We start from the raw sequence: 138,437 nt of genomic DNA, 5'->3' as shown, positions 1-138,437 counted from the left end.
GTAGGGAAAAAGAAAGAAATTTTTCACTATGTTTCTTTTTGGACTTTTTTTTTCCTTTTTGGACTTTTAAAAATTGTGCACCATGTGATTAAGAAGCAATCAGTTAAAAAAAAGAAAAAAGAAGCAATCAGTTTTGTTTTGTTTTGTTTTTGCCATCAGTTTTTTACAGATTATCTAAATGACCTTAAAAATTTCCCTCTCCTGGGGCGCCTGGGTGGCACAGCGGTTAAGCGCCTGCCTTCGGCTCAGGGCGTGATCCCGGCGTTCTGGGAGCCCCACATCAGGCTCCTCCGCTATGAGCCTGCTTCTTCCTCTCCCACTCCCCCTGCTTGTGTTCCCTCTCTCGCTGGCTGTCTCTATCTCTGTCAAATAAATAAATAAAATCTTTAAAAAAAAAAATTTCCTTCTCCTTTCCCACAAATATGTGGAGATACAAAATACAAGAGACATTTGTATTTCCTTTTTTGGAAATTGTCCATATCATTTAGCCATTTAGGTATTGCAATTTGATCTTTAGCTTAACAATTTATAGAAGATCCTTGTATATTAGCTAGATTAATCTTTTGTGATTTGCACTATAAATATTTTTTTCAAGTTTGTCATTTGTCTTTTGACTTAATTCCAGTGTTTTTGGTGAGGCAGCTTGGTAGATTGATTGTGGAAATGACCACAGTAATTCCTCTTGTCTCTGGGCATTCATCCTTTATATTGTGAATTTGCCACTTCTCCCAACAAGAGACGAATCTCCACCTCTTCTTTCTGACTTGGCCTTATGATTTGTTTTGGCCAAGGAGACAATAGGAAACGTAACAAAAGCAGAGGATTAAAAGCCGTGCATCAGAGCTTGCCCTGTCTTATGGCTCTGGAATTCTGAAACCACTTTGTAAAGAAACTTGGACTGTTGAGGATGAGAAACTACATGGAGCAGAAACAAGTAATTCCAGCTGAGCCCTGCCCCCACCCAAGACCAAGCAGGCTGCCAACTGCCAGCTATGTGGACAAGGCCTTCTTAGACTACCCAGCCCTGGCCAAGCCATCTGCAGCTGCAGAGATCAACCAAGCCGGCCCAGGCCAGAAGCCCACACAGTCAACCCATAATATCATGAGAAATAATAAATGATTTTTTGAAGCTTATTTAAGTTTTGGACTGGTTGTTAGCTGCAGTAGCTAATTGATAAATGTAGCTTGTGAAATTAATGTTCAAAGTAAAAGGAGGGGCGCCTGGGTGGCACAGTGGTTGGGCGTCTGCCTTCGGCTCAGGGCGTGATCCCGGCGTTATGGGATCGAGCCCCACATCAGGCTCCTCTGCTATGAGCCTGCTTCTTCCTCTCCCACACCCCCTGCCTGTGTTCCCTCTCTCGCTGGCTGTCTCTATCTCTGTCAAATAAATAAATAAAATCTTTAAAAAAAAAAAAAAAAAACAAAGTAAAAGGAGAGCAACAAATATACATTGTAAGAATCAAAGAAACTTGGTACCAGCATAATTTTATAAAACAGTAATTATATTAAATGTAAGTGAGAAAATGTTTTAGTTAAAAGATAAAGATTGAAAGAATAGGTTTTTTAAAAAACCTCTATATGACATACATGAGAGAAATCTTAAATGTAAGGATAGATGGATCCACAAGTATGATATATTACATACTTCTTTTAGTAATTGATAGAATAGGCAGAAAAAAATTACCAAGGATACAGAATATTGAAACAACACAATTAACAAACTTGATCCAAGGGATGTATAAAGAATCCTATACCGACCTGCCGCTGGATACCTGTTCTTTTTAGGTGTATCCAGAACATTTACAAAAATTGTCTAGCGGTGCCTGGTTGACTCAGTAGAGCATGTGACTCCTGGTCATGAGTTCAAGCCCCACACTGGGCATGGAGCTTACCTAGGGAGAAAACAAATTGTCCGAATAGAGGGCAGTAAAGAATCTCAACCACTACATAGACAGCATATTCTCTTATCACAATGCAATTAGATAAAAATAAGTAACTAAAAAGTTTTATGTTTGGAATTTAAGAAATACATTCTAAATAGCCTATAAATCAAATAATAATATAAATTAGAAAATACTTAGAACTGAACAATAATGAGAACTATATATCAAAACTTGGATTTCTTCTTCCGGTCCTGATGGAGAAGAGTAATCAGATTGACTGTTGCTTTACACAGAAAAACAAACAAAAAGTAGAAAACTCTAGTCTTCTGACATTGAATAACAAAGAAGCACAGGACATTAATACGTAAGAGAAGAGAAAAAACAAGGTGAGCCCTATGACGGCTGTAGCTTACCGCATGGAGATAGATAAACCGGACTTAATGAAAATTAAAAACTTTGGTGTTTCAAAAGACACAATGTGTCTTTTGGTGGGGTGTGGGCACATCAAAAGGGAATAGGGGCACCCAGCTGGCTCAGTAGGTGGAGCATGCTACTCTTGATCTCCCAGTTGTAAGTTTGAGCCCCACCTTGGGTGTAGAGATTACTTAAAGATAAAATCTTAAAAAAAAAAAAAATGAATAGACAATCCACAGAATGAGGGGAAATACTCACAAATCACATATCTGATAAGGGACTTATATCCAGGATCTGTAAAAATTCTTACAACTTAATAATAAAAGACAACCCAATTAAAAAATGAGTATGGGATTCAAATAGACATTTCTCCAGTAAAGATGTACAAATACCCAAATAAGCACATTCATGAAAAGATGCTTTACATCATTAGTTATCAGGGAATAAAAATCAAAACCACAATGAGATGCTGCCTCATATTCTCTAAGATGGCTGGAATAAAAAAGACGTAATAACAAGTATTGGTGAAGCTGTGGACAAATTGGAACCCCCATACACTAAAGTGGTACAGTCATTTCAAAAAACAGTTTGGCAAGGTCTCAAATAATCAAATATTAAGTTACTATATGACCCAGTGGTTCAACTTCTAGGTATATACCCAAGAGAAATGAAAACACACATCCACACAAAAACTTAACATGTGTATGTTTACATTAGGATGATTCGTAAGAACCCAGATGCCCACCATCTGATGAGTGGACAAACGAAATGTGGGTATATCCCTACAATGGAGTATTATCCAGCCATAAAAAGGAGTGAAGTACTGATACATGCTACACCATGGATGAACCCTGAAATCATTATGCTAAGCGAAAGAAGCCAGTCATAAAGACCATATGTTACAGGATTCCATCGACATGCAATGTCTAGAAATGTACAGAGACAGAAAGCAAATTGATGCAGCTTAGGGCTGGAAGGATGAGAGATAGGGGGTGATGGCTAAAGGGTACAGAGTTCCTCTTGAGGTCATGGTTGCACATGTCTGAATATATCAAAAACCATTGAATTATATACTTTATTTTTTAAATTTTTTTAAAAGTGGATTCCACACCCAGAGTGGGAGTGTTCAGTGCGGGGCTTGAACCCACGACCCTGAGATCAAGACCTGAGCTGATACCAAGAGTAGGACACCTAACCAACGGAGCCACCCAGGCGCCCCTGAGTTATATACTTGAAATGGGTGAATCATATGGTAAATAAGCTGTTGAAGGAAAGGTATGCAGATTAAAAAAGAAGTAGAGCTGTTTCTATTTGCAGATGAAGTTAGTGACGTGAGCACCCATCCCTGGAAGTGGATGTGGGGTGTGGGCAAGCAAATATCCAAAGCAGCCCAGAATTAAACCTTTTGTTGTAATTCCATTTCTAGGTCTCTAACCTGCATATTTTCTGGAGACATCAAATATACCCATATGGATGGGGGTTGGGGGGGCAGTGTATGAGAAGGAGCCTCTGTTTTTTTTGTCTCTAATTCTGACACCTGGACTGCATGTCTATCTATAGAGAACCATGGCTTTACCCTGAAATACTTCTTTTTTTTTTTTTTTAAAGATTTTATTTATTTATTTGACAGAGAGAGACAGCCAGCGAGAGAGGGAACACAGCAGAGGAGTGGGAGAGGAAGAAGCAGGCTCCCAGCGGAAGAGCCCCATGTGGGGCTCGATCCCAGAACTCCGGGATCACGCCCTGAGCCGAAGGCAGACGCTTAACGACTGCACCACCCAGGCGCCCCTGCCCTGAAATACTTTTGCATTGATCTCTTAAGTACAGAGACATTCTTAGATAATCATAGTGAAATGGTCAAATTCAGGAAATTTAACATTGGTAAAATATTACTACCTAATATATAGTCCCTACTTAACTTTTTCCAGTTCTCTGAATAATGTGCTTCACGGGTGGGGAGATGGGTGAAATAGATAAAGGGGATTAGGAGATACAAACTTCCAGTTACAAAATAAAAAATTCACAGGGGTGAAAAGTGCAGCATAGGGAATATAGTCAGTAAGACTATGAAAATGTTTGGTGACAGATGATGACTGACCGCACTTACCATGGTGAGCACTGAGTAATGTATAGAATTGTTGAATCGATATGTTGTACACCTGAAATTAGTAGAACACTATATGTTAATTATGCTTCAATTTTTAAAAATGTGGGACGCTCAGGGGCACCTGGCTGGCTCAGTCGGTAGAGTGTATGACCCTTGATCTCCAGGTCGTGAGTTCAGGTGCTGTGTTGGGTGTAAACCTGACTTTAAAAAACTGGGGGGGGCGCCTGGCTGGCTCAGTTCGTGGAGTATGCGACTCTTGATCTTGGGGTTGTAAGTTCAAGCCCCACATTGGGTGTAGAGATTACTTAAAAATCTTCAAAAAAAATTGTGGGATGCTCAGGCGGATAAAAGGTTTTATATATATATATATATAAAAAAATTTCAGAGCAATTGTTTTTGCAATCCAGGACCATACATTGTGTGTAGATGTCTCTGTCTGAAGCCAGCTTTTGATGCCTGGTTTTGACCATTTTGCTTTTACTGTTTCATGAGGCTCCCATTCCTAGGTCTATGAAACTTTTCCCCTCCAAATCCAGGGGTCTGAGCTAGTCCAGCCAGCATGGCACAAACCTAGGGACAATGCATTTTGAGGTCCAAGCCCTGAAGCATCACTGTGCTTTGCCCCACGTTCTGCCCTGTGGGAAGGGCAGTACTCGCAAGAGATTTGCCTTTGCCTCTACTAAATTAAGAAGTTGTGACCTAGGCAGGGGCTCGAGTTTCCAGCAGAATGGGATTAGCTATTACAGCTTCTGCTGCTTGGGAGGCTTGTGAAGCTCGATACTGGGTAAGAAGTGTGGCATGAATGAAAAGATGTTCCTCATCAAAATGTGTCTGAAGCTATTTTAGGAGCAGACTGAGGATTGTGTGTGTGGATGTCCTTGGAGCCTGTTTGGTTGCCGCGGGATCTTTTTCTTGTGATTGATCACGGGCGCACATGACGGATGGCGCACCACAGCCTGGCTAGGACCCTGTGTCTCCATGTCCTGGCTTTGATGAGACACCACCCAAAGAGGCCACTGTGCCAGCTATATTTAGTACCGTGATGCACGCAGGTCCTTCTGACCTTAGCTTCCTCTTACGTTGTACAGATACATATTTTTAGGTTTATCTTACAGCACCCAGGTCTCACATTTACAGTTCTTTGAATTCTGCAGCAGCGGTCGTGGGCTGACAGCCTGCTTCCGCTGTGTTGGGAAAAAGAATTGCTCTCTCTGCCTTTTCAGGATCCACATTTTCTACAGCACGTTCAGACGCTGAGCTCGAAACCTTGTTCTTGTGCGTCCTAGCAATGTGACCTTAAAGATGCCATGTAAACTCTCAGGTGTCCAGAGGATATAATAGCTGCCCTCCGTCCCTTATCACTCATTCCATTCATTCACTTATTTAGCAACAAGCTTTATTAAATACTGTCTGTTAGGCTGTGGAGCCTCAAAGATAAATAAGAATTTCCCCTCAGTCTCAGAAGGCAGTTTATAAAATCACAGAATATCAGACTGGAAGGAACTGTCCAGTCCAAATTTTAGTCTTGTAGACCAGGAAACTGAGGCCCAAAGAAGTAAAATGATGGCCCAGATGTCATACCGAGTCACTGACCAAGTTGGGATTAGAACCCAGATCGCTTATTTCCCAGCCCAAGGATCTTTGCTCTGTATCACCTACTTTTAGCTAAACTGTAGTGAGCTTCAATTTTCCTTACGTTAACATTGCGAAATTAGTATCAATGATCGAGAAAATACACAGTAACTAAAACCTAATATGAAATCAGAAAATAATACCATTTTGGGGGCGCCTGTGTGGCACAGTCTGTTAAGCGTTTGACCCTTCATTTCAGCTCAGGTCATGATCTCAGGGGTGTGAGATCAAGCCCTGTGTTGGGCTCCACGCTCAGCACAGAGTTTGCTTGGATTCTCTCTCCCTCGCCCTCTGCCCCTCCCCCCTTCTCTCTCACTCTGTCTCTAAAATAAATGTTTAAGAAAAAAAAAGAAACTAATACCATTTTTATATCAATTGGAGTTTATTCATCAAAACAGCAACAACAGATACTTGAAAAATAGTTGTCATGTGTGTGTGAGACATGGTACATAGTCAGCCTACAGGTTTTCCTGTGTGTGTGTATAGATTCTGGAGCCTTCCTGATAACTTCGTTGTCCCTGTCTCATCCCGTTTCTTTGATGGGGACCCCTGTTGTAGTGCTGCCCGGGATCACTGGCACAAGTTCCCAATACCAAGTGCTCTCTATTGGCCAACAGGTTCCTCTCAGACATTGCATCTGTTTTAAATGGCATTTAACTGCGTATAACAGAAAACACAAAACCATGGCTCAAACAAAAAAGAGGTTTATCTTTCATATGTAGAATACCAGAAGCAGGTAGTTCAGGGTGGAGATGGGGGCCTCTCTGGTCATCAGGGACTTCGGTTTCTTCTGCGTGATTCACTATTTTTTTTTTTAAAGATTTTATTTATTTGACAGAGATAGAGACAGCCAGCGAGAGAGGGAACACAAGCAGGGGGAGTGGGAGAGGAAGAAGCAGGCTCATAGCAGAAGAGCCTGATGTGGGGCTCAATCCCAGATCGCCGGGATTACGCCCTGAGCCGAAGGCAGGCGCTTAACCGCTGTGCCACCCAGGCGCCCCGATTCACTATTTTTTAGCACTGGTTTTCATCTTCATGTCCTATAATGTTGCATTATGTCACTTCACTGTCATATCATGGTTGCTACAGCACCAGCTTTCAAGTCCACATCACTTCGGACAACCCCAGCTGCAAAGGTGGGCTAGAAAATGTAGTATTTTAATGGGCACATTGTTACACAGAATAAATTTGGGCTTTTGTTACTTAAGGGTGAGTGAGAAGAATTAACAGGGGGATGACTGGAAGTCCCTGGCACAGAAGAAACCCTTTTACCTCCCAGTCCTGGGTTGAATGTTCTCTTGTAGCTCCATTCTGTGGAAATCAGATTTGCAGAGATTAGATTTCCTTTCGTTTTATTCAGGTTTTCCACTTCTCTTTCTGCCACTTTTTGTTTTAACAAAGTTCAGTTTTATTTCTCTTCCAGTTTGAGATGTCAGACTCCCTCTGCTTGGATTTTAAAGTAACTCTTCTTAACATTTGCTTCATATTCTAGTTATGTCTTTCTTTGTCCCTAGGTTTACAAGTGTATATGCTTTTATTTAAAAAAAAAAGATTTATTTATTTGACAGAGAGAGAGAGAGTGTGCATGAGCGAGCATGATTTGGGGGAGGGGCCAAGGGAGAGAATTTTCAAGCAGACTCTGTGCTGAGTGCAGAGCCTACCGCAGGGCTCAGTCCCACGACCCACGAGATCAAGACCTGAGCCGAAACCAACAGTCAGATGCTCAATTGAGTCACCCAGGTGCCCACAAATGTATATTCTTTTTTTTTTTTTTTAAGATTTTATTTATTTATTTGACAGAGATAGAGACAGCCAGCGAGAGAGGGAACACAAGCAGAGGGAGTGGGAGAGGAAGAAGCAGGCTCACACCGGAGGAGCCTGACGTGGGGCTCGATCCCAGAACGCCGGGATCACGCCCTGAGCCGAAGGCAGACGCTCAACCGCTGTGCCACCCAGGCGCCCCACAAATGTATATTCTTAACTTTCTTTTTGAAAAAGAACGTATGTGGCAAAATCAGAAGTGTATAGTTTGATGAATTTTCACCAAGTGAATATACCCATGTGCACATCACCCAAATGAGGATACATACGTAGACTATCACCTAGAGACCACCTTCCATACGCACCTCCCAGTTATCACTCTCACAAAGGTAATAAAAACCCCAACTTCTATCACGTGGGTTAATTTACCCTGTTTTAGAACTTTATTTAAGTGAAATCATACAGCGTTACCTATTTTGTGTCTAGCTGTTTTCGTGCGTTATATATTTGACATTGGTTGGCAATGTTGCATACAGCACAAACTTGTTTATTTTGACTGCTTTAAAGCAGTGATTCTCAGTGGCTGGGGAGGGGGTTTAATGTCTCCTCCCAGGAGACGTTTGGCAGTATCCAGAGACGTCTTCGGTTGTCACAACCAACAAAGTGCTACTGTCATCTAGGGGAAGGCTGTTAAATATGCTACAATGCACAGGTCAGCCCCTCATTCTTGCTGACCATCTGGGTACCCTATTTTGTGAGGTGCTTGTTGAGTCTTTTGTCCATTTTTCTATTAGGCTGCTTGCCTTTTTCTTATTGATTTGTAGGAGTTCTTTATTTATTCTGGATATGAGATCTTTATCAGCTCGAAGTATTGCAAATACCTCCTCTCATTTTGTGGCTTGCCATAGTACTTTTTTATTCTTTTTGTTTAAAAAAATTTTTTTTCCATAACCAGAATCTTTATTCTGCTACTAATCATTGAAATCCTTAAGGTGAACTGATGCTCCAACAGCTGCCCGCTTGGGTTTAGGTGTCGTTCCTCCGTGGAATCGTGCCTATATCTGCCATGTGCAATTTTTAGGTGCCTCACTTGACCCCTCCCAGTGGTATTTCATCTTTTCGCCTCAGCACTCCAGTTACGCTTTCTCTTCGGTTTGGCAGGGCAGCCACATTTGCCACAGGTCAACTTCTGCAGGTGGTAGTCCTGACGACCACAGCGAGGGCACAACGTGTGCGTCTTACTGCGACGTCATCTCGTTCCTGCAGCTAAGACTGAAGAGGCTGGAGGAGAAGGCCGCCATTTTATTTGTTTAATGGCATCTTTTTGACGAACAGAATTAATGTCGATACCCACTTTATCAATCTTTTCCTCTTTCGTGTGTGCTTTTTGCCTTCATCTTTAAAGCTATTTTCGCTGAGTTTATAGCTGTAGGTTATCAGCTATTTTCTTTTAGCACTTTGAATATATAATTCAAATATTTTCTTCCTCCCATCATGTCTTAGTTTTCTGTCACTGTTTAACAATATTACCACAAACGTAGCATCTTAGAACAAAACACATTTATCATCTCACAATTTCTGTGGGTCAGATATCTGGACACAGCTTATGTGGGTCCTGGACAAGGCTGCAGTTAAGGTGTTAGTCTGGCCTGGGTTCTCATATGGGGTTTGACTGGAAAAGACTTTCATGTTCATTCAGTTTGTTGGCTGAATTCATTTCCTTGAAGTTGTAGGAGTAAGGGCTTTAGTCTCTTGTTAGCTGTCAGCTGAGGTGCCTTCAGCGCTGAGTAGCTAGCTACCCAAAGTCCCTTGCCAAGTGAGATCCTCCAATATGGCCACTTACTTCTGGAAGCCAACAAGGGAGGTGGGACTTCAGTAGATGGCAGTAGACAGACGCCATGATCTCTCTCTCTTTTTTTTTTTTTTACATTTATTTATTGGGACACCCGGTGGCTCAGTCGGTCAAGCATCTGTCTTCAGCTCAGGTCATGATCTCAGGGTCCTAGAATCAAGTCCTGCATCAGGCTCCTTGCTCAGCAGGGAGCCTGCATCTCCCTCTCCCTCTCTGCTGCTCCCCCTGCTTATGTGCTCTCTCTCTCTCTGACAAATAAGTAAATAAATAAAATCTTTAAAAAAATAAGATTTATTTATTTATATGAGAGAAAAAGAAAGAGAGAAAGGGAAAGTGCGTGCACACGCATGCATGTGGGAAGGGGCAGAGGGAGAGAGAGAGAGAATCTCAAGCAGACTCTCTACCAAGCAAGAAGCCCAACACAGGGCTCAGTCCCACCACCTGAGACAATGACCTGAGCCGAAATCAACAGTTGGATGCTCAACTGACTGAGCCACCCCCAGGCACCCCCCTGTGATCTAATATAACATAACCGTGTAATCTCATCATTCAGGTATTCACATAATCATGTACTTCTCATCACCTTTGACTTACTCCCTTGATTAGAAGGAAGCCACAGGCCCTGTCCATCCTCAAGAGTGGGTCATACAGGTCACGAACACCAGGAGGCAAGGATCACAGGGGCCACGGCAAGAGTCTATCTACACATCATTTCTGTTGAGAAGTCGCCTGTTCATCTTAACATTGTTCATTTGAAAGTAATGTGTATTTTTTTCTGTGGCTGCTTTTAGGATTTTCTCTTTAGCTTTCAGCAATCCCATGATACTCTAGGTGTGTTTTTCTTTGAACTTCTCTTAAGTTCCATGGAACTTCTTGTATCAGTGGCTTGATAGTTTTCATCTAGTTGAGAAAATTCAGCCATTATGTCTTCAAACATTGCTTCTGCTTTATTCTCTGTTTTCTTTCTAGTATTCCCAAGTACCCACATTAGACTTTCTCACTGTTATCGCAAATGTTTCTTGCACCCTTTTCTGTATTTTCCGTCCTTTTTTCTTTCAATGTTTTCTTTTTTCCCTCTTGAGTCTGGATATTTGTACCAATATCTTCCAGATTACTAATCTTCTTGTTAATCTGCTGCTGTTAGACACTCCTCCCCTCACCACCCAAAATCAAGACACAGCTTTTATCGTATCTTTAAAATATCACAAATAGGGGCGCCTGGGTAGCGCAGTTGTTAAAGCGTCTGCCTTCGGCTCAGGGCGTGATCCTGGCGTTCTGGGATCGAGTCCCGCATCGGGCCCCTCTGCTGGGAGCCTGCTTCTTCCTCTCCCACTCCCCCTGCTGTGTTCCCTCTCTCGCTGGCTGTCTGTCACATAAATAAATAAAATCTTAAAAAATAAAATAAAAATAAAAAATAAAAAATAAAATATCACAAATAAGTCTGAGGAATCATCTGGCATCTTGCTGTTTCTGTAGCTGGGCAACTTAGCTCTCATTCATCAGCCTGCTGAACTGCATTCCTTTTTCAGAAACATAGATACCATCCAAAAATTTTTTGATATCCTTGTTTTTAACTTACTGAATCAAAGCAGCTGAATTTGGTACAAGTTCAATGTCGTTTCCTTCAAGAATTAACTCACATTTCTGGGGTCAAGATACTGAACAAGTGATGCTAGGCCTCATCTGAACCCGATGGATGTATTTTTCACCCAAGAAATTTTGGGTTTCAATAAGAGAACCCTTCTTCTGAATAACAACATTGATAGTGAAGTGAGCGTACGCAGACCACATCTTGTAACAGAAGCCCAGTGTAACACCCTTGATCATGTTCTGTACATGACTACACATAGTGTGAATGGTAGCCAGTTCCTTTCTATTTCTCTGCCGTTTGTCAACTTGGAGCTGCTTCTTTTTCTTTCCAAGGAGACTGAGATCTACACTGATGCGTTTGAAAGTCCTCCACAGGGTTCCTCTGGGGCCCTTCACAATAACAGTGCATCCCTTCAGAGGGATGTCGACATTTTCTGGAACGTCAACAGTCTGATGAGAACAGTCCTCACTCTCACAGTAGATGTGGCAAAAAAGGAACCTTGTGAGACACTTCTGTTGTATTACTGCCCAGCTTTTCGGCATTCCTCTCCCACGCCATTTATGATTCAGCACATTTCTCAAAGGGGAAAGATATGGTCAGGTAGCAAGAATTTCCTGTCCCTTTTGGGAAAGGAAGAATCAGCCAGACTAAGAATCAAATTGATATGAGACAGATTAACAGGAGAAAGTAAAATTTTCCTGCATACGTGGAATCCACACAGACATGGAAATTCCAAAGACAGGCAAAATAGAGTATATATGTCAGTTTGAACCAAGGAAAAGGGGGTAGAGGTCTGGGACTTCAAAAGGAAAACATGCAATTTACAAGACGATGAAAAAAAGTAAATGTTTGGTAAATGAATGTTTGCTGGGCCACTATAAAACAATGGCACATAGAGAGGAGTTTGATCAAACAGGCTTTGCTATGTTCCTCCCTGTCCACCATAACTAGTTCATATCATAATGTAGTTATGGTAATATCTCTTTTCCTGGAGCAGGTCCTCTATGAATTCTTTTAGGCAGTTGGGGAGGTAAAGAGCTTTTCCTGAATTTGCTGGGTTTTGATTGCTTTTTAACTCAATAATTTTCATGCCAAAATGGCCCATCTTGGCCCCTAAAACACTCGGTTCTTAGAATTTCCCTTCTCTCTGGAATCTTGGCTCCTTGAGTGCTGGCTGCCTGGGCAGCTCTCCGATGCCTTCAAACAGAATTTTCCTTTTCCATTTTTCTAGCCTTTCCAGTTGTTCTCAGCGAAAGGATTAATCTGCCCACTTTTATACTTTAATGTAGATTTCTCTGTACCACCCCATCTGGTCTGAAATTTATACTTCAGTTCACATCCTTTTCTAGGAAGCAGATATCATCTCACAAACCTGATATCAATCGATCATATGTTTGTAACTGGCTTACAGACCTCTGCAACTCTGGACATATAAAGTGCAAACATCGTAGGGGCACCTGGCTAGAGCATCGTAGAGCAATGCAACTCTTGATCTTGGGGTTGTGAGTTCAAGCCCCACCTTGGTTGTAGAGCTTAGTTTAAAAAATAAATAAATATTTTTTTTAAGTGTAAACATTGTAATTCATCTCTCTTCTTTCATTTCGTTTATTCACATGGGACAGAAGTACCAACACACGCATTCAAGTCAACACCAGGTAGATGCAAATGTTGTGGGAAAAGCTCTAAGCCCTTGGTTCATCTAATAAAGTCATTGCCCAAGGAAAAATTTCAGAGGGAAGGTGTCTAGACTTGCTCTCTGAGCAACAGTATCTGTTTGGAATAAAGCGGATTTCTTAGAAAAATGTATGAAGCCGGGTATGACAGGGGGCTTTCTTTGCTGTTCATCTGAAATTCAAACTTAACTGGGTGTCTTGTATTTTTATTTGCTAAACTGGCCACCAGTGTGTATTCTCCCCTCATGGTGTCTCTAAAGAGAATTGATTCCAATGTTATGGATATGTTGACAATGGGAGTCACAACTTTCATTGGTCATTAATGCAAGTAAAAAATGGGAATAAATTTCATTTTGAACCCAGCCCCTTATTGAATTATTGTTCTAATACCTTTTCAGTTGGTTTTCTTGGCTTTTCCAGTTATGTAATTATTTCACAGCAAATAATGGTAAATTAACTTCCTCCTTATCACTTTTGGTTCTTCTCATTTTTTTTCTTAGGAGGTACTCTCATGTTATGGTAATACCAAAGTGGTGATGGTGGTAACAGTCAGTGTTTTAGTCATTATTGCTGTATAACAAACTACCCCTACACTGACATAAAACCACCATGGATTCTGTAGATGGGGCATCTGGACAGGGCAGAGTGGGCATGACTTATCCTTGCTCCTTGCTCTCTGGTGTCTCAGGTTGGGAAGATTTCAAGGCTGGGGATGATTCACTGGCTGCTGGTTGGAATCATTGATGTCCTCATTCAACATGGCCGATAGTTGTGCTGGTCTCAGGCTGTCAGGCTCTGGCCGGCACATTTACACATGACCTCTCCGAGTGATCGCTCCATGATGGCTAGTTTAGGCTCCTTCCCAACATGGTAGCTGGCTTTTAAGAGTGAACATCTCAACAGAGCAAGGCAGAAGTGTATTGCAGTGTTATGATCTAACCTTAAAAGTCACAAAGCATCACTTACACCATACTATATCTGTCCAAGCAGATTCGCAAAAGACCACCCACAGAGTCAAGGGCAGGGGAGAAACACAGACTCCTTACCCAGCAGTTGGATTGTCAGTATTACATTCTAAGAAAAGCACGTGGGATAGAAGATATCCTTGAGGCCCACTTTAGAACATACAGTCTACCAAAGGGAACGGCCTTACTGTGTTCCTGAGTTGAACAGAAATTCTCCCTCTAAGGGTATTTCACCTTTAAGCCTCAGTTCCAATTTATTTATTTATCATGTCAAAGAAGTTCCCCTATTCTGATTTTATTAAGTTTTAAAAAAAATAATAGGAAAATAATAAATAAATAAATAAATAAATAAATAAATAAATAAATAAAAGAGGTGCCTGGGTGGCTCTGTCGGAGCCTACTTGAGAAAAATTAAAATTAAAATTAAAAATAAATAAGTAAATAATAGATGGTGAATTTTCTCAAAGGCCTTTTCAGCATCTGTTGAAGAGGTATCAAAATAAGATAAAAATGAACGAGGCTATGTTTGCTCTCTTTGAGCCATGTCTGCAGCTGATCCCTTCATTCAGTGAGTATTTCTGAGTACTTATTGTGTGCCAGACCGTCTGCTAGGCACTCAGACAGAACACTGAGCCAAAGCAGAAGTCGTTCCAGCCCTCAAGAAGCTTATAGCCAAAATGATCCGGATCCAGTTCAGTGCCTGAAATCTGGCTTTGTGCCAAAAAATGCAGGAATGGGAGTTACTTCCCACTTTCCCACCCAAATCCCAAACTCAGTAGCTTGGGCCTGCAAACTCTCTCATCTCCATTTCCGTGCCCTCCAATCACAGGTCTGAATTGTGCTTGAAGGCACGGGGCATTTACATGTATAATTTTAGCCACCAGAGGGCAGTCACATTTAAAAAACACTTTCATAGGGGAAGAAAGGACAAACCCAATTCCTTGAAAAGCTATCCCCTGGGTTCCGGGGCTCTCCGATCCCCATGGTGGGATTCTCTCCAACGGAGACATAGCCCAGCACCCAAACCACTCTCCCTTTTCAGGCCTGGGGATCCCACCAGTTTATCACAAGACCCTTGAGTGGAGGATGATGTCATGGAAACTGACATGGACCATAATGAAGTAGATTAGAGGGTCTCCCAAACCAAACACTTTAGAAGAAGTTAATTGCATAGGCACCCCCACAGGGAGGGGCCTAGGGCACCCACACACCCACCTCCTTTCAAGTCCTTACTGAGGGGAGTCAGTCAGTGAGCATTTATGGAGCCGGATCTCCTCAACAACCAGCCCTGTATGGGCAGTAGTGAAACAGACTTGTTCTGGCTACAGAGAGGGGCGTTGCCTGCACAACATTATGAGAGAGCAGTAAGGACAGCCCCAAGGCAAAGAGCCTCCGGTTAGGGTGTGCCTTCCCTCGGTTCCAGGGGAAGCGTTCAGGAGGCCACCCAAGACAATAGCTTCTCCAGATGCACTATGAAGCACTGACCCTTGGGGTCCTGCCAGTGAAGGTGGTGCTTCCAGAAAGCCCAGTCCTTCTCTTTCCTAGCCTAGAATGAGAGATCTATTTCCAGTTTGTTTTGTTTTGTTTTGTTTTGCTTTTTGCTTGTCTAAGGTGTTTTGTCAGAGCCCCACGTCCCCTTCCCAGTCTGGGGCTTGAGCAGCTTTGGGAACACATAAGCAACAGAGACTTTCAGCCGTCTTCCTACCCGCCTGAACGAGAAGAGGGAAAGGGAGGAAAATGATTAGTATCTCAAAAATATTCTCCTTCCACAGGGTTGTGAGACTGCACAAGACCTAGCCCAAGACTGGCATAGAGCAAAAACCTGATGGGTGTTAGTTATTCTATGTCCACAGTTCCTTTCTGGAATTTCCCAAGCTCTAAAAACGCAAAGGTCTTTCATAATTCATTTGGCAAAACTAATCTGACCTGAACTCATTTGGCAGCAAAACCTCACCTGAACCATGATGCCGCTAATTTTGGTCTATGTGCACCCCTTGGTGTGAGTACTCATGTATTCCACTGCAGAAATCTATAGTGCTTGGTCACAGGGTGTGGTCCCAGACTCCACTGCGTGAGTCGTTGAGTCTATGGTGTAAGTACCTGCTTGTCTTTCTAAAATCGAAGATTCTGAATTCTGAAACATAACTGGCCCCTAGGACCTGTTTTTAAATGAAATCTAGGTTCTATATCTTATCTTTCCTATTATCTAGCTATGTGATATTAGATATGGTGGACAGACCCTAGGGTGGCCTGCATTATGCATGCCCTGTATAATCCACTCCCTTTGAGTATGGGAAGGACTTGTGACTTGCTTCTAAGTAATAGAATATGGCAAAGGTGAAGAGATTTTAAAGGTATAATTAAAATCTCAAATCAACTGATTTTTATTTGATCAAAGGGAAAATTATCCTGAGTGAGTCTGAGTTAATCAGGTAAAAGCCTTTAAAAAAGGGACTAGGTTAGGGCACCTGGGTGGCTCAGTCCATTAAGTAGCTGACTTGATTTTGGCTTAAGGTTGTGAGATCATGCCCCAGGTTGGGCTCTGAGCTCAGCAGGGAGTGTGCTTGAGATTCTCTCCCTCTGCCTCTCCCTGCCCCCTCTCTCTCAAATAAGTAAATAATGTGTGTGTGTGTGTGTGTGTGTGTGTGTGTGTGTGTGTGTGTGTGTGTGTGTTTTAAAGAGGGACTAGGCCCTCCCTGAGGTCAGAGACTCTCAGATGTTGGCTTTGAAGAAGCTGCCATGCTGTAAGTGGGTCTCTGGAGTGGCCATGTGGCAAGGAACTATGGGCCTTTAGTAACGGAGAGTATCCAGCTGACCACCAGCAAGAAACCAGGACCTCAGTCGGGCAATCATGAGAAGATGAATTCTGCCCACGAGGGAATTCTGCCAATAGCCTGAGGGGGCCTGGAAACAGATCTTTCCCCATTTGAGGCTCTGATGAGACAGCAGCCCCGACTGATACCTGGATTCCAGCATAGCAAAACTGGGAAACGGTGGATGCAGCTAAGCCAAACCCAGAATCCTGATCCATGAAAATTGAGCATTATAATAAGTGTGTGTTGTTTTAATCCACTAGATTGTGGTCATTGGTTATGCTGTATAGAGAATCAGCACATTGGACACATGCCTTAACCTCCTTGGGCTCCGGGTGTTCATCTGCAAAGTGGGGCAGTGGTTGGTCACACCTAGATGTCTTTCCAGCTCTGGCTCTGAAGACTGCATCTACGGGGCAGATCCTGGGTGTTTTGGTGTTGGGAGGAGGGAGAACGATTTTCTTCATGCGTGAGCAGATGCGGGGAAGGGGCTGTGGATGCCAAGGAGGTGAGCCACTGAGGCTTCTGCTGCACAAGCAGGAAAAATGCAGGCAACTGAGGACTCACCCTGAGTCCCCAGTGACCCGGCTGCCTGGCTGGACGCTGACCACAGTTGGCATCGCTCCTGGCTGCAGGAGCGATCATCTTTCAGAAGCAGGAAAAACAAGCATCCTCTTTTCCGTGCTATGTAAGGGAAGCTTCGCCGCACTGGGCACTCGCCCCCATCTCTGTCAGTTTAGCAAGAGGCAAAAGATCCCCTCTCACACTCTTCATCTCCAGACACCTAAAGTTCTTGGGCTGGCGACCTCAGGAACTGACCTGGGGAACTCACGGGTAGCTGAGTCAGGGAGGGCATCAGGTTTCCTGTGAGCTCTTGGCAAACTCGGAAGTAGGTGAGGTTGTGCCTGTGTGTTCTCCCACCAGGCCAATCCATCATGTCCCCTTACTTTCCACACTCCTGTCGCCTGTCACAGGGGCCCCAGACCACTAACATGTCCCAGAGGTGGCGCATCAATTCTCAGTCTTGCCTCCCCCAAATACTCCCTCAGACACAGCTGACAGGCTCGTTTGACTGGCTGAAGCGATTGTCCCTTATTAAATTCCTTAGGGGATGATCTCATTAAGCCTTGTTATGGGTCACTTCTATTTCAGGGAGAATACATTTGCTGGAATCTTTCTATGGGCAGCTAGTTAATTGAAACCTGAAGTAGGGGGTGGGGGAGGGGTAGGCGCCGGCAAGGTGGTGAGCAGGTGGGCAGCGAGACTGGCTGGGTGAGGAGCTAGGAGCTGGTGGAAGGAGGAGGCAGGGGGTCCGTGTGAGGGGGACTGATAAGACAGAAGACACAGGCCATGGAGGGGGAGGGGAGATAAAAACAAGGGCACCCTGCAGCCTGATCTGCAAGATAGCCTCTGAGCTGCCTCCCAGCCTCTGTGCTCAACCCTGCCCAACACATGAGTCCAGACCAGCATGAAGCGATAAGGGCCTAGGCCAGGATGTGGCAACAGAAATGGAAAAGAAGGAGATGTGAGAGGACTTGGAAACCAATTTAATACGAGGACAAAGGAGAGGAAAGTGCTCAAGATGACCTTGAAAGATCCCTGGAGGATGGGGAGACGTGCCAGCAGACAAGCCCAGCAGAGGCCTCAGATCGATGCCAAGCTCACGGCTCTATCGTTTGAAGAATCCCTCTTCACCCAGTCTGAAATAATGACCGTACCCAGTCTTCTGGCTCTTCAGCCATGATGTGCACAGACAGGAAGCATGAGCTGCGGACCACCGCGAACCGGCGTCTCTCCCTGCACTGGGGATGCAGTATAAACCAGCGCACTGCCCAGGCCAGGCAGCTCCAGCCCCTTCCGGGCAGCTAGCTCCTCTCAGAATGGTTTACTTCAATTCCCTTTTCGAATAGTCGTGCTGATCTTCACCATGGACACTGTGCCCGAGAGCCCGTAAGGATGGAGGAGCGTTTTGTGTTGGGGACCTTAACATCAAGTGAACTTGGTATGGTTGGAAGACAGGTGGCTGCTGATTAGTCGAGTGGCCGGGGTCTTGAACTTCTGGACCTGGCTTCTTCACCTGTAAAGGAGGGAGGGGGATTAGGTGATTCCTGGAAACTCTCCTACCTTTCTTTCTTTGCTTTGTTTCATGCATGGGCAAGTGCTGCGACACGTTTGATTTCCACAGAAGTGTAGGGTCGTCCTTTAATGCAAAAAAACAATAGTAGTGTGAGCACCCACAGAGTGGGCGTGAGGTGTGACATGGAACCTCTATTCCCTACTCCTCGTGTGTCCACGTGGAGGTGGCTCCATTGAGCCCCGTTCCTGGAGTCTCCCTGGCCTCTCTGTCTCTGGAAGAAAGACATCTGGTTGGAAACTTGGACGGAAGGAACTGAGCATGCTGCACTAAGACCAGCTTCCCAAGTTCACATGTTGAAGCCCTAACCCCCGTACCTCAGAATGTGGCTGTATTCGGAGACAGGGCCCTTAAAGAGGGGATTGGGTTAAAATGGAGTGGTTAGGGTGCGTCCCAGTCCACCACGGTCTGCGTCCTTAGGAGGTTAGGACACAGACCACATAGACTGAGGAGAGGCCACGTGCAGACACAGTAGGAAGGAGGCCATCTGCAAACCAAGGAGACCTTAGAAGAAACTAACCTTGCTGACACCTTGACCTTGGACTTCCAGCCTCCGGCACCGCGAGGAAATAACTTTCTGTTGGTTAAGCCCGTCTGTGGCACTTCACCATGCCCGCCCCCGTGAGCTAATACACTGTTCTCTTTAGGACCTGCCTGCCTCCAGAGGGTGTATATCCAGAGCCTCTTGTCATGCACCAAACCTGCTTTAGGGGGGAGGGCTGAGTCTGTCCAGGTCTGTCTGCTGCCACGTGAATGTCCGTCTGCAGTGGCCGGGATGGCGCATGTGTACCGTGTCCTCCAATCTAGTTTGTATCTGCCATAAAGTTGACATTTAACGTTCATCTATTTCTTGTGTCTTATTTCTCAATTGGTCCCAACCTAGAGGAGGAGAAGAGGCGGGGTTATTTACTGCACCTCCACCCCCACCCCAGAAAGAAAAGGAAAGAGCACCATAGCCCATGTTACATATTAAACCCCTCTCTCAGTGGTGCCCTCACTGCTCCCAAGTGAGCTCTCTACATCCAGGCCCACTCATTCCCAGGGTGGCCTGGCTCTTAGATTCCACTGGGAACCCCACCTATTACACCTTTCCTCTCCTCTATGCTGCAAAATTCTCTTCATTCTTCAGGTCTTGGCTCAGAGGTCTCCTCCTAGCTGAGTCCTCCTTGGGGCCCAGGTCATGCTTGCAGCTTCCTCATGTCAGCTCCTATGACTCTGGGTACATATTCCTATTATTCTGTCCTACCGTCCTGTCTGTGTTCTCCACTAGGACAGATATGTTGAGCGCTGCGCCTGGAAGGATTTCTTCTGGTCACATCTGTGTCCCTAGTTCTTGGTGCTTGGCTCCAAAGCAGGTGTCCATAAAGGGCTGGAGTATTAATGAGTGGCAGGATGACATTTTGATATATTAATCTGTGTGTTTCTCATAGTTTTCCACCCCACCCCTTCCATTTCAAGTGGACTGGCTGGTTGGTAATTCCTTCATTTGGGCTTGGTGTAAAGCAGAGGAGCCTGAGTTCAATGACTTCCTGTCCTTTGAAAAAAATCTAAACTCACTGGGTTTGGGGTGTGTGCGTGTGTGTGTGTGTGTGTGTGTGTGTGTTGTGTGGGAAGGGTAGGAGTAAAGAGGGGGGATGGCTTTTGAGAGAGAAGAAAACATGAAGGCCTAGAAGGGGAGAGAAGTGTGGGTGCCCTCACCCTTGCACAGCCATCCATGATGGACGTGGCCAGTCCTCCTTTATGGGGCGGGAGCAAAGATTTCTGCTCCCCAAAATGACATGGAAACAGAGCGAGCTGCCACCCATCACTGGGCTTTAGCAAATCATGTATCTGCATTGGTAGAAGACAAGACCCCCACCCCACCTTTCTGGGCACTTAAGATCTGGAGTCCTAAGTGAGGAAGGGAAATGAAAATTCAGCAATGACTTGGGGCGCCATTAAGCATCTGCCTTCGGCTTAGGTCATGATCCCAGGGTCCTGGGATGGAGCCACATTGGGCTCTCTGTTCACCAGGGAGTCTGCTTCTCCCTCTCCCTCTCTCTCAAAATCTTAAAAAATTCAGCAATGACTGACATGGACTTTCCTGCCAGGTGGGGGCCTTGGAGTAGAAATTAAATAGATTTCTAGGACATAAAGAAAGTGGTGTTTCTTGCATACTTAAGTTGGGAGGACTAGATTATCATCCACTAGAAATGAATTCTGGATCCTCGAAGTCCTGAAATGCTCCTCCCTTTCCCCCTCTTCTGACTCAGAAATTTTGCCAAGATCTGAAACTGGTCCAAAATTTATCCCCTCGTTTGTCCCCTCGACTGTTGTCTAGAGTGCGGCAATTTGGGAGAGGGTTTTATCATTCTCAAGACTTTATGGTGACTTGTCCTCTCAGCAGTCTGGGGCAGCCCCAGAAGGCGAGTCCTTCAGCCATTGGATGTTCCCTTCCAGAGATTAAAGGTCTCAGTAAAGGAAAATTATATCCTTCCTTCAATGAGGATGGAGAATAGAGTGCTGCTCAAAGTCAAGCCACGTGCACGGGAGGGTGAGGCACCCAGGGAGGCCAGAGAAGAAGCTCTGCAGGGAAATGAACCCAGGCGGGTAAGGGGTGGGGGTGAGGCTATGTCAGACAGGAAGGATCCCTCTAGCCAACACTGGGCCACGGGAGCAAGGTGCCCAAGAATGCCAGGAGATCAATAGAGCTCTCTCTCTCTCTCTCTCAGGCCCAGCTAGTCTACTGCAGTTAAGACCTCTTAGAAACCACAAACATCTCTCTCCCATCTTTAGCCCCTCTCTTGTCCCTGCTGCCCCCCTCTACCTTGGTGCAGAGTCAAAGCTCCCCAGGGATGGTGTGGTGAAAGAATGTCGACTTCCTCACCCTCAGTAAGCCCAGGGACACACCATCTGTCTCTGAGGTAGACTGGGGAGGAGAATATACGTTGAGAGGAGGAGAGCAGACCAGCAAAGACAAGAGGGGAGGCCAAGTGGGAACTGGGCAGGAGGGGACAGAAGAGAGGAAGGAGAGCTTGGGTTTGGGTGCCCCCCAAAAAACAGAGTCTGAGACAAGAGCTGGCACACAGGTAGTTAATTTGGGAAGCTCCTTGGGAACAGGAGGGAGGGACTGGGAAGAGTGGCCTGAGGAAGGAGGGAGAGCCATTCCGGGGGGAATGCTACAACTCTGGTCTCCGTGGAGGCTGAGTGGGACATGGTCCTGCTGGTTGCCTCTGAGGAGCACTACAGCAGGGGCCACAGAGTTGTCCACCTGAGGGAAAGAAGGAGGGTCATTGATCCACTAGCTCTGGCCTCTGCCGGCTGAGTGTCACCCTGTGAGCTGTTGATTACTTCTTCCAGGTTCCTCCAGAGTCGATGGTCTGCCGCAGAAGGGAGGCCCCAGGGCAGGTGACGTTGGCACACAGGCAGCCAGGGCACAGCGCAGGAGCAGAGGCTGAACAGAAGATGCAGCAAAAGAATGGAGAGAGAGGAAGGGAANNAGGGCAGGTGCCACGGGCTGGGGTGGACAAGATGAACACGAATAGTTCCTGTTTGGGGGAGAGCGACAAGCCCAGCAGAGGCAGCACAGTGGCTGCTGGGGACCCTCCGCAGAGCTCCTAGAACCGGCTGGGGTGAGCCCTCAGTGTCATCGCCTTGTCTGCTACCAGACTCTGGCAGGCACAGGGGAGCCTTGGCAGTGACGGTATGTCCCCACGCCCTGGTAGCCAGGAGCAACCTCTTTTGGGCCTTCCAGGAAGTTACACTGTCTCCTTAGTGTTTCTGGCTCTTCTAGTTCAACAACGTTGACTTAGGGGTTCTGGCTGAAAACACACCTCTCCCAAGAGGCAGACTGATGGCATATGATTATACTAAAGGGTCATGACCATGACCTGCCGAAATGGAAGCGAGCTTCCTTTAGTCCTTGTGGCGATGGGAAATCCAGTTTGGGGCATGGTTGCCACCCCTACTCCAAACCCTCAGTGTCGGGCAGATTTGATGAGATAAGCTCTTGAAGCTTCTGAAGTTTAGAAAGGCCTGGAACATTCCATATTTGTATTCTATCTGCACTGTAGACCCAGGCTCCTCCCATAGAGTAGGACTCTTCCCACACAGCACTGACCTTTCCTTCTCTGATGTATTATCATACTACTAATAATCAATAGCCCAGATTGATCTCTCAACTGTCCTCTTTTTTTTTTTTTTTAGATTTTATTTATTTATTTATCTGACAGAAAGAGAGAGAGCACAAGCAGGGGGAGCAGCAAGCAGAGAGAGAGGGAGAAGCAGGCTCCCTGCTGAGCAGGGAGCCCGAGGTGGGGCTCAATCCCAGGACCCTGGGATCAGGACCTGAGCCAAAGGCAGACACTTAACCGACTGAGCCACCCAGGTGCCCTTCTCAACTGTCTTCTTAATGTTCTTTTCCTTTGAGTTATTTTTGTCTTCTTTAATAGTAAATTCCAGAGTTTCTTGGTTCCCAGTACACCAGAACTGCGAAACGGTTGGGGTTGGGGCTCAGTAAGAATGTATAGTTACTGTATACATGTGTGTGTTAGACTGTGTGTTAGACTGGTCCTCCTAGGCTGTCAGATTGTTGTGATTCAAGAATTCTGAAAAACCTGGTTAACCAAAAATACCTCCCTCCTCCCAGCTGACCTGCCTTGCCATCTGTGATTCCTATCTTTTATGTCATTCCTGGATGGCTTCTGGAGAAGCCTTTATTTTAGTTTGACAAAATGCCATCGCCTGGGAGACATCATGTGTTAGTCAGCTATCACTCTAGTAAGAATTGGCTTCCTTAATTAATTGTTGTTAAGATGTGAAGACTAGAAGCTTAGAGATTGAGTCCTAGGCCAGGATGTTTTGGTTGTCAGAGGTGGGGAAGAGAGAGGCAAAGAAGGCTAAAGTCCTGGGGGCTTGAGTGGTGACAGTGGCAGCACTGACTGGGTCAAGGAGGGTCCTAGGTGTAGTGAGCACAGAAACACCAAAGAGAAAGTGATTTTACAGTTTTGCCTTAGGTAAGGCCAAAGTGACCTCCCATGAACAAGTTCTTAGTTCTCTGAGGGCAGAGACTGGGCATTATACATTTCATACATCCCCCAGACTGACCCACAGTGCATACGTGGGTCTTCTCTTGGGTGACAGAATGGAGCCAGCTTTGCACACACACATCAGTCTGTGAGTCCTCCCCATCAGTTAGCTGGTCTTTTGCCCTTCTGGTGATTTGAACGACTCACAGCAAAAACCACCGCAGGATTAAAAAGCTAGAGCAGCTCTACTGGGTGCTCTAAGGGACATATTTCTCCAAACAAGCAAAACTAGCCAAACAAAAACATTATTTCTGCAAAATAAAAGGGCTGCCTCTAAGGCCCCCTTCTCGGCCTGAGGGTTTCTCCTGGTTTTCAGTAAATGACAGGAACTCTAGAGGAGGGAGGCCTTTGGAAGCTGCCTGGTGTTCCCTGGCCTGGCTCGCGAGGGCCCCCCCAGCCTGCTGCCCCCACACGGGTTCTGTAAATCCCTGCTTTGTCTTTTTCCCAGGGGCCCCATCCTGTTTCCCAAAGCCTGGTGCCTCTGCACTCACTCCTCAAGAGAGGAGTCACATGAGAGATGACCCTCCTTCCTTTAATTTTAGGTTATTGTTGCTGCTGTCAGTCTATTGAAGTACTTTAATGAATGCTTGTATTGTTCTCAGGCTGGAGCCTTTTTCAAATGATCAGCACATTATAAAACACAATAATGAGTCTAATTCCCACCCCCCCAACACATACACACACACTCACACACACACAATGGCATTGCTAAGTCCCCCAGATATGCACGGTAGTGAAGAGTCTGGGATGTAGGGGCAGCAGAGCTGGGTTTGGCCCTGACTCTCCTGTTCAGTGCTGGTGACCTTGGGCAAGTCCATTCATTCATTCATTCATTCATCCATCCAGTAAGTATTTATTCAACATTTCCTTGTATCAGTCATATAATCTCGGCAAAATGGTTTTTTTTTTAAGATTTTATTTATTTATCTGAGAGCGAGAGAGTGAGAGCATGAGCAGAGGGAGGGGCAGAGGGAGAAGCAGACTCCCTACTGAGCAGGGAGCCCCATGCGGGGCCAGGACCCCGGGATCATGACCTAAGCCGAAGACAGGCGCTTAACCGACTGAGCCGCCCAGGCGCCACTCTCTGCTAAATGTTAACAATGTCTGCTCTTGCTACCTTTCCTGACTAGACGAGCTAACGAAATCGTTATGAAGTATTCTAGGTAAACTCCAAACACACTTGTGTTGTTGGCATTCATCAGCAAAGAGCTTAAAACAAAACTGGAGGGGTGGGGGAAGAGGGCCCAACCCACAGCACTCCATACATCACTTGTACAAGAAATATACCTCTTCCGGGCTGTCTGGCTGTGCTTGTACTTTGGGAGCCCAGCCTTTCCGCAAGCCGGACTTTGCCTGGCATACCCTTCTTTTCATTTCTGTTCTTGGAAACCCTGCTTTCTCCAACGCCCTAGTCGAAAACTTCCTCTTCTACGAAGTCTTTCTTGCTCTTGGGCATTCATTTCTTCCTCCCACAAGTCCTTCCCCTGCTTTGGGGATCGCCGAGTCCCACCTATGAACTACTGTGATTTGTTTCTAGATTGAGCCCTGTTACCAGACAGATAGCAGTGTTCTAGAAGGAGGCAAGAGGTGTTCTTTTCCAGGAAGCCTGGCTCTGCCCCTTCATCTCATGGGACCTTGCTCGAGCACACTGTCTTCTCTGAGCCTCAGTTTCCTCTTCTGTAAAACCTGCCTTGCCCTTGCTGACTGTGGGGAGGATGAATGAGATACCACATGCCAAGGGCCCAACACAGTGTGCCTTACTTTTACTGGGTAGGCTTTCAATAGCTGTCTTTTAAATGAAATCGAGGGGCATGCAGGCAAACTTTGGTGGGCTCTCCTAAGACACAAATAGAGGAGGTGGCCACTTAGTAGGTGCAAATGAGGAACTTTGGGACCATCTCTACACAGGATTTGGTACCTGAAATATCACCAGGAAAGGTGAATGCCTCCTCAAAGGCACTCCTTTCTGTTTCAGTACCACTGGGAGAGGCAAAGCTTCAAGGCACTCGACCTCCCCAGGGGTTGGGCGCCGACAGCATTGACCGCCAGTGAAAGGTGGAGACACCACAGGGCAGGGAGGTGAGGAGTCTAAGGAGAAATTTAGTAGGACTGGTCTTGCTTAACATAACATTTATTTAAAACCAAGTATGTTAATTTTCAGTCGAAGTTTTTACCATCACACCAATTCTCTGACTACAGTTGCGCGTTCCAACGATTCAGGTCCATTCTGACATGAATTTCCCTGAGTTAGTGCAGACCCCAGAAGAGTGCTCCCACTTAAGATGCCAGGAGCAGGAGGAGTCCCCAGGCTACCCACACTTATGCCTGGCAGACTATAGATTTGGGGTTTCCTACAACTCTCCCCTAAATTCGATAATTCACTAAATGTCTCACAGAACTCAGGAGAGTATGTTACCTAGGATTATCGGCTTACTTCAAAGGATACAACTCAGGAACAGCCAAATGGCAAAGAAACATGGTGGAAGGGGGTTGGAGGTTGGCGCAGAGCTTCCACACCCTCCCCGAGAGCGCCACCCACCCAGCCTCTCAATGTGCTCACCAGCATGTGGTCTCCGTGAACCCTATCGTTCAGGGGGTTTTATTGATGTTTCATACAGATTAGTCATGACTAATTAAATCAGTGGCCGTTGGTGACTGGACTCAAGCTCCAGCCCTTCTCCCCAGCCCAGAGTGGGGGTGGGGCTGACCGGTCCAGCATGCTCCTCCCAGGAGGACTTCTCCAGCAAACAGCCCCCATCCTGAAGCTACCTGTGGGCCCACCCAGAGAACCCTCATTAGCATAAGCTCAGGTGTGGTTGAAAGGGCTTTCCTAAGAATGACAAAAGGCACTCTTATCACTTGAAATTCCAAGCCTTTTAGGAGCCCTGTGCCAGGAACTGAGGACAAAGACCACAGTTTTAATTATGCCCCAGATTCCCTGATGTTGTTCTTACTTAAATATCACAGTTTTCAGAGCTGGAAAGGGGAAAGTGGGGGACTGGGGACCTTCTCCATAAGGCTGGTGTTTCTGTGGCTCTGAAGCCCTTGAATCTTTTCTTTCCAATTCCAGTGTGTCTTCGGAACTATCCTATCCACCCCCAACAAGGAAGGTTCCCTGGGGCTGCAAGCCCTTCCCTTCTTTCCTAAGGCTTTCCATCCTTCGCCTTCAACAGCAACCAGATTGAGCCTTCCCCCTCCCAGAGCTCTCCCTACCCCCTGGTGTGGTCCATGTGGGGTCAATTCCTTGCCGGGCTATTTGCGGGCTGGGAGGATCTACTGTCTGAGGTCTTGATCAGAACACTCAGCAGAGGGGGAGACGTCACACCCTGCTTCGCTATTAGCGCTGAAGGAACACAGCCCAGACTCCCTTCGCTCACCTGCAGCCCCCCACCTCCCTTCCGGCCATCCATCTCCTCATTCCTCTGCTGTCCAGCCACAGGCAGCTTGGCCCCAGGGTTGTCGTCCTCTGAACATCCCAGGGGCTTTTCCACCTATTGCCCCCTTTTCCCCAAGGTCAGCTTCTCTGCATATTTTTCCATCAGTCGCAAACATTTATCGGATCGCCCTGTCTGCCGTGCTCTGTGCTGGACACCAAGGGAGCTCAGAGGAAGGAGGCATGACCTCTGCCCTCAGGGCGTTGCCTGTCTCCCTCCTTTGTAACAACAGTCAGGCAGGCTCCAGGCCTTCCCCGAGGCATCCCTCACTGCCCTCAACTGCAGGCCTACCTCCTCCCAGCCTCTCACCCACTTGGCATCTGGCACCACTTCCTTGTCCTGACATCCCGTCGGGTTTCTGTGTCTCCCCAGCTAGATGCACAGACGGACTTCCTCCATTCACACCCGCGTTCTCGTGTCAGCCACGGAATAGTGCCCCGCTGCGCTCTCCAGTGAGTCAGGCGGGTGAGGAGGGTACGCAGGAGAGCAGATCTTACGAAGGGAACAAACAACCGGAGGTGGGCAGTGGGATGCTAGTCGGACGGCATGTCCGAGGAACCCCTCGCTCCTCCCACCCTGGAGGTCACACAAGGTCGAGTCCTCCGTCATACAGAGCTGTTTCTTACATTGAAAAATGAGAGGACAACACACCCTTGCTGAAAATTTGAAACTGTCCGTTGCATTTATTTCCATGTTTTAATACAAGTCATGACTTGCCATATAGCGGGGATGGCATGGGGGCCCCCTGATTTGACAGAGGGACAGGGAGCCGAAGACAGAGAAACCTCACTCAGCCACCCCAGAGCACAGGGATGCTAAGGGAGGTGTCCCCTCTGAGCCACCCTCAGCCACGACTGGCTCCACTTTCATGGCCTCTTCTGCCCTGTTCCATTCTGGTTCCAGATGAACTTGGGAGTTGAGCTGGCTGCATCACTGTACTTAACCAGCGTGAGTCTGGGTGCCTGAGGGAGGTGCTTGCCTGGAGGGTTGCCATCAGAACAAGGCCCTGTATATGGAATGTTCTCTCTGAGCCAAGGATTGTGCTGACAGCTTTACATATACGTCACTTCACTCTGAGCCTTTACAAGAGCCTGCCAGGTAGTGTCAGCAGTTACCTGTGTTGAACAGGTGAGGACCCTTATGTTTGGCAGGGTTACCGAACTGCCCAGGGGGTCACTGCTAGAGGGAGGCAGAACTGTTCCAAATTCAGATCCGTCAGATTCCAGAGCCCCTAGTGCTGATGACCATGTGACCCTCTGCTGCTAGGAATCCTTAGACTGTTCTGGATGACCTTCCACATGGAGGACATAATTTAATTCTGTGGACTAATGCTCTGAGGCAAAGCGGGTAGTGTTAACTCTGGAAGCGGTGACTTGTCTGGGGTTCTGTGGCCAGTGCAGTGCAGAGGCTCAACACGTCCCCTCATAGCACGTACTGGGAGATCGTAGTGAATGCTGGTCATGCTGGGGTGGGAGGGTAGAGGGGTGGGTGGTTACGCTGAGGTAGGGGTAGCCTGGTTCTTAGCAATCTGAGAAGAAAGAGAGGGACAGTCCTGAGCCCACAGATAAGAGTTCTGTCTCTCCGATCTCCCATTTTCCTCACCTAAAGAGTGGTCCTAATAGTAACATCCACCTTACAGGAGGAAATGGCAGAAGTAACCTGCTTGGTCAGGAGAGAAGGGGCTATAGTCAAAGCAAAGGCCAGCCACACTCTGATGCTACTTACTGCTCAGGCCACGGTTTCTATCAGGCACCTGCTGCAGGCCCAGCCCCAGCGCTGGTAGTACACCAGGTGTAAGCAAGGATGCCAGAGAGTGATTCAGACAGGTCTGGCTTTGGCCTCCAAGACTTAGGACCGAAGTTGAGAGGAGAACCACTGCTACGATTCAGTAGTAACACTGCAGGTAGGTTAAGGGATGGACGTGTTTGTAGGACGGTGTCTGTGAACAAAGGGATCGTGATCAATTTCTGGTAGAGACAATGGGATGGAGGGGGTTGCTAGTGATGTAGATGGGGGGAAGGGGGTTGGGCTGGTTTTATGGAGATGGGATTTCAGGAGCTTGGAGAGCTGAGCATGTGACCAACGTGAGATTCTGGGAGACAGTTCAGTATCTCTACAGCATTGATGAGATAAGATCGCCAAGGAGTTGTTTTAAAACCAAAGGTATTAGTCCACATTTATTCTTTCACTTCAAGACTGACAGGTGTGAGTTTTGTAGTGAAATTTTCTCTTTTTCTTCTGAAAGAGCTTGGGCTCTTATCACTGCCCCACAACTTCTCAAATTCCTTGAGGACTAAGGTAGCAGGGAAATAAATGAACAAAGGGATGAACAAGTGAGTTCAATACACACAGAATGTTCCTCCGGCACCCGGTATGTTCTCAGTGAGTCTCAGAGTGGTAGGTGGTGGTAGAGGTTGGGAGAGCAAGCCCTAGAGTTGGACTGTTTGTGTTGGAGTCCTGCCATTTACTGATGTGTGACCTTGGGTGGGTCACTTTAACCATTCTGGGCCTCAGTTTCCATTTTTCTCACCTGGGGCTGGTAATGGTACCGAGCTTATATGGTTGTTATGCGGATTAAATGAATGAATCCATTTAAACACATGCTACAATGCCTGGCACATAGTGGGCATTCAAAAAAAGTTAGCTATTAATATAAAATTATTTTATCAATTTATTCGTTTAATCATGGATGGAAAATTCCCATGCTTGTGGGCAGTCAGCATAAGTGAGTGAACTGGGGGAGCTGAAGCGTGTGATCTAAACGGGAGACTGATGTTAAGGGGAACTTGGGGCCAGCGGATTTCCATAATCTCCTCCTGGGTAGTGTCACTCCAGGTGCCAGCATGGCGCCTCTCCTGAAAAAGTAAAGACCTTTTACATTTTCTTCTCAAGCTTTTATTTATTCCTTTACTTCTCGAAACCCTGACTTTGGGAGGGCCGGCCCTTGGCTAGATCTAGAGCTGCGTTTTGTTCTCCGTATGTCCTGAGCCTTGTATCAGCCAGATGGCCGGCGCCCACTTCCCCTTTCCTCCAGGTCCCGCGTACAGCATGTTTCTTTCAATCACAGACCTGAAGGAAGGGCCTCGAAAACTCAGAACACCCGGGGCGTCACCCTTCCCACGGTGAAGTGCAAATGAGAGGAGTGACTCTGCAGAGGTGGAATTTGGGGCGTCTGCAACGCTAGCAGGGGCGGAGCGGGCTCTCCCCGGCTGACCCTGTGTCACCAGCAGGTGGCGGTCTATCTTCCAGGCCTGCAAGGTTCCCAACCAGAAACTTGAACGGGATGTTGATGCCACTGCGAAAGAGGATCACAGCCCAGTCTCCTCGAGCCGAGCTGTCGGCATCCGTGAAAAAGTGGGGAGAGAAGAGAACGGAGTCCCTGCTGGAGTCACTCAAGGATTCAGACACTACGAGCTTCATTCGGGAAGGCTTCAGAAGGGGTGAGTACTGAGAAGCGCACGGAAAAGGGAGTGTTGTCCTTCTCTTAGGGCATTATCCTTGGCTTGCATTGACTGATTTCCGACCCTCTGGGAAGGACATTTCTGGAAGGGAGCTGCCTGATCAGATGGATGGAGCGCGGGAAAGAAGCCCGGGAAGCTGGTGCCTGCGCCCCCGGCGCTCTGCAGCGGGAGGAGCGCCTATTCCCTTCCGCCAGATGGCGCTCTCTGGCTTTCCCTCGGCTTCCCGCTCCAGTCCCTGGAGGGTGCCGCCGCAGCGGCCGCTCTAGCCGACCCGTGCGGGCTCTGTGGTTCCGGGCGGAAGTGAGGCGCCGAGCGGAACGGCCTCTGGTGACATTTTCTCCGGGCGGCGCGGACGAGTGAAGGGACTTGGTGGTGGAGGCTGTGGAGGTGGCGAGATTCGCTTTAGCCGCGGCGGGGCTTTGACCGCGACCCTCTGCTCGCCGCCGGGGCTTGTGCTGAGGAGGAGAAGGCGGCGGTGGCCGTCGCGTCCCGAGTCACCGCGGCCGGGGGAGTCCCAGCCGGGGGGTCGGTGCGTGCCCCGACGGGGCGCGCGGAGCGAGCGAGGAGGTGCAGAGCTGCCGCGGAGCGCAGGTGAGCCGGGAAGGTGCGCAGGGCTGGGGCCCGGCTGTCGGTCAAGCGGTGGGACCAGGCTGCGTCCCGGGGAGGGGTCGGGTTTGGGTCGGAGGGGCGCGGGCCGCGGGTGTGGGCTCTGCGGCGCCCGGGCGCCGGGGTCGTGACGGGCCCGGCCGGCGGGCGCAGAGTGTTCTCGCCCGGACTTGGCGGGAGGCACGGCCCGGGTGGGGGCTCCCGACAGGAGCGGAATCCCTGGACGCCTTGTTCGTCCGCCCGCCGTTGACCCTCAGGTCCTCCCGGCGCGGCCGAGCTGGCGGGCGGAGCTCCCTCTCCCCTTCCCCGGGCCGCACGGGTCTCTCTCCTCGGGGGCTGAGGAGGCTGGAGGTGCCGCCGCCCGCGGGCCGTGCAGGGGAGCGGTTTTTCGGCCCCGGAGTTATCTTCACGCAACTTTCCGGCGCCCCGGCCCGTGGGAGAAGCGGCGGCGGTAGCCCTGCCAACTCTGCCAGCTCCGCGAGCTGGGATCTGGCGCCGACACCTGCCCCTGCTCCCGGGAGCACGGGCGGGCGCCCTAGCGCCGCGGTTGCTGTGGCCTAGGAAGAGGGAGAAAAGGCTTCCTTTGGCTGGCGCCGCCTGCCTCTTGGCGCTTCTACTACCTTCGGTCGGCAGACGCCGCCAGTTGATGGGGAGGGATGTGTCAGTCTCCAAAATTGCCTCTTCTGGAGAGTTTGTCAACTTTATGTCGAAAATCGGCGCAGATGTAAACTGACGGGCCCCAATTAAAGATCATTGTCTTCTTTGACTCTTCTTGGGGAGTTTTCACTTCTCCCCAAGTAGCACTTCGTGCTTCGTAATTTCTTTCTTTTGGCATCGACCTCAGTTTATTGTTGGGGCCGCAGCCCCCACGAGAAACCGCAGGTCATCCGTTCTTTTAAGTCCTCCTCTCCGCTGTCGCAGAATAGAGGCTCGCAGGTTGAAGGAATGAACCTCTCTCTACTTGTTCTTCCAGATCGAACCGCCTGAGCAGTTTATGCTTAGATCTGCTTTTCATTTCTTGACTGAGCTTTTGCTTTCTGAATCCATCCACCCAGTAGGATGAAAATCCCACTGATGATGCTTTGTCAAGGTTGGACCTCTTAATTACAATACATCTGGCAGTTTTGCTTAGGCTATTATTGTGTAGTGTCGTTGGGCACATGCTAACAGTTTGAATCACTCCCTTTCTTCTCTTGGGATATTTTAAGGATGGAGGCTATTAACTTTCTAATGTAGTTTTGCTGATCCAGACAATCTGGATTCCTCCAGTAAGAGCATTGCCTTTTGGTTTAACAAGCATTTTTAGAGGCCTACAATTGATAGTTATTACCTGATGTCCTGAGGAGTCACAATGCTAACCGTTTGTTAGTGGGAAGTGTAATATTTTGGCTGTCTAATCTGGCCGATACAATGCTTAGTTTAGTGCTTTGTGCACAGTAGGTGCTCAGTAAATATAAAATTGAGTTAAATTTTAATTCAGGAAACAAAGATGGAGTTTACTGCAATGACCTATGCTGCTTTAAAAAGAATCTTAGTGAAATTTCATGAGTTCCATTGAGAAATAAAAATATTTTTAGCCATTTTTAAATTAGAGTGCTTTTTAGTGTCACTGTACTCTTAAAACCTCAAACCATATTAAGTTTTCATAATGTTAACATTTTGTAGGTGTAAACTTCAATACAAGTGTATTACAACATGAAAGGCAGAGAGAAACTTCAAGGTAATTATACCTAAAGCATCAGCTAAATGATTTCTTAGTGACAACATTTTTTCTGACTCCTTTTTGTGAAAAAGGAGTGGAGTTGGAAGCTTTCCCCAGTGCTAGCTTCATATTACCTTCACAGTGTAGTTGTTACATTACTAATTTAGTTTATATTACTCTTAAATGCATTTATGAAAGTATCCTAATGCTCTTTGTCTTACACTCTTCATGATTAATCCAGGATCTGTATATTAAAGATAAATTCAGCTTAAATTTTAGTGCAGTTTTGTTGGAACTGAGTGCTGAGTGTATGTTATTTTATAAGTGACATTGGTACTTTAAGTCTCCTTACTATTTGACTAGTAACTTCTAGCTTGTGTAACTTGTAAACTCATTTTTCAAGGAGTTGTTTTGCTGGGATCTTCAATCCTATGGTTTTGTTCTGACATCTGCATGAGTAAACTTGATGTATGTGCAATTAGAATGGTTTTGTTCTTTCTTTTTAAAGTTTGGAATTGGTATATACTAGAGACCCAAACTGTATGTTTGTAATTTTGGCTAATCATCTTAGACTTTCCCAATTTTCCTGTATGTAACTAGGGATGTGAAAACAAATGTATATTCATGTTTATATGCTTACAATCGACAGTACTTGAGAAACCCTGTAAAAGATTAAATGTTCTACTTTTAAAATTTTTATTTTTTAAGTAAATGTTACACCCAACGTGGGGCTCAAACTCATGATCCCGAGATTGAGTCACATGCCCTTTGGATTGAGCCAGCCAGGTGCCCCTCAAAATGTGCTGTTAATGTGTTTTCTTTTGAACTATACTGATTATGGTATTCTCTATTAATTTAGGAAAGAACCTGGGGCTAAATAAATTTTCTTGGATAGCTGTAGTAAAAATGACATAGACATATTAATAATTGGGGAAGAGCTATTGAAAACTGAGAAAACAGAGGACAACACATTCAGGTGGAACCTCTTTATTCTCACAACACTAATTTAGTGATTGCTTACTGTGTGCCACCAGTGCTCTAGTTGCTAGAGATAATACTGGTGAATAGGACTGACAAGGTCCTGATGCTAAAAGAACTTAAACATTTAAACCTGAGTTTGAGATGAGTTTTTTAGGTAGGCATTCTAGGCTAGGCAACAGCTTTCCCCAAGTAATGAGTATTAATCCTGACTGGTTAAGTGTGGCCAGTGCCTTGAGTTTACAGAGGGATAGATGTGAAGGTACCTTAGTCTGCTAAAGTGTTATTTTCTTCTTTTAGGGGAAAAAAGCTCAGGTGGAATATGAAGATGTGATAGGCATTCCTTTTGAAAGATTTTCTTCATCCTTATGTTCAATGAGTAGAAATGTTACTGGTTTAATTTTATTATTATTATTATTATTAATATTACTATTTTAGAGGGAGCAAGCGAGTGAGCAAGCGAGCGAAGGGCAGAGGGAGAAGGGGAGAGAGAGAATCTTAAGCAGCCTCCATACTCAGTGTGGAGCCTAACGCTGGGCTTAATCCTAGGACCCTGAGATCATGACCTGAGCCTAAATCAAGAGTCAGACACTCAATCGAACGAGTCACCCATGCGCCCCACCGCTTTTCATTTTTTATTTTGGGTTGATTCTTATTTGTCAGACTAATTTGATAGTTATTTTTCTTTAGTTTTTTAATTCCAGTCTTAAATTTAAATTTGATTGTTGTGAAACTTTTCTAAATCCTTTTAGGGTTTATCTTTAATTGCACCTACATTCCTTAACTCTTTCAGGGCTCATAATAGATAAGGGAAATAAACAGTGTTTTCTGCTTCTGTGTGGGCAGCTTCTCAGCACAAGTGGGATTGATGTTCAGTTTTCACACTCAGCCTACAGGTCCTTGTGGTAAAAGGAAGGAGCAGGGTGAAACTAAGAAGTATTTTATATTCCTTTGATACATCTGGGCTAAGGGAGGAAATGTGTGTTAAATATATTATACATATTTTTCGTAACATATTAGTAGCAGATGATAATAGTGAATGTGATTTAAAAATAACATAAAGTAACCACTATGACTCAGATTTGATGATTGTCCTGTTTAGGATTTGTGGCTTTATAGTGTTCATTTTGAGTTTTGTTTCTGTTCTTTTTCATGTCTTTATTCAAAACAAGAACCTCCGATTCTGTCACTTAGTAGCTGAAAGAAAGATGTTATAAACCCCAAAGTTATTAATTTGACTTGATTCAATTTTAAAACTACTTGGATAGGTATTTCATCTTTAGATTAATTAAAAGTAGAAACCTACCCCGGAACTGACTTATTTGTATGTGGGAGTGTTTATACCTGGTTAAATCAGAAGCCCATTTACTGAGTACTTAGGTGCCAGGTGGGGACAGGTAGAAAGATGAAAGAAACAATTTCTTTGTAAGGTACCCAAATCTAGTGAACCAGATGACCTCTAAGTTTCTTTCCTGCCCTAAAATGTGAAGAAAAGTAGGGTCTAGCATAAAAAGCACTGTATAGCAAAGTATAGTATGGAGTTAGTCTTTATAAAATCATTTTAAATAAGGTATTGGAGAATGACAACCCCCCCCCCATATGACATTTTTCTTAAATAGGTCTCTAAGTGTGAAAGAAAATGATTGGAGACTTGAGTGTTCTTGTTTGTACTGAGTTCATTTATAAAATACTTTTTCCTCTGCCTGGAATTCAAGTCCATGTATTAGTAAATTAGTTTTGATTGTTCAAAGAGCAACAAAATTAAATCTTTTAAAACTCAGAGCACTCATTCCTAAGAATGTGGATAAACTAGGCTTGCGCTTAGGTAATCTAGAATTTTAAGTTTTCATTACCATGGTAAACATTAGGGAAACAAGGTACTGACCAGAGTGTCCAGAAGTTATTTTATACTGAGTTGCCTGGTTTAAAAAAAAAATAACTTTTATGGTGTTCTGAGTCAGCATTTTGCTAGGTGCCTTATAATTAGAGAAAGGTATTGTTGGGGATAGGGAAGTTGGGTGTGGACTAAAACTCTGGGAAAACAGGACTGTTTTCCTTTCTGTATTAAGAACAAAAACCTCATGTGGTTAAGATTTTAAGTGGTATCCTGTCTGCCCTAGTTTTAATCTAGCATGGAAGCATAGTTTATTCTTACATCAGTGCTTTACCATCAAGGGTTTCCCATTATTTAACTCTACTACAGTCCATCAAATAGTTGCTATGGTAGGTTTTGGCACCATTTATCTTGGGGACCTCAGGTCCTAGCATGTGGTGACCCATCTTTATCCCGTCTTTATGTGTACCGTATCCTGAGGGAGATAGAAATGGCCAGAGCAGCGATCTTGGAGGAAATCTAGAACCACTGTTTTAGAGTATTTTTGATTTACACTGATGGTGCTTTTGAGTACTTAGAGGGTCTCATATTAGCCATGGTGCATTCTTTGCATTTGGTAACTTCCTTGGCTCTTGATGCTGGTTTATTCACAGCCTGGGGCTGGGCCAGATACATGTCAGTAGTAGTAGTATCTGCAACATGAAGTGATTTGAGCAGCCATTATCACTCTTGGCCTATTTATAGAACTTGTATCAGTGGAGAAAAGGTTGGCTGGCAAGCAAGCAAAGCTGCTCTCTTCCCGTGGTTTCAGTCTCACAATTTGGGTGGGCCAAATCCATTCAGCTGCATTAATTTTTAGTGTTCCTTTTCTGTACTCCAGTCTTTTAGCACTGCAGTTTCTTAGTCAACTTCACTCATAAAGGAAAAAACCTAAATAACTATTATCACACTGAAAATAATTAGCAGTAATTCCTTACTATCCTGTGATATTTAGTGTTCAGATTGCTCCATTGTCTCATAAATGTATTTTTATACTTATTCAGACTGAGTCAAATAAGGTCTGTGTATTGTTTGGTAATCTAAAGGTTCCCCCTACATTTTTTCCCCTGGCAAATTATTTGTTGAAGAAACAGTTTTCCCCATTCGAATTTGTCTGTTAACATTCCTATGATGGTTTTAAACATGTTCCTCTGTCCGATTGGTCTCTTGTTATTTGGTATTAGGTTTAGAGGCTTGATCAGATTCAGTTTCTGTAATACATGTTGTTGTTGTTTTTTAAGATTTTATTTATTTGACAGAGCACACACACACAAGCAGGGGGAGCGGGAGAGGGAGAAGCAGGCTCCTCACTGAGCAGGGAGCCTGATGTGGGGCTTGGTCGCAGGACCCTGGGATCGTGACCCAAGCTGAAGGCAGACACTTAACTGACTGAGCCACTCAGGTGCCTCTGTAATGTATATTGTTTCTCCTTTTTCTTGTTTTTCTTGTTTCTTGTTTGTTTCTTCTTTTTCTTTGAAGGGGCAAAATATACCTTATAGATGATGTTGAGTAGGTGCATCAGGAGGCACATGATGTTTGGTTCTCTGTGGTGTTAGCAGCTGTTGATACTCATTGCTGAGCTGTATTAATTACTCCTAATTCCTCGCTCTAAATGCCTTTCATCATTCTCAGTTCTGAGGCTTTTATACTGTACCTTGTTTATAGCCTCTTCAGCCTCTTCCTTTTGAGAGCTAAGGGAAGGGATGAGTTGCTCTGGAGAAGAGGGCTATTTCTGCGACATTGTAATATTGTAGGGGTTTTTATTTCAGTCCTGATCTTTGGTTCCTGCAGTGTTCATATTATCCATGCTACCTACAACTTCTCAGTGGAAAACTAACCCCAAATCCAACAAATATTCAAAAGATGTCCTTTGGGAGCAAAATTTGTTTTGAGATGTTGGTGCTCACTAAGAGTGCTGTTGTTATTAAAGTACGTTAGTGGGCGCCTGAGTGGCTCAGTTGGTTAAGCTACTGCTGTTGCCTCAGGTCATGATTCCAGGGTCCTGGGATTGAGTCCTTCATCGGGCTCCCTGCACAGCGGGGGGTCTGCTTCTCCCTTTGCCCCTCTCCACTCATGCTCGCATACGCTCTCTCTCTCAAAAATAAAATCTTTTAAAAATTTAAAAAAATTAAGTGTGTGTATATAAAAATTAGAAAAGTTAATTTTTCTGGGGGCGCCTGGGTAGCGCAGTCACTAAGCGTCTGCCTTCGGCTCAGGGTGTGATCCCGGCGTTATGGGATCGAGCCCCACATCAGGCTCCTCCGCTATGAGCCTGCTTCTTCCTCTCCCACTCCCCTGCTGTGTTCCCTCTCTCGCTGGCTGTCTCTGTCAAACAAATAAAATCTTAAAAAAAAAATTTAAAAAGAAAAAAAAGAAAAGTTAATTTTTCTATTTTAAAAGATTTGGCAACATCACTGTTAGAGACATAATGGACTCTTCCTAGCACTGAACATCTGGGGAGAGGGGGCTTTGTTTTAATTTTTAGTAAGATAATGCTGCTTTTACCTTATTTGTGTTATGTTGCCTAAGAAATTTAGTTTCGTAGTGTCTGCTTTTTGCATCTTTATGCATAAATTCACAAACATTTATATACAGTATTCTAACTAAGGAAACAGATTTACCAGGCTATTAGTGGTGTCTGTTTTTGTCTTATGTTTTTATGTGGAAAGATAAAAGGAGAGTTACACTGTCAGAAATCATGTTGACTCTATGTAATGGAATACATTTTTATATGCAAGTTGATAGTGCTATTAAGCAAACAAGGGGTTTCATTAGTGGTCTTGGTGATTTTTAAAAATGATTCTGTTCATCAGTTTAACAAACATTTATTAAATATTATGTATTAGGGGAAAAACATTATTTATTAGGAACTGAATGAACCGAAGATGAGGAACATAATCCCTGTTTTCAAAGGAGATTGCAGTATAATGGGGCTATAGGGGGGTGAGTAAAAACATTTGCACAACTAACTGGTTTCTTTTTATTGCTTTCTTCATAATGTGCTGTTTCCCTCCTCCCCCATGTTCAAGATTAACTCTTAATTTCTTGGGCTTAAATTTTCTCAGTCTTTGCTATGTGTGTGTGTGTTTGCTTTAAAAACCACTCTCCTAGCAGTGTATGCGTTGTGTGCCACAGTCAGAAAAATCAGGTAATAATTAAGAGGTGCTAATTTTTTTGGATATTGTGATTCTCTCCCACCGTTAGATAGTCATATTATCTGTTCTGATATCCAACTTGTCTGACACTGTAGAGTCACTTTATAATCTTTTGACAGTTGCCCACACCAGCAGGAAGTAGGCATAGAAAACTGTTTGAAAGCCCTGCTTCATTCTAGTTTTATCTTCTTGGGTTGCAATTTGTCTCTTGGTCTCTGTCTTCTGTTATGTTTATATTTTAAAAAGTAAAACAATGGGAAGCTTCAAAACACCTTAACGTAGGCCTTTTTTTTTTTTTTTTTTTTTTTAAGCTTTTAGGTGTAGGGTGGGCAAAGTTTGGCAAAGAGCTTAGAAAGTGGTTTTAAAGACCCATAATTGATTGTCATGGATTTTGTTTTTTTAAAACCTTGGTCTCAATTATTAGGAAAGTTACTACTACTTAAACAAAGTGAGTCAGTAGAATATGCAAGCTGTAATCTATTTTGTATCTTAACTGTCTTGGAGGCAGAAGTTTCTACTCTCCTAGAATTAAGCTACATTGTTGCTGGTGGTCTCTCTCTTTTTTTTTTTTTTTTTAAGTTTCATTCATATAAGAAGTGTTATTACAACAGTGTAAAAGTAGTCCAGTTGCTTTGAGTTTTAGTGCTAGGAGAGTGCATCATTTTTGGATCATAGATTTTAGTGATAAATGCATAGTTGAGGGGTGCCTGGCTGGCTCAGTCAGTACAGCGTGTGACTTGATCTCAGGGTTATAAATTAGAACCCCACGTTGGGTATAGAGGTTACTTAAAAATTATTATTATTATTTTTTTAAATAGAAGAGCCTCTTTTTATTGATTTTTTTTTTTTTTAGGGGGGAAGGGGCAGAGGGAGAGAGAGAGAACCTTCTTACCCAGCATGGAGCCCCACATGGGTCTCAATCTCACAACCCTGAGATCATGACCTGAGCTGAAATCAGGAGTTGGATGCTTAACCAGCTGAGCTACCTGGTTGCCCCCAAAATAAAAAGTCCTTAAAAAAACCCCAAACAAACAAAAACCTGAACGAATACATATAACTGAATATTTAAACTGTAAGCCAGCTAACGATTTTTGGATTTCAAAGCTAAACCAGTGAAAAAAATAACTTTAAAAAATTTGCTAGACTGCTGTGAGGCTATTTGGACTGCACTTCCCTTGCTTAATAACTCCTTCCCTTCTTTATATGGCATAGTTTTTACTTTTTTTCTTTTTTAAAGATTTTATTTTATTAGAGAATGGGAGAGCAGACTCCCTGATGAGCAGAGACCCCTGCCCCCTTGCAGTATGGAAAAGTATACTGCTTTTTTCAAATATAAAGATACCAAAGAGATGGTGGTTGTGTGGTTTCTATAAAGTGGATAAAAACAATGGATATTTGTTTTTAGGGAAAGTTATCAAAGGAGTAACCTTGTTTACCTTCTTAAGTGTAAAATTTAGATATATCTTGATTTATACAAAAGATTTTTTGTTGTTATTATTGATTTATTTATTTTTTTAGTAAACTTTACAGTCAACATGGGACTTGAACCCATGACCCCAAGATCAAGAGTTGTACACTCGGGGTGTCTGGGTGGCTCAGTCAGTTAAGTATCTGCCTTTGGCTCAGGTCATGATCCCAGGGTTCTGGGGGGAGCCCCCCCACCTGCTTCTCCCTCTCTCTCTGCCAGGCCCTCCCCCTGATTGAGCGCATGCTCTCTGTCAAATAAATAAAATCTTAAAAAAAAAAATTGCACATTCTTCCAGTTGAACCAACCAGGTGCCCCACAAAAGACGTATTCTGGTGTAATTGTGAAAATTGTGGGTAGAACCAAACCGTGAAGTGGCTTAGTATTTATTTAAACATTAATAGCTTATATTAATTGAGCCATAGATTTAAGTAAGGAAAAAATGGCATGTCATTTGCATTTCCTATAGCTGCTATTAAAAAAAATTGTTAGTTAAGCCTTTATCATTATTGTATATATCTGAAAGGCATGTGTTAAGCTAATATGATGCATTTGTAGATAAAGTTAGTGCTGAAGTAAAGGGTAACCGCACTTGTTGCAGAGTTTGTCCTTAAAAAAAATTTTTTTTTTTTTTAAAGATTTTATTTATTTATTTGACAGAGATAGAGACAGCCAGCGAGAGAGGGAACACAAGCAGGGGGAGTGGGAGAGGAAGAAGCAGGCTCCCAGCAGAGGAGCCCGATGTGGGGCTCGATCCCATAACGCCGGGATCACGCCCTGAGCCGAAGGCAGACGCTTTAACAACTGAGCCACCCAGGCGCCCCTGTCCTTAAAATTTTTAAATGATTGGGAAATTATTTAAAAATAAGGGATCTTAAAATGTCAGTGTTTGAAAAAGCAAAATGTCCTCAGGATTCTATTTTAATGAAACTTATTTTTATTATTTATTTATTTTTAAAGAATTTATTTATTTATTTGACGGAGAGAGAGACAGCCAGTGAGAGAGGGAACAGAAGCAGGGGGAGTGGGAGAGGAAGAAGCAGGCTCCCGGCAGAGCAGGGAGCCCCTTGTGGGGCTTGATCCCAGGGACCTGGGATCACGCCCTGAGCCGAAGGCAGACGCTTAATGACTGAGCCACCCAGGCGCCCCTGAAACTTATTTTTAAAAAACGGTATCCACAGGCCGTAGCAAAATCTTTTGCTTAATAAATACTGAATATAAATATGTTGTTAAACAAATATTAGTGTCTGGAAGGTTTTGGGTATTTTTATAGATGCTGCAGATACAGTAATTAATGGGACAAATCCCCTGCCCTCTTGTATCATATTCTATGAAGCAGACAGACAATAAACTATAAACACAAATGAACAAGGTAATTTTAGACTCCTTTTTAAAAATAGAGAATAATGGGGTATGGGTGAGAGAGGAGGGGTTTTAATATATTTATATACTTAGTATATATATTAGTATATTTATAAAAGTCTTTTAAAGGTGAATTTGAATTGAGATCTGAAATACAAGAGCGAGCCAACTTTCAAAAGAGTGATGGGGAGTGCTTTCCTGGTAGTGGGAACAGCAAGTGCGAAATCCCCTGAATCAGAAAAGATCTTAGCATGTTGAAGAATTTGGAGCCTACTGAAGCAAAATGATGCTGAAGTGAGACTTGAGCAACACATGCCTTGTAGGCATTAAAAAAATGTAAGGAGGGGCGCCTGGGTGGCTCATTCGTTAAGCGTCTGCCTTCGGGCTCGGGGTGTTGAGCCCCGCATCAGGCTCCCTGCTCTGCTGGGAGCCTGCTTCTTCCTCTTCCACTCCCCCTGCTTCTGTTCCCTCTCTCGCTAGCTGTCTCTCTCTCTCTCTGTCAAATAAATAAATAAAATCTTAAAAAAAGTAAGGAGACGTATATAGAGAAACTGTAGGTCTAGGCAAGGAGAAGTCTTGTTTACCTTCTTCAGTGTACAGGTAGATGTACCTTGATTCACACAGAAGAGATATTCTTGTATATTTATGGGCAAAACCCCAATTTTAAATATCAAGCCTCAAATATATTAGGAAAGCTTATTTTAAAGGAGTCTGTATGAGAGCCTTATCTTTAAAATGTAAAACCTAAATGATCTTTTGTAAAGATCCAGATGTTCAGAACTTTCATTTGGTTAAAGGAGGCTACTTGTGTAGCACAGTCTAGTCTTAGGTTAAGAAGCAGGTTGGAATTCAGAAACCGTTCTAAATATATCTATCTAAATCTATCTAAATATATCTTGGCCATTGACCTACATATTCTTTTCTTAGAAATGAGGATTATATATTTCAGGTTAACTATGAGCAATAATTAATAAAAATAATTAAAATGTTCTGGAAACCTAAATGGAATTGTTTAGGTAGTTTACAGTGTGGATGGACCACTTATTGTGTGTATCTTTTTAAATTATAACTTTATAAAAAGCCTACAAGTAGGCAATAAAACAGTCACCAGTTTGTTTTTAAAAATAGTGACCGAAGCATTCTTTTAGTAGGCTTTTCATTTGTAATCACCTGTCTTTTTTGCTTTTCAAAATATTCCTTGAGGGGCGCCTAGTGGCTCAGTCAGTTGGGCATCCGGCTCGTGATTTCAGCTCAGGTCATGATCTAATCTCATAAGCGGTGAGATGGAGCCCTGAGTTGGGCTCTGCCCTCAGCAGGGTGTCTGCTTGGGATCCTCTCCCTCTACTTCTTCCTCCATGTGTGCGTGCTCTCTCTCTCTCTCTCTCTCTCACACACACACAAATCCTTGTTTATTTATTTCTTTTAAAGATTTGATTTTTTTATTTGAGAGAGAGAGCAAGAGAGAGAGCACTAGCAGGGTGAGGGGCAGGGGGAGAAGCAGACTCCCCACTGATCAGGGAGCCCGTGTGGGGCTCGATCCCAGGAGTCCCGGATCATGACCTGAACCGACGCATGACCTGAAACCAGCTGAGCCACCCAGGCGCCCCAATAAATAAATCTTTAAAAATAAAATAACCCTTGAAAGTTTTTGGAACATTGAAGTCTTGGCTAATTCATGGTTGAGTTTTATGTTGTATCTAAAATTGACAGTAGGCTTCAGTAGTAGTGCTTACAGGCACTAGTTTTCTGATGCTGAGAAGCAGAGGCCAGGGCAATGTAGATTGCTCTCATGTCGACTTTCCAGTGAAGTGTATAAGTAAATCTGTTAACCGTGGTGGTTTTCTGTGAGCAGTGGCCCTAGCTCTTACAAAAATGTTATGCAGAAGATGACTGTAACATATGTATATTGTAGCATCACATGCATTTTTTAAAAAGCAAAAATGAGATTTAATAGGTTCATTTAACTTTGATAAATCCAGTGTGCAACTGGCCTCTAACCTAGTTGGAGCTAGAAACTCATTTGATATCTGGGCACTGTTTTTCTCTTTGTATACTGGGTCTCTACTGCTTTTCTTCATGGGCTTCATTTTCCGTCGGGCTTTCCTCTCATGAGGGCAAAGTTGGCTTTCCAGCAGCTCCAAGCTTACAGTTTCCTAAAAGATTAATAGACTTTATATTTTAGAGCAGTTTTAGGTTTGCTGAAAAATTGAAAACAGAGTTCCTATATACCTCCTCTTCAGTTTCCCTATCATTAACATCTTGTGTTAATTTGGTACATTTGTTAACAATTATGAGCTAATATTGATACATTACAAACCTCCAGGTCTCAGTTTTTGTGCTGAAGAATAGAGATACCATAACACGGAATAACAGTTCTGTGGATTTTGACAAATGGCTAATGCCTGTCCATCGTGATGGTATCCAGTGAAATAGTTTAACTGCCTTAGAGATCTTCTTTGCCTCACTTACCAGTCCTGCCCCTTCTCCGATTCTCCTTGGCAACCATGGATTTTTTTTTTTTTTTGACTATTTAATAGACTTTATTTTTCTTCTTAGGTAGTTTGTTTACAGCAAAATCGAATGGAAGGTACAGAGATTTTTCCATATACCCCTTGCTCCCACACATGCATTGTTTGCCCCCATTATCCATCATCCCCTGTCAGAGTGGTACATTTCTAGCAACTGTGAGGAACCTACATTGACATCATCACCCAGAGTCCATAGTTAACATTAGAGCTCACTCTTGGTGTTGTACAATTTTTGGGTTTGGACAAATTTATAATATATACACGCCACTGTAGTATTATACAGAATAGTTTCATGCCCTAAAAATCCTCTGGGTTCCACCTGTTCATCTTCCCCTCCTCCAAGCCTCTGGCAACCACTGATCTTTTTACTGTCTCTCTCCATAGTTTTGCCTTTTCAAGAATGTCATATAGTTTGAATTATAGAGTATGTAGCCTTTCAAATTGGCTTCTTTTACTTAGTAATTTATATGCATTTAAGATTTTTTTCATGTCTTTTCATGGCTTAATGTCTCTCTTTTTTTTTTAAAGATTTATTTATTTTCGAGAGGAATAGAGCATGCACAGGCAGTGGGAGGGGCAACGAGAAAGGGAAAGAATCTCAAGCTGATGCCCCACTGAGCTCAAGAGCTTGACCAGGGGCTTGATCTCACTACCCTGAGGTCACGACTTGAGCCGAAATCAAGTCAGACTGGACCCTTAATTGACTGTGCCACATGGGTGCCCCATAGCTCATTTCTTTTTAACACTGAATAATATTCCATTGTCTGGTTGTACCACAGTTTACTTGAATGGTTACTTGCTGAAGGACATCTTGGTGGCTTCCAATTTTTGGCCGTATATCCTTTAGCACTTTTGACTGAAAATCACAATACTGAAAGCATTCTTTTTCTTGACTTTATTAGTGTTATCAATAGCGAGTATTTATGTTTCTTCCCCCACACTGGTGTAAGAATTTATTATTAGTTTTTCAAAAGATGCCAAGTGTTAGAAGAAATTTTTCTCTTAGGCTAAGACAAGAACAGATCTGTTTTAAAAACAGTAAAATGCGAATTAAATGTTTCTCCATTGTTAATCTAGCATTCAGTGGTTTACAAAATATTTTCTCACACATTAGTGAAATTAAAACTCAAAATAACATTCCGAGGGGGATGCCTGGGTGGCTCAGTTGATTAAGTGTCTGACTCTTGGTTTCAGCTCAGGTCATGATCCCAGGGTGGTGAGATTGAGCCCCACATCCAGCTCCATGCTCAACAGGGAGTCTGCTTGAGACTCTCCCTTTCCCTCCCCCCCCAATAAATAAATCATAAAAAAAATAACATTCTGAGGTTTCTATAGTGTCATTTTGTAGCTGGAAAATAGGCTCAGAGAAGTTGTGTGACTTGTCCAAAGTCACATATGTGCCAGATAAAAAATTAAAGTCATTTTACTGTAAAAATCTTGTGGGTTTTGCATGGCACTTTGCTCTCTCTTAACTTTATCCTAACATTTTTTTGGGGGGAGGAAGCACCAGTTAAGGGTTGTATTTAAGTGTTTCAAAATCTGCAGATTCTCTATATAAACTCCTCTGTATAATCTCAATTTGGTTCTCTAACTTCAAAGCCCTTACACTTTGGTTTAACAAAACTACCACCTAATTATTTTTAAAAAAATAGGATTGAGGATTATCAATAGTAAATATTTACTGAGCATCTCCTTATTTTAAGATATGGTGCTAGGTGGGATACACTGTGGAGTGATGAGTGATAAAGAACTCGGGACTCTGGAGCTGCTTCCCTGAAAATCCCAACTGCGGTATTGAGTTTGCGCAAATTCCTTAACTTTGCCCCTGACTGTAAAATAGGGTGATAGTATTTGCCTTATGGAGTTGTTGGGGGTGGGTTATACGTTTAAATGCTTAGCTGAGGGGCGCCTGGGTGGCTCAGTCGTTAAGCGTCCCTTCGGCTCAGGGTGTGATCCCAGGAGTGATCCCAGGGTCCTGGGATCGAGCCCACGTCAGGCTCCCTGCTTCTTCCTCTCCCACTCCCCCTGCTTGTGTTCCCTCTCTCACTGGCTGTCTCTCTCTCTGTCCGATAAATAAATAAAATCTTTAAAACAAAATAAATGCTTAGCTGAATTTCTGGAGGTTAAAGAGTGTTTTGTTTTATTTTAAAGATTTTTACTTATTTATTTGACTGAGAGAGCACAAGCAGGGGGAGCAGCAGAGGGAGAGGGAGAAGCAGGCTCTCTGCTGAGCAGGGAGCCCAATGGTGGGGCTTGATCCCAGGACCCTGGGATCATAACCTGAGCCACCCAGGCTCCCCTATTTTATTTTATTTTATTTTATTTTTTTAAAAGATTTTATTTATTTGTGAGAGAGCAGGAGTGTGTGTGCATCCAAGCGGAGGGAGGGTCAGAGAGACAGGCAGACTCCCCGCTGAGTGTGGGGCTCAACCCCAGGACCCTGAGATCATGACCTGAGCCGAAGCCAGAAGCTGAACCGACTAAGCCACTCAGACACCCCAAGAGCGCTTGATTTTAATAATGTTATTATTTATATAAACAAATGTAGTGTATTCTTGGGCATCAAACAGTTCTATGCAGTCATGCCAAAGGTGGATTATTTGCAGTTATTTTTACTAAAATGTAAGATTAGCACTAAAATACTAAAATAACTGTTTGTCTTTTCTACATACATGGTAAGTATTGAGAAGTGTCTAAATAGTGTGTTGAGCAGTACATGTCTGTGATGCTTTAGACTTTTTAAAGCATTCTTACATTGTTTAATATATACATGTTGGTTTCTCTTTACCTGCAAAATCCGTATTTCCATTTCTTACTCAACTTTTTAAGTTTTACAGATAAGGAACTGAAGAACAGAGGTAGAGACTCAGGTTACACAGTTAGTGGCAGAGCTAAGGTTAGAACCCAAGTTTCTGACTTCTACCTAAATTTTTTCTTTCTCTGCTTTGCTGTCTTTCATGTCATTACTTTTACAATAAAGTGAGAGTCAGGTACAGACAGAAATAGAGAAAATGGTAACTGATTCTCAAAAATTTGAATTTTTCTTTTCTCTCTCTCTTTTTTTAAAGATTTTATTTAAATACTAGAATGAACAAGCAAGGTGGCAGGGAGAGGGAGAAGCAGGCTCCCTGCTAAGCAGAGAGCCTGATGCAGGGCTTGATCCCAGTTACGACCTGAGCCGAAGGCAGAGGCTTAACCATCTGTGCCACCCAGGCACCCTTTTTAATATTTTTTAAAAGATTTTATTTATTTATTCTGAGTTTTAGACCTGAATATTACTTAGTGCTTCTCCAACATTTCTTTGGATGTCTCAAAGGCACTTTAAAATCCCTAAGCCTAAAACCAAACTCTTGATGTTCTTTTCCCCTCCATTCACTACACAGGTCCTTTCATGTTCCCTTAGTGGTTGGTTCTACTGTCAGACTAGTTGCAGAATCCAGAAACCAAAGACTTGTCCTTGACACCTGCCTTTCTCACTCCACATATGTGTTCTATGATCCCGTATCCGTCCACATCTCTCTGTTGCCAGTACCATCAGTCTAGAGCTACTGTAATTTTTGCCTTGCTTTCGAATTGTTGTTGACATTTATTTGTCTTCTTTTCCATCCTGTCTGCTGTGCTGCCAGAGTGCTCTTTTTGAAATACAAATCAGCTTAAATCTGCGTCTCCTTCCTCTCTTTAAAACAGTAGGTTCCTATTTATTTTTCAGGGAAGCCTTCCTGGTCTTTTAGGCTATGTTACATTCCTCTTCCTTTTCTTTTTATGATGCCAGTATATCTTCTCCTTGTAATACCACAGTAGTAAGTTTTATATTTGTTACACAATTATTCAGTTGTGTGATTATTCATTTGTCTCTTCCTTCAACTGTTAAGTACTGTTAGGGAGGTACTGTATATTTCCCAGTGCCTGGCACAGTAGCTGACACCAGGTACTCAATAAATATGTGCTGAATACATGAATGTATCCAGATAACATTGTATAGAAGTGACACATTAGAGGAAGAAGAGAGAATAGAAAGACACAAAAAAAATACCGTTTCTTGAAATTTGACTTTGTGGTGGTTACGTATTAGGTACTTTGAATGTGTTACTCATTTCATCCTACCAAGGACTGAAGTTTTACAAACAAGGAAATTGAGGCTTAGAGAACATCAGCAATTTGTCAGTGGGACACACAGCACTTCAAATTCCCTTTCTTTTCTAGTGTCAGGACTGGTGTTTTTGTGAACTTTGTTTTCTTGTTTGAAAGGTGTTAGATCACCATATCTCATTGTTACCACTGTATTGTATTAGTGCTACTACCATACTGTATGAGTGCTGAGAGTAACATTGATGAAAAGGGACCGAGAGCAGTTTTGGTTATGCAGGATTATTGTCTTTGCTAAAATAGACCCCTCATCTTAATCTAATCAACTCCGTTCGATCTCGTGAAACTTTGAAATCCCATCTTTGGTAGGTAAGGGATGAAGACAAAATGTCTCTTGGGTTTAGTGACTTGAAATAAAGGTGTTTTTGTTTTTTTTAATACTTTTTATTTTGTTGTATTAGTCACCATACAGTACATCCCCAGTTTTTGATGCAATGTTCCATGATTCATTATTTGCGTATAACACCCAGTGCACCATGCAATATGTGCCCTCCTTAATACCCATCACTGGCCTATCCCAATCCCCCACTCCCCTCCCCTCTGAAGCCCTCAGTTTGTTTCCCAGAGTCCACCGTCTCTCATGGTTCATTCCCCCTTCTGTTTACCCCCCTTCATTCTTCCCTTCCTTCTCCTACCGATCTTCCTATTTCTTATGTTCCATAAATGAGTGAAACCATATGATAATTGTCTTTCTCTGCTTGACTTTGAAATAAAGGTAGTTTTAGCAAACTTTAGGTGGAATGATGGGAACAGAGATTAGATTAGATTGGGTTAAACAGTGGAAGATAAGGAATTAAGAGATGCTGATAGATCCTGAAGTTTGATAGTTGAAGTGAAAGAGCAAGAAAGATGTGTACTTTTGGGAGTGCTTGGGTGGCTCAGTCGGTTAAGTTAAGCATTGGACTCTTGGTGTTGGCTCAGGTCATGATCTCAGGGTTGTGAGATCAAGCCCTGCATTGGGCTCTGTGCTCAGTGGGATGTCTGCTTTAGGTTCTCTCTCTGCCCCTCACCCTCGTCATGCTGTGTCAAAAATAAAATCTTGTTTTTTTAAAGCGTTTTTTTAAAGGTGAGACTTGGACATACTTTTCAAACTTTTCATTCTCTTGTCAGTGTCTGCAGAGCAGAAATTTTTAATAAAATGAAGTCTTTTTTATGGGTTGTGTTTTTGGTATTATATTTAATAATTCATTGCCAAATCTAAGTTCACTTAAATTTTCTCCTGGTTCCCACTAGCAGTTTTATAGTTTTGCATTTTACATTCATGTTTCTCATCCATTTTGAGTTAATTTTTTTTTATTAAAGATTTTATTTATTCGACAGAGATAGAGACAGCCAGCGAGAGAGGGAACACAAGCAGGGGGAGTGGGAGAGGAAGAAGCAGGCTCATAGCGGAGGAGCCTGATGTGGAACTCGATCCCATAACGCTGGGATCACGCCCTGAGCTGAAGGCAGACGCTTAACCGCTGTGCCACCCAGGCGCCCCTTGAGTTAATTTTTGTGAAAGGTGTAAGGTCTGTGTTTAGATGATGTTTTTTTTTTCATGTGAATGTCCAGTTGTTCCAGTACCATTTGTTCAATAGACTTTATGCACCAAATTGCTTTTCTTGTTCTTTTGTCAACGGTCAGTTAAATGTGTTTGCGTGGATCTGTATCTGGGCTCACTATATTCTGTTCCATTGATCTGTGTTATTTGTTCTTTGGCTAATACTACACTGTCTTGATTACTATAGCTTTTATAGTAAGTCTTGAAGTTGGGTAATGTCAGTCCTTTAATCTTCAGTATTGTGTTGACTATTCTGGACCTTTCGCCTTTCCATATAAACTTTAGGATCTGTATGTCAATATCTACAAGGTAGCTTACTTTAGGAACTACAATATCTGCAAGGTAGCTTGGGGTTTTGATTGGGAATACACTGAATCATTGGATCAGGTTGAGAAAAATTGACATCTCAACAATAATGAGTCTTCAGTCCGTTAATATAGACTATTCCACTGTTTGTTTATAACACTTGAAGGTTAAGAGTAGACAACATTGGCCTGTGGTGATAAAGTCGGAAAAATGGTTACTTTTGGGAGAGATCAGGTAATGACTAGAGATGGCATGGGGGAGGCTTCTGGGGTTTGGGGAATGCTCTGTATCTGTGTGGTCATTACATGGGTATGTTCATTTTATAAAAATTATCAAATTGTACACTTAATGATGTGTGTATTTCTCTTTGGTAGTATTTTCAGTATTTCTTAAAAAAAAAAAAAGAGTCTGACTATTTTGATTAAAGAGCAAAAAACTTGTATCCAGGGGCGCCTGGGTGGCGCAGCGGTTAGGCGTCTGCCTTCGGCTCAGGGTGTGATCCCAGTGTTCTGGGTTCGAGCCCCACATCAGGCTCCTCCACTAGGAGCCTGCTTCTTCCTCTCCCCCTCCCCCTGCCTGTGTTCCCTCTCGCGCTGGCTGTCTCTCTCTGTCAAGTAAATAAATAAAATCTTTAAAAAAAAAAAAACAAAAAACAAAAAACTTGTATCCATATTTGTGTTTTAGTGGTCCAACACCTACTTAGTAGCTTTGAAATTTTGTGGGTATAGATTTTTTGGGGGGAGGGAAGTAGGTAAGGAATTTAAATATTGAGGATAAGAGCAGACATTAAAGGTTTTGGTGTTCCTTGTAGATTGTTTTTATGTTAGGTAGTTTTTGGTCACAGATATAGACAGAATTTTTTTTTAGAATCAATTTTAAACAGAATGAAATACCAAGGTAGACTAAATCTTGAGAAAAAACTATGTTATAAATTCTGTTTGAAACAGTGTTCTCCCAGGGGTGGTTGGTGTAAGCCCCTATCACTTGGTATTTGACACTAGATTAGATAAAACAGTAGAAGGTTTCCTCTTTGGAACAATCCCACTTTATTGCAAGGAAATAGGATCACTTGTAAGGGTTTTTTTTACTTAAATTTTTGTGACAGAGGAAATATTATATCTTCTACTCTAGTGGTCAGAAGCATTGTTGTTTTGTCATTAAAACATTGACCCTCTTTAAAGTTGCTTTTTTGTCTAAATAGAAAGCCATATTTAGTGCATTGTTTTGTGTAAAGGCAATATTGGAATTCATGAATTATCTAATACTGTGGCTTGTACATGTGCAGAAGCAGTGTAAGTTAACGAGTTCATATAGATTGTTTGAAGCATTAGCTGCTTATATTTCTTACAGGTCTGGGGTGGTGATATGAAATAAACAGATGTAGGAGTGCTAGCAGTTAGAATGCCCCATTTTACATGACTGTAGTGCAAAATTTTACCTAGAAGCAGTTTCACTTAATGGGCTGTGCTTGTGTCAACTTGTGGTTTCAACGGAAAATTGCCTGTAGCAACAGTAAACTTCTAACAGAAAATGACTTGAGTTTGCATTTTGTCACTTAGGAAGGACAATACAGTTTCAGTTTATTCATTCATTTTATGTCATTATAATGGTGTTAAAGGATGGTTAGTTGCTCATTAGGAGTAAAATTGAACAGCATAAAAGGCAAACCTTTCTTACAATGAATGCTTAATGATTTTATATATACTGCTATGTCAAAACTCTCAGGAGGGTTTCTTCTAGTGGTTGGTCTTAGATAAGACCCCATCAGTCACGGTCCATTCTCACAATTCTAAGTTCATAGGAAGTTGTTAAACATCTAAGAATATATTGTGCGAAGGAAGACTTTCTTCTGTGTGTTTTATTGATACTTTCATATCTTTTTTTTTTTCTCCAATATACTAAAACAACAGATTCACATTTAAAAAAAAATGTTTCAAGTTTCTCCTCTTTATTTTACGCTTTCTCCCTGGGTTAGTTGATATATTCATTTAGCACCTCTGCTTACATTGATAACGTCCAAATCTGTATTTCTGTATTTTTTTCTTCAAGACGTATGTTCCTAAGCATTTGGTAGTTCAAATTAACGTTGATTATTTCTTTGTTTACTTTTCTAGTAGTTCACATCATTTTTTTGTTTTTGTTTTTTTTAAGAGGGGAAGAGAAAAAGGGGGGTAGGGGTAGAGGGAGAAAGATAATCTTTTTTTTTTTTTAAGATTTTATTTATTTATTTGACAGAGATAGAGACAGCCAGCGAGAGAGGGAACACAAGCAGGGGGAGTGGGAGAGGAAGAAGCAGGCTCATAGCGGAGGAGCCTGATGTGGGGCTCGATCCCATAATGCCAGGATCACACCCTGAGCCGAAGGCAGATGCCCAACCACTGTGCCACCCAGGTGCCCTGAGAAAGAGAATCTTAAGCAGACTCCATGTCCAGTGCAGTGACAGATGTGGGGCTCAGTCTCACAACCCTGAGATCATGACCTGAGCCGAGTCAGACACATAACCGACTGAGCCTCCCAGGCGCCCTCCAGTAGTCCACATCTTAATTTGGGGTTACCCCGTACCCGGTTGTAAATGCCAGCGACCACCCAGGAGTGGGGTGTTCCATATTGTCATATGGGTTGAATTGGTTGAAAGTCTTCTCAATTCTTAACTTTCTGTCTTGTTTTATCTGTTTACAATGAGGGCTGGAAGTCTGCAACTATTGGTGTTGAATTCTCTCTCTCCTTTCCATTTTGTTAGCTTTTGCTTCATATATTTTGAATTTTAGATTTTCCTGATATATTAAGCTTTGTATCATTATGAAATGTCCTTTGTCTCTAGTAATATTTCTTAAGGTTTATTTTGTCTGACATTGATACAAACATTTTAGCTCTCCTATGGTTGTTCTTTGCATAATACATCTTTTTCCATTTTCTCTCAATCTCTTGTATCTTTGAACCTAAGGTATGTTTCTTAGACTATATACAATTGGATCTTTTTTAACCATTCTGACAATATTTTGCTTTTTGGTTGGAGTGTTTAGGCCATTTGTATTTAATACAGTTATTAATATTGGTTGGATTTACATTTGCCACTTTATTTTTTAATGTCTCATTTGTTGTTGTTCCTCTGTACCTTTACTGTCTTTTTTGGAGGGGTTAGTTTAACTGTATTTTTTGAGGTTTTTCTCTTTTTTTTTAAAAGATTGCCCTAGGAATTACATCTATATCTTTGTTTATCACAGTCTTCTTCAAATTAATATTTACTTAATTTCAATAAAATGTAGAAACATTGCACCAATAGGGAAGAGCTCCATCTCCTCCCTCCTTTTTGAAGTGTTACTTTTATATATGTGACATTTGTATATTATAAATCTCACATTATAGTGCTGTACTTACTGCTTTTCGCAGTCTTCTATTTTTTAAAAGAAGATAAGAGAAGAAATAAGAATCATTTATAGGGTCTTTTATGTTAACATACATATTTACTGCTTTTTGTTGTTTGCGTTTCATTTTGTGAATTTGAGTCATAAATTCTTTCCTTTTAGTCTAAAGAATTCCCTTTATTATTTCTTGCAAAGCAGGTCTGCTACCAATGAAATTTCTTAGTCTGCTTATCTAGGAATTTTCTTTTTTCTTTTCTTTTACATTTCATTTTATTTCATTTCAAGATTTTTCTCATTGTCTTTCACTTGTTTGGCTATGATGTATCTATGTGAATCTTTATTGAAGTCTGCTTTGAGATGTGTTGAGCTTCTTGTGTGTGGATTGATGTTTTCCATCCGTTTAGAGGATGTTTGGGGCCACTATTTTTTCGGGTATTTTTTTCTACCTCTTTCTCTATTTCTAGGATGCCTGTTATACACATGTTGATATTCTTGACATTGTCCCTTGTGTTTCAGAGCCCCTATTCATTTTTCTTTAATCTTTTCCTTTGTATTCTTTAGATTCACAGTTATTTATTTATTTATTTATTTATTTGACACAGAGATAGCCAGTGAGAGAGAGACAAACAGGGGGAGTGGGAGAGGAAGAAGCAGACTCCCAGCAGAGGAGCCTGATGTGGGGCTTGATCCCAGAACGCCGGGATCACGCCCTGAGCCGAAGGCAGATGCTTAACGACTGAGCCACCCAGGCGCCCCAAGATTCACAGTTTTATTGACTTATTTTTTTCACTGATTTCTTTATTCTGCCATCTTGAACCTGTTGTTGAGCCCTTTTCATGATATTTCTTTTCAATTTTTTAACTTTCCAACTGCGGAATGTCCGATTGTTCCTCTGTTAATAATTTGTTTCCTGGGGCGCCTGGGTGGAGCAGTCTTTAAGCGTCTGCCTTCGGCTCAGGGTGTGATCCCAGCGTTCTGGGATCGAGCCCCACATCAGGCTCCTTTGCTAGGAGCCTGCTTCTTCCTCTCCCACTCCCCCTGCTTGTGTTCCCTCTCTTGCTGGCTGTCTCTGTCAAATAAATAAATAAAATCTTAAAAAAAAAAAGAAAAAAAAATAATTTGTTTCCTTATTGAGATTCTCTACTTGTGGATTCATTGTTATCATACTTTTCTTTATTTTTTGAAATGTATATTCCTTTAGTACTTTGAACATATTTAAAATAGCTCTTTTGGGATGCCTGGGTGTCTCAGTCGATTAAGCATCTGCCTTCAGCTCAGGTCATAATCCCAGGGTCCTGAGATTGAGTCCCACCTTAGGCTCCTTGCTCAGCAGGGAGCCTGCTTCTCTCTCTGCCCCTCCCTCTGCTTGTGCGCTGCTGTGTGCTCATGCACTCACGCACTCTCTCTCTCTGACAAGTAAATAAATAAAATATTTTTAAAAATTAAAATAGCTCTTTTGATGTCTTTGTGAAGTCCATCATCTGAGGACATTGTTTTTCTGGTGACTGCTTTTTATCTCCTGTGTATGAGTCACATTTCCTATTTTTTCAAAGGTTTCTTAATTTTTTATTGAAAACTGGACACTTTAGATAATATGTTGCAGCAGCTTTGGATTCTTACCGTTTTTCCCTTTGAAGGTGTTGCTGTGTTTTTGTTTAAGTAACTGGGATAAATCTGAAATCTGTCTGTCCTGCAGTGTGTTGTTGCTTAAGTCTCTGCTCAGTTTTTTATTTTTTCTATTTTAACTTTTAAACCTGGCTTCCTCTTCTTTGCTCTTGTCCTTTCCAGCATAGTTTACTGGTCAGCCAATACTTGGACAGAAATTGTGCTCAAATACCTCCCACCAGCAAAGATTTTTGGCATCTCCTCTGCGTAATCCTGTAGCTTCAGCCAAGAATATGCTTGACCCATTCATGATCACATCCTCAGGCTAGTGGAACCCTTGATTTCCCTGCCTGCCTGCTGCTGAGATCGTCACTTGCACCTGTAATGCCCCTGGGTGTAGGTGTGGCCAACCGTACCAGATTGAGTGAGGCCCCTTTGTAAATGCAAACACAGACCTTGCAGGCCCGTCCCCCCTAATTAGGCAGAACCTATTGAACTGGGAGGTGGGGGGGAAATGGGAGTGGCCCCAGGTAGGACCCCATTGTTCTTAATAAAAGTCCTGCAGGTTTTTATTTTTTAGGATTTAATTATTTATTTGAGAGAGAGCGTGAGCTCGCAAGCAGGCGGAGGGGTAGAGGGGTAGAGAGTCCTGAAGCAGGCTCCCCTCTGAATTGGGAGCCTAACACGCTCAATCCCAGGACTCTGAATCATGACCTGAGCCAAAACCAAGAATCTGCCGCTTAATTGACTATGCCACCCAGGGGCCCCAAACCTGCAGTGTTTTGTTTTGTTTTGTTTTTGTTTGTTTGTCTAAGATTTTATTTATTTGTTTGAGAGAGCGTAAGTAGCGTGCATAAGCAGGGGAAGGGGCAGAGAGGGAAGGAGAAGCAGAGAGCAGGGAGCTTGACGGGGACTCCATCCCAGGACCCTGAGATCACGACCTGAGATGAAGGCAGACACTTAACTGACTGAGCCACCCAGGTTCCCCAGTCCTGCAGGTTTTTAAGCATCAGTACTTCTTTTTGTGTATGCATTTGATAGATCTCCAGAGCTTTGAAGTGATGGCTTTTTTTCCCCCAAGGTTTATTTATTTATTTGAAAGAGAGAATGTGCACACAAGTGGGAGGGAGGAGAGAGAATCTCAAGTCGACTGTGCCCAGTGGGGAGCCCGACTGGAAGGGGGTTTGGGGGGGTCCCGGTGCAGGGCTGATCTCATGACCCTGAGGTCACGACCTGAGCTGAAATCAAGAGTCAGGCATCCAACCAACTGGCACCCCTGAAGTGGTTGTTTTGATTAATTTTGTCTTGCTTTATAAGCACATTTTGGGAATATTTGCTAACCCTTTCCCTTGCTCATAGCCAGAGCAAGGCTCATAGCCTTACCAATACTTATGAAACCCTACATACTCTCATAATCTATCACCTCTTCTTCACGCTGAGGTAACCACTATCCTGTCATTTTGGTAATCATTCCTGAGCTTTTAAAAGTAGCTTTACAGCACAACTAAGTATCCATATATATTATGTCATTTCATTTTGTCTTGGTCTGAACATTATATACATTGAATGATATGGGGGTGGATTTTGTTTTTTGGTTTTTTTTTTTTGCAATTTGCTTTTTGTTTTGTTTTTGCTTACCACTGTTTTTATTGTTTTATCCATGTTGATATAGTTGTCTGTTCCATTGCTATATGCTCCTTTATTGTAGGAATGTACCACATCTTATTTTTCCATGCCACTGTTAGTAGATGTTTTGTTTTTGTTTTGTCTATCACAGAAACAGTGCTGCTATGACACATGTGTTTCTCTAGACAGTGTTTTTCAAGCTTTTAGGTCACCACCTATTGGGTTGTGAAATCAATTGACTGAGTCATGACCAACACTAAATTTTTTAAATATATAGAATGAAAAAATATCTGAGTGCTTTACATAAGTTTCTGTCTCACGAATGTAACCACAGGAAGCTCCAGACTCCAAAGTCACCCCTTATTTCCTGCACTCTAATCTTCAGAAAGCACTGCACATCCCCTGTTCTTTTCCCTGCCCTCCTTCTCCACCTCTTTTCTACTTTGGTTCATCATCAGCAAAATCACCAGTATTCTTAACTTCCTGTCTGAACTTCCCCTTTACCTTCTTGCACTGGTAGCACTGTGACTTTCCACTGAGGGCACAGCTTCACCTTGCGAGGGGTAACTGCTTTTTTTTTCTGGCCTGAATTACTTTGTTCCTCATTGCCACTTTTCAGATAATTTTCGTCTTCCATTAATTCCCATATTGCTGTCCTCTTTTGACCACTGATTGTGGTGATTTTTGTTCCTTGCTTAGTGTCATTTTGTCCATTATTACTCTTGTCTTAATTCTTCGTGATTTCAGTATACACAGATGATCCTTCTTACACTGCCCATTTGGTTCTGTGAACTCTCTCATAATGATTTTGTTCTCTACCTCAGCCAGTTATTCCCACAGTCATACACTAACCAGTGCTTCTCGAACTATCTGTTGTGAAGGACTAGTGTGTATATATATATATATTTAAAAGATTTTATTTATTAGTGAGAAACAGAGAACTTGTGTGTGCGCATGAGTTGGGGGGAGGGGGAGAGGGAGAAGCAGATTCTCCCCTGAGCAGGGAGCCTGACATAGGGCTCGATCTCAGGACCCTGAGATCATGACCTGAGCTGAAGGCAGACACTTAACCAGCTGAGTCACCCAGGTTCCCCAGGACTAGTATATTTTTATTTCCAATACATCATTAGTGGATTTTTTTTGTTAAAATACAATTAATTAGAGTGCCTGGGTGGCTTGGCTGGTTAAGTGCCTTTGGCTCATAGTCCCAGGGTCCTGGGATCGAGTTCCACAACTGGCACCCCCTGCTTTGCCCTCTGTCTCTGCCTCTCTCTCTCTGTCTCTCATGAATAAATAAATAAAATCTTTTAAAAAATACGGTTAATTACTAGGAAGTTGAAATGCTGTTTGGTTGTCATGACAATACCAAATTGCTGTAAATCTCTAATCAATTTTCTTAATTTCTGTACTTCTCTCACTGCAGACGGTCCTTTAAGAACACCACTTTGAGTGGCACTATTTTAGATCTCATGAGTTACCAATAAATGCAACCTTTCTGTAATCTGTTTCATTCACAGTGCTCTTGGACTACCACCTTCTCTTTGCAGTTCACTCATCCCAGTTCACTCCACTGGGATGTCCATTCCATTAGACATTTTCACTTGCCCTGTACCTTCTGGTTGGTATCGTTACAGTCATTTCCTTGTATACACTTTTGTTTTTTTCTTGCACTGATCTAGTTGCTTGGTAAAACTAGAATTCTGTTTAAAACCCAACTTCTTCCTCCTTTGTGCTTGGACTTACACAGCTGAATTTCAGAGGAGAAGAACATACCTGTGTGTGCCAGTCTCACTTGAAGTTCATGCTACAACCCTTACGGTGGGCCCTTATTATTGTCTGAAAATCATATACTGTCCTTCTGTAGTGTCTTCACTTTCACAATACTTTTTCACACCCGGTCTTCTGATCAGCCTCAACACCACCTCATTCATCCTCACTCTTAATGATGACGTTGCTTTCTACTTTGAGAAATTTGTAGTCAGAGGGAACTTACATAGATTCCTTTTATGTTTATCATCAGGGCATGAAAATTAGATTGATACCTTTTGTCTTGACAATTTCTGTCTTAAGGTCTGTTTTGCCTATTAATCATAGAGATAAATAAGCTGGGGGATTATGTGGTTTTTCATTTATATAATTTTTTATTTCTTTAAATCTTTATAAGTCCCTGTGTATGGTAGATGGACATTAAACAATAACACAATTAACTATAATTATGCAAAGTGCTGTGAAAGAAAATAGGTGTGTAATCTGTATATAACAGAGATCCTATTAGTAAGGTGCCAAAGGCTACCCCAAGCAAATGATACTTATTCTGATACCTGTGCAGAGTAGCCAGCAAGACGGGGGCAGGCACAAAATGAATGTGAAAGGCCAGAGATCTGAAAAAGCTGCTCACGATACATTCTTTGTATCTGGAAGAAGTTAGGGTGTGAGTGGCCCAAGATGAAACTGGAGATGTGGGCAGAGGTTTTGAGCAGGGAAGAGCAATCACACACTACCTTCTCCCCTTAAGTTTGTGTTAATGGTTCCTACCTAGTGTGGAAATTGAGTAGTATTGCAAATTATTCTTTTTGACACTATGTAAATTATTGTGCTTAGCAGTTTTATTCTCCTCACATTTTCTGTAGCAAGTGTTACAATCCTTTTCCATTTTCACAAAACTCCAAACCTGCTCTTTTCACCTTGTATTAAACTTAACACAGTAAAACTTTGCTGACCAAGAATGAGGTCTGATATGAGGGAAACTCCCTCCAGATTTTCACAGTAGCTTCATTTAGCCTTATACTTTGTACTTTCCACTTCTTTTCAGTTAGTGCTTTCCACTTCTCTGTCTCAGAGAGGCGGTATATTGCTTCCTTTCCATGGTTTAGCTCTCCTACCTGTCCTCATCTTTTGTCATCTTAGTTTCTTAATGAACACAGGACTCATAACACAAATGCTGCATTTTGATTGTCCAGAACTGACAACCTGTTTTTAATTTATTTTTATTTATTTTTTTAAAGACTTTATTTATTTGAGAGAGAACACACACACACACACACGAGTGGGGTAGTAGAGGGGTCAGGGGGAGAGGGAGAAGCAGACTCCCTGTCGAGCAGGGAGCCTGATGTGAGGCTCAATCCGAGGACCCTGGGATCATGACCTGAGCTGAAGGCAGATGCTTAACTGACTGAGCCACCCAGGCACCCCTTTATTTTTATTTTTTTTAAAAAAGATTGATTTAGAGAGCACGAAAGAGTGCAAACGCTCGAGAGAGTGAGTGGGGGAAGGGCAGAGGGCCAGACCCTTCAAGCAGACTCCCACTGAGCTCAGGGCTTGATCTTACCACCCATGAGATCATGACCTGAGCCCAAATGAAGACAACAGTGCTTAACTGACTGAGCCACCCAGGCACCCCTGACAGCCTGATTTTTAAAATTATTGCATATAATCCTTTTTAAAGAGGAGAGAGAAACTCAGATAAGACTCAGGTTGCCTTGAACTACTCTCCTCTTGGTCATCCCCCTACTCTTGTAAAACGTTTATAAAATACTTTCTGTTTATGTGGAATCTAAAAAAACTCTTTCTAAAGACATGTTATATTTGCCTTGTAAAATATTGTTCTGCCTGCTGTATAGAGCACAGGTTGGTGGGCAGGAGAACACTGAATATATAGAGAGAGGAGATGATGATTGTTGGTTGTTCCATTGAAAAATAAATTGTGGAGGTTGTGTTTAGAGTGGTTGACAGTGGAGATGGAGAATGGTAGGCTAGAAATCTGAGGTAGGATTGATAGGAATTAGTGAATGATGGGATGCACTGAGTAAAGGAGAAGGCATTGTCAAGGATAACCCTCAGGTTTCTGACATGAGCAACTGAAGTAAGAGTGGTGCTATTTTTTAAAAAAGATTTATTTATTTATTTATTTATTTATTTATTTAAAAAATATATAGAGAGAGACAGCATGCGCACGAGCTTGCATGCAGTGTCGGAGGAACAGAGGGAGAGGGCAAGAGACTCTTAAGCACATTCTGTAGTCAGCACGCAGCCCGATGTGGGGCTCAGTCTCATGACCCTGAGATCAGAACTTGAGGCGAAACCAAGAGTCAGATGCTCAACCAACTGTGCCACCCGGGTGCCCCATAGTGGTGCTGTTTTTACTGAGCTAGGGAAGGCTAGAGAAGGAGCAGAGTGGAGCAGAGTAATTCAGAGATGAGTAATTTGGTTGTGGACATGAAGAGATTGTGGTGCCTTTGTGAAATCTAAATGCAGATGTAAATGGCTTTTTGGGTAGACTGGTATAGAGCTTGGAGAAGAGCTGAGATGGAGAGACAGAATTACTAGTATAGGGATGGTTTTGGAAACTGCATGTAGACAAGGGTTACTTTGATGGGTGTGAAAAGGACCTAGTCCTAGGACTAATAATGCCCGAGGTTTGGTAGAGGAAGTTAAGTCTATAAAGTAGGCTGAGAAGGAGCAACCAGAAGAAAGGAAACCTGGAAGCCAAAGAAAAACATTAGCTTAAGGAGGAGAGGGGAGTGGTTAAACAGAATGCTGCTCAGACATGAAGATGAGAGCCAAACTGTTGGTTGGCTTTGTATATACCGGGGTCATTAATGACCCTGGTAAGAACTGTTCTACAGGTTTAATAAAAGATGTCAGATGGGATTGGGTTGGAGGAGTATGAGAGGTAAGGAAATAGAGGCATGGAATTTAGACAACTCTCTTAATGAGGTTGTGAAAGAAGAGAGCGGTTTCTGGAGGAGATGTGAGGTTGAGGTGGTAAGTACAAGGGAGAATTTTTTCAAATGAATGAGTAAACGGATGGATGGATGATCTGTTTAAGTGTGAAAAGTTGATGAATGCCAAAGAATAATCATTAGGCTCTAGGGAAATGAAGGGGGGATTAACTGTAATATCCATGTAGAAGGGGACCACCTTTAGACTGGAGGGAAGAACAGCATGGTAGAAAATGCTGTTCTAAGAAAATAAATGCTATATGTTATATATTTACTACTACATTGTGAATTTACTGTCAAACCACGTGGTTGAGAGCCTTTTATTCCATTTATAAGATGCAACTATCATTTGATAGTTGTATCTTTTTCTACTGCCAGCTACTTCTGATTACCTCTACCAGGAAAATCCATGTTTTTTCCCCAGACTAAAACAATATATGCAGTAAATACTCTGATTTTTGGGGAAGATTACTCTGCACACATGACATCCTTCCCCCATGTGTTTAGGGTACTTTATTTTTATTCCACTGCAGGGAATTTTGTCAAAGCTTGTATTTTCACTTCCTGTGACTTTGTGTGTGTGTGTGTGTGCTTTATGAATTACGAGAAAATTCCACTACAGAGGGGAGACTGTAATAGACTTAACTGACTAAATTTGACCTGAAGAGTAGTTGGTGTCATGAGCAGAAGGGTACAACTCCCCTTTTTTCAGAAGACTTTTCAGTAGACTTTTATGTTGGAGTGGGGTTTTGAATAGGTAATACTTGTACATGGCAGTAGAATCAAGAGGTAAAAACTACGTACAGTAAAAAGATCTTTTGACTCCTGTTCTCTTATTTGCTTTCTTTCCTTGCCAAAGTAGCTGGCATTAACTATTTTCTTAAGTATCCTCCCAGAGATTCTGTACGTTACAGAGGAACTCACTTATATGTATAATTTTGTTCTTTATTTACACAAATGGTATAACGTATCTTTTTTATTCATTTAACATTATGTGTTGAAATTTGCTCCATATTAGTGTATTAAAGAACCTTTTCATCCTTTATGGCCACATTGTATGGACATATCACTATTAGCTAACTGGTGTCCTGCTTATGATTGATGCTGGTGTTTGTGATTAAAACTGCTTTTTTTAGGCAGCAGAGGTCATTGTAGATCTCAGTAAACTCTTAATGTAAGGATCTTGAAATGAAAGACAATTGAGGTGTCATACTGAAAGACAATGATAATGTCATGTTTTCTTACAAAGAAAAGCAGTCTAGATTTATTTGTCCTACCCACACAATTTATTTACTGAACAAACAGGAGTTTTATGGTCATATTAACATACTTACTTTTCCACCTGATGTTATATTACGTACTTCAAAAGGGTCCAGTGCCTCCTGCTTTCAGAAATTAATTTGAGACTTTTGATTCTTGTGCTTTATGGCTGACATTAATTTTATTTGAATATATTTCTCAAGTATTTCAGCTGTAAGAAACATTTTTATTCTGGAATATATAACATCATTCTCTACAGAAGAATCAGCTCTCGTTGTTATTTAGTTAGAAAATCTTGGTTTATTCTTCATATTTGGAGTATTTAATATCTGAATATTTTATTTCCTGTTTTGCCAGCATGCTTCAGTTACGACACTGGCTGTTCGCTGTTTTAACTTTTACTCCCTCTGTTGGCTTTCAGAGGTGTTACATTCCTTTTGGAGTGGTGTTAGGAACACCATTTATGCTTATTTTCATTTAAGTAAAAAATTAATGATATAAATACGCTTATGAAATAAGCTACATATGGGATTGTTTTACATTAGTGAATGTTTCCAGTGGCTGCGAATGTTCTGGTTTTCATGAATGTGTTGAGGAGCCTTCATCAGAACGTCTGTTTGATCAGCAGCTGAGATCAAGGCCATGAAAAAGAAAAATAGGAATATAGAGTATTCATGTTCATAGTAAGCAAAAAGTAGGCTTGGCATGTTAGATCAATAAAAGGATTTTCTGAGTATCTTCTAGTTGCCGCCTACCATGTATTACACTGACAAGTAATAGAGTTGATAGAGTGAAGTGATGAAGATGTCTGTGGCACTTGATTAGCACACCATCTAGCTCAGTGTTTGTGTCTGTTACCAGTGGGACATCATGCTAACTGCCTTCTGTAACATTACGTGTACAGAGTGAGGTATTTACTTGCTGTGCACATTCTTATCACCATCCTTTTAAAGCCAAACCACCAGTTAATGAAGTTTGCTCTGTATAAGTCACAACTCTTGTGGTTAAAGATTATGTCCTGTTTCTCCGTGATTAAGCAGAGTTGTAGCACACTGAGTAGGGGAAGGACGTTAGGTTCTAAAGTTAGCATATAGAGGCATCTGGGTGGCTCAGTCAGTTGAGCATCCAACTCTTGGTTTCTGCTCAGGTCATGATCTCAGGGTCTTGGTATCCAGCCCTGAGCTCAGCGAGCAGTCTGCTTGAGATTCTCTCCCTTTCCCTCTCCCTCCTCCTCTACCCCTCTTCCCATTCATGCTCTCTCTCTCAAATAAATAAAATCTTAAAAAAAAAAAAAAGTTAGCATATAAGGTGGAAAATGTATGTAGGGTGTTTTCTCTTAAACTCCTTAAGTCATTCATAGACTGGAGTGTACTAGGTTTTCTGGGTTCACAAAGTATTTAGTGGCTGTTTATGAAACAAAACATGTTGAAAACTAGGGTCACATTCAGCCTGATGAGAGGTATGTGGGAACTAGGAAGGACTGTGAGGAAACAGCATAGTCAGGCCTGGCCTCTTAATACGCCTGTAGAGCATCTCCTCCTGAGAGGAATAGCAGATAGGTTTGGTGCATACAATTACTTTGGGTGCTCATTTGCCAAATGCGTGTAATTGGAAGTTGTTTTTGTTTTAAATATAAGTGTGTTCATTTGATGTTACTCCACTGTAACTTCCTCTCTTTGAGGATTTGAGTATAAAAGTGATCATTCTGGTTAACTTGTTTCTGAGACTAGGTTTTTTGAAGCATTCTTTTTCATTTATGTTAAAGTCAGAACATACACATTTAACTCTGTCAGAGTTTTGAGGATCCCTTTCTTGAACAATTTAAGTTTTAAAATTGAAAATCCTTGTTTGGTTCCTTGCTGGGCTTGCAAGTTCAGTAATTGAGGATTAATATTTTGCCATTTTTAGTAGTTGTGTATGCTAGTTTTTTGATAGTACTAAGTCCTTTGAATTTGACTGTTAAGCATAGGACAGATACATTTTAAAGGCCTGTGTGATGGTAACTTTTGCTACTCATTTAGAAAGGTAAGCATGTTGTGTTGATTAAAATAATCTACCATTTCTGTTTATTGATTTTGTGTGTTTTTGTACAGGTTGCTTTCCTGTTGCATCTTTGACCTAGTTTCCTAGACTCTGCTCCATGATTTAATTTGAAAGTCTGAAATGAAGATGGAGGAGGCAGTGGGAAAAGTTGAAGAACTCATTGAGTCTGAAGTTCCAGCAAAAACATCTGAACAAGAGACAGCTAAGGAGGAAGATGGATCTGTAGAACTGGAATCTCAAGTTCAGAAAGATGGGGTGGTGGATTCTACAGTTCTTTCTTCAATGCCCTGCTTATTGATGGAACTGAGAAGGGACTCTTCTGAGTCTCAGTTAGCATCCACAGAGAGTGACAAGCCGACCACTGGCCGAGTTTATGAGAGTGACTCCTCTAATCACTGCATGCTTTCCCCATCCTCTAGTGGTCACCTGGCTGATTCAGATACGTTGTCTTCTGCAGAAGAGAATGAACCCTCCCAGGCAGAAACAGCGGTGGAAGGAGACCCTTCTGGAGTGTCTGGTGCCACAGTCGGGCGCAAGTCTCGGCGTTCCCGATCTGAAAGTGAAACATCTACTATGGCTGCCAAGAAAAACCGGCAATCCAGTGATAAACAGAATGGCCGAGTCGCCAAGGTTAAAGGTCATCGGAGCCAAAAGCACAAGGAGAGAATCAGGCTACTGAGACAGAAAAGGGAGGCTGCTGCGAGGAAGAAGTATAACCTATTGCAGGACAGTAGTACCAGTGATAGTGACCTGACTTGTGACTCAAGCACGAGCTCATCAGATGATGATGAAGAGGTTTCAGGGAGCAGCAAGACAATCACTGCAGAGATACCAGGTAGAGGATGTTTTTTAAACTGACTGTAGAGCAACCGATGGCATTTCTAAGCTGTCAGGCTCAGTTAGATGAGTGACACTTGAAAAAATCCAGGAGACCTGCAGCTCTGTGTAAATTTGAAGACTGCAGTGTGTTAACAAGACATGGCCAATTTTAAAAACCTGTTCTGAGGTTGTGCACTTTAGCACGTCAGCAGGAAAAAAAAATTTAAATGGTTAATGATAGGGACAAAATTATTTTTAAGTAATGGAATTTCTCACAAGTCTCTCTCTGTGTAACACATTACCTGAACTCCCATCATTGCCTTTTTAGCACTGCTTAGATTTAATACTCACTGTTCAGCATTATTACTAAGTAAATTCTCCTCAGGAATAGGCACTTTGCTTTATTATATAGCCACTGTACTCGAGCTTATGGCGTCTGAAATGACATGTTCTTCTATCTTCCGTTAAAGTTTTCTAGTAACTGTACCTCCTAAAACAGTAGTTTTATGAGTTTCCTCCCCGTTCAGTGCATGATAAGATAGTTATCCTTGTGCATTTTTCTAAGTTGTCACTTGCATTGGAAAGGATGCTTTTTTGCAGTATTTTCCCTTTACTCCCCTAAACTTTAAGAAGTTTGATAGAAATCTGCTTATTCTAGCTCTCATTGGCGTAAGGGTGTGTAATTTATTACATGTTTGACATATCTGCTTTCTCCATATTATCATGACTGGTACTGTGTACTACAAAGGCAGTCTTGAGATTTCAAGGTGGAAGAAACATGAGGTCTGAATGGTTCTTAATTGGTAAATTCTCATTATTGAAGAGACTCTTATGATTAGGAACATTTTATAAACTACATGGCATTTAATAGATATGACAGCATTGTTTATTGCTACATTAAAGAGGTGGAGGTTTTGGTTTATAAAATTTTATGGGTGGCTGTTCTTTCCTCCTAGTTTTCTGAAAAGTTTGTTTCTACATGTGAAGACAACATATTGCTGATATACAAAGAATATTTCAAGAAAAATCATATTGGTTAATTAAACCTGTAGCCAACCAAACTTACATAAACTCAGTAACAAGAACAATCCTATAGGTGTTCATCTTATAATAATAAAAGTCTCATCCATATATTAAGTATGACTTTTTAACAGTTAGAAATGCTTACTGTTTTAATATCTGTTGAATTTATTTGGTAGTTCCTTGTGTTAAAATTGCTGGGGAGGGGGTTTATTTGAAGTTCATCAGTTGAATGCATGAGAGAAGCAGACTTTGGGGTTGTTCTCAGGCAGGTCCTAGGTATATTTCAGTTTTGCATATAGTAATATTTTTTAAAAAGCTTGCTTAACACCTGTAAAATTGTTTGTTCATTCTTATGTCCTGTGTTCTGATCTGTTAATCAAGATCATAATGACACAGTGCTTAATTTCACTCACTAAACAGATTTTTATATAACCACCCCAATATTTTGTCTCCTTATGGAAAGGGAAAGGAAGGTGGGTGAACAAAATAGACCCAGTTATAGAGGTGGCATGAGAAATGTGTTTGTGGGCACTCTCCTGTTTGGCTTACATAGTTAGGTGTGCTTTGTTTATATTATCCAAACCTCCTTGCTAATTGACTACTTTCACCAGTGTTTAGAACTTCTAAAACACTGGTGGTCTGTTTCTTGTCTATTCTGAATTGTATACAAATCAAAACACCAAAGTAAATTAATCTGAATCTGTGATTTAATTTCTCTTGTTCACAGCATGTAGTAAGATTGTGGCTTTTGAAAGTTTGTAGAGTTTCTAAAGTAGTCCTGGAGAATCAAATGGTAGTTAAGGTGCCAGGCCACCGTATATGACTGCCTGGACTGTGCACATGCTGCACAGTTTCAGGAGGTGCTGTTCATGTAAGTGGGTGTGCAGAGCAGCAAAGATGGAACAGCCTAAGTTTAAATATTAGGAAGTTCGTTTCAATTGTCCATATTGCTACCCCTAAAAAATTGTGACATCGTGCATTTTTAATGTAATATGTATATGTCAGTTTCCTGAGTCACATTATGACTTCAGGGAAGGGGATACACTCAACCTAATAGCAAGGGCAATTGTTGAAAAGTTGTATAAATTGTAAAGATTGGATAAGTTATGAACTGACTTGAGTGCAGCAACATGGACATTCAGGTGAACTTAAACTGGATGTGCCTGACAGAATCTCTTGGATGTTGACATTTGAATCAAGCTGTTTATACAGAATGGAAATCAAGAGGAAAATTAAAAACTGAGATTCTTGCTATACTTTTTCATCAAGGTACAACTAATTTAGTAATTCAGAAAATGCTTCATTTATAAGCTTTGTCAGCAGCATAAACATTGAAGTAATTAGGCTAGATGTTCTCTTATGCCAAATTTACAATTAATGCATTTTCTTTTCTTTTTTCTTTTTTTCATTTTTATTTTTTAATGCATTTTCTTTAAGAGTGAAAATGATAGAGACTTCTGTATTCTATAGTGCATGATCATGCTTAATTGAGTTCGATATCTGGAAACAGATGTTTATGAAGAGTGTTTTTTAGTTAACAGTTAACTGACAGACAACTTATTATCCGCACTAAATCATTGTCTCCATGAGGTTTTTGAGACTGTATTGCTGTTTTAAGAATCTGTTTGGAGATATCATATCGAGATAATTCTGGCAGTTCTTGCATTTAGAGGACTTAGAGATGAGCAAAAATAGAGTATTTTGTAGTGAATATTAATGTGAAAATACTTTGTAGTGGTCTTGAGTATTCAGGGCTTTTAATCAAATATCTCCTTTATTATAGATGACCTTTTTGTACTTTTAATCACTCTTTGCAGTTTTATGGTGGGACGTCACTTCTCTGTAAAATCACTTTAAGTTGAAACTAGTTCTGTAAAGTCCGCTCCTGAAAAGAATTTTGATTTTAGTGAATATGATTAATGGACATCAGACTTCATTTAGTTCAAGAAAGTAGTTCTCTGAACAGACTCACGTCCATCAGCGTACATGGGCAACAGGGAGAAGTTTTTTCAATAACTTTTTTTTTTTTTATTTAAGATTTTATGTATTTATTTGAGATAGCGAGAGAGCAGGAGTGGGGGAGCAGAAGGAAAGGGAGATGCAGACTACCCACTGAGAAGGGAGCCTGGCATGGGCTCTGCCCCAGGACCCTGGGATCGTAACCTAAGCTGAAAGCAGAGGCTTAACCAACTGAGCCACCCAGGCACCCATAACTGTTTTTGATAAATATTTAGCATAGAGTAAACCTCAGGGTGGCTTCATCTTGTCTTGGCTATAATGACCTGCTTTGTGTGGTTTAATAGTCCACCATATAAATGCCTCTTCAGATTGAGGTTCCAAAAATAGTATCCACCTTTGTAGGTAAGGGTCAGTTTTCTTGGTGGGTTTGCATTTAGAAAATCTCATTTTGCATTTAGAAAAGCTCTATTTCGGAGAATGTCAGGGAGGCTGTTGAGGACAGCTGTCTAAGATCACCTAATTCTCAGTCCGTGTGGCCAGGTTCAGTCCCACTGAAGCCAGAATCCCAATACCCCTTACTCACCATACACATTTATGCACTGAAATGCATCCTGATAAGCTATTATCTTACCTCACAGTGTTTCTGAGGCAGAGACTTACTATGCTTCATCAATTAATTATTGTTTGAAAATGAAAAATAATTTTTTAAGTAGTAAACGCTTTGTAGAAAATTTTGAAAATAGAAAAATGTGAAGTAGAAAATTAAAATCACTCACAATCCTGCTTTTGTTAACATTTGAGTATGTTGCCTTTCATAATATGTAACAAAATTTATCACCCTATGTATACTTCTGTCTTCTTTCCCTCTTAACGTTGCGTTTTGAACATTTTGACAAAACACAATATTCTCCCTAAAATGTAAGGATTTTGAATTATTTAGCTAACTATAAGAAAAATTCCCCAATCTTGGGCCTTTGGGCTGTTTTTAGTTTTTGCTATTAGGAGAAAAGGCTATGAATACTTTAAGGCTCTTGACACATACTGTCAAACTGCTTTTTTTAAAATATATTAATTTTATTGCATCCAGGAGTTTGTGTATTCTTTCTATTGAATATTTATATTTTTAAAAAGTCTTGCTGATTTGATGGAAGAATTGTATCTTAGTGTTATTTTGCATTTCTTTGGTCACTAGTGAAGCTGAAAAATCATGTTTGGCCATTTGTTATTTTGGTAAACATTCTGTTCACATTCTTTGCACATTTTCCTCCTGCCACTTTGTTTTTCTTACTGATTTGTGAGGGTTCTTAGCCTGTTGGGGATTGAAGTACTTGAAAAATTTTTGTATTGAGCAGTGGGAATTCATGGGAGAAGACCCCAAACCCGCATCAGCAGTCCTATAAATTTTTTCCTAGATTGAATATGAAGTGGCTAAAAGCTCCACCTTCCCATTTTAAGCCTCTTGTAATCTTACTGTATTTTGGTAGCTATTTAGGAGACTCACTAAATACATCGATAACAAAACACTAAGACATAGTAATCAGGTGAGAACTGCCCATTTTCAGCTTAGTAAATGTAAACAAGGCAGGTAAAATCCATGCAGTTTTCAGTCTGACTATGGGTTAGAATCACTTGGGAGCATTTAAAACTAATGATGCCCAGGCCTCACTCCAGACCAATTAAATCAGAATCTCTGGGTATCACCCAAGGCATCATCATTTTTTCCCCAGCTTTTTTGAGATACAGTTGACATATAACATCATGTAAGTTGAAGGGGTACAATGTGATGATTTGATATATGTATATATTGCAAAATAATTACCACAATAGGCTTAGTTAACAATTCTAGCACTTCACCTAGTTATGTGTATTGAGAACTTTTAAGATCTGCTCTCAGCAACTTTCAAATATACAGTACATTGTTAACTGCAGTCACCATGCTGTATATTACTTCCCGAGAACTTGTTCATCTTATAACTGGAAGTTTGTATTGATCACCTTCACCTGTCTCCCCATTCAGCCACAGTCTACTCTATGTTAATGAGTTTGGTTGTTTTAGATTTTACCTACATGTGAGATCATGCATTTTTAAAGCTCCCCAGCTGATTACAATGAGCAGCCGGGGGTGAGAGCTACTACTTAGTTAAGTGATGTTTAAGTCTCCCATAGCTAAAAATCATTGCGAAACTGGTAGTCTGACTCAGTTTGTTACTGCTAATGGGTATCAAGTTATGAACAGTGGAATCTAGTTTTTAAAAATCATATTAGTTATAAAAACCACAGCACAGTTTTGTATTAATTAACAAGCATAAGCATTTTTTTCTTTTACTCCACGTAAGTGATTATTTTGAAAGCATGCCTTATTTAAATGTGGTTTTCTCTATGGTACAATGTCTAGATAATGTTATCTTACATTTGGAAGCTTTGCAATCTTACTGATGGGTATCTTTGGCAATCTCTTATGTTAAAGCACTAAGGTATTATTTTTGGCCTGCTTTTCATAACTTCCTAAAGTTGAGTGCCTATATTAACTTTGTATATGCAAAAGTGTAATCTTTGCTTTCAATAAGTCTTTTTCCTCAAAGTAGGATATATCTTAGTATTAATAAAAGGACATATGTGTGTTTAAGGTGAGAATATGGTCCCTGTTTTTTTTTTTTAATAGACTTTATTTTTTAGAGCAGTTTTAGGTTTACAGCAGAATAGAGCAGAAGGTACAGAGACTTCCTATATATTCCTTACCCTTACATATGTACAGACTCCCCCACTATCAGCACCCCCCACCAGAGATAGTGATGAACCTACATTGATGACATTATCACTCAGAGTCCATAGTTACATTAGGGTTCACTCTTGGTGTTGTACATTCTGTGGGTCTTGACAAGTATATAGTTAATTGGTCCTTGATTTTAATACTTTAAAATGTCTTGTTTATCAGTGTTTATTGCTGATAGTCATCTCTATGAGGCTGCAACTTACCTCAGTATTCCTAGCATAAGTATTCTTACACTGTTTTCTGAATTCAGCCATTTTTCAGTGTCTGCTGAAAAATAAACAGCACCAGAAACTAAAACAGATCAAAGTACTAGGTATCTTAATTTCCTGTCTTATACACTTAAGTGCTTAAAAAAGTTTAATACTCTTTAAATTTCATTTAGTGTTTCCATAAACCAAACACAAATTTTGGGGAAAGTTATATTCTGATTGAGAAAATTTTTGTATAAACAAGATTTTTTTTTTTTTTAAAATATGAGGACAAGGGATGGAGTAGTCAGGGGAAAAGGTATAATGTGAACTTAGAGAATAATAAACTCCATGAGGTTTTTATTTGCTAAGTAGACTTGGACCAAAAATTCGTTCCATAGCCGTTTAGGCATTGAAAAGAGGTGGTGTGACGGATTCAACGATTCTCACTATCTAGGAGAAACACTGCTATTCTTAATACTGAGACCTGGGAAATTTTTTTTTTGCATCTTCATAAAAAGCCACTGTGACATAAACTAAACTGTATTTTCAGAAATATCCTGGAATAAATACAATAGAGCATATCTTAGGGCTGTTCTTCATAAGACTTCTTGGTATAGGTAGATGGGTTAAGGCCTAGATTGATTGATTTCCATCAGTCATTTATTCAAATATTTGAGCACCTGCTATGCAGCATGTAAGTGCAGCAGTGAATGAAAAGTCTCTGCTGTCATAGAACTTCATCTTTTTTTGAGGAGACGGATTAAAATTTATCATATGCTATCAGGAATATACACTATGGATAATAAACAGGATATAAGAGATAAAGTTTGACTAGGAATGTGGTAGAAAAGCTATTTTAGATAACGCTGTAGTCAAGAGTGGTCTGACGAGATAACATTTTTAATAGCTCCCTGAAGAAAAGAGGTCAGCATAATTAGTTTTATGGAGATCCAATCCAAACCAAAGATAATCTTACCTAGTTCAGGGATAAAACAGTCTATGTAGAGGAACATACCCTAAACTGGAATCCCATGAGATGACTTCCTATTGGATAGTAATAGCTGTACGCTGTCCACACATTTGTTGGAAAGTGCTGGACCATGTGGAAACAGGTTTCTTTACTGTAGGACAAGTCAGAGCCCTTAATGTGCTCAGGAGAGGAGGAGCATATGATTTGTAGCATATCCTAAACTTAACCACAAAACTTTTTTTTTTTTTTTTTAGATTTTATTTATTTATTTGACAGAGACAGCCAGCGAGAGAGGGAACACAAGCAGGGGGAGTGGGAGAGGAAGAAGCAGGCTCCTAGTGGAGCCTGATGTGGGGCTCGATCCCAGAACGCTGGGATCATGCCCTGAGCCGAAGGCAGACGCTTAGACTGCACCACCCAGGCGCCCCCCCCCCTTTTATAAAGGCACACCTTTTAGCACTTCCATAGACCAGGGTTTGTAAAAAGCTGACCCAGAGGTATATACATGGGTTGTATATCTCCTTTACGTAGTTTCCCATAAGGAATATTTTTAAACTTAATATTAGAACATTTGATAAGAATCAGTTGAGAATTCATTGTATACTGATTTATTATGGGTCAGCTGTGAAAACAGCTTTTAGAATTTTAAAGTCAAAGCAGCGAAAATATTCAGGGATACAATGGTTCTCAACCAAGTAAATCACGTGGGGAGCTTAAAATAAATCAAACCTTCAGTGCCTAGGAGCCCTAGGTTTTGATGTTTGCTCAACCACTGTAGGTTTTTATGTTCAGCAAAGGTTGAAAACCGCTCTTATAGATTAATAATTAGTTGTATAGTAACAATGCAAGTTGCCAGGCAAATAATATTGAAGCTGTGAAAAATGGTAGTGTGTTATTTTTCTTGGAATTACTTTGCTTTTGTTAATTTAAGTGCTTGCCTATCAGTGCTTTATATGGCTCTTCTTAGTAATGCTTAAGCCATTTTCCTAAATAAGCATGTCTTAATAAAAAATAAGTTTTCTGAATTAATGATGTTTTATCAAATGGCCTCAATGTCTTTAAAGCTGACTTCAGTCGTGCTGGGGGATCTGAAGGAGTGCCCAGGGAAATTCCAGGATTACTTGACAGGGGTGCTGTGTATGATAGGAACTGCATAGGCAGTGTCCTGGAAGAGACCATGAGCTGTTTTTCCAAGATGCAAAGGCAGACAGAGGAGAAGTTTCACATGTGGATGGAAAAGCTAACTCACCTTGACACTGGCGAAGAGAACAAGCAGCTATGGAACCCAGGGAACTTAAAATGCAACTAGTTGGCCAAAGAATTTCCCCTCTCACCCAGTCAGGTGCTTACATGCAGATGCCTGATTTCCAAGAACTGCCACGCAGCCCTTTGGTTCTTGTGTGACGTGTCGAAATGTTGACAGTACAGTAGAATTCCCAAAGACTTATAACAGTTTTTCAGTTAACTTTGCCAAAAATGGGAATATTACAGAACAACCTTTGAATCTGTCACAAAGTCAATTGTGTTAATGATCTGGTTTTTGGATTGTATAAGAAGGAATATAGTTTTGCCTATTGTAAGTTTCTTTTGATGGTGTTTTAAAAATTATAATAGTAAACAGTTTCTTTTTAGAAAATTAGATATTCAAAACAGAGTTGGATAAATTTTAGCTTGTGTTTCGTTATATATGGTTGGAACATAGAACCATATTTAGATGATAATAGGAGTGATCCTCATCTTTATGCTTTTTTCATGCCAAAAATATAAATAGGATATAAGATAGGGAATGTTAGTGAATCCAAATAGGTAAGTGATTAATTCCTTGAGAATCTTTTAGCATTTATTCTCTACAAACACTTGACTTCCTTCCATTCCAAAGGAGGGAATCATGTAATTAATCCCACTCTGAAGATCATAAATGGTGAATGTACTGCATGAACATTTTTCTATCATTCTTCCATATGTTATTTAATGAATGCATTTGTTGCCAGTCTTTAATGAATTATAACTTTCAATAACATTTGTATGCAGTAAGAATGAATTAACTTTTGAGGAATGTATACTATACCTCCTATGTAAGATATTGTAGAGAAAGCAGAATAGAGCAGAGTTTGATTATATGCATGAAAATTTTTCATTGCTACATAGGTGAATTTTTGTCTTGAGCATTAACTTAAAGCTCAGTGTCTGAGGCAGTAACCTGGCAGACATCATTCAGTGAAATTGTCTGGTACCCTGATGTACAAGGTACTTCTAGAGGAAACAGATTAAATGGCCACTCTATTAAGGGTGCGTATTGAATGGGTTTTTAAGTTACTAGTGACTAAGTGTATTAGCTAATGTACTACCAATTTAATTTTGTTTTTAATCCCCGGACAGAAAATAAACGGCCCTTTGGCATGTAAAAGGACCCATAGAGTATGTCAAAGGGGAGAAACTATCACAGGATTGAAAGTCTTGCAACATGATAGCTGTTTTTATGTGTGGCCTGGGATTGGGAAATATTGGTATTTTATCTTTTCTGGGTTGGTAAGACTATTGTAAGAAACCGCTAAATTAGGATGAAATTTTTTAGTAGGAATATGTAACTTCGCTAAAACACTGTTGTTTAAGATTTTGCTTTATACTGGATTTATTTACAATAAAAATTTATTAGTCTTTCCCTTCACATTTATAATTTATAATTTCTCAATATGAAAAAGGTTAATTATTTTAATATTTAATGAAGTTGCAACTTTGGGAAGACTCTAATTTTCTGTTTTGTAAGAGGAAGGATAGATGGTTTATATAACAGTGATGACCTTTATTTTAATAATTATCAGTAACTTAGAAAATTGTCAGTACATTTTCTATTTTGTTCTTTATCCAAATATTTGCAACTTCTAAATTAACTGTAATAGAACAAGTCAATTTTTTTTCTTTTCTAGTTTTTATTATGTGAAAAATAAACGTGATTTTTTTTTTTCCTTTTAGAAACTGATGGATGAGAATTGGGAGTTAACTTTGGGGGAAGCTTGTTAATGTGCTCCGTTCTCTTTGAAAAATGTATGGTAGGAATTGATGAAAAAGGCTAGAAGTCTCTTCTTTATTGTGTAATGACTGTCAGATTTCCTGAACTTGATATTTGACAAATAGGGGTAAGGTTTGTACACCAGTGCAACTTGCAATAAATTTCTTAACATCAGCTAAGCTCTTACATAATGTTAGTATGAATTTTCACCATAAACTATATAGGAGTTTATTATAACTGATGTATTTTTCTCTGAAATGATACTGCAACATTTGTAAACAACTTCAGCGAGTATTTTTCTTTTTTTAGATTAAGTTTTATATCAATAGGAAGAACATACTGGTTTGGGATGACTGACTAGATTTTAACTAATCTGTAATCTTTACTTGAATTTGAGATATTTTCAGGGAAGTTTGTTCTGTCTTCAGTTTCTTACTGGGATCACAGATTTTACTAGACATGGACGTTTAGGCATAAAAACAGTGTTAATTTAGGGGGGTCCCTAGCTGGCTCTATTGGTAGAGCATGCAACTCTTGATCTCAGAGTCATGAGTTCAAACCCCACAGTGGGCATGGAGCCTACTTAAAAAAATAAATTCAAAAAGTTAATTTCAGCATGTTAACATGACTACTTTTCTATGCATGTATAAACTGCTTTAAGCACTTAGTAGGTTTCTTTTTTGTTCCATGATTTGTTATTTGATATATTAAGCATGTACTGCTGTTTTTTATTTTTAAAATAGAACATATGAATTCATCTTTTAAGAATAACACAAATTCTTCCTAGTATTGACTGGATATATTCTAGTTTTTGTTATTAGATAATTGAGCAAAAAGTCTACAGATACATTTTTGCCTTTAAGTGAAAAATGAAAAAATTTCAATGGAATAGAATTATTAAACATAGGTTTTAAAAATTGATATTGTAGGTAGGAATGACATTTAGGATATTTGGGAAGGTTTTAAACAATAATTTTGGGAAGCCTTTCTACATAATTTTGGGTAAAGAGGTGAAAAGAGGTTTTGGTAGAAGGAAAAGGACCACCAAAATATATTGATTTCATTCATAGAATATATTCCAAAATACTAAAATTTATTCTAAAGTAAAATTTGACACTTTGTGGTTTGGAGTGTTTAACCTTAAGAATAATTTTGTAGCAGAAACATACATGCAAATTTCATCCTGATTTTCAGTTTCTCACAGTGCCTTGAAAATGTGTTGCTGTCTTAGGGAATATTGTTTTGAAAAACAGTAAGTTTTTATATGAGTTGTGCTTTAAAATGATTACACCTTGTCCAGATTGCACAGTTAAAAAATTCCTCTTTCAAAAAAGTTTGTTTTTTATTATGTTTATTTAAAGAAATATCAAGTATTGGAGTAGTTTTAATACTTATTTTTATATGACTGCTGTTGTGGATTATTCAGTTCTCCTTTAGTGAGGCAGAGTCTGTATCCCTAAGATTATACCCCCTCATCTATGGGAATTATGTTCCAAGACCCACGTGGATGCCTGAAACCACGGATAGTACTGAACTCTACATATACTGTTTTTTCCTATACAAACATACCTGTGATAAAGTTTAATTTATAAACTAGGCACAGTAAGAGATTAACAACAATAATAAAATTGAATAGTTATAATAATATATTGTAATAAAAATTATATGAATGTAGTCTCAAAATCTCTTATTGTACTGTACTTGCCCTCGTGATGATGTGAGGTGATAAAATGGGTATGTGATGAGAGGAAGTGAGGTGAACGACACAGGCGCTATGACGTGTTGTTAGGCTACTGTTGACCTTCTGACCATTTGTCAGGAGGAGGATCATCTGCTTCCGGACCTCTGTTGACTGATGTAACTGAGACCTTGGAAGTGAAACCACGGCTAAAGGGGGACTGTTGTACTTAAAAGGACTACAACTAAGAAGTGGGAATGACTTTTGGGTCATGCGTGGCATTTTAACATAGGTGTTATTTTAGAAGTACCTAGTGGTCTTACCTAATTTCTCTTGAATTCCCTTAATTTTTCTAGAATTTTACGAAGGGTAAGGAATATATTCTGTTTGGACCTTTTTGTAGTATATAAAGGTCTAACTAATGCTGGGAAGAAACTTCTTTCAACCTAAAACATTAATCTAGACATGGTTGAAAAGCTTTTTAAAAATAAAGTCCCATATTTGAACATGTTATTTCTCTAATATGTACATATGAAGTTAGGTGATCCTTAAAAAGAGGCATTATCCCCTCACTAAAGGTAAGTGTGTTTCTGATGCTTTATCTACAGACTACTTTCTGCCTAGTTTGTACTAATTCAGTGTTCTAAGACATTAGATTTTTAAATCATTTTAACAGCATTTAACCAGCAGGTTAGAACGATCTGGTTATTTGAGCCACTTGTTAGGTGATAATAACTCTTAATTGTATTGATGTGTATTTTGTTCACATTATATTAAAAACGAGTGTAATATAAGCCCAAATAAAATTTAAATTTAGAACACAACACAGTGAAATTAAAATGTTAAGATTTAATATTTTGCATGAAGTGTTTTTTTAACTTAGAAGTAGAATAAAGGATTCTGTCATTTTGGGGCTCCAAAAGAAAAAGCCTGTTTTCTTGTTACCAAGTGAGAGGAATGAGCCTCATCTCAAGGATGTGTGTGCCTGTGTGTGCGTGTGGACACATACACCCATTCAGAATTCTGAAATAATTTCTGTATTTTTATTAACGTTCTGTTTGACAAGTTGTTGGAGACAGATGACTAATAGTCTTAAAGGGATTTAAATGGATTCACATCATTAATATCCATTCATTGCTTCCTATTTGTATGTAAGAAAGAGAGTTGCCCACGTACACGCCTAGTTAGGGTGATTAAACTGGAGAAAAAGGTTATTTTATGGAATTTCTTTTAATTGTCAAGTAAAGGTTTTTGACCTCTTGTTTATTTCACAGACTGAGTAAAAAAATAACTTTGCTTCATTGCTTTTGTCGTTCTCTCCTGTTAACAGACTTAACAGCAGAGATCCAGGTCTCTGGGTCTAACTATATCTCAATTTACCTAAGATTTATTACTGAAAATTTGTATGTAAGTCAGAATATTAGATATGAAATAATTTTAAGTGTATTAAATTTGCTTGTTAATAAAAGGGATGCTATAGAGAATCTTTTTGTTGCAAATAAAGCACCCAAGTTGATATTACTGATAATTTTCATTTTTAACATATAGCTGAATTTGCCTAATGGTACAAGCTACATGGAAGTCATAGGAAAGATGGCAAACAGGTTTCTTGCTGTCATTTGTTTAGAATAACAGATTATAGGCAAGCTGTCTTAAAGATGGTGACCTTTTAAAGTAATTGTACCTGTTACGTTTTGTTTAGCTTGTGTTGATTTCTCTCTCTCCTGTTTGAATTAAATGATACAGTCAGTGGTGGCGACAATGAAAAAGATTTTGTGGAATGTCATGCATTAGAAGATACAGCAGCAAAACCATTTCTGCAAATTTATTAAACTTGAAATTTTTTTACTGTTCAGTAAAAATTGTTCTTGAAGAAAAATTCTTCTCAAGATCCTTTCTAAAAATGGCATGTGTCCATAACCATTGTACAGATAAGAAACTTCTTAATTTGTCAAGAACAGATTGTACACAACATGAATAACTTTGGAGGTTCTGTACTTCTCATTTTTTCTTTATTTTTGTTTTTAATTTCTCTGAATTTTAGGAAAGTTAGTGGGGATTGAAAACAGACTGTTAGTTTACTAGCATTGAGTATATCTTCTTAGCTTATATTAAATTTACCACAACGTAAAATAGAAGACATCCTAAAAAGTGAAGGGTTAGTAATCTATGAGGAAGTATATTCTTTGGTAATGAAATCTTACAACTTTAAGATTTGGGGAGAATGTTATCAAATAACTGATTTTTATTTTATTACATTTTCTTTATATCTTTTACCTAACTGCATTTGAAGTGTAATAACTAATCTAGATAAATAAAAGTTTTAAAAAAGAAATGTTTGTTACTCTGTTGAGGACAGCATTGGTTGTATTAGTGATTCTCTACCAGTTAATTCACATTAGGTGTTTGGGAGTCAAGAAGCTTGCTTTTCCATAATGAAATGATGGTATTAGTTTGTAGTTAGAATAATTAATAATAGATTTTACATGATGTTTTTGAGATAATTTTCAGGTTTTTTGTAATTGGTGTATTGACAAAATAACAAATACCAATGTTAATACAAAAGTTGAGATTCTTTTCCTTTACATGTCCTATTAAGTTATCCTCTTAAAAATTGAGGAATATTTGGAAAATAGCAGAATTGAGACTACTTTGAGGAGTAATCAGAAAGGAATGGAGGTATCGTTAGCAGGGAGCATAGACATGGAGATGTGGCTAAAGTCATACCTAATTTGTATGTCCTTCATGTACATAGTGCAGATATTTTAGCTTTGTTCTCTGTAGATCTGAATACTAAAGCAGTAGGTTGTGAGTTTGTTTCTGAAGTAGGAAGAAAAATTGAAAGATAGTGACCTCTTCAGGTGCCCTGTTTTCTATATTTTGAGGGTTTTTTTTTTGAATATCCAGATACATATTTACCCGAGTTATCTCATGAATAACCTCCCAATTTTCCCCAGCTTTGTAGTTAGTGGTGAAATGTTAAAATTAAATTTTCTTTCTTGCGATCAACTTTCTAACTACTCTGATAATCTTGAATATTTGCTTTTACCTCTTTGATCCTTTCAAAATTAACTCTTAATCAGTATTACAGGTAACTTTTCTGGGTGGACAAAATGACCTGTCATTTACCAGTATGATGTGAGGACAGATGTAATGCTTAAAACTTTATTCCCGCCTTGCACACTTGATAATCTCACAAATTTTAATAATTGAGATGAATAAAATGGAAAAAGTACAAAATAGGCATTGATTCAGTTATATTTAGAAAGTGACTTAATGCCAGGTGCCTGGCTGGCTCCATTGGTAGAACATGCGACTCTTGATCTTGGGCTTGTGAGTTCGAGCCCAACTTTGGGTGAAGAGATTACTTAAAAAACAAGTAAAAATTTAATTAAAACATAGAAGTGACTTACTGCCTAAACATAAATTTTCAGTGCATTCTGCGCATTTCATTTCCATTTAGCCCTGTTTCTCATACATGTTTCTTTTCACCGAAATAGCTTTTGATATTATTCCGCAGAAAATATACACACACAGTTTTTGGTATTTAAAGCTGTTTTTCTAGGGGAGGGGTGTGGGGGAATGGGATAGACCAGTGATGGGTAGTAAGGAGGGCACATATTGCATGGTGCACTGGGTGTTATACGCAACTAATGAGTCATCGAGCCTTACATCGGAAACCAGGGATGTACTGTATGGTGACTAACATAATATAATAAAAAATCATAAAAAAAAAAGCTGTTTTTCTAGAAATGGCACTTTTCTATATAGATTTTTGTTTTTTTTCTGGTGAATGTAATTATTCGTCTTTTCCAAGAGCTGCTTTGAAAATGACTGCTTTGTTTCTTCAGATTGTTCTGTGTGTGTGTGTGTGTACACACTTTGATAGTAATAAAAATATAGCATAAGTATTCGCAAGTATTTTTTTCTCATTTGCAAATATAAATTTCCATTTTGGTCAGTATTTTGGTATATAATGAAAAAGACTTTTTTCTTGAGTAGGTTCTGCTAACGTGCAAATTTCCATCTTGAGGTTTGCTCTTTCCCTTGATTCCTCACACCCATACCTTATTCCCCCACACCTCATTCCCTCACCTAGCCACCACACACACATATTCTCCCTTCGTAGACCCCTTGCTTGGGTAGGTAATTTCTAGGAACCCTTCTTTCAGGTGTAACTGTTTTGAATCTGACTATCTGGATTGAGGCCAAGTGTGATTTCCACTGTTGTCTTGATGTTGTACGTAATGGCGCTGGGCCTACACCCTTTAATGACTATGGCAGTAGAGCTTGTGTGGGATCATTTGGCAATAACAGGATAGATTTTTCCTCTCCTCATGAGGGGTTTCAGGAGATTGGCTGTAATAGGGACAACAGGAGGAATTTTCCCTGAGCTTTACTGTGTATTACTGTAGTCATAGAAATGGGAGTTGAAGGGACAAAGCAAAGCATCTGCTGGGCCATTGCCCCACCTTTCCTTGGGCCTAAGACTTAACCAATATAGAAGGAGAAGTGGCATTTCTAGGATGTCTGGGGATACAAGAGGAATTCCTGTCTGCTAGATCTAATTAGACCTCATACTGGGAGACTGACAACACTTGTGTTAGTGGGACGGTTCTGTAGGCAAGGATGGTGCAAAATATGAGATAATCCATAAATGATCTCTGTTTGACTTTTAAACACTTTTTATATGAATACACCCAAGCTGACACGACAGTTCAGACAAAAACAAAAGTCCCATTTGTGGTGATCTCAGTAATCCTAGCAAAGCATGTACTTCACAAGTTGGGTTAATCTTACAACCAGTATATGAGCACCAATCCAGGCAGTGATGTTTTCTCAAAGCTGCTCGCTTGCAGGCTCTGTAGGGCAGAATTTGCATGTAAAGATAAGCAAACATAATAAAGTAGGACAGGTGCTAATTATAATGGAAGGATGGGGCAATGGACCAGTATTGTGTTGTTATGTCATCTTTAACTCTTGCCATAACCCTGTGAAGAAACTGAGTCTTACAGCTAAGTAGTAGTAGGTAGGACTTCTAACCCGTGTGTTTGCTGACAAAGATCTGTGCGTTTCCTGTGCTGCTGTCGAGTCTCCTGTATATTCTCAGTTCCCTCAACACTGAACAACTGTAATGTAATTGATTCTGGTTCCACCTAAGTAGGACTTGAATCTCTCATCTGTAAAACAAGAATGGTAAATTATGTATTACCTTATGTAATTTTAAAAGTTCTGTGCTTTGGGTTGTCAAATTTGAAAAAGGTTTGTCAGGGATAAACATACTAAAGGATGTTGGTTTTGTTTTGCCTCTTTTTATTTTTGATTCATATTCTTTCAGTGAGGTTTAAGAGAACATTTTTTAAAAAGAATATATTTGATTGAGAAAACTAACTCATAAAATTAAACACTTGATGACAACAGTACAGAAGGTTTAAGGTCCATAAAAGTGTAAACTTCACTCTATCAGGAATGTGTGATGACACAGACACATCTGTATTTTATTATTTGACAAGTTAGAACGGTGTTTATAGGCTAGGAGGTCAGTGGGAGGGTACAGACCTATCTCTAGCATAAAACGGACGAACCGATGTTCTTAAAAAAGGCAGTGGATTGCTTGACTTTTAATCGTAACGACCAGCAAAAATTTCAAAATATTTCAATCAGGAGGAAAAACAGCACTTTGATTAACCACAGACCAAATAGTTATTAGCTAACTGTGTTAAATATACCTTTTTGAGATATGCTTTTAATGATTATAGAAAAGCTAGTAAGTTCGTTATTATAAATTTGTGTTTTAAGATTGGGACAGACTTCAAGGTTTGCAGATGGGAGATTGTGCAGTTTGGCTAATCCTTAAATATTGTAACATGGAATGTACTTATATTAATTAAGTTTTAAATTGGAAATGTTTCCATGTGTAACTGCTTGAAGGGACTATGGATGTTTTTGAAAGTGAAAATAATCTCAGTAGCAGTGCATTTATTTTAGCAGCATAGAAGAATAATCAAGTGGGACGGAGGACAGTATCTCCATCTTTATTCCATCCTGTAATGAATTGTTAGAGTCAGATCGGAAGCATAGAGTCAAATTGTTGCTTCTGTTATTAATGTGCTGAATTTTCCTAGCTCCTCATCAGTGGCTTTTTTCCCCCTTTCTTTTAAAAGGCAGATCAAATTTCTATAGGATCTTACCTGTCTCTTAATTCTGCTGTGTAGCAAGAATCACTTTTAAAAGAATATCACAGATTATCACCATCAGTTAGCTAATACTTCATGGTTAAAGCCCAAGCCCTGATGCTAAGTGTTTTAAACATACCTTATTTAATCTTGATTTGCTAGTGATAAGTGTAAGATGACCTTAGAACACAACATTCTTAATTGTGGTTTCTTGTTGGAAGAAAGATAAAAAGGCAACCATTCCTTTATTAAAGTTTGTATAGTATTGTCATCATTTTGGATACATTGAAAATGAGAAATGACACTGATAATTTAACTTTTAAGTGTAATTAAAATATGAAAATATTACTGTCTTTGTTTATGATGAATACTAAATTTAAGCTAAGCTATAAGGTGTGCTGTTTGGAAATATGGAAGATACAAGAATGAAGCCAGATAACAAGTTTATGCTTGTATTTCCTACTGATGAAGACTTTCAGACAAGTTATTGCCATGGGTAGGTGATGTTAACTCTGCATGTACATATACAACTATACTCTTTGCATGATTCTACGTGTAGGAGTGGTACAATTTTGACTTGACTGTTGACCTGATGCCTCAATTTGGTGGTTGTGGGGGGGGGGTGATGTGCGAGAAAGAGGTTGTGAATGGTACTAGTGGTATAAAATCTAAAATAAATCACTAATTTTTTGTAAAAAATACTTAACTAAAGCCCTTTTAAAAATAGAACATTTGGTCAAATAGTCAATATTGTACTTGACCCTCATATCTTCTGCACCCAAGTATTTGGACATCACACAGTATCTTGATTCCATAATAATCATTTTGAACTCTGACGAGAACTCCATGAATGATAGAGCTTTCTTTTCTTTTTTAGAAAAGAAAAATATCAAACATGAACCGATTTTTTGCTATTTGAGCTAAAATCCACTAACAACTGATACTGAGGCCACACTATTGAATTTTATGAACTTGATTTACCCTTTTTGGGAGAATTGGAAATTATTTTTAAGTAGTCAACTGAAATTGTCATAATCGTCAGAATTTCATATTGTGACATGTCTGTTCTTTATATGGTGGCTCTTAACAACTCATTTGCTTTTATTTGGTCATTTTTATTTTAAAAATGTTGCTACATAAACCTGTGATTTGAGAACTTTGCTTTAAGGGATAAATACCCCAAGTGTGTTCCATCTTTCGTTCAGTGACAGTTTGCACAATGGATGTTTGTATTAAAACTAATCCTTCATTGTGTTCTATTTTAATGATTCATTGGCATATGTATTCATAGTCAAGAGTTTCATAAAATAGGTGTGTCTAATGTTAAACAGTCTTGATCTTAAAAAATCTTTATGGAAATACATAATTTGCCTGCACTTCATAAATAGCTGTTGGGGGAGAAACTGCATTCCTTGATTTCTGCTTTATTCTAAAATGGAGATAGTAGTAAGGGATGTGTTTCATAATTGAATGAAAACTGTATTTTTGCTTTTCGCTGTTGCATTAGGAAAAGGGTAGCATTAGCATTTTAAAGCATGTATCTGTTCTACAAGCATGAATATTGAGTTATTTTAGCATGAGTCACTGCAGTTTAATTACTCTGGAACTCTGCTGCCTTTTTCAGCTAGTTAGGGTGATTTGGAGGTAGAAGGGATCTCTTATTTTCCAGTGAGAACTTTAATATCTTCCTCTAAAATAACCCATGAGGTTGTATATCGTCGCCTTGGAGTGTGAGCTGGTTGTCTTTCTCAGGGAAAAGAAAATTTAAATATCCCTAACAAGACATCCAAAGCAAAATCCTGAAGGTGGATTTTGTATTGTCTTTCTGTAGAATGTTATAAAATGTATAACATCCCTGATATTTGTAAAGGGTTTTATTGGACATAGAGCTGTTAGTATTCGCCTAATTTCTTTAGAATAGGAAAATATGTATTTGATTTTCTTCTCTGAATCTATTAGTGACTTTTAAGTATTAGCTACTAAGAGAAAGAACTAGATTCGTTCTCTTAAAAACTATAAATTGAGTTTTTATAGTTTGCATCAGTTTTTTTCCTTTAAAAAATCAGTTTTACTCTCTCTGTGGAGTCGTCCCCTTTTTCATAATCTTTTGCTCTTTAGAAATATGACAGGAACTCAGTGTAATTTTGTTCAGTATACTGTTGTCCTCCGTTCTTCATAACCTCCTTTTCAAATGTGTCCCTCATCTTTATAAGCTTGGGTTATCTTTTCCACCTTCACATCATGTACAAACTATTAGATGTATAAAGCGCAGCTTTTCTGAGCAGGTAGAATAAGATAAAGGCAACTGGCATTTAGAGGGCTCTTAGTTGCAGAAGTATTTTTCACCCCAGAAGTTAGATACAAGTATACATTTTCTTTCCTCCCTAGATGGACCTCCAGTTGTAGCTCATTATGATATGTCTGACACCAGCTCTGACCCAGAAGTGGTAAATGTGGACAATTTATTGGCGGCTGCAGTAGTTCAAGAGCACAGTAATTCTGTAGGAGGCCAGGACACAGGAGCTACCTGGAGGACCAGCGGGCTTCTAGAGGAGCTGAATGCGGAGGCAGGTTGGTCTCCCTCCCCTCCCCCTTCGCTAATGGTGTACTGTGCATGTGTCCAGGCAGCTGTTTTCCTTGTAGTGACCCTGCCGATGAGAGCAGGCCAACTAGAGACATCTGGCATTAGAGGATTGTGACTATCCAGGGTGCCATTTATCACTGAAGAGGAGACGTGGGTAGCGTGTCATTCATCTTTCCTAATCTGAAGGAAGCAAACATGAGAAATAATGGTAGGCATAGGTAGATTCCAGTAGACCTATTTCTTGGGTTAAAAATGCTTCACATACATTAAAAACCACCCAGATGGCCTTAATACTCTTCCCCATCCCTCTTCTCCAGGGGCTTCCCTCACTTAATCTGTACTTCCACCTTACCTTGCAGTTTGGGGAAGGAGCTGATTAAACTTGCCCTTGGGGACTGCTCCTGTGCGGGGCTGCACTTTCTTCCGCTTCTCAGTGTGCCTGTCCCTGTCAGTTCCTCTACAGTAGCTCTCAAGTTTGTCTTTGCCAACCCTTTTCTTTCAGTTTCTGCATCTGGTATCTCAGGAAAATCTCTCTCCCTATCTTGCATAAATTATCTGGGCTCTGTGATGATTCTGAAGAATGATATATATTCACTAAAAAAAACCCCATTGCATTGTTTTTGAAAACATTGCCCAGTGTCTCCAAGTCTCCTTAACTGTGTTCCTCAACACTTTTTCAGCATTCTTTCTCACTTAAACCTTTTTCTTAAAGCATTAGTACTTAAGTTTGAGAAGAGAGCGGGAGGGGATCGAGAGAGTGCTTTTAGTGTGTATTTTCTTACTTTAGTGTTACAGAACGATTATAGTTTCCTAAATTATAAATTGCATTGGCTTTTATGAGCTACTCTTATAATTTAATCACTACCTAAAATATTATGTTTATGGGTTTTACAAAAATAATAATGGGTTTAGAACTTTTTATATTGAAATAGCTAGGAAATAAAAAAAGGAGACTGCGCTCCACAGATCATTGCCCTTAATTCTTCCTTCCATAATCTGGAACAAAATAAAAATCTCTTATTTGTTGAGTTTCTGCTTAATTTATTATAGCTAATTTTGGAGCAGGACCTGACTTTAGTTTTAGATCTGTTTTGACTGCTGACTGTTTGACCTTGAACAAGGTGTTTCTCCTCTGGACTTCCAATTTTTATATGTATAAATACTTGCTTTGCCCAACAAGGATCTTTTAAGGATTTATTAATATATATAAGTACTTTTAAAAATTAAGCAGTAATATTTTATATCAAAGGAGAGTAGTTTGACCACATTTTGTGCAATATGTATTTCTAAGTTATATGATTTGTTCTATACACTGGATAGTTTATCTTCATTTTTCTTCTGTTGACCAGTGATCCATTCTACTTCTACTTTTATTTCCCTGTTTCTTAGTGTTGCTGTTAAACGTAGATCACTGTATAGTAAAGTCTTGGGGAGAACATGAATGATTACTTTTTGTTTTGTTTTTCATGTAGAGAATTTTAATATTAGTTTGAGCCATATGGAATTTTTAATATTTGACTTTTTGACCTATAACAAACCCAGCAGTTTCAGACAGTTTAACTTAATAGTGCAAGGGTACGGGGTCTTAAATTACCCTTAAAGTTACCAGTGTTGGGGATAGCATCACATTTTAAGATTATTTAAATCAATTGTTATCTTGATTGTTTAAACTAGCCTTTGTGTACTTAATTCTATTTTTGATTTTTTTTTTTTAATTTCAGTCACACAAATTTTTAAGAATATATCACTCAGGTACCTACCACCATTCTTAAGAAATGAAACATTATAAAAATATGTAAGGGAAACACCCATGGCTTCAACTCTGTTCCCCTTCCTTTTCCCTCTCCATTCCAAAGCTGTTTTGAATTTGGTATTTGATGTTTGGTATTCCTGTGTGTTTCTTTACATTTTTACTGCATTTGTTATGTATCTGTAAGCAAATATGTTTTAATACTAATTGATATTACATTGAAGGTAATCATTTGTAACTTGCATTTTTCAACATTTTGTGTTCTTGTTGATAAGGATAGCTCTAGTTCATTTTTCATTGCTATTTAGTAGTTACTGTATGAATATATCATGGTTGACTTACCCATTCTCTTTATTGGACATTTAGGATGCTATTCCAAATGATGCTACCATTTCTTGTACATGTCTCTTGGTACATGCATGTGATTAATTTCTCTAGGATATAATATGTAGAGAACATATGCGTGTATTGGGCAACATATTGTGTGTAGATTTTTGTATATCGTCACTGTTCAACAGATCCTTATCACATTTTCTTATGAAACCATATATTGGCTCAAAGTCTTTTTTTCTAAATCTGACAATGCAGGTATGTGAGTAATAAAACTTAATATACTCTGGTCTTGATATAATTGTCATAGTGGGAACCCATCTCATAAATTTTGAATATACTTACAGTGCCACAGCAAAACGCTAACAGAATTTATGCTTGCCTACCAGTTTATAGTTTTGAGATTTGAACTATTAGCATCAATGAAATGGTCATTCTTATGGTTTGAGTTTAAGGTAAATGTGTTTTGTTTTTTAAGATTTTATTTACGTACTTCAGGGGGAGAGAAGAAGAGAGAGGGAGGGAGGGAGGGAAAGAGACATTGGGGGGAGGGGCAGAGGGAGAGGGAGAAGCAGGCTCCCCACTGAGCAGGGAGTCTGTTGGGGGACTTGATCCCAGGACCCTGGGATCAGAACCTGAGCCAAAGGCAGACATTTAACCAACTGAGCCACCCAAGTGCCCCTTAAGATAAGTGTTCAGATGGTTAATTTGAGTTATCCTACTCTCCCAACAAAATAAAAGCCCAGTCACTGAACAGACTATTCAGGGGTTAATCAGTAGCAGCATCTCAGACCAGGTGTGCAGCCCCACTCCTTTTAGGGTGCTGTAAGTAATCCTTGAAGATAGAGTAGCTTACCTCTTTTTCCAGGCAATTAGACAATGATGGTTTTGTTTTTTTTTTTAAGATTTATTTATTTATTTGAGAGGGAGAGAGAGAATGAGCAAGGAAAGTGGGAGAGGGAGAAGCAGACTCCCAGCTGAGCAGAGAGCCTGATGTGGGGCTCTATTACCTAGGGTGCTTATAAAAATTCAGAGTCCTAAATTTCTCCATGAGGATTCTGTAAGTAGATCTGGTATGGGGTCTGGAAAATCTCTTTTTAGTAATCACTCCCAGGTAGCTCTTGTGTTGGGTATGTTGAGGAAACAGTATCAGTAAATAGGAAAATGGCTTAATTTTTACTTATTGCTCACTGTAAACGTAAATGTAGATGAGGCTAAGACAAGCAGAAATCTGAAGTACTCTTGGCATGGAAGGCTTATAATTGTGGTAAACTAAATTTATTTAGGGTGTCGTCTCCCCCCAGGAAATTAAAACTTTTACAGAAATGATATGATTTTTCCATCAGCCTTCTTATCAAGATGTTTCCATCCTTAAAATAGGGATGATGATCTTGATTGTCCAGAACACTAGTTATAGTGCAGAGAAACAAATCTTGGGTTTCCTGTTCTTAGCCTAGGGCTTTTTATAATCAGACCAGAATGGCCATGTTTCTATTAATAGTACTTTGAAGTCAATGTATCAGTCTTGTGAAGGAGATCAAATTTGGTCAGACTTCGCTTATTTTTACCTGGTTCTTATGAACTATAAGATTTTAGTTTTCTGATCTTCTCTTCCCCTACTTTTTAAAGTTGTTTCTCACATTCTTACTGAAAAAACTAAATACAAGGTAATAATTTACTTGTTTTCAAGCTAAATGAATAATGACTTGAGATATTAACCTTTTTCATACCTAATATGTTGCTGTCATCCAGTATGTAATAATTTCCTTTAATGTGCTGCAAATTGGCTTTGGACCAGTTCTTACCCAGTAGATTTGTGATTTTAAAAGTAGCTACATTATTTCTTTTGAAGACAAAAAGAAAATGTTTGCCGTGATAATTTAGTTAATATTTTTTTATGCTGTTTTCTTTCTGACTTGTGTGTTGAAAAGGTCTTTAGTGAGAGGACAAAAATTTAGGATTATAGAGTGAAAGAAGTTATCTTTCCGAAGAGCTACACAGGCAAAGAGTTACACAGAGACAGCCAGCTGCCCCAATAGTTAAATATAAGTGCTCTGATTTATTTTAAGTTTAATATATGATAATTGTGGTATTTACACTTTTTCTACAGGGCTTATTCTTGTCCTGGAACAGGAAAGATTATTGCCACTGACAGTATTTAAGAATCCCAGAGCATCTGTGAGACTCAGTTTTGTGTATACTTTAGCCTTTGCTCTGTCACTGGATTCCTGTGAGGTCGTGGGTTGGAGGGATGACAGTGGAGGATGGCCCAAAGGCCAGAGAATGTGAAGCTGTACGTAGGAGCTCCCAAAGGAATATATGACGTACTGAAGAGGGTTACATTGAGAGAAAAGGACTAATTGCCCTGGCTCTGAAATAGACCAAAGGGGGGATATATTCTTGGAGAAAGCCTTGGTGTCTCTTGTAGTGCATGGCATCCCATAAACTTGGTGGGGTCTCAGCTGACTTGTTATCTGAGTGGCACATTTTATCTAATGGCTCTGACAAGAAATGTGGCAAAACTCTCACAACCATTAGTCTCCTGAGTTGACATTCACCAGGAAATTTGTATTTATTCCCCATCACTTGACCTCAGTGTCCCTTATTTTATTTTATACTGATTTTTAGACTAAAGAGTAAAGATACTGGCTGCAAGAGCAGATCCTGATTTTAAGTGATCATTTTTAGAACATCACACAAGTTCTGTAAATGCCAGCAGGTTGGGATTACAATTTTTATGGCCCAGATCATGCTATCAAAATGGTTTGAATTGATGTAATTATGTGAAGGTGGTATGTAAATTACTAGTTTCTGGATCTATAATGGATGAATAAAGTTAGAAGAATCTTAAATATTGACGGTAGTTACTGTGTTTTTCTTAAGATACTGTAGTAAAATTGTGAGCAAAAGTAGCATAGTAATTTTTCATTTCTTCCCCTTTATTATTATTTTCTTCTTCCCCTTTCTTTAAACAAAGGCAAAGTGATACTTCCAGATCTGAAATGAGGCCCTGTGGGTGACAGGGTCAGGATGAGGGGCCTAATGAGTAAAGACTGGTTATTCAGAAATATTCATGACTGAGACAGAATATTTCATAAGTTGGAATTACAAATTAGAACTGCAGGCTACCCTCAAATAGAAAAATTAATTTAAAAAATTAGAACCATGGAGATAGAACTGGGCACAGAGATACTAAGAGCTAATTGTGTCATATTCTTGTCATATTTTCTTAATTACTGTTTAAAAGATTTGAGTAATCAAGGAGGAATAGTTTGTAGCAGCCATGATTACTACATTCTGCCTTTTTAGTTTGGTTTAATTCAGTTATCTTGTTTATTTTTAGGATGGTAAGGGCTGAACCCCTTGCTATGAGTCTACCCCAGGGAGTGTTAAGTGCCTCTTGAGGCTTGGCTCCTTAGAGAGTAGGCATGGAGAATTTGGGGGTGGTTGTCCACATAAATAACGAGCACTCCTATAGTATAAGTAATCATGGTAGCCGGACTTAAAGTGGAAAGAGAGAGAAACTAAGCCCGGTGCCAGTAATGTTCCATGGAGGGGTGAAACTGCCCCGTAGTTAGTATTTGGAAGTGCTCTGGAAGGTGGGTGCTGCTGGTGTTGTACATGAGGATGGAGGGCAATATTCGTAAGTGATTCTGGTCCCCCAGCTGAGGTGTAGGAGCAGCTTCTGAGGACTACAGGGTAGGTGGCATTTTCAGGAGAGTCCGGTTTCCACAGGGAGGTGAAAAGTGCCGTGCACTTTTCCATGGATCTGGCATTCCAGGGGGCAGTGGAAAAGTTGTAGGAAGGTAAGTAGTGGGTGGCTGGAGCAAAGGAGAATAACAGTGGAGTGGAGGATGAGACAGGAGAGCAGTGGATGGGACCCAGAGGCTTGTGTTGGTGGGTGGCCAAGAGGATGGAATTACAATGTTTTACTTCTCATAATCACTGGTTTTCCTCCTACCTCTTCCTCTTGGTTTCTCCTTTTCCACGGGGGCTCTTGTATACTCTCAGGCTGTTACTTCCCTTATACTGTTCTTCTACCTCACTGACCCATCACCCGGCCCTTTGCCAGCCCCCCTGCTAGCGTCACTTCTTCCCCGCTCCAGCATGTTTAAGCCCAGCTCCCTATACAGCAGCGTTTCCTCTTGCACCCAGCTGGCCAAGTCCGATCCCTGGACGCACTCTTGGAACCTGTATCACTCTGCTTAGCATAGCTGGAGAAAATCAAATGGTGGCAGAATCGAGGGTGGAGTTAGCTTCCTAATCGGCAGCCTCACCCTGGCTCTCAGTGCTGCCCAGCAGATCCCATCTTTCCTTAGGCAGTTCTGTCTTATTCACTTTTCTGAACCCCCACCTTGCTACCCACCCACACCTGTGCTCTGCACGTGGGCTTGCCACATTCTTCACAGATGAACCTTGCCTCAGCCTTCTGCCATCACGCCTGTTTCTTCTCTGCCTTTTTTCCAAATATGGCCGGGTCTCTCCCATCTTTTAAAGTTCTTTATACATACACATCCCTTTCCCTCAAACCCATTTTCCTTCCTCAGTACTATCCTATTGCCTTTTTCTTCATAGCCAGACTATTTAAAATGTGTCTGTTCTTCCTTCCTTTCTATTATTATTTTTTAAAGATTTTATTTATTTATTTGACAGAGAGAGAGACAGCCAGCGAGAGAGGGAACACAAGCAGGGGGAGTGGGAGAGGAAGAAGCAGGCTCACAGCAGAGGAGCCTGATGTGGGGCTCGATCCCAGAACGCCGGGATCACGCCCTGAGCCGAAGGCAGACGCTTAACCGCTGTGCCACCCAGGCACCCCCTTCCTTTCTATTATTCTTCAGCTTGCTTTGCTACACTGGCTGTAGGCCTATCACTCCTCTGAGGCTCTTCTTGCCAAGCTATATGTATGGTTATCTTATTGCTGATTCTAGTGGACTCCACCTAGTCCCTCTTCTCACTGGACCTCTGTGTTGGGCATGGATAAGCACTTCTTCCTAGAAATGCTCATTCCATGGTGTCCTGGCTTCATTTTTTAAGGTTTTCTTCCTGCCTCTCACTTAACTTGGTGAGCTCCCCTTCATCTGCTCATCCTTAATTATTGGTGTTTGTCAGGGTTCTGTTCTAGGCCTCCTTCACGCCTCTGCTGCCCTTTACCTTCCCACCTACTGCCGAGGACTCTCTTTCCTCCCTAGACCCCTGTCCTGGGCTTTAGAACAGCATCTCGGCTGCCTGTTGGACATCTTAGAGGCACGCCATCGTCCTGTCCTGAGCAACTACCCTCATCTGTTCATGGGTGTCCTCTAGCGCTGTAACTATCCAGTTACCTAAAGCAGAAACCTAGCCATTATTTTTTCCTAAGTTTGTTGATTTGCCTGATTCCCAGCATTACTAAGCCTCTGTATATACACGTACACGGAGTATCCCCCCATTTTGTTTCTTTATTAGTTCAGCCGTAGTCATTTCTCACCCAGGAAATTATGGCAGTCTAACTGGTTTTCTTGCCTCTCATATTCCCTGCTCTGATATTAGTTCCATTTGTATACTCCAAAAGGAAATTTTTAAAAATGGAAAACCACATCATGTCACTGCTTAAATACTTCAGTGGTTTCCTACTCTCAAGGTCAAGTCCAGACTCCTTACCATGATCTGAGCTCTGCTGACTTTGCCAGCCTCATTTCCCATTACTGTTTTTACTTCATTACCCCACATTTCGCTGAACTTTTATACCCTAAAGGACAACACAGTGTTCCTTATTGCTACTTCCCCTCACCTGTGCCTACTCTTCCGTAGGAGCGCAGTGTCCTTGATTTTTCCCAAGTCTGGGAAATTTCCCTTTTCTGTGTCTTTAAACGCACTCCTTACCTCTCTAACGGAGCAGTTTTCAAGCCATAGTGTCATGGACTGCTTTTTATAATCCCTGAGTATATCGTGAGTTCATTGAGGGTAGACACCATATACCTCCTGTCTTTGTTCTCCATAGTATTCCTAGCACCTAGTACATAGCCTGTCATAAACAAGTATTTATTGTAGGAACAAATAGATGAGGTCAATTGTTATAGTTGCACAAATCCAGGCTGCTCAGAAGATTGAATGTGGACAAGTTGAAGGTTTGAAAAAAGACTATCAATTTATATTCTTTCCTAGCAGTGCAGTAGGAACAGTGTGTGTGCTAATAGTTGTAACTTCAACATTGAACTAGAAATTGGACAAAAGACTTCGCCACGAGCAAGGTATTAGGGTCAGAGCAAGAATCTGAGTTTACCAAATCAAGTCTTAACCATACATACTCCCATTTAAGCAACCACCCCAGATGTAACAAAACTGGGTTTTGTCTGGTGAATGCCGCCTTTCATATGCTCATCGGATTCAAAGTTACGGCCAATATTTAGAATCCTATTTTTGCTGTTCTTTAATACAGAAAGTTAGCCCTTGCAGGCTAATATAATCTCAATCGCACTTCTATCTAGAAGCCATTTTAAGCTTTGTGGTCTTGTTTTCTCATATGCATCATAGCCAACTGAAGAAAAAAAAAATATTAAAGAATTGAAAAAAAAAAAGAAAGACCCACAGTTACATTCAAGCTTGATTACTCTTTACTAGCTTTCACCCAGCACCAAAATATTTTTATAGTGTCTTTTGTGACACTTTTTGTGTTATGCATACACTTTTCCAAGTTTCTACATAGACTAATCACTATCTTTGGACATCATTGCATTTTGCTTAAAGTTTTTTCCCTTAGGCTAAATTCTCAGAGATGGAACTACAGGTTCAGAAGATAAAAAATTAAAAGGCTTTTGCTTTAGGACTGTCTATAACTTTCCAAAAGGGTTATACTAAAAGTTTGCAGGAGTATGAAAATACAAGGTTTCTCAGTGACCTTGAAGCATTTGAGTGAGTGATGTGAAGGGATGAAGGAGGGGGAAAGGAGAGTCGTGTATGTAAAATCTTACTGATTGTGGCTTAGTTTATATGAGGTATCACCAAGGATTCTTTTTTAAATATAGAGACACAATACTGTGTCAGATGACAATATATTTAAATAAAAGTACCTTTTAAAGAGTAATTAAAAATTTGTACCTGTTGCAACTTGGTTTATTTCATAACTCCTAGATATTCTAAGTTTCATAAAGGCCAGTACATTTAAGAGCTGGGTACATAGGCTGAATTATTTTAACTCTTGTTAGAATTGCTTATATTGCTGTGTACTTTGATGCTATGCTTTTAGCCTTTATGGAGAGAGAGTTCTATGAAGCTCATCATTTCGGTGAGGTAGAGAGTGTGTTTTACTGCACCATGTAATAGATGCTTTGTGAGGCCCCTTGTGAAAAAGTTCTTACATGCCCCAGTGCCGCAAATTGTGCTTTTCCAGAATATGTGGTTTCTTTCTGTCTAGTAAGAACTGTCAGCAACGTACAGGTTATATTTCAGTTGCTCAGAACAAAAACTGTGATCTGCCTCTAGCCTCTTCTTTTAGATGTGGTTTTGGGTTTAGATTTTGTCAATTCTACATTCCTTTTGAGAAAAACTGTTAAAATTATTTAAAATTTAAAGAAAATTGTTAAATCCTTCATAAAGCATTCCAGTATAAATATGATATTAATGAGGATTTCTGTTATTTATTCCATTTATGCCTTTGAACGTTTCTGGTTTAGAATTTTGTTTGTTAAAATTCACCGGTAAGCAGTAGAGAACCCCATTGCCCTCTAGGTGGTGACAAACCTGTTATACAGGTCATTTAAAAGCAGACAGGAATTGAATGCAAAAAGCATTGTGGAATAAAATATAATAGAGTGTTATCACAGTTTTTTATTTACTGTGTACTGAAGTACTCAGAGGGTTTTTTTTTTTTTTTTTTCTTCCAAAGGAATAGAAAGTGAGAGACTTGACAGTTTCGCTCTGGTGAGGTCTTGCACAGCAATTCTGTTTCTGTGATTAAACCTTGATGGGAGATCTGTCAATGAGTTGCTCGTGCTGCTTCTAAGAAGTCGAACTATAGAGCTTATTTTTTCCCCCTTCTCTTCAGGTCATTTGGATCCAGGATTCCTAGCAAGTGACAAGACATCGGCTGGCAATGCACCTCTCAATGAAGAAATTAATATTGCCTCTTCAGATAGTGAAGTGGAGATTGTGGGAGTCCAGGAACATGCAAGGTAGGATATTAAGTGGAACATTCTGATATTTTAAATGTGAATGTGATTTTAACGAGAAGCCAAGTGAGAAGAAAATGGTAATCCTCGTTGCATGGCTGGCATGAATGGTGAGAGCTATTGCTCAGCTTCCTTTGGTTTAAAAAATGCTCTTTGATTAGACATGATACGAGCTTCAGAATGTGTTGCATAATGTCTTATATCAAGAACTTCTCAACCATACATGTATGTGAAATAGAACTGATGTTTTCCTCTCTTATTTTTAGCAAATGTCTAGATCGCTTGACAGATTTTTCTCTTACAGCATAAGTATCACCCTGCTTTTCCCCCTGCCATTCATATTTTCTTGACTTTCACTTTATCTGGAAATATACTGTGAGCAAACAATTAGGAAATACACATCTGACATCATACCTCTATTGCTTGTTTCCTAACGTACCTCTTCTTGTCTTTCATTAAAACTTGTGAGTTACTTTGGTCTGTTCCTAACCTAGATTTCTAGTGATGTTCATGTGACTCAGGCAGTTCTGTTTTTAGAATTAAAAAAAAAGACACAAGACATCAACTTTGTGTAGTATTACAAAAAATTTTGAAATTTGTCATTCTCTAAGATTAGGGGTGAGGGGCGCCTGGGGGGCTCAGTTGGTTGAGCATCTGCCTTTGGCTCAGGTAATGATCCCGGAGTCCCCGGATCGAGCCCTGCATTGGGCTCGCTGCTAAGTGGGGAGTTTGCTTCTCCCTCTGACCCTCCCCCCTCTCGTGCTCTCTCTTTCACTCTCTCAAATAAATAAAATCTTAAAAAAAAAAAGATTAGGGGTGAGCAAACTGTAGCCCATGGGTCAAATCTGGTCTGCTCCCTGTTTTTGTATGGACCTTGGGTTAAGACTGGTTTACATTTTAAATAGTGAAGGGTCAGGCGTGGTGGGGGGGAGGTTTCAAATGTAGAAGAATGTTTTGTGACATGTGAAAATTATATGAAAAGAAATTCAAATAAAATGCATTTACTCATAAATAAAATTTAATGGGAACGGAGCCATACTTGTTCATTTACATACTGTCTGTGGCTGTTGTTGCGCTCCAGTGACAGTGTTGAGAAGTTTAAACAGACACCTTATAGTCCTCAGAGTCTGAGATATTTACCATCTTCCCCTTTGTAGAAAAAAAGATTTACTGACTCTTGCTTTACGATAATCCTAAGAATTAGTTATAGCCCTCCCAGAGGTACTCCTGAGGAACATTTAACACACACACACACACACACACACACACACCCCAAAAATTTAGACTTTGTAATATCTGTATTCTACATTAGCAAACAACTTTTCTCCCGGGCTACAAGAGTTAGGTTGTGATTTCCTGATTGCCCCAAGTAGGTATATGACACAATAACTACATTATCTGGCTCTTGGATCTGATTTTACTCTTTGGTTAGGAAGGTAATAAAACTTGACCAGCATTTCTTCTGTCATGTATATGGAAGGCGAACTTAGGAGTGGAGAGTGCGGGCAAAATACACATGCCTGTAAATTGAGGCTACATTTAATGAGTCTTAATGAGAACTGATCCTAGTTTCTGAGAGCATTTTTCAGGTCATACCTGTTGAGACTTTAAGGACGTAGAGTTAAGTCATTGTTTAACATGTCTTCTCCCCCAAAGTGGCCAGTTCTCAGATGTTATCAGACTTAAACACTTCCTCCTCTGTCCTGTGTTTATGCCATAAGTATGATTGCGTGGCTGCTTCCTTTTTTCTTTCCCGTTCTTAATGGTTATTTCCCCTATTCTGGTGGGAGAGAATTTTCATTCTTCAGTCTTTCCTTAATGCCCTTCTTTTTCCTTTTTTTTTTCTGCCTTAATCGAGAACGTTTTCCTGTTCTCTTTTTTCATCTATTCCCTGCGTGCTGACTTTTCCCTCAGATGAGAGGATAGACCTTCTGATTTTTTCCTTTATTTTAGTATATGTTTGCCATTATTTATTTCACTGTTGTTCCTTACAATATAGAAGACATGATTATCTATTTAATCCCTACTGTAAACCTTATCTTGCCTATTTACAGATTGATAGAGGTAAATTATCTTCAGTTGTGCCAGGAGCACATTATCCATTCACCAACTTCCTCTTGAATTACATTTCATGTTTTAATTTGCTGTTAGTCATGTGTTCCTACGGAAGTAGCAAGGAGTAGGTGATAACCTGTGTTGCTCACCTGATCTCTTTGTCTCTGAGACATACTAGTTGGTCCAGTTTTCTATTAACTTCTATCAGATCTCCCTTCTTTACTGTTTACTTGTGCCTAGAAATGTTACAGAGTGAGCCACCTTTCTTCTTGGCTTCTTTGTTCAACTTTTCTTCCATCATAAACTCTTTAGCTTCTTTTTTTCTACCAGTATTTTGGTATCTGGAGTTAAAATTATCATGATATTTCTGTTAAAACTTGGAAATTGAAATTCTAAGTTCTTACCCACCGCCAATACACTCCCTCTCTCTCCCTCTCCCTCTCTCTCTCCCTCTCGATCTGTAGTACACCCGTCTCCATACTTAATAGGTCTTTTATCCAGATTGTCCTTTTACTCTATAGACCTGTTTGTTCCACTCTTGAACTAAGTCAAGTGACTGGCTACATTTTAAACGACACGCTGTAATGTTACTTTCAAGGACTTTTTCCATATAGGCTCTGAATCATCAAGATGTGTTTTACTCTGACCCTCTGGTTTGAATCCTGTGGAAATGCTATCCTAGAGGTGACCAATTGATGATGAAACCTCAGTGGTGTGAATACTGCCCATATGATAGAACGTACTGTTGGCAGGTTTTGTCGGAGTACTTTGAACTGACTCCTGTGTCATTCTGAGGGGATCTTTATTTTGCTCTTTGGGTCTAGGACTGAGTAGTCTCACTGGCTCTTCTGTGTCTTTCTGAACATTTTTCCAGTACTTACTTTAGAGGAGGCCTGACAATCTTTCAAACATTTGAGATTAAAAATCTGAGAAGCAGGTGGGGGGAGAAGCTTTCTTGTTGGTTGCTTCGGAGTGACCGCTTTGGCTGCCTGTATCTCATCTGGAATTTATTTCTTTTACAGGTCTAGGGTTGCAGTTATGAAGTATTGATGGGCTTCTGGCAGGGTTATCGCTTGGAAAAAGGTTTTAGGTTTTGATCCACATCTTTTTGTTCTAATTTGATTTGCATGCAGAGATGTTTTGTTTGGATTTTGTGTCCTGCTCTTATTTTTTGATATTCTACCTTGCTGTGGGCTTTCGGAGAGTTTTTTTTAAAACTCAGACTTGGTTCTTGAGTTGTTCTCTTTGGGATTGTGGTTGCTCGGACTTGAATTGTGTTGCCATTTTTCCATATTGGAAGCATTTTGTTTCACATTGGCTCAGTAGTTCTAGTTATGATGTGTCTATTTTTTTTAAACAGTTTTTCTTTTTTTGCACGTTGATATCTTTTCTCTTTAAATTTAGATTTTGATATGTACTCTTAGTTTCCGTGTTTCTTCTAGTCATAGACTAGAAAGCATGCCTTCTGAATTAATGGTTTGAATGCATCTTTTATGGCTGCCTTGTATTGCTGTGATTAACTCCTGATGTTACCTAAATGTTACCGTTTGTAGATGTTAATTTTGGGACAGTCCCATTTTCACAAGACGTTCTTTGCCAATGAGATACAGATTTTTTCCAGCACCTCTAGTTCCTCTGTATCCATTTAATTTTGCCAGAAGTTTTACTTTATGGCCCTCTGCCAGTATTTGTCTTTGTCCTTCGTCCTTTTTCCATCTCTTCTACCAGCCTCATTGGTAATTGCCCTAGGAAGATGAAGGCATACAGAACAGATCTTTCTGTTATGGAACTGTTGGAACAGTTTCTTTGATACCTGTCCTGTGAAGCTTTTGGGAATAATCAGATCCTTACCTCATTTCACTGTGGTCTTTGGTCTTGTGGTCATTTGTCTTAATGTTGGTTCATCCCTCAACAGAACAACTCATGCTGGAAACCTTTTGCATTTAAGACTGATTGCTTCCTACAACCAGTTTCAAACATTAACCTTAAAAAAGCAAGGGAGACAGACAGGCATTTTTCTGAAGCCAAGGATTCATTTCATCTTCAATTAGGAAAAATAAGTAGGAATGTTATCTAAGAGGTCATGTTCATGCTCTGTAAATGAGAGCAAAAGTGATTAATGTTTAATGTTGTTTTCTTAGGGTAGTAAGTTAACTATATCAAAAGCTGGCCATCAGAGCCTGCCCTCTTTCTGTGTTTTTTCTTTTCCACTGTGAAGTCTCTCCTGTATTAGTCTCAGTATATGAAGAGCAGGAAATTATCCTATCAAAACTTACTACTTAGAAAGTAGGTTTTTTTTTGGGGGGGGGAGTGAGTCCTAAGCATTTTCTTGGATATAGGACTCAAAATATGACTCTAGGTAATTTTTTATGCCAGTTGCCCATCATATGCAGATTAAATGCTTTGTGAAAACGCAGCCTGCATCTGCACTAGAATTGGATTGGATCAGTTAGAAAACAGCTGAGTATGTTTCCACGCCACGTCTTTCATCATACAGAAAAGGGGTTTGTCATAATCCATGAAACTGTACTTTGTGGCCTTACCAGAAATTTGAGCCTCTCCCATCCTTTATAGGGCAGCTCTGTGGGGCTGATAACAATGTTCTGGTGCCTTTTTCCTTCTGAAATTTTTTCCCTCCCAATCCGGTATAAGTGATGTACACCATCTTATAAAATAGTTGAAATGTTTCTCTAGCACTCTTTGTTTACCAGCTTGAGTCTTTTTGCCCTGTACTTAAAAAGGAAATGTGGTTAAAGCCTTGTTCTGGCCTCATCCATCTCTTAGCTACCATTTTATTCAAGACAGTTGAGATCACTAAATCACAAAAAATGTCTGGTATGTTTTATTGGCTTATAACACACACAGAAAAGTGTTCAGCATACACTTTAGTTTTTGCAGACTGTCCACACTCCGGTAACTAGCACTCCGATCAAGAAACAGAAGTCCCTCCTGTGCCGTCTTCCATTTACAACCTTCCCACCATTGTGCCCCCCGCCCCGTGACTACTAGCCTGCCTTCTAAAAGGAGTTTTGCCTGTATTATTCAAAATCTTAAAGTCAGTGCTAACCTTAGAAGTCATCTTGGAATACTCTGTAATACTCCTGACAGATACCCAGATACCCTAGCACTTCCTTGAACTAAAGGCAGTTTATTCCATTTGGTAGTAGCTGTGATTGTTGTGTAGTAATGATCATCTAAAACTTCCCTCCATAAACTGATTTGTGGTTGTTAGTTTGCTCTTGAGATCTCTGTACAAGGTGAAGTAGCCATGTTCTACCATGGTGGTTCTCCCTTCTTTGGGAATTGACCTTCCAGTTGCGGTTAAATAGGAGCTGAGAAAGCTTTTGACTGAAGATGGGATCATCACGTAATCCAGAGAATCCGAAATTTTGAAATGAGAGAAACAGACTGAGAGGGTTGAGGCTTGAGTCAAATGAATGAGACCTAGTTAACAACATCATCCTTAGGTTCTTTGAGGTGCTCAGGTATCTTTCCAGTAAATTCTCTTTTTTGCTTAAAGTAGTCCAAGTTGGTTTCCAGTAACTGGAATCATTTGTAACATAATTACGGAAGTGATCTAATTCAGATAGTTGAAGAAGTGCCTCATCTCCTTATTCTCCTCTCTGTGTCCACCATTCCTCAGTGGTATATACTGTCTCTACACCTCTCACTCTCCTACTGTGAGTAGTTCTAGAATCTGCTTTGCTGTTTATTGAATGATTCCCAGGGGCCAGGCAGTGCTCCTTACAATCAGACATAGTATAGTGCTTCAGGTACAGTCTGAGGAAGGCATAGTTGCTTAGTGTAAAATAAACTCCCCGATGGAGGCCTTTTTTGGGGTCCTATGCTTAATAACTTGCTTAAGACCCTGTGCAATTGTCTTTTGGCCTTGCTTTTCTCTTTTGTAAAATGGGCAGATTGGATCTGATCCCCTTTATTTTATTTTTTAAAGATTTATTTTAGAGGGAGAGTGCACTTGAGAGCGAGCGTGGGGTGGGGAGGGGCAGAGGGAGAGAGAAGCTCTCAAGCGGACTCCACTCTGATCTGGGAGCCCAACACTGGGCTCAGTCTCACAACCTTGAGATCATGACGTCACTGAGCTGAAACCAACAGGCAAACGTTTAATCGACTGAGCCACCCAGGAGCCCCTGGATCAGATCCTTTTTAAAGCCACTCCTTTGTATGATCACTTAGGGAGCAGTGCAGGGTAACATTTGGGACTAAATACCTCTTTTATTTCGGAGGTGTTTCTAGGAATTCTGCCAAAGATTACATGGATTCTCTCTGTAGCCATTCATTCTCTGAATTCTGCTAAGTTCTAGCCTCCTTTAATTAGTCCTTGTACAGATGGGCTTTTGAATTATTGGAGAACTTTATATTTTTAAATTGTTAATCTGAGCCTACATTGCACTCTGCTTTGCACTCACTGTGTTTTGCCTTACCTAATTTAATACACACGTTTGTAAAGCGACAACCTGATGTGAAAAGCAGTGGACTCAAGATCAGACCTGGCTTGAAGCTCCTTGGCCCACCACTTTCAAGCAGTGTGACCCTGGGCAAATCATGTAACCACTTTAATCCTCAGTTTCCCTTTCAGTTGAGTATGAATAGTAACTTCCACATCTACCTCATAGGTCTGTTGGGATTGTCAAATGAGGTGAGACTGCTTAAGAAACTCGGTTTGCTAGTGCCATCAGTCATCAAAACCATTTCTATAAATGTTGAATGGACTCCTTTGGCTGACATTTTTCTGTGATTACAAGATCACTTCATCTGAGTGTACTTAATGAATTGGACAGATCTGGATTAGCCTTTGGACTTTATATAAGTCTCATACTTTAGGGTTTTCAGTAGCTAATCTTTGAAAATGTAGTAGCCTCTGGGTTAATAGCTACTTAGCCCATTCGGAACAAATGATGGGCTTCTGGTATGGTAACAGATCTACATTCTGCCCCTTGCTCTGGCCCTGGGGGATCTGTTTTTTGGCACTTCTCTTGGTAAGGGAGTAACTTCAGGCTACCTTTGTAGGAGCAAGGCCTCTTTGCAGGATCTTAAGAGTCCTTCAGCAGTTTTGCAACTGAATCTTGTCCATTGTTACCCTAATGTTCTTTTGCATCTGGTAGTGCAGTTAGCGGTGGGTCAGAGCTGGAATTCTCCAGCGATCCAGCACCACTCGTATGCAGCCTGTTAGAGCCGCTGCTCAAGACCCACTGTAGTAGTTCACGCGACTGGAGTCCTGTCAGCTGTCTCTGTCACATACATTACATAGGATCTGGTCAGTGATTCACATGTGAGGACAAAAGTAGCAACGAAAGCTTGAGCAGCCTGCCTTCCTCTCATCCGAATCCAGAGTCACTCAGTGATTCATCTGGGAGGCTCATGGTTCTATCATTTGATTGGAATGTGGAACTCATTATGTCACTGTTTCAGAAACAGTTTTCTTCCAGTTAACTCTCGGTGAGATTTATCAGCAAGGCAGTTCTGTCCCTCTGATAAAATACTTATAGAGGACCTTAACTGAGCACCTTCAGCCTTGTTACTTTCCCTGAACTAAAACACATAAGCAGTTCAGATGAGTGAGCCAGGTGTTGTGACCTTCAGGGTAAGGGAAATTGATCCTTTATGCCTGCGTGACCAAGTACTTACTTAGAAATCCAATCTGTAAAGGAGTATTACTGTCTTTGAAGGTATTATTCCCAGGATGGCATAGAACTTTTTTGGGAGAACAGCTTGTACCTATATTTCTTACTGTTTCATTTGGTTAGACTAAGATTGGGTATCTTAATTTTGTTCTGGATTTATATTCTGCCCTGTCCTGAAGACCCCGGAGGTTTAATTGTGTTGAGAGAAACATTATGTTACCTATCCATTTCAGTAACGGATCTAGACATAACTTGAGAATTTCTGACTGAGACAAGACTCTTGTCCGTTTTTAGGCTAAATTGAGAGAGGCGGGAAGGGAGACAAAGAGGGAGGAAGAAGGGAAAGATATTGGTTGTGAGTCTCATGAACTCACACAGTAAACTTATCTTTGTAAAAGTATCAGTCGGTGCTCCTGAAGCCATATTCCCTTCTGGTTTTCCTGTGATGGGATTAACCATGCTTGTGCTTTTGCTCTCCACCTCAATTGCAGGTGTGTTCATCCTCGAGGAGGTGTGATTCAGAGTGTTTCGTCGTGGAAGCATGGTTCCGGCACGCAGTATGTCAGCACCCGGCAAACACAGTCATGGACTGCTGTGACTCCCCAGCAGACTTGGGCTTCACCTGCAGAAGTTGTGGATCTTACCTTGGATGAGGATAGCAGACGTAAATACCTACTGTAATACAATGTCACTGTGTTTCCTCTGCACTGTTCCCTTCCACTTCCTCCTCCTCCTCTTTGTGACATGGAAGTTCATTGTCATAGCTTCAGCCTCAGAAGCTGTTTGTGGCATTTGTATAATCGAAACTCATGGAAAATTGCCCCCCTCTTCCTTTTTTTTTTTTTTTTTTTTAAATTAAAAGAAGTCACTTAGGAAAATAACTTAGCACAGAGAAAAGAATTTCTTCTTTCCCTCAGTAGGAATATGAGAATGATGAATTTATTAGACAGCTTCATTTTACTTGGTGACTTTTGATCTTAGGAAACTCTGCCTTCCTTGTAGAGTGATATTTTAATTACCAGGTGAAAATGGATTTCAGTTTTTGAATCTTGTATTTATTTTTCTGTGTAATAAAATTAATATCTAGACTTGACCACTGTCAGCCCACCCATTGGCACTCCTACGTTAGGGCATTTGCACACATTTAGTCAGGTCCTTCTTGGCACCTAGTAGGGCATGTGCATTTGAAAATCTGTCCTTAAAAATAGGAGACAGAAGTATTACTTTTCTTTTAGCTTAAGTCTTCTGCCTTGTTTCCTGACTTTGCTCCTGGCTGACTTCACACAACACAAATAACTGATATATGGCCCTTTGTGTTTATAAATACCGCTAAGGTGACTTAGTTGGTCTCCTTGTCGCAATAATTCATAACTCTTTGGAAAATGTCTGCTTTTGGGGCAGAGGCATTTCAGATAGATACCCACCATGAGGTTTTCTGGGCATGTGAGGAGAGTAGTGAGAGATCAGTAGGAAAATCCCTTTCCCTCAACTTTTTTTTCCTGGTTTGTTCAAATAATGGGAGAACACAGAAGCCTGTTACTTAGGTAGAATATGAAAAGTTGTGTTCGCCTCTAAGATGTGGGCACTTACAAGTCTGAAAAGACAGTGCCTTCTTTCATAGCTAGTCTCTCCATAAAGGAGGTACAGCAACAGTTTAACACTTGAGCTGAAATAGACCTGATGCTGTATTTGGGTATTTTTCTCCTCTACCATCTAAAAGTGGGAAAATCAAAATGCATCATAAGAAACCAGATGCAAAGCACATAAATGACACTGTAGGTTTTACAGTATCTAAATAAGCAAAGGGTGGTAGGAGCTTCAGGGAATTCAGGAAATGCCAGTGTTGGAGTTATGTGGCATTAGTTACTACCTTTTTTCCTATAACATGTTGTAGTTACTAGTGAATTCTTTTACAAGCAATACCTAGTTAGAACACTATGTACTGTGCGCAGGGAGGAGTGAAGTACTATTGGCTTAGAAGACCTTGTCTTTTGTTTTCCCGTGGTTTTTGTTTGCTTTTTTTTTGTTTCCGTATTTGCCATGTAACATTGCAGTGGCCCTTTGCTTCCCTCCCCAAATGCCTTGGTGGCTCTTCCTTATCATAAGAGCACGAGAACTACCATTTTCAGTTGTCATTCAGTGGACACACATGTACCAGTGCCTGTCCTGCATAAGGCACTGTGCGGGGTAGGTACAGTGGGGCCACCAAGACAAATGGGGATACCCCTGTGTGCGCATGCGTCAGAGTCTGCCTGGCTCCACCTGCCTGGCCTTTTCTTCTTTTTCTTCTTCTTCTTCTTCTTTTTTTGTAAAGACTCATTTAGTCCTTGACCCTTCTTCCTGCTGCTTTAGTTCTTCCATATCCCTCTTCCATGGGAGTGGATATAAGTGTGTGTTCTTTGGTCTTCTCTGATAGCATCTCATTTGATCTGGCCTCTGTTGTTCATCAACTTTTTATTTTCCTGTCAATCTACTTTTACTAGATCAGGCTTTTAAAAGATCATGAACCTCCAGTTTTAGCACCTCATATATCAAGTCTCTCACGTGGCCACAATTCTAGACAAAAACCAAAGATCCAGAGGCCAGAGCGAGATAGGACCTTCTGCAGATTCACTACTGGTGTATCCTTGGACCTTCATATTTTACTTTAGGATTAATTTATTGAATTTTACTGTTACACGTTGTTTTTGACTTGAATTAAAATGCTAGACAAAGCAGAAATGTACAATTTCTGGTCTGTGTTTTCCAGGAAAATCATTGGGAAAAGAATAGAGTGGATTATATGACTTGAAGTTTTTGCAGCTTATTTTTTCCCCAGCATCCGGGCAGAGCCCCATTTTAAAGAATGTTTTTGCATTACCTATCCTTACATTAATAGTGTGTTTTGTCCAATTTCACACAGCAGGTGATTTCCCATGACGTACTTTCTTTAGCCCCTAAGAGTCATCCTCTAAAGAGAATTTCTTCGGGTGTGCTGTGTGCACTGTGGATTGGGAGCAGCGAGCACCGTCATAACCAAGCTCTTCTGTGGCCTTTTGCTTTTACACCAGGTTGCACTTTTCCTGCACCTGCCCCTATTTCAGCATCCTGACTACTTGACTTGATGCACCAGAACAGGGATTTAGAAATTAATATGCAAAAGGGGGAGGGGAAGGGATGGTAGAGACAGTCAGCTGTTTTCCCCTACAGGGGTGGGATTTTCCCACCTACTGACTGTAGAGAGACTCTGTTTCAACTCTTCTTTCAATGCCAGATCCAGAAGAGTGGGGGTGTGGTTTCTGGAAAGGTATTTTACTGATAATATTCTGTGGGAAACAACAACTGTGACATTTGAAATTTCCTTCAGAGGGATTGTTCTTAACCAAAGTGTTACATTTGGTAGCATAAACACTTCTTTATGTGTCACAGAACACTGTTCAAAGTAATATCTCTGCTAAAGCGGTGCACTTGGGTCACAGATTGGATCGTGGCACGAACTCAGTTAAGTCCCTCCCTACCCTCCAGTTTGAAACCACAGAGCGGTAACTGGCTATCGCGTCCTCGAGGCTGCCCTAGAACACGTGCGTGCTGCTCACCAGTAGCTGTCTTTTCATTCTGATGGAAGGGGCCAGACTGAACGGACTCCAGTGTTCATTAAAATTGAGCATTGCATAAACTCTGCTTTTATGATTCTCAGTTGTGACTATGAACCGTCTGATTTGCTCAGTCAGTTGTTCACTGTTACTTTTAGCAGATTAGCACCATAGGTAACTTAAAAATGAATTCGTTGCCTGCTTTTTATACTGTGTCACAAGGTTTTTGAAAGATCTGGGGACACAATTTTGTCTTTTAGTTCAAACTTTTTTTTAAATGCAAGGAGCCCCTAATTTCTGTTTTCCAGTATGTGTATGGTGTGACTTCCATGTATATATAAAAATGATTGCGCCCTAACCAAACTTCCTCAGATTGTGCACTGTTTGTTTAAAATAATCACGTATTTTAGTCCAATGCTGTTGTATTTTTCATTTTATTTAAAACACTACATCTTATTCTTTTAACAAATTTTAAAGGGTAGTGATCTTAAAAGAAAAATCACTGGATAACTAGGAAATATTTTTGTTGTTGTTTTGTTTTGTTTTTTAAAGAGTACAAAGGTCCTATGAAGCCTTTTGCTCCTCTTACCATGAAAATGAAATGTTAGCCATTGTATGGCTAGCAACCAATGCACTTGGTGGTTAACAGGTCTGCTGTTGCTGGAGTGTGAGCGTGGACTTGATGCAGTGACGACAAATCATTGCTTAGAATTAATGTTTTAAAATGTGCAACTCTAGTTTTTAAAACAAAATTTGGTTCTTCTTTACATTCATTATTTAGTTTTTGTTTCCATTTAGTATTTAATGGTCTTTGGAGAAAAAATAATAAAACAGAGTGTTATATATATATTTTTTGGTGCAAGATAAGATTTTCTGTTTTTTGAAATAAGTCTGTAGCATAAAGGTTAAACTATTTTAAGACAAAATAAAATAGAGTGTATTTAAACAATGATAATTTCTGAGGATTTTTTTTCTATCTGCTTCAGTTAATTAGATGGTGCCTGGAGCAGCTTCTAAGTTCGCTTTTGGATGTGAAAGTGGCTTATATTTTGTTAACAGATCTTATTGGCATACTGCCTTTTTCCAATCAAGAGCCGTGTCGTACTCCCAAGATGTTTTGCATGTGGCCTTTGTTTGTATTAGATCTAGATAAAAGTAGCTTTGCACTGGCTTTCCTATAACCCCCGCCTCCCTTGCCAGCTAGGACCAGTGAGATTTCAAAGAGAGCAGAAGGCTTCCTAGCGCTAGGCGCCTTTGCTCCTGGGCAGAAAACTCAGCAGATAGCTGCTTCCCAGGGACCAGCACCAGACGCCTGACTGCATGCACTTTGCACGTGGTTGAACGTCACATCACATATAGGGTGCTTCAGAACAGCCCAAAGAACTTGTCCTTTAATTTGGTTCTATTTTCAGGGTTTTATTTGGCTATAAAAATTACGGGAACTACCATATTAACATCTCATGACTTTTGTCTTCATGTAAAGGGGAACGAGGAACTGGGGAGATTGAGGCCTGTCTTTACTGAAATACCGCTCCTGGATCTTTTCATGTTCCTCAGGAATTCTTAGTTCTGCTTGCACTGGAAAGGGGTCTGTTAACAATGAGGAAATACACCGTTAACAGTTGGGAAATGTTTTCAGCATTCTGGAATGGTTCTGTGTACCACCTTGTATCTGAGACCTAGACATATTAGTGCCTGTGAGAAACTCAACTTTTCTTGGACTCCAGAAGAAAACTGTTTCGATTGCTTTTGATTCCTTGTGCCCTTGGATGCTGCTTTTGTAGAATGAGTAAGTAAAATAATTTGTGGCTAGTTCTTAATCTCCTTCTGCCTTCCTCCTTCTACACTTGGCTGGCCTTTGGCCTCGCCTTGCCTTATGGGTGTGTTTTTCATGGTAGATGACAGCTATTTATAACTTTACTCCTGAGAAAAATTACAGATAAATCTTGACCAAATATATAAATAGCTCTTCAGCTCCAATTTTGCAGCTGGAGTAAAGTGAATTTCTTCTGGGTTTGATTTTTTTTTTTTAAGATTTTATTTATTTAACACAGAGAAAGAGAGCACAAGTAGGGGGAGCGCCAGAAGGAGAAGCAGGCTCCCTGTCGAGCAGGCAGCCCCACGCGGAGCTCAGTCCCAGGACCCTGGGATCATGACCTGAGCCGAAGGCAGATGCTTAACCGACTGAGCCACCCAGGCGTCCCTAGGTTTGGTTGTTTTAACTCTATTACTCATCTTGGAAGGAGTGGTCTTCCTAGGTCATTGGTAGGTATGATCTTCTTTACTTCCTTGACTCCACGTTTGGGAGCACCACCGAGTCACAGAGTCTGAGAAGTGCCTGGGCTGCAGTGGAGCTTTGGCTGGGAAAATCTGCTTGGAGCAGAAGAAAGCAGTAGAAAATACCAGAAGGAACAGCGAGCTGGGACAAAGACGCAGATGCTGATTGTGCGCACCAGAGCTGCAGACGAGCATCTGCCCGTTTGCCGCCGCGGCTGTGGCCCTGTTCAGTTCAGTGCTGCCGTGGTGCCGCCCTGCACGGGCGCAGGCCTTGTAGATGGAGGTGGTTTTAGGCAGGCATCCCTTTGTGTGCTGAGGAGTCACTGTTTCTTTGTGTCAGCCTAGCCTTCCGATCCCATTTGGTGGGGTGGGTGAGTGAGGGTCAGCGTGAGTGCTGGCAGTAAAGCCAAACCTCAGAAGGGCGATGTGGCAGCAGCAACCCATGGGATCTCAGAGACCCTGGCCTGCTGGTTGGGAGTACCCCTGGCTTGTAAATTATATCGCTCTAGCTGCTTCTTATTTGGTGAAAGAAGCTATATGATACCAGGTTTTTCCTTCATGCTTTTGATAACTGACACCTGAGAGGAGTCATTTCTGTTTCCTTTCCATGATGACTCCATCCTAAGAGTGGGAGGTGAAGTATTATTGTTCACTGTGGAGCCCTCACACCTGTGATGGAGTCTGAAGCAAGCAAGTCTGACCTTAGGATGGAACACTGGGGGCCTTTAGACCAGTGGGGAGGGTGTGGTGGCTAGTGTATAAAAAGCCTGAGCCTGAGCCGAGGAGACCCTAGAAAGACCATCTGACCACCTAAGGGAATTAATTTCTATACCTGTAAAATGAAGAACTTCTTAGATTTTTTTTCTGAGGCTGAAAGATAGGGCCGTGTTCTTTTAGGGGATCATTTGTTGTTCTGCAAAACCGCCAGGCTTTTCAGGCAAGAATTCAGGAGAGCGGCTCACTCTAGGAAGCTGTTCAAAGGACTACAGTTCTGTCCTCTTACTTAGGCTTTTGGAAGGCATTGGATGAGGAACGCTCACAGAACTTTGACTTTAGACAATCTCTTTATTTTCAAAGTTCTAAAAGAATGTTTCAGAATTCCCACATGGGAGTAAGAAGCGGTACAGATTGTTATCCTAATTTTGCAGATTGGAAGACTGAGAACAGAAACAACTTTTCCAGATTTGCGTGGCTAGAGTTTGCAGGAACAGATTTTTTCTATGGTCCAAATTAGGACTTTTTAGCTTTAAGGAAAACAAAACCTCTTTTCTCCACCTGGTTTTCCTGCATTCTTTTTGCTGCTGATTCTACTTTGCTCTGGCCTGAGAAGAATTGGAAGTCTTCCTGAGAATGTAATGTTTGATTGATTCCCTTTTCTCCTAGGTAAGTGGTCAAAGATTTAAACATCAGAACCACACACTTGAGTACGCGCCCAAGCGCAGGCTCCGGAGTGACCATGGAAACTTCTTCCATAGATAGATTCCCTGTCTCATAGTTTGTGGGACGGGAAACTACAGATGGCCAGTAAGCATAGGAAAGGTGCTTGGTTGGGCTCACTACTAATTATGGAAACACATACTTTACAGGATGCCATTTCCCACAGGCAGGATCAGGAATACATTTAAGTCCAACCAGGACGCGGAACAGTGGTAACTTGCTTGTCTTTTTGTGTGAGCGTAATTTGCTACGCTCACACAAACAGTGGAATTGTCTAGTAAAACTGAATATGTGTCTACCTCACGTATGGACTGAATGTTTGTGTCCCCCCAGCCCTACCCCAAATTCATATGTTGAAGCCCTGCTCCCCGGTCTGATGATATTTGGAGGGTGGGGCCCGTGGGCAGTAATTACGTTTAGATAACATGGGAGTCCCTGTGGTAGGGTTAGTATTCTTATAAGAAGAGGAGGAGACTTGAGCTTTGCCTGTGAGGACAGTAAGAAGGAGGCTGTCTGTATGCCAGGAAGAGGGCTCTTACCCGAATGCAGCCGTGCTGGCACCCTGGTCTTGGACGTCCAGTGTCCAGAACTGATGGAGTGAGAAAACCATTCTGTTGAAGCCACCCACTCTTAATAGTATTCTGCCGTGGCGTCCTGAGCTGACTAAGGTGTCTCATGACCCACAAATTCCACACCTTGGGATAATACTCTTGAGCAGGTTTTAAACTTTTCGTGGTAGCCTATATAGGGAAGTCATGAAATTTCAGTGTCTGTAAACCATCTTTTATCTATTTAAGGGAATAGAACAACACAGCAGAAAACAGTATTGTTACATGAAACTTTTGTTATATGCTGATACGCACCTACACGTAAATGTATGTATGTGTGCAAAGGGTCAAGATAAAGTGCATTTTTTTTTTTTTTTACTGTGGGTTGCAGTCAAAAAGATAAGGAAAGCCGTGGTTCTAGAGAAACTGGTTAATGTGCTCAAAAATATCTAGGGTCATTTTCCCCAGTTTTTGGCTGTTTCAACATGGCTGTTTGTGGGGTGGATAAAAAGTGTATTTATACAGTGTTTAACCACTGGAAATGAATGAGCTAGATCTAGGAAGTTTCAGATTACGTGTTACATGATGCCTTCTATATGAAGCTTAAAAGGACACAATACTACATATTGATGAAGGATACATACATGTGTAGTAAGACTATGAAGAAATTAATGAGAATAATAAACACCAAATTCAGGGTAATGGTTGCTTCCAGAAGGGGAGGTAGGGCAGGAGGGGAAACAGGGACTTCAACTTTATGGGTAAAACTTCTTAAGTTGAGTAGTGGGGACACATGTGTATGTTATTCTTTGTACTTTTATATATATCTAAAATATTTCATAATAAAATTAAAATTTTTTTCTCTTTCAAGTAGAAAGAACAAAAGCTCCTTATGACTCCCCAGATGATATTAGTGGGAATGGGTAAGATCTGAAGCTGATTCTTTTTAGATGTCCTCGACACTTCCCCCACCCCCCAGCACTTGTTGTATATGTCACCAAAAGCACAAACAACAACAGAAAAATAAAACTGGTAAGTTGGACTTCATCAGAATAAGTTTTGTGCTTCAAAGGACGCCATCAAGAGAGGGAAAAGACAATTCACTGAGTGGGAGAAAATATTTGCAAACCTTTGTCTGGTGAGGGACTTGTATCTAGGATAAATAAGGAGCTCTTACAAGTCAATAATAAAAAGACAAATTAATAAATGGACAAGGGATCTGAATAGATTTATGTCTCCAAGAGAGACATACAGTTGGTCAGTAACATATGAAAAGATGTAGTTATCAGCGAAATGCACCTCAAAGCCACAGTGAATTCACTACAAGGATGGCTAGAATCAAAAGGTCAGATAACATGTCAGTGAGGAAGTGGAGAAATCGGGAGCCTTGTACGTTGCCGGTGGGAATGTGAGGTGGTGCAGCCACTTTGGAAAACTGTTTGGCTGTTACCATACGACTCAGCCACTCCTATCCTAAGTATACCCCGGAAAGAAATGGAAACCTAAGTCCACACAAAACCTTGGACCCAAGTGAGGATAGCAGCCTTAGTCATAGTCGCCGAAAGGTGGCAACAACCCAAGCGGCCCTCAGCTGGTGAGGGGGTAAGCAGTGTGATCGAGCCGTGCAGCTGGGTATCCAGCCGTAGACGGGCATGAAGTACTGATACATGGTACAGCAGTGGGTGAACCTTGAAGGCATAGCCAATGCCAGTTACAGAATCCCACGTATTCTTTCATCTATGGGAAATGTCCAGAATGGACAAATTCTAGAAACAAAGTAGATTAGTGGTTGCCAGGGGCTGGAGGGGAAGCGGAAATAGGGAGTGATTGCTAATGGGTAAGAAGTTTCTCTTTGTGTGGGTGAAGAAAATATTCTAAAATGCCAGAGTGGTGATGGCGCACCACTCTGAATATATTAAAAACCACTGAATTATTACACTTTATTTATTTATTTTTAAAGATTTTATTTATTTATTTAACAGAGATAGCCAGTGAGAGAGGGAACACAAGCAGGGGGAGTGGGAGAGGAAGAAGCAGGCTCATAGTGGAGGAGCCTGATGTGGGGCTCGATCCCATAACGCCGGGATCACGCCCTGAGCCGAAGGCAGGCGCTTAACCGCTGTGCCACCCAGGCGCCCCTAAATTATTACACTTTAAAAGGGTGAATTTTATGGTATGTGTATGGTACTTCAATATATCTGTTACTTGGGGAAAAAAATGCCAAATCCTTTGGAATTGAGAGGACCACGCTTTTTAAGCTGTTACTCTCTTGGCATGAAGGGGTGCCATACACTCTGCAGAAACTGGGTTTAGGTGAGTTACAACCCAGCTATGAAAAGGGACCCAGGAGACCAAGGTGACAGGAATGGAAGGCAAGCGGGCCCAACTTTCTCAGTGCAGACCGCCCTGTCCCCGAGATGCAGCTTTGGGGGGGACCTACCCTCTGAAGAGAATTGCAAAGTCCTGAGGTTTCTGTGCAGATCAGATTTGCCACTGGGGGTGAAGTTTATCATGAAAGAAACCAGCTCTTCCCCTCTGAAGTGCGAGTGCATGCCCCCAGCCCATGGCCCTGGCCCATAAAGTTCGCCGCCACCTTCGGGGACCATTTCTGACAGCTGACACCCTGCCCGAGTGGCCCTCGTTGCATCCTTTGGGCAGTGGGTCGCGGTGGGCGGGCTCGGGGTGGTTTCTCACTGTGCACACATGCGCCTGCCCTGCGAGATTCTGCCGCAGTGGTCCCCACCCCGCGTGGTTGTGACGAGCTCCAAGTCGCTGTCACTGTTCCGGCTGGGAGTTGGCTGGGAGTCAGGTGTTCCTAGAGGAGCTGAGGCGGGAAACGTGTTGGGACCTTGGCTTTTAGGCTGTGCGGGGTAGTACCCCCTCTTTCATCCATTTATAGTCTCCCACACCCCAAAGTGGACGACTGAATTCTAGCAATCAGCTTGTTGGGCCCTTGGCAGAGTACCTTAGTTTGTGACGTTACAAATGTGAACCTCCCCCTCTGATGAACTCGTCCAAATCCTGGCGGCATAGGCACGAGCCAGTCAGCGCCGGAAGCAGGACTGCCACAGGCCGCTGCGGCCCGTGTGGGATTAGCCCCGTCCCAGCGAACCTGCAGATCCTGACAAAGAGACTGGGGCGGTGGGGAAGGCACTCGAATGGCTCCGGGCAGGGGCAGCTGGCCAACAGCAGTGGAAGGATATTGTCATTTTAACAACCAACAAAACCAGCCTCGTGTATAATCAGATGAGCCGTCCTGCATTCATCGGACCTCTCTGTGTCACCCAGAAAGTGGGGACAATAGTACCAGCCTTATGGGCTTGTCATGAGGAGCGAGTGAGGGAAGGCCAAGCCGTGCCCTTGGTCTTGCTAGCCCTGCTCCAGTCATTTGGCTAGCTCAACCAGGAGGCGTGTAGATCAAATAAAACTCGGCTGTAGGCTGCTACCAATTTCCCAGCAGCAAGACTAAATCCTTAGAATAGTCTTGAAACAAGTGAAGTACGTTCAAGAAGGCAAGCAACAGTTCACGCGTATGCTGACTGGCACGGGGTGGTGAGAAAAACCCCAAGGTCTGGATTTGAGTCCTGCCTTCATTGCTCACAAGCTGTGTGACTTAACCAACATCAGCCACCTCTTTGGATCCTAACCTTTTCATCTGTGAAAGGATACTTGAACGCCTACCGTGGGGTGGGGAGAGGAGGAGGGGCAATCAGAGAAGATCGTAAAAGCACTAGAAGTTAGACTCAAATGATAACGAAGCAAGGCTGGTGATGGAAGCAATCCTTGGGCCAGACCGGTGCCGGTATGGCAGAGTGCAGAGAGCCCGTGCCTTGTCTAAGGGGAAAGGTGCATCTCTTGGCATGAGAGGACACAGGCTTGATGTTCCCAGGCCTGTGGATTTTTTTCAAGAGAAAAAGGGAATTGGGATTTTTAAAATGCAAATGTGAAATTTCTGATCTGTGTATGTTCTTGTGTGGCCATGGTCAGACCTGCTGAAGATAGAACCTGAGTAGATCTGTTGGTACAGGAAGAAATAAAAATAAGGTGGGCCTGTGCTGCCCCCACCTCCCCTCCCCCCGCCCCGCTGTCCTTTCGCATGGGATAAAAAGCAGGGAACCAGGGTAAGTCTGGTGCTCCGATCCTCATTCTGTGCAGGTTGCTGAGCCTTTGAAGCTGTGGGTGAGCCCCCGCCGTAAGGGACAGCGCACCCTAGGGTGCTGTGGTCGCTTGCATTCTTGGTCTGGTGTATTGCCTGACTACATGTCTGGTTGGCTAGGCAGTCAGCCAAAGGGAATAGAGGCCAATTCCGTGTCATCAGCCCTGTAACCTGGATCTATCCTAGTTGACCTCACTCAGCCAGGAAGTGTGTGGGCCAAAGAGAACTTGCCTGCAGGTCTGATTTAGCCTGCAGGCTGCCAGTTTGCTACCCCCATACCATGCAAATTTCACTGGTTCAGCAAACAGTTAGTAAATACTCACTGTATGCTGGGCACTGCGCCAGTCCCTGGAGACACGGAGGTGACTGGAAGCCAGTCGTCATTCTCAAGTAGCTTTGCTCTGTCTGGTGTAACCAATCATTGTCACAAAGCCTGACAGGCGCTAAGACAGCTCTGTGCAGTGGGAACAGAAGGAAGGCTGCCTAGGCCAGCGTTGGGGTGGAATGAACATATAGGGAAGGAGCTCCTGCAGAAGGTGACGGCTGGGCTAAGTTCACAGGAGGGGTGGGAACCGTGGGGTGTGAGGAAGTAGAGTGGAGGGTGTGGTGTGTGTTGTAGGCGCAAAGCTCAGATGAAGCATGAAGGTGAGAAAGAGCAAGTTCGGCTTAATAGAGAAGCTGCCAGTTGGGAGAAGTGGGGTGAGTGGTGGGGAGTAAGCCAGAGATCTAGTTGGGAGCCCTGCGGGGAAGGGCCTTGAATGCCTCGCTAACGTCCCCCAGACACTCTGGGTACGGTCTCCACCAACAGGACATGTGCCTTCCCCTCAGCCGACCTGCAGTGAGAGGCGTCAGTGAGGTCGAGGTGTATCTGAAGTGATGGGAGCACTAAGGCGTTGTGGCCGGGCGGAAGGAGAGCAGCTCACCCTTGTGGTAAAATGGGTGCGTGAACTAGAAGAGAATCCAGATTGGAAGTGGGGAGTTGGATTAGGAAGCTTCTGCGGGAATTGACCAGATAAATGAAGAAGGCTGCATCATTAAGGCGGTGGGAAGAACAGGGAGGAGAGGTCTGACCGAGGACATCAACATAAGAGGTTGAATCTTCCGGACTTGGTGACAGAGGGTTGGGGGGCTGGTGCGGAGCATGTGAGTGAGGAAGGAAGAGGAAGGGAGGGGCTCTCAGGTTAGTGTACCCACTGAGCAGGAAATGCCAAAACGGGGTCAAGAAAGGGGTCAAGTTTGGAGAATGTAGCAGAGGCTTTGGGGTCTCCCATGTCACCCTCCCCTAAGAAGAGGACAAGTTATTGCCCTTTGTACCCTCTGCTATTAGGAAGGAGACAGAGCGCTTGCTGGACCTCTGGCTTTGGGACACAGCGTATTTGGAAATTCTAATCCAGGCCATTCATCATGTGACTTGGAGCAAGCTCGGCCACCAGGCAAGCTGCTGAGTGCGGGCCACGCGGCCCAGTAAGTCCGGTGGTGCTAGAGGTATCGTGGAGGCGAAGGGTGCAGCATGGAGTCTCTGGCAGGCCCCAGGAGGAGAGGTGTATCATGGACCCTGTAGGCTTGGGAGCAGGACTTTGCTTTCTAGTCCCCATTTGAAAAGCAGCTCCCAGCATGCTCCTGGGCCCCGACCACAGGACATCGGTGGACTGAGACCTCGGGAATTGTATATCATGAGCCGGGTTTTGCACCATTCATGTTATAAATTCAGGCAGGTCCCAAAGCAGTTGACTCGAAGGTGAAAGTGGCAACATCTAGAATCAGGTGTCATCAGGGCCCCGGGGCACAAGCAAGCTGCACAAACAGACTCACTGCATATGCCTCTTCCCCAGACCTCCAAGTCATCCCCCCCGCCCCCCCCCGTCCCGTTGCATTGATGACTCTCAGTTCGTGCCAAGCATTTTCTTGTGATCCGCTGATGGAGGAAGACAGGTCCTAGGCCTGGTTCAACGTGCTGGTGTGAGCCGGAAATGGACCGCGGGCTTCACTAAAGCCCCAGGCAGGGTAGCCCTGCAAGACAGTGGTTCGTGGAGCCTCTCCCAGTGGGCAGAACTTCAAGCAGAACACCTGTAGATCAACGTCTTTCAGAGAGAGAAGTGTGTATTTTATAAGGATATGTATCTTGTGCGGTGGCCAGTGGTTTGGATGGTTGGTCAGGGGGGTGTGGGTCTTTGTGTTCACGCTCATGCTTGTCAGAGTGCACCCACCACAGAGGGTGCACGCCACAGCCAGGTGGACAACATGGTGCCCCGTGGAGGTCAGCCTCATCCTCCACCATCCCCGCGCTTGCGTGATGAGCTCGTGCGCAGGGTAGCCATGGTGACGGGTGGAAGCCAGGCAGGGGCCCAACAGTACCGGCTCCCTCTCGAAGGCAGTCTGGCCACTTCCACTGCCGACTGATCTGTGGGCACGGAGGCCCGGAGCCCTTGACCAGCCGGCGGCTTGCCGGAAGTTAATGACATTGGCGCCTGCTGACCCTGGAAGGAGCCGCTATCCTCCTGGGGATTGATACTTACTGTAGCGTTAATCGGAGCGTTGACAGAGTGCCTGATTTATTTGCATGTGATGACTCATCACCTCCGATCAAGTGGCCCGTTTCATGACAAAGGAAGTGCAACAGCGGGTGCAGGACGGCGGGACCGGCTGATCTGGTACATACCAAATGGTCGGACGCCGTGGACCGACTAGAGTGATGGGACAGTTTGCAGAAACTCCGCGACGGTCCCAGCTCGAGGATGACACTGAGGTTGGGCACAGTCGTCGGAATACAGCCGGTCGACCATGCTGTGTCCCGGGCTGCACGAATACACGGGTGCAGGAGTCCAGGGTGGACGGCGGGTTGGTCCCTCTCTGTCACTCTCTGTGCTCCACTCACAGCAGGTGAGAGGTGGTTGGGATGCAGGGCTTCCAGGCCTGGCCATGTCAGAGAAGGGCCCCTTGCAACAACCATGGCCTGACAAGGCCAAGCCCACTGAAGCTCAGAGCGTTCAGGGATGTGGGTCTGAGTCACCCCGTCAGGCGACAACCTCGACTAGCTGACAGACACATCTAGAACAGGTGGTGGAGAAGGAAGATAACGATCAGCAGTTTCGGCCTCGACTTGCTGCCCCAGTAAGTGGCTTGTGGCCCTTCCCACTGACTCCCGTACACACTATTTTCCCTAGATTAGACTGGCCACTGCCCTGAAGACTCATGATGGAATGGGCTTCGTGGGGGGCATACGTGGGTTGGAGTGGTGCAAGGGGCGGACGGGGGTAGACCGTTTGGGTGCCCTGCACCCCATCCCCTTGGTCACCCTCTGATTTCAGCTGCAGCCGTCGTAGACACTCTTGGTGAGCTTCCAGTCCTCTTGACAGCACCCCCCATTGAAGCGCGGGGAGTGCGTCATTCTCATATCTATTCTAGCACTTTCTTCAAAGCCACGGAGGTCTGTTTGGCTTGTATGGCTCGACGCAGCCCAGAAGTTTGGGATTTAATGGCTCCGGGAAAGCCCTCAACAACGAAGGGTGGGAGCCACTGGCTAGATGTCCCCCGCTTCATGTGCCCTGGCCAGGGGCGGAAAGCCCAGCCTTACATCTTCTGGTTGGACAATTCTGGGAGCCATTCTGTATGCCTCTCAGGAGATTTCCAGTGGAAGTGAGCCCCCACCGCCCACAGTGGTGACTTTGATGCTGGACCTCACATTGGCTGTTCCTCCTTTGCTCTCTCACTGTCCGTTCCTCGTTCCCATTTCCTGAGACCACCTCCTGATTAAAACACCTGCACCCAGTCCTCATCTCAGCTTTGCTTCTGGGAGAATCCAAACTAAGACAGGAGTAGAGTCTGCGTTCACTCTGCATCTGACAGGCTGAAGAGGCATCTAGGAAGGAGGACACAGGCAGGGGCCACACGACTTTGGGAGATGTAGATTTATATGTTAGCTTGGATGGCAGATACAATCACAGGCCCAGGGAAAACCCATATGCAAGTGGTCAGTGGAAGAGAAGCGCCCTTTTAACACAGTGGTTCTCAACCAGGGGCCATTTGACAATGCCTGAGGACATTTTTGGTGGTCACAACGGAGGGTGGGGAGGGGTAGAGGGGACGTGGATACTGCCTCTGGCATCTGGTGAGTACAGGTCAAGGCACAGGGCAGATCCCCATAACAAAGAATGACCCAGCCCCAAATGTCCATAGTGCTGAGGGCAAGAAAGTGTCCTAAGAAGATTGCGAAGGAGCAGCCGAAGTGGCAGGAAGAAAACGGGGAGAGAGTGGTGCTGTGACAGCCAGAGTTTCACGGGCCCGAGGGACAGGCAGGTCCGTGCTGCCGGCGGGTCAGGGGAAGACGGGACCTATACTGCCTACCTGGTTCAGCAACAAGGACCTTCATTCAGCCCAGCAGTTCCGCCAGCCACGAGGGACAGAAGTCAGTTGATGTGGAGGGAGGCACGAGTGGCAGGCAGTTATGAGGACAAGGACAGAGCCTTCCCGGGAGCTTGGAGGCGAAGGAGAGGCAGGGCTGCTGGGACTAGTGGGCAGGAACAGCACAGAGGAGGACGAGTTTGGGAAGATCCCGGGAAACCAAACACCCTGTGTGTGCGATGATCGAGAACCAGGGGACATCGGGACGGGGATGACCGATGATAGACAGGGCCGCTGGGCGTCTGTGCTACCCAACTCCAGAGCGCAGGGGCCCCAGCTTGGGTCAGGTAAGGAAAACCTTCCTCTGAAGCTGGAAGGAGGCAGGTGTGGGAGCGGTTACACAGGCCGTTGTAGGGGAGAGAGTGTGGCCTGTTGAGGGGTTAACTCAGGGCCTTTTTGTCCTTTAGAAGTTTAGGAGCCGGTCCCCTCGAAGGCAGAGGTGTGGGGCGGGAGGCTTATTAGGAACTACTTGATGAGAGATTGTACATGGCTGTGGATTGTACCGTGATCTGTATTGCTCTGCTCTCCCAGAACAGTCTCCTCGGGAAGTTTGTCCTTTTCCAGGCCTGGTGTGTTCCAGAGGGAAGCGCAAGGCTACTGTCACACTCAGGTCTCCCCTGGGATGCCAGCTGACGCTCCCCTTCTCTGCGGAATGCCTGAGGAGATCCAGAATTCTCTCCCGAGAGGTTTGTGGACTTGGGGGTTAGGTTTTGGGGTGGCCTCTGCCTCCTGGTTCCTGTGTCTCCATGTGCTCTCTGTTCTTCACAGATTCAAACTTGGAGGTGACACCCTTCTCTCCCGCAGAGCCACCTCACGGCAAACCTTCGGTTCGTGGGCAGGTCTGGGTCGTGCGGCGCCCACCCTCGGGCCGTTGTGTGTGCACCTTGTTCTTCCTCTTCCTTCTCCTATTTACTCAGGCCTCCTGAGTTCCCCAGCCCTGAGGCTTCGCCCAAACCATCGAGGTGCACAGTAGACAAGAGAGCTTCCTCTTAGGTTCAGCCTCCAACGGAACGAGGTTGCAGTTTGCTTTCCGGAAGACTACAGACTCAGCAGTTGGGGGTGTCGGGGCCTCGACAGTATATGTCCAAAGCCACTGCAGCTACCCCTGTAAACCCCGCTCTCTGAGATCATAGTCTCACCTTCAAGGTATTAGCTCTTCCAGGGACAGTGTAGGGAGACGTGAAAAGGCAGAGCAAGGCTAGAGGCGAATGAGAGGCTCGAGTGGGGAAAGGATTGAGGGCCAGCATAGAGGTTGGGAGGCCTGGCTGCTGGAACGTGTTCCCCTGCATGTTAGCCTTGCGAGCTTCGGCCTCTGTGGTCCCATCTGTACAGTGGGGAGAATGAAGGGAGGAACAGAGACTTAATGAAACAGAAACGTGCATGAGTATTCTAGATGCCACATTCCCCCTGCTTCTGCAACAAGAAAAAAATGCGAGTCTTAATGATTCTCGTCTGGGTGAATCATTAGGGACACATTTGGTGGGCCTCCACGACTTCCTTCTAGGGCGCTGGTCAATCCGTCAGCAACCCATACTGTCCCTCACCACGAGGTCTGTATTTAGTTTGGAGAGTAAAATGAATTCGGGGGCATCTGGGTGGCTCCGTCATTAAACATCTGCCTTCGGCTCAGGGTGTGATCCCAGGTCCCTGGGATCAAGCCCCACATCCGGCTCCCTGCTCCGCTGGGAGCCTGCTTCTTCCTCTCCCACTCCCCCTGCTTGTGTTCCCTCTTTCTCTGGCTGTCTCTCTCTCTCTTTCAAATAAATAAATAAAATCATTAAAATAAATAAATAAAATGAATTCGTATTTCATGAAAAAATTATTTTGTGTTTTGATGGGTCATGAGGAAATCGCTACTGCCTCCCCCAACCCACGCACCCAGACAAGGGCCAGACCCTCTCACCAAGGGGCAGTTTTAGGGCTCCTGATGCTATTCTGGAAGGGCCCAGCAGGGGGCAGCCTAGCTCTTCTCCGTCTCCAGCTCAGTGGCGAATTTGCTTCCTGGAGGTTTGGTGGAGGCTCTACACGAGGGTTTGACAGACTCTTTTGACCATGACCCACAGCTGGACATATATTTTTACATCAGTACTGGTTTTGCACGTGTTTATCTTGCTAAGGAATACTTACCCTAGTATATGGGTGCACTCGGATCTATTTCTAGGTGGTTCAGTTCTGAGATTTGGTCTTTTAAAAATGCTACTCACATCCACCAATAGATGGAGACCTGTACTCTGAAACCTACTGGGAGTCTAAGCCTGGGGAGTGAGGATGGGGGTGGGGTGGGGAGAGGGGGTAGATTTGGGGTCACCTAGAATAGGATCTCACAGTACAGTGGTTAAAGGTGTGGGCTTGGGAGCCAGGCTGCCACCCGGAATCCCAGCTCTGCCCTTCCCTCCATCTGTGGCCTGGGCTCCACCCCTCTGTGCTCAGAAAAAGACAGCTCGGGTTGTAATCACCGCTCCTTTTCCATGCACAGCAAGGACTGCTGCAGAGTGCTGATCACTGGGCAAAGCCTGCCTGGTGTCTCAGGGACTCACTCATCCAACATGTGTTGGCCCGGGTTACCAAAGACAACCCGGGCCTGGCAGAGGTGGCCGAGAAGCACACGGATGGTTACAACAGATGTGACAAGGGCGTAGGTGATGATTAGCGCTGAGCCCTCTGGGAGCACATGGGTACCCAGAGGACTCCTTAGCTCAGCAGCTCTCCAATTATGGTTCCCAGGCCAGCAGCAGCAGCAGAAGGTGGAGACTTGTTAGAAAGGCAGTCTCGGGCCTCAGCCCAGGTGTATAAAATCAGAAACCCATTGTCAAGGCTGGTGCACACCCAATTTGAGAATGACTGCCAGTGGCTACCAGACAGGGCTACACTTGAAAGTCATCTGGGGGCACCAATTTAACCACAATGTTTGGGCGTGGGAGCCAGGCATCACAGGTTTTTAAAAAGATCCCCAGGTGATTCCAATGTGCAGTGAAGTAGGGGAACCACTGCCCCAACCCAAACCTGAGCAGGCAGTTGGGGGGCATCTGAGAAAGCTTCCTGGAGGTGGTGTCATGTAGGCAGAAACCGTCAATGCAGTGGTGGCTTGTGAGTGCACATGAGTTGGAGGGGAATGTGGAGGGTGGAGGGTGAGGGGGTTGCTGATGCCCACAGAAGGTTCTAGAGGGACTGTGATCTAGTGCTGAAGAAGCCGGGCTCTGGACACCAGCCTTCTGGCTGTGAGTCCCACTGCGCCCTGCCTGGCTAGTGCGACCACAGATGAGTCATTTAACCTCTCTGCTCCTTATGCACTGTCCTGGGAGGGATGGCGTTCACCAGCGTGCCACTCACTCCTGTCGTCAGTGTTGTACCAGTGACACCTGCAATAGAAGCTCCCGGAAGCCAAAAGAGGGTCTCAGGATGCCTGGCCGGTGTTTTGCTGAGCAGATGTGGGGGGTAAGCCCCCCTGATTGGGTTGGGAGGAAAACCCAGAATTCAACTACCAGCCAGGAGGGCTTTGTTGAGACTTAGATGATCTGAGGTGTCAGCGGGGGCCCTGGCTCCGAGGGGCTCAGCGGGAGAGAAAGACGATGGAAACTTCTCACAGTGTCCGCTGCCCTGGCGTCTGGGGGGGGNGGCGGTTTGGCGCATCCCTCTTGTTTCTGTGATGTGGTCCCTCCTTCATCCTGCCGCAAGGGGTGGCCACAGCTGGGCCCTCTCTGCACCCCTGCTGGCCCCTCTGAGGCAGCTTGTCCCAGCACCTGGCGGTGGGGGTGAGGGGTGCGGCCAGCACCCAGCGAGGGGCAGGACCAGGGGCGGCTCAAGCAAGACCACTTAGCCTCTGAGGAGGCTGACTGCGTGCCTGTGGCCACGTTAGGTGCTGCCCAAGAGGCACCAGAAATATTAAGACGAAAGCCCCAGAAACAATAGGAGAATGGACCACTGACTTGCGTAACACGGATACTAATGCCTCGGGCGTGAGGAAGTGAGAGCTCGGACCCCAGACAAACACGGGTTTGTTCACCAGCCGAGGGATGGTGAGCAACTCGGGAATCTGAGCCTCTCCAAAACTCAGTTTCCTCATCTGCTAAATGGGGGTCACCATAGCACCTGTTATTCAAGTGATTAAAACTTGAATTATATAGATTCAAATATATGATCCAGTGATGAAATCAGTGATACATTGTGGGTTTTTAAAAAAGATTTTTATTTATTTATTTGAGAGAAAGAGAATGAAAGAGAGAGCATGTGAGGGGGGAGGGTCAGAGGGAGAAGCAGACTCCCCGCTGAGCAGGGAGCCCGGATGTGGGACTCCAGGATCATGACCGGAGCCAACGGCAGTTGCTCAACCAACTGAGCCATCCGGCGCCCTAAGGGATACGTTGCCATGAAGGGTGTAGAGTCCTTCAGCAACGCGTCTGGACGGAGCCAGCTCTACTAGGTGGAAGCTGGCACTGTTGCTGCTGTTCTGCCTGGTTGTGAACGGTTACAGTTCAGAAAAGGGTGAACCACTGAATGGTCCCCAATGGCCCGAGACAGAACTCAGAGGATGGGTTAGAGAAGAGAGGAAGGACTAGGCAGAGGGAGCAAAATGTCCTGATTTTCTAAAGGAGAGGAATATGATTGCTGGGATGTAAGTTTAATGTCACTCAACAGCATCTTAGAATTATCAGACAGATGGGTTGGGAGCACTTTACAGAGAACCAGGCTTTTCCGGAATTAATTCATTAAATCATGTGAAACCGAACTCTCAGTGCCTTTGATTTTTTTTCCCCATTCACTCAGCATATTTATCGTCAGCATGTTAGGAAAAGCAGAGCATATCTTGGCAAGGCAGTCAATGAGGTTTTCCGTGCTCTCCACATGAACACGAGAGAGAAATGTGAGCAGGGTGGTGGATGGTTAGGTGGGGTCTGTAACAATACTTCTCCCCAGGAGCTGGATGAAAGGATGGACGTCACCCTGGAGAGCCTATCCCCCTGGCAGGCCCCCAGGGCTCTAGCTCTTCACTGAGGAGCCAGAGAAGCACATGATGGTGAGGGGGGCCCAACAGGGCACACGTTGGCACCTAAGGATTCCTCCAATTAAGAGCAAAACAATTCATAGCAGGTAGCAGAGAAGTCATATTATACAGTAAATTATTTTTTTCCTAATAATGGGAGTCACATAAGCTCATGGTAGAAAATTTGGAAAACAGAGACGACCATAAAGAAGTAACTAAGAGACACCTGTAAACTCCCCCCCCCCCCCCCCCCCGCATTGGCACAGTTTGATAGCATGAGCTAGGAGGAGGGTGTGAACGGAGTTCGAGTGCTCTTTAAGACGGTGAGGAATTCAGGACTGTCGAGCCTAGAAAAGGGTTGGTGCAGTCTATGTGGAGTGCACAGGCTGTCCAGGAGACTGGAGGCTCTCCTGCACGGTTCCAGAGCGGAGTCAGCGCTCAGATGCTGGAGGGGCAGTGAGGATCACCGCTCACTGAGCAGGAAGGAGCCTTCCAGCAAGTAGCTCCGCCCACCGACGGGACAGGCGCCGGGGAGGGCGGGGCTCCCATTCGCGGGGTGGGTTCTAGTAGAAGCTGGTTCTTAGCCTTGTTCTCCTCCGAATGTTACCGAGACTCCCTGCCCTGCTGTGGTTCCTTTCACTCTGAGACTCGTGTAAGTAGAGCTGAAGACCCGGAGGCAGAAAGAAACGCGTTTCAGTTATTGCCAAGGGAAATGCGCATGTTGCAAAACGGCGCGCTCTCAGTTTTGTTGGAAGTACGCGGTTAAGCATACATTCATTGAAAAGTAATAGCAAGAAAATTTTAATGCTTCTGTGGGAGACGCTTTTCACCTTTTGGGCTGTTTTGATTTTTCCAAGTTTTTTACATTTGACTTATTCTAACATCTAGTAAATGTCATATTAAAGTAAAGTAAATGTGTCTCCAGCGTGTGTGAGGATACTTTCTTTACTGAAACAATAGAGTAGGGAGTGGGGAGGAGGGACTGTAGTCTAGGCAGGTGTGTAGGGGTGGGGGTTGATTGTGGAGGACCTTGAAAGCCAGACAGAATTGTTTAGGTTGATTTGGTCATTGCAATGGCAATGGTAATGACCTTATTTGCTGACCCCACTCAGGACTGATAATCTGATAGATAACAGCATATTTGTGGGGATGAGAGGACACAGTACAATAATCAAAGTTGCAGAACTCCTGGAAAATCAGTGTTGGAATAGGGAGACTGGCGGGATTCAAGGGATAGACACTCATTTGCTTATTCATTCATCCAGTTGCATAAGATTTCTTAAGCTCTAGCTGTACCCCAGACACCGTGCTGGGCACCCTGATGACACTGGGTCTCTGCGGAGCTAAGCGCAGAACACACCAGAAGGTGAGGGCAAAACTGCCAGTTAGTCGGTCCCTCCACATCCAGGCGAGAGGTTCTGAGTCTCAGGAGTAGGAGTGGTGAGAATGGAACTTCCAGTGGTATTTCAAGATAGTCTTTGGTTGCTTCGCAGTTGCCCTGGGGGGTCCTTCTTTAGCTCCCCGCCCGGGCAGAGTGCACAGAAGCCACGCAGCAAACATTTGGCAGGTCACAGGAATGTTACTCCGGTGGGAGGAGGGCTGGACTGAACCCCAGACAATCAACAGGGATTCACTTATTTACTTCGTTGCAATACGTATATCCTGAACGTTTACCATGTGCCTGCTGCCATTGTGCTCCAAGCTGGAGCTGCAAAGATGAGACATAGCTTCGCCCTAGAGGAACTCAACGCTATGACAATCTGGCTGGGGAGAGAGTCGCAGCTATAAACAGTGAAAGTGCTTACAGGAGACTGTTATAAGGTGAACCTAGATAAAGGTGTAATTAGTACCTTTAGGCACAATTAGGAACTAATTAGTCAAAGGCGCCACCAGAGAGGAGATGGCATTTGAGTTCTAGGAAGGCCCAGGGTGGGAATGGGGTAGAAGGAATTCCCACCATATGCAAAAATAGTAAGGTACAAAGGATAGTGTGGGAATGGCAAGGTCCCTCTCAGTTGGCTTTTTTTTTTTTAAAGATTATTTATTTATTTATTTATTTATTTATTTATTTATTTATTTGACAGAGAGAGAGAGAGAGAGAGAGGACAAGCAGGGGGAGCAGCAGAGCAAGAGGGAGAAGCAGGCTCTGTGCTAAACCCAGAGCCTGATGTGGGATACGATCCCAGCACCCTGGGATCATGACCTGAGCCAATGGCAGACACTTAACCGACTGAGCCACCCAGGCATCCCTCTCAGTCAGCTTTGTGAGGGCATTTCCTTCTGTCTCTTCCAGGCTCCACACCTGCAGGCCCGTACCTCTGTCGGGCTGGAGCTGAACCCCTCTTTCCTTTCTCTGAAAACTGCTCCACCCCCATCTAACACAGGTACAGCAGGACAAGTCATGAGGACATACACCTCTGCCCATCAGGCCAGTGTTGACTGGGCCAGGGATGGGGCTGGGACCACATTGGACCACTCAGAGTCCTTCCTGGGAATTTGGGGTCGGGACACTAGATCCCAGAACTAGTCTCATTGGTCTCTTGCGGTCAATGTAAATTTGAGAGTTGTGGCGTCCTGGGGGAGGCCCTAGCAATGTGTGCACATGGTCATATGTTTTTATAGAATTTGCAAAAGTAAGGTAATAGTCAATGTAATTGGTCAAGTCCACTGCTTCTTTCCTTTCCGAGGCCCCCTCTGTCACCTCCTCTCATGATGGATGGTGTTGGAGTGGCTTTGTGTAGCTGGGGATCTAGCTAAGGGGAAGTGGAGTTGAAGGTTCATTTAGTTAGGGTTAAGTGGGATCCCTTTATGGGGTTTGCAGACACTTACAGCTGTAATCAGTGTAGAAACGGCTTCGGGAATATTCCTACGGCTCACGGTGAGCATCGGGACAGCCAGGGGCAAAGTGAGCCTGTCCTCTGAGGCCGGGCTACGGAGCATGTGGGTATTGCAGGAGAAATAAGGATTGAAATGAGGGGTTCTTCTGGTTATCAGATACATAAAATCAGAAACTTTGGGGTTTTGTTTTTGTTTCAAATATTTTATTTGACAGAGAGAGAGAGAGCACGAGCAGGGTTGAGGGGCAGAGGGAGAGGGAGAAGCCAGCTCCATACTGAGCTAGGGGGGGCTCAACCCCATCATGACCTGAGCTGCAGACAGACGTTTAACCAATTGAGCCACCCAGGCGCCCCAGAAACTTTGGTTCTATCAATCCTGTAATTGACAAAGTTCTCTCCTTGCCCGGAATCTACTCAGTCTCAACTGGGCCCTGACTGTTGGGCTTCCACGTTCGTGTTTGCATGGTTCAATTTTAGCAAGAATCCTGCCTGCTAAGTCAATTGAGCCAGAATGCCCAGCCTCCAGATCTGGTCACCGTCATCCTCCACCAGCACCCAGGTGATGTCTGAACATGCTGGCCTGCCCTGTGAGGTCAGCTTAGCCAGAGTCCTTTCTCACCTTTCATGGCTCCTGTGAACGATTTTCTACCCACTGACCCTCACCCTGCTCCTTGGCTAGAAATTCCCACGTTTCCTCCTTGTGTTCTATTCCAGGTTGAGCCCGATCTGTCTCCTCTACTACAAAACCCCGCTATAGAAACTCGCTTGAACAAAATTTTCCTTACCCTCTTTCACAAGTGTCATGAATAACTTTTTTAACATAATACACACCATACTTTTTTTTTTAAAGTGGGAATCATGTGCAATTGGATTTATCAGATTTTTTGTGTTTAAATTTCTGGCTGATCTGAACAAGAAAACTCAAAATGCCCTGAATTCCCATAACTCACATACAAAAGAAACTAATAGAAGTTTTCCCAAGTTTTGCAACAATCCTAAATGTTTACATGACAATACCAATAATAATGTGCGACCTGGAACCTTCACCAAACTCTCCGTAATAGACAAACAGATTTGGATCAACCATGCTAGAGGGACGACGGGAACATTTTTGCATTTTCTCTGTGGAAGACCATTACAGAACGGTCCCAAGCAGAGGTCTATCAAACAGTATGAAGCCAAAAAAAAAAAAAAAAAAAAACAAATAGGAGCAACGTACAGTATAGGTGGATTTGGTTGCAAATTCATTAAACTGTTATTTTTTTTCTGGATTTTGTGATATTTTTGGTATTTCTTAGCTTTTTAACATTTGTAAATTTGCTATGCTTTCTTTTCTCATTCTAGATACATTTTCAGGCCCCAAACACATTGTAAGCTTCAGACCCCCCTGTCCCTGTCCTGCACATCTATGACGTGGTCACCCTCTCTGGGCCTCTATGTCTTTCCTCCCAGTCAGGGTTGGTGGCCTGACCTTCCACCAGACCTCTTCCAGGAAGTATTAGAGATGAGCTGGTGAGTCCTGCCGAAATCCCTCCTGTACAGGAAAGGAGGCAGAATACCGCAGCCCATGCTGCAGGGCCAGGCTTGGTGAGGTCTGGGGGTACTGGGCTCGCCAGTGGAGGGACCAGAAGGTAGATCTCTGTGTTCCAAATTCTCTCTCCTCACTGCCTCCATGCTTCACGACGCTTGACATGTATAATTAGGTGGTCACATTGTGCCCTTCTGCCAGGCTGGGAGATAGGCAGAAACTCTGACCCACAGGGTCCGGCCACGAAGCCAGCCGTAGCCCTGAGGCTTCCTTGTGAAATGGGACCTAGGCTCCTCTCCAGGAGCCTCCTTCGTCCTGGACCACAGGTTTTGGGCTGGTGGGGGCAGCATCAGAATCGCTGCGGGAGTTTTTCCTAAGGATGTTCTGTGCACCCCATCCAGCCTATTCTGAGACAAGCTAGAGTGTGGACGGGACAGGTGCATTCTGGAAACTTCCAGGCAAATCTGATACCCACCCACTTTCAGGATGCGAACCAGGCCAGAGGGGCTCCTGAGAGTAACCAGGAGCCCGCAGGTGGCCTGACGCGCTTACCTGCGAATGGAGCCACCTGCTCCGAGAGGAGCACAGAGCCAACTGCCTGGGGGAGTCCCTGCCCCACCTCCTCACTAGCCTTCGGAGCCTGGCAAGTCACTTGACCCTAGAACCTGCCCGCTTCTCTGTAATATGGAAATCACTGAAGCACCTTACCCGAAATGCGATAATGCAGAGAAGGCATCCAGCCAGAATTTGACACATAGTGGCCACTGCCCTTCCTTCCTGCACTGACATCAGCCAAGCGTGAAGGGAAAGTTAGACAGTATTCCCTTCCCCGAGGCCCAAGCTAGCAAGGGGCTTCCCTCCCTGCTTCACACGGAGGAGGCAGGAGGCCAGCTCAAGGCCAGGGACTCATCCTGAAATCCAGCCCAGCCAGTATCTCCTTTCAGCTCAGAGCAGCCAGGACCACCCTCTTTTGTCTGGGGCCGGCGAGACCGGTTTGGGGCAATAGTCTCTGGTGTCACCCACTCGCTGTCCCTCCTGCAGGCAGCTGGGGGTGTCCTGGGGGGGCAGGAGAAGCACGCAGACACTCTTTCCTTTTCAACAGGAACAGTCGGGCAGCTGAGCCAGAGAAGGAAGGGGAGGGCTGGGAGGGCGGTGGTGGAGGCTGTTTTTCTCAGGTTCCCCAGCCTCCCCTTTCCCTCCTCTCTGGCCGCCCTGATCCCCGGGAGCTCAGGCCCTCCCACTTCAGGAGGATAGAGGTTTCATAAACTCACTTTCATGAAGGTGTTGAGGACCAAATGCACTTCATTTCAGACATGGCAATGCCCTGCAGTGACATTCTTCCAATGTTCTTACTCGAGTGCTCAGGCCCAGACTGGAGAGAGACCGGGGTCCTGGCCTCCTCCTCCAGGTAGGTGCCCCTGTGGGCTGCAGGGCCAGGGAAACACGTTGGAGAGGCCCAGCCATTCTACAAGGGGGGGGTTTCCTGGGCCAGGAGGCCCCTTCCTAGGCTGGCCTTCTTCTCCTGAAGCCAGTCAGGCAGGCTTCCGGCCTGGGGGACCCTCCTGGATGCTGGGGCAAGGGCTCAGTGCCAGGGGCTCTCTGTCCCAAACCCCGGGGTCCACAGTCCCTCTCTGGACGGTTCTTTTCCCTGGTCCTGGGAGTTGGGGGGAAGGGAACAAAAATGAAAGTCTGACCCCAACACTCCCCCCCTCCACCCCCCACCCCCGCCCCGGCCCAGGGACCAGGGCTAGACAAGCCGCTAAGGCAGTTCCCAGAGCCCCGGGGAACTGCTGAGAGAAGCTGAAGAGTGGTGGCTCCACAGTGTCCCTCCTGCCCTGCCCTTCACGCCCTCCCTGCCCCCGGAATGCCCACTAGACGTGCCCCCACCCCATCCCCCACCCCAGCAGAGGCCAGCGCCTTGGACGTTAACAATCCAAGCCTGACTGGCCTGATGGGGACACAGGGCTAGGCCCTTGGCCATCAGCCCTTGGACCCGCCCGGTCCTGCGCACTGCTGTCTCGTCCTGCCCTACCCTCAGGCCTGTCTCATGCCGCCCTGCACGCGGCCATCAGAAGAAACAGATTTAATGTACATACGGCCAAACGGAGGCGCTTAAAACAGAGCCAAGAGAAAAAAGTCAGAGTGAGATCCATAACACAACCCAGTTACATTAATTAAAATTACATGTGGCCCAAAGAAGAATGTACATGTGTCAAAAATAGGAAACCTGTTAGGAAGGTGCCCTCTGGAGGGAGAGGGAGAGATGAGGGATGGGGTCCAAAAGAGATGGGAGAACAGAGGGGAGAGGGAGGGAGGGAGAGGGAGAGATGGAAGGAGAGGGAGGAGGGGGAGAGGGAAGGGGAGGGAGAAAGAGGAGGGGAGGCAGGGAGGGAGGGAGAGGGAGGGAGAGGGAGGGAGGAACTCTTTCTACAAATCACCTCTGGATGTTTTTTCTGGAAATAAAATTTGAATTTACTTAACATGTATATTTTTTTAATGTAAAAACATAACGCCTATATAATTTTCAAAAATGGGAGATGTATTGATTTATAATTTCTTAAGGACATACTTTCCCCCCCCTTTTGTCCAAAAGCCATGTCAAGGCTTATGGAACAAAGGACAAAGGACAGGTACGCGTTGTCTTTACAATGTAGTTTAAAGCAGAAAAAGAAGCAAGTCTCTGTGTAAACGAAGGGAAGGGCTCATTGAGGAAGCCGTCATGGGGGAGCGGCCACCGGCCACGCTGTGCTGGGTCAGGGCCATTTGAAAGTGCTCCTAGCGACAGACCTGGAGCATGTGAAGGTATAGAATGGTGGACCTGAGCCAGGTGGAAGAGAGAAGAAACGAGAATGGGGAGCTCTGTACACCTGCTGGGGGGGGGCCCTGAGAAAGGGGGGGTGCTCCCAGCCTGGATGACTCTGATCACAGAGTCACCAAACCCTCACGGAGGCTTTGCATGGCTGGTAGGGGACAGAGGTGTTAATCCAGGAGTCTCCCCGGAGGAGGTGAGTGCTAGAAACCAGAGGCTGATCTGGCTGGACAGGAGCTATTGTCTTGGAAAGCCAGGGTTGCTGATTTGGACCCCTTGATCTGCAGGGAGACAACTGAGACCGCTTCCCAGGCACACTCCCTTAATCAGCCTTTCTCAGCACCTTTGAAAGGGGACGAGGTGGGGGGGGGCGATTCTGGGCCGGGGCATCATTCTTCATGCTCTGTGGGGGTCAGGTCCCCTTTGGAGGTTCCCCTAGGGACAAGTGTGGAGGGCAGCCTGGGGCTCCCTATTGAGCCAGCCAGGCCATGAGTGTGACAGGGACACGGGAGAGCAGGCTCAGGTCAGCAGAGGCCATGGTCAGCCGGGGAGGGCCTGAGCTCTCTCACTCTAGCAGGGCGCGTTAAAGGAAAAGGGCTCAGGGTCCCAAGGACGGGGCGGGTGGGGGGCCAGCCACCCCTCAGAGCGCGTCACTTCTGGGCTGGGGCTTTTGAGGGGTGGGCGTGTCCTCCCCACGGTCTCTTTGCACCTGGCAGCTGCAGACAGGAAGGCCGCAGGTCTGCGATGCTGGAAACACAGACAGGAATGGACCAGGGTACCTGAGAGAGGACTGTCCCCTGATGAGGCTTGGACTGTGCCTTGGCCTAGAAGAGAAATGGATTTCTGTTGTGTTCAAGGCTTTCTCAATCACAGCGCTTTCCCTGTCCTGCCCTCCCCATGTTGCCAGGCTTGCACATGGATGCACACATCTCTACCCCTGTTGAGTCTGTCTTAACTCACATCTCTGCGGCTGCCACGGCCCCCCTGGATGTGTGCGCTGGGCCTGGTGCCCAATTAATGTCTTTTCCTTGGGTTGTCCACACTCTCCACTCTCCTCCAGCTTCTTTAAATCCCACCCCACGTTCACAGGCTAGTTTAGACCCCGTGTCTGCCTGGAGGCCCTCCCTGAGTGCTTGAGTCCAGGCCTCAGAGCTCTGTCCCTCCCTTTCCCGGCTGGGGAGGAGAGGGAGACAGCTCGAGGTGGCACAGTCTTAGGTGGCCCCAGGAAATTAGTGCAAATTTCAACTACAGACCCGCAGGTTGTAGGCCTATGGGGGAAACGTGACCTCTCGGTAATGGATTATATTTCTCTTGGGTGTTCCTGGACATATGCCCCATGCACCGTGCATTCTCCCTCTCTCTCTCTCTCTCTCTCTCTCTCTCACACACACACACACACACACGTTTGCAGACCTTCAAGACCACAAGGCCAGTTGTGCTGAGACAGCTGGGCAGCTGGGTCCACAGTAGGAAAGAACAAACCCACTGCCCCGCAGTGCTCGAACCAACTAGGGTAAGCGTAGCCATGACAGCTGGCAGGCCTCAGCTGACCACAGGTCAGGCAGAACTATGACGCCGTGGAAGGATGCTGGGATGGCCTAGGAAGAGGGCTGAGTAGAAGGGGTCAGAGCTCTGCCTCCGTCTAAGGGTCAGAAGGTGCTGGAAAAGGCCCTGGAGCCCAGGCCATGCCCTCCTCTCTCCCAACCTTTCCCCATGTGCGTGAGTCTGTTTGCCTTTGCGTGTTTTTCTAGTTTTGATAGCTTTCTAAAAGTCACCTCCTCTGTGAAGCCTTCCTGGATTCCAGCAAGCAGAGAAGCTCCTCCTACCTTTTTCATGTCTCTGTGAAAACCTCAGGACATTGTATGGAATTCTTCTCTCCTTCTAAACTGTGACTCCACGGGTGTAGGATCCCTAGTCCCCAGTGCGGTGCCCAGCACGGAGGAGTACATGCCATACAGTAATAATAAAATGAGATATCCCTAATACATAAAGAATATTTAAAAACTGAAGGAATAAAAGACATTTAAAACTCTATAGAATGGACAAAAGGTATGAACAGACAATTCACACATAAAACACAACATAAAAATAGCCCTTAAACATAAAAATATTAAGAAAAATGCCAACTCAAGCCACACTGAGATACCATTTCTCACTCATCAGATTGGCAAAGAGTCAGTGGCTCCGCGATCCAGTCTGTTAGCGTGGCTGTGGGGAAATGGGCCGTCTTACACGGTGCTGGTGGGACGGCTAAACGGCACACTCCCCGGAGAAGAATTTGTCAGGACCTAAGGAAACCGCGTACACGTTTACCCTTCACCCCTGGGGCCTGCTGGGGGGGGCTTACCTGAGCCGCACGCCCAGAGCTCCCAGATACCTCAGCACAGAGGCTCAGGGCGGTGAGATTTGCGATTTTAAGACTCAGGCAGCTGTCTAAATATCAAAGCACGGAGGCTGGTTCAATAAACCGGGGCATCCACCCCGGGGGATACTACGCAGTTCGCAGTTCGGGAGTGAATGAGGCTATGTGAACTCCAGTCAGAAGCTTTTAACCCGAAGTTCACGGACAGACTTCATGGAATCCAAGAACCTCCCGCCAGATCACTTCAGATCTGCATCTGTGGGGGCCCCTGGGGGGCTCAGTCGTTAAGTGTCTGCCTTCGGCCCAGGGCCTGATCCCAGGGTCCTGGGATCAAGCCCCGCATCGGGCTCCCTGCTCCACTGGGAGCCTGCTTCTTCCTCTCCCTCTCCCCCTGCGTGTGTTCCCTCTCTCGCTGGCCGTCTCTCTGTGTCAAATAAATAAATAAATAAATCTTAAAAAAAAAAAAAGATTTACATCTGTGTGTGTGTGTGTGCGTGTGTGTGTGTGTTTCGAGACTGGCCCATAGTTCCCATCTGAGAGATCTGTGGCTCTCAAAGAGTTGAAAATCACTGCCCCAGATGCTTCCAGCAGGAAAGGTCTCTCACTGCTGTAATGTTGGCTGGAAAGAGCCTTTGGTATTTTAGGGGTAGGGGGATGAACACAGTAAAATTAGGGCTTTAGTATCTGGAAAAAAATTTTAATCTGGTAACAAATACCTGTAGAAAGTATGTTTTAAAAAGCTGAAAGCGCGTGCGCACCCACCCCCCCCCACACATACACACGCATCAAAAATGAAAACTTCCCCGTAATTACCGCACCTGACCAGCATTATGGTAGCTTTTTATTTTTAGGTATAGATATTGCAGAGGCTGCTTTCAGACAACAGGGGTGAGCGATGGAAACTTGATCAAGGCACAAGGGCCCACGGCCACCACCTGGCTGAATCCACACAGGCCCATCCGACGACCCCCCTCGAAATATCCACAGGCCCTAACTGACCAACGGGCTCCTCACTACCAAGCACAGTTACCAAAAAAGGGAAAATTCCACACGTCCCCGCACGTCCTCACCTGCCCCTTTAAGTCCAGCCCCCGCCCCCTGCCTCCTCGTAGCCCCCTCCCCCCTGCGCGGCCCCAGGCTCCCTTGCGGGGCATTCAGTAAACTTCTTGCACCTGTGTTCTGCCTCAGGTGACTCTTGTAAACACCCCACGTCCCTGGCCTCCACCGCACATTTGGGGGCCCCCATCCGATGGGACAGACACCACAGATAGGATACGGAGCGGTTTTCTCTGACGTTCATTTTCATGGCTGCAGAATGTCACACACAGGAATTTGGGGTGTTCTTGTTTTTGTTTTTGCTGGAGAAGCAAATCGTTTGAAGGGCGGCTGCCCTGAGGGCACCAGGTTAGTAAGGCTCTGAGGCCATGCGAAGCCCCAGGAGGCATTAACCCAGGGTAGTAAGCCCGGTTACTAGATGAGGAAACGGAGCCCCCAGATGGGGTGCGCCTCTGAGCTCTTTTCCAGTTATTGACAGAGGAGACTGGCGCCCTGGGTTCCCAGCCTTCGCCACGTGTGTGAGGGGTCATCTCTGGGAGGCGGCTTCCTGGGGGTCCTCCCATCATGGGAGGTGGGAACGAGGCTCCCAGCCCTGGCCTCCCAGCAGGGGGGGTGGGGGGAGGTGAGGGGAGGGGGAGGGGCGGAGGGGGCGGTGGGGGGACGGGGGAGGGGTTCGAGGGGGCGCTGCAGGTGGGGAAGGGGAATCCTTGTGGGCGGGAGGGGCACGGGCTGGGAAGGGAACCCCTCCCTGCAGCCAGCCGGGCTGGAGATCTGCTGCGCGCCCCAGCAGAAAAGCCCACGAGGGGTCTCGGGCCTGGCTGGCCTCTCCTCCCCCGCCTGGGGCCTCCTCGCTGGGAGGGGCAGGTGCTGGCCTCCAGGGCACAGCTGCTCTGCGGTGCCGGGGCGACAGGTGGCCGACTGGGGCACCCTGGGAGGGGATGGGAGCGGGGAGGGCCGAAGGAGGAACCGTCCTAGCCTCCAGCCTGGAGCCTTCACGCTCCCTCCCCTCTCCTCCTTGCCCGAAGCTGAAGGGAGCTGGGATGGCTTTCTAGAGAGGGGCAAAAGCCTGGGGGCGCCTGCCCTTCCGAGCTGGGCAGCAGGGTCTGGCGGCTCCTTTGCGGCCGGAGTCCAGGGTCGTAGCGCAGCTCCACCACATTCTGGTTCAGTGACATTGGGCAAGTGACAGCCTGGGTGCCTCGGCCTGCCGTCTGTAATCTACAGCATAATATCAGAGCTCAGCGAGAGCCTGAGAGGAGGTGGAGTTAACAGGGTCACGTTCTCAGAACAATGCTGGCACATCCCGAGTGCCCAGGGAATGTGAACGCTCATTCTCGGTTGCCTCTTCCCCGCACAGTGTCCGAGCTCTCAGTGCCCTGGCTCCTGCGGCTGGACGGCTGGCATCGGTCAACACCGAACATTTCACCTCTCTTAAGCTTGTCTGGGTGCAGGTAGGTCCTGCCCTCGTCGGAAAGGCTTCTGTTCCCATTATGTCTCCAGCTGGAGGAAGGGTTTCCTGGAGCATTCCCTTTCAACCTCCCTGGTGTCCTGTGACCCCAGAGGCACATGGATGCGTGTAGGGTGGGGGGATTGGTCTGGTCTTCTGCCTCAGTACAACGGAGCTCAGTGTATCGCTTACCACATGCACATTGGTGGGGAATTGTGTATCAGCTGAGAGCAGGCCTTTAGTGTGTGTGTGTGTGTGTGTGTGTGTGTGTGTGTGTTTGTGAGAGAGGGAGGGAGGGAACTTGATGTCCATCTTTGTGCTTCTGCGTCCTTGGTCTATAGCTGTCACTAGAAACACCTGTCCAGCTGTGGATGACATTTCCAGGCCTCTGCTCTGTCTTCATCTGGGTGGGGCCATGGGCCTCATTCTTGCCAATGGTGCTGAGTAGAGGGATTGCTGTTAAGAAGCAGGTATGCCTCCTTACCACTCTCCTTCCTACCTGCTGATGGAAGGTTGGCCCGTTGATAGGAGCCTGGGACCCTAAATCAGCAGGTGGGAAACACTGCCTGCTTGCCACCCAGGAGCAGCCATTGTTGTGAACAGAATGTGTGTGGCCCCCCCCCCACATATTTATATATTGAAGCCCTATCCTCCAATGTGATGGTATTTGGAGGTGGGTCTTTGGGCGTAGGTCATGAGGTAAGTAGGTCATGAGGCTGGGGCACTCACGAATGGGGTTAGTGCCCTTATAAGAGGAGCTCCGAGAGAGACCATCTCTCTGCCGTGTGAGCACACAGAGAGACGATGGCTACCCATGAACTGGAAAGTGGGTCCTCACCAGACACTGAATCTGCC

The 138,437-nt window shown here is 43.1% G+C and overlaps 2 protein-coding genes and 1 pseudogene across 5 annotated transcripts in view; 2 read left to right on the top strand and 1 right to left on the bottom strand.

Annotated features, from left to right (window-relative positions):
• Positions 1–1,134, top strand: part of HAUS1 (HAUS augmin like complex subunit 1) — a 14,952-nt gene extending 13,818 nt beyond the window's left edge. For both annotated transcript variants that reach the window (XM_008691575.2, XM_040632553.1), the window contains exon 10: positions 792–1,134. The gene's annotated coding sequence lies outside the window, so the exon portion shown is untranslated. The remainder of the gene's footprint in view (positions 1–791) is intronic.
• Positions 1,135–11,141: 10,007 nt separating this feature from the next.
• On the bottom strand, positions 11,142–13,365 carry LOC103665153 (annotated as a pseudogene).
• A 17,234-nt stretch (positions 13,366–30,599) lies between these two features.
• Positions 30,600–106,891, top strand: CUNH18orf25 (chromosome unknown C18orf25 homolog). 3 transcript variants are annotated; one of them, XM_008691593.2, is made up of 5 exons: positions 30,600–30,765; positions 65,121–65,905; positions 86,058–86,240; positions 96,354–96,480; positions 104,666–106,891. In XM_008691593.2, the coding sequence occupies exons 2-5, from the start codon at positions 65,191–65,193 to the stop codon at positions 104,853–104,855; spliced, it is 1,215 nt and encodes a 404-aa protein (XP_008689815.1). In that variant the 5' UTR covers positions 30,600–30,765; positions 65,121–65,190; the 3' UTR covers positions 104,856–106,891. The 3 variants fall into 3 exon arrangements, with proteins under 3 accessions (XP_008689815.1, XP_040488485.1, XP_040488486.1); XM_040632551.1 differs by lacking the exon at positions 30,600–30,765 and adding an exon at positions 31,090–31,377; XM_040632552.1 differs by lacking the exons at positions 30,600–30,765; positions 86,058–86,240 and adding an exon at positions 31,095–31,377.
• Positions 106,892–138,437: the final 31,546 nt, after the last annotated feature.

This window comes from Ursus maritimus, unplaced genomic scaffold, assembly GCF_017311325.1.
Source record: "Ursus maritimus isolate PB19 unplaced genomic scaffold, ASM1731132v1 scaffold_18, whole genome shotgun sequence".
Classification (NCBI taxonomy): Eukaryota; Metazoa; Chordata; class Mammalia; order Carnivora; family Ursidae; genus Ursus; species Ursus maritimus.
The sequence above is the reverse complement of the archived record's forward strand: the minus strand, read 5'-3'. Positions and strand labels throughout refer to the sequence as shown.

Excerpts from the sequence above, each read along its gene's own strand:
- CUNH18orf25 (XM_008691593.2), top strand. The coding sequence starts at position 65,191 with ATGAAGATGGAGGAGGCAGTGGGAAAAGTTGAAGAACTCATTGAGTCT. Across the intron at positions 86,241-96,353 it reads GGAGCTGAATGCGGAGGCAG|GTCATTTGGATCCAGGATTC; the intron begins GTTGGTCTCCCT and ends CCTTCTCTTCAG. Across the intron at positions 96,481-104,665 it reads GGAGTCCAGGAACATGCAAG|GTGTGTTCATCCTCGAGGAG; the intron begins GTAGGATATTAA and ends CCTCAATTGCAG.